This window comes from Bos indicus, chromosome 11, assembly GCF_029378745.1.
Source record: "Bos indicus isolate NIAB-ARS_2022 breed Sahiwal x Tharparkar chromosome 11, NIAB-ARS_B.indTharparkar_mat_pri_1.0, whole genome shotgun sequence".
Lineage (NCBI taxonomy): Eukaryota > Metazoa > Chordata > Mammalia > Artiodactyla > Bovidae > Bos > Bos indicus.
The window spans coordinates 70,914,326-71,058,184 of NC_091770.1; the positions used below are offsets into that span (position 1 = coordinate 70,914,326).

Genomic DNA, 143,859 nt, shown 5'->3' on the forward strand with positions numbered 1-143,859 from the left:
TGCCATAATGACTAAAATAAAACAAGAGAAACCACACAATGCAAAAAGAATAGGTACATGCTTGTCTGAGCTCACTGTTGAAAGATGCACAAAAAATATTGCCAAGTGTTTGAACAAGTTATGAAGCATTGGGCACCTGGATAAAATATAGATTAAAAACCCAATATGTCTTAGCCTATGGTATTTGTTGAATCACTTCAGTTATGAAATATACACACTCTTTCTATGTGTACCATTAAAAAAAAGAAAAATGTACCAGTGAAGATATATACTCAACAGAAAATTGCTTTTTAATAAAACCAATACTTTGGAAAAATTGTGGAAATGTCTTCACTAATAGAGTAACTGCATTAACTAGAATAAAAGACTCCTGGTTAAGAGTACAAATACAGCCCCATCAATGAAAGTCTTTCACTGTATCATTTGTTGGCAAACTGTCGCAGCAAAGCCAAATCCTACAGGAAGAGATAGGATATTATCAATGTGGTTATTGTTTCTAGAGCCAGATTTTTAAGTGTCATAGAATCCTTATAACATTTTGTAAGGAGATGGGGAGTCACCATGTAAATATTTTGGCAATGTGCTTATAAAAGCCACCAAGACTAAACATGAATTATGCATTTTTAAAGTCAAGAGACGACTGTTTCAAACTTGCTGACCTTTTCTATGATGACAACTGGCTGTTGATAATATGTCACCTAGCATATATTAAAAAAAACAAAAAACAAAAAACAACCTCACTTCATGGAAATGGAGAGGAAGTAATTGCTTCCAGAAAGTAAGTTGTAGAGTGTGATATGCAAAGGTACTCTTTAAAACAAAATTAGGGAGACTTCCCTGGTGACCTAGTGGTTAAGAATCCACCTGCCAATGCAGGGGACACAGGTTCCATCCCTGATCTGGGAACTAAGATCCCACATACCTTGGGCAACGAAGCCTGTGTGTCACAACTACTGAGCCTGAGCACTAGAGCCCATAAGCTGCAAGTACTAAGGCCGTGGGCCACAACTACTGAAGCCCACATGCCCTAGAGCCTGTGTCTGCAACAAGAGAAGCTGCCTCAGAGAAAAGCACTGTGCACCTAGAGAGTAGCCCTCACTTGTCGTAACTAGAGAAAGCCCACACACAGCAACGAAGACCCAGAGCAGCCAAAAGCAAAATAATAATAACAAAAAAGGCACAGGGAGGGTTTGGGAAGGAGAGGATTGGGAGTTCGGGATTAACAGATGCAAACTATTGTATAGATAATGAATAAACAACAAGGTCCTGCTGTGTAGCACAGGGAACTGCATTCAACAGCCTGTGATAAGCCATAATGGAAAGGAATACGAAAAAGAATCACTTTGCTATACACAGAAATTAACACATTGGGCTTCCCTCATCGCTCAGTCAGTAAAGCATCTGCCTGCAATGCAGGAGACCTGGGTTTGATTCCTGGGTTGGGAGGATCCCCTGGAGAAGGGAACGGCTACCCACTCCAGAATTTTTGCCTGGAGAATCCCCTGGACAGAGGACCTGGTGGGCTATAGTCCTTGGGGTCACAAGAGTAGGACACTTAGTGACTAAAACCACCAAATCAACTATAATTCAATAAACTAAACTTTTAAAAGTCAATAAAATGACAACAAAGGCGGTGTTGGGAGTTGACTTTGAAAGTAGATGTTTGGAAGCATTGCTACTATCATGCGATTGTGCTTCTGGCAATCATGTACTTCCTCCGTAAATTCTTATATCTGTGTACATTAAAGAAATCTAGGAAGAAAACTTCAAAACTTGAAAATTACTCCAACTGTGGAGTATAAGCCCATTTATGAAAAATGGGACACTTTTCAATTAGTTTGCTAAAAAATAAAAAGATTAACTTTAGGAAAAAGAGTATTTCATGAGTGACATTTAACAAAAATCTTTACACGATTGAATGAGAATCATGACTTAGCACAACCAACCAGGTACATCTTCTGTTTGGAACTATCCATCTTGGTGAGGAATCTTTTTTCAGCCATGACCACGTTTTTGCTTTTTAAAAATCCTGCCTGGATATATTTGTCTTTATGCCAAAACACTTGTAAAATATATAATTTTTTTTAATGGAAGAAGGTACCCATGAAAACAAAGTGTCTAAGGATCATGGAAGTCACAATGCAGTCCTGCACACAGTCCTGGGCCCTGGAAGGTGGTGACCATTGTATCCCCAGCCCTGCCCAGAGCATAACCAGTATTAGTGGGGACTGAGGCAAGAAATGTTTAACATCTTCTGTGCACCAAGCTCTGGGAAGCAAATGAAAGCAACAGGGTGTCCTGTTCTGCCTGGGAAGAGGCGACGTGCACACAGGAAACCAAGAGCGGGACTAGCAGTCCTACTGTGGGCAGTTCTTCCTTCTGTCTCTGCTTATTTTTGAGCCATGACTACCTTTGAAGACAAGTTTAGAAAGAAAATTAACCTAAAACCAGACCTTTGCATAGTCAAATCACAAAGCTCTCAATCAAGATTTTATTTTATTTTTTGGCTGCATCATGCAGCTTGTGGAATCTTAGTTCCCTGACCAGGGATTGAGCCCATGCCATAGGCAGCGAAAGTTTGGAGTCCTAACCCCTGGACTACTAGGGAATTTCCCCAAGATTTTGAAAGTAGTGACATATATTCAATCAAAATGCTCTCTTCCTCCCAAATCTTAACTACCTTGTTCTTTACAAATGTCTATTTTTATGTGTTTTGTAACTGATATATTAATATATATATCTGTCTCCTGATATATATGTAGGAGACAGAAGAAATTTGGGTTCGATCCCAGGGTCGGGAAGATCCCCTATTGGAGGGCATGGTAACCCACTCCAGCATTCTTGCCGTGGACAGAGGAGCTTAGTGGGCTAATACAACTTATAAATAAACATCTCTCCATTGTGGTTCATGTGCTAATATTTTTTGCAGGTACATAATTGAAAGAGTGTGGCAATGCCTTCAGCAGACTGTAAATACCTTGGAGGTGACCTATCTTCCTTGCTAAGGTTTACTGATGGCCCACACAGGACACATGATTATGAGCTTCAGTTCCATAGGCTGGCTGGCTGGCTGAATGAAAACTATCAGTAAAAGTGTTTCTATCATGGGAACAACATAAATATCAACTCAGGGGGGAAAGGACTGAATACATAAATAAGCATTTGGCAGAGGGACAAAAACAATCAAATATGAAGCCTGAGGTGCATCCTATGAAAAACACTTACTAGTAGCTAAATTCATGTAGTGCTTACTCCATGCCAGGAGTGTTCTGGGCTTAACACTCAGACCCTCTTGAATTTTCACAACGGCCTTGTGATATGCGCCAGCACAGGGCTTGCTGTCACAGGCCCCTGTGCCACCTTCTAGAAGGTGAACTATTCTGGGGACCAATTCTGAGAACTATTTCCTTGTCTGCTCAGGGTATTTCAGACCCAAAGAGATCCCGATCATGTGCCTTCCTGTGTAAAACGAGTTACAGAAATAGAGCTGCAAGAGAAAGGTTGAAATGGAGCCTCCATGTATAATGACATTATCATTGATTTCCTGGGCACAGGAGATATGCTCTGAGTGATTTTTCCAGCAAGTGGAAAAAACCAACCTGCCCTGCAGGCCTCCTTGTGGACAGGGCATCCTCAATTCTACTCCAGGGCCCGGCACTTCCTCTCTAGGGGGTTGATGCCCTTTGGCCACCTCTGTTCCTCTGCCCACAAATGGGGAACAGGGGTTCAGGGAGTTCCTGTCTGGCTTTTGAGAAATCAGAGCACTAAGTGGTCTAAGGCAGGGCTGGCTTTTTCACTTCTAAACCTAGGCAGGTATAGAAATGGACTAAAAGCAGACTTTCTTCCACGACAGAGTCCCCTGATGGAGTGGGCAGAGGAAACAGCTGCCTCCCAGGTGATGTGGGGACCAGGAGGTGTGAGCGTGCCCTCCTTTGCATCCTAGACCCTGAGATATTCCCCAAGTCAGAGGAACCGAGATGATAACGCTTGGAAGGAGGCTGTCCTGTCAACCTCTTTCATATCCTTTTCGGATATCAGCAAAGACAGACAATTCAAATTAAATTAATTTAATGGTTCCTCAGAAAGGAACCATCAGAGGCACTTGCAGCCACCCTGTTCACCTCTGAGTGGGAGACCCTGGCTGCTGCCTTGGTTGTTCTATCCAGAGGAGAGGCCTCTTCCACTCTTCCCCTTCCAGGGGAGGCTGAGTTTTTGCTGGGAGACCAATCATTTTATTCTTAGGTTGAGAACCCAAGTGGACAATGCAGAGTGGCTGAGGGTAGGGAGAGCAGAGCTCATGGACATGCTATCAGCCCAGTTTGTACACAGGAGATGAGAAAAATGACAGCTGCCATTGATCAAACTCCTCCTCTGCCAGCCCCTTTTCATACATTTGCTTCATTTAATCTGCTAATAGCCTTTTAAGGTAGACGTTATCCATGCTTTATTGCAGTTGAAGAAAGAAGGTCAGTCCTAATAATTCAGGATGGGAATCATTTTGTACTCCTGTCTGCTCCCCAGCTCCCCTCCACCCAGAGCCCGCAGGTGCTCGAGACTTTATTTGATCATGAAGGATGGAATTCAAGCGACTGAAACACCACCCAGGTGAATGTATTCAGGAGAAGCCTCTGCTTTCTCCTGCTCCTCTCACTGTCCTCACTTCCTGCTCACCCAGCACAGGGTGACAGTGTTCTGATGGCAGCAGGCTTGTTGCTAGATGGGACAGCCATAGCCCAGTAGGGGTGGGTCCTGGGCCTCCAGGAAGGCACACGTTCCCTTGGCCCTTGGTGTGTCACAGTGCCAGCTGCCAAACAGAGGCACAAGCTTCTAGTGACACGTCTTATGGATTTCGCATAGAGCACAGCGGGTACACATTTGAGTGGCCTCCTGTTGCTGAAGCCTGGTGAGTCCTGGCTGCCACCCAGCAATGCCATGCGGCTCAGGTGTGCTTTGTCGCTCAGTCGTGGTCTGACTCTTGCAACCCCATGGACTGTAGCCCACCAGGCTCCTCTGTCCATGGGATTTCCCAGGCAAGAGTACTGGAGTGGGTTGCTGTTTCCTACTCCAGGGGATCTTCCTGACCCAGGGATCGAACCTGCATCTCTTGCTCCTCTGCATTGGCAAACAGATTCTTTACCTCTGCGCCACCGGGGAAGCCTATGCTTGCTCAGGAGCCGGCCTCAAACTGATCTGCTGCAGGGAGGCAGATTCCCTGCCAGCTGGATGTGGGATCTCTTTTTCTTTGCCCAGGTCAACTTTGACTTGTATTTATTTCACCCAGGTGACTTTGGAATGAGCACTCGCAACTTCTGTAGGTGGCACTCAGGAAAAAACCCCCTCCAACTGGTCATTGAACAAATAAGCAGTTTAATTTAGCTTGGTTCTTTTATAAAAACATCTTCCTCCTTCCTTCTTTTAACTTAAAAAATATGAAGTACACATACAGAAAAAGTCTGAAGTGTATATACATTCAATTATAAGAACAGTAATCAAGCAAGATCTTGTGAAACTACCACCCACGTTTAGAAATTGCCATTCCAGTATCTTAGAAGCCTTCTGTAGATCCTTCTTCAATTGCCAACCCCTCCTTCTCTCAAAAGTAACATTACTGATTTTTCTGATAATTGTTACACTGATTTCCTTGACGACTACTACTACCTAACAGAGGTCCCTTGTGGCTCAGATGGTAAAGCATCTGCCTACAATGCAGGAGACTCGGGTTCCATCCCTGGGTCCGGAAGTTCCCCTGGAGAAGGAAATGGCAGCCCACTCCAGTATTCTTGCCTGGAAAATCCCATGGATGGAGAAGCCCGGTAGATTACAGTCCATGGGGTCGCAAAGAGTCGGACACGACTGAGCGACTTCACTGTCACTACCTAATCCCATGTTTAAATGGAGCCGTATTACACGTGTTCTTTGCCATACTTTTTGCTCAGTTATATGTGAGTCACCCAAGCTGATGAATGTAACTGTAGTTATTTCCACTGATGCATAAATACTTAGATTAATATACCATAGGTTATTTTCCCATTCCAATTATTGATGGATATTCATCTCATTTCTGGCTTAATTGTTTTTATGAACAACACTGCCACAAATATTCTTGTGCACATCTCCCCAAAGAGACACATTTGCAAATGATCATTTGAGAACCATCACCTAGGGATGGAATTAATGGATCATTGCTTTCCACTTGTTTAACCCTACTAGGTTTTCATAATATATCCTATTGTTTTATATATTTTCTCATAATTAAAAAAGTTTTCCCCTTATGAATTTTAAAAAGTATTTTCAAAAAGTTAAAAAAAATTCTCAATATAGGATGAACATATGTCTAGACTTTCGGTTCAGTTCAGTCAGTCATGTCTGACTCTTTGTGACCCCAAGGACTGCATGGACTGCAGCACACCAGGCTTCCCTGTCCATCACCAACTCCCGGAGCTTGCTCAACCTCATGTCCGCCGAGTCAGTGATGCCATCCCACCGTCTAGACTTTAACTCAGTTATTAACGAGGGAATCATTATGATGGTCAAGTTTGGTTTAAATGAGAATTTGAGGAAGGAGATTTACATTGTTAGTTGGCCAAAGAAATGCTGAAATATGTTTCTAATAGAAAACTGGTTAATGTTCTACAGGGTGATAAAATCATAACCTTGATTTTATCTTTTTTATCAGTCAGAAATATGTTAACATTAACATAATTTCAGAGTATCTGGGCTCTAATCAAATAGAAAGGTCAAACACAAGTGTATTTTAGATAACAATATTTCTTGAGCGAGCTTGTTCAGCAGTGACATTAAAGGACATGTGGTCACTCTTGCCTGCCTTCTAAGTTTGGGATATTTTTTTCTTAACAATACAGCAATTTGCTTCCAAGTTTGTGGTGAGGATCAAATGAAAGCATATAAAAATACTTTGTAAACTGTAAGGTACCAAATATATCTTCCTTATATGGTTGTTTCACCAAATCCCCATTGAATAATCTATTGGCTTTGATATGGATATGAGAAGGGAGTGCATTATTGAATATCTACTTTTTAAACTATTGCTTTCATCTAATTTAATTCTAACAAAAAGACTGAAAAAACAGTGAATCTGCTTCAGTTTCTCTGTCTATAAGATTGGGATAACTGTAGTACCTTTCTCATTGGGCTGTTGTGAGAATTAATGAGTAATATAGACTATTAAAAACAGTACTTGATACGCAGTAAATACACCAGACGTTGGTTTATTGAATTTCTAATCTGTTATTTGAACAAATCTAATGAAGATTATTTTAATAACAATATATTTTATTTTTAGAATTTCCATTTGGTTCTTAGTTTTTTAATAAATCTGCCCTTATTAAAAAATACTACCTTTTTCTTGTCTCATGTTTTAAGTGCCTTTTGTCTTTAATCTTCTGAAATCTACTTGTCTGTAGTCTGTCTTCAGTACTGTTACATAAAATGGGGCTCTAATCCTATCATATGTTTCCTGTCATATATTGGGTCTACTAATTCTCACTGGGATTGTCTCTTCATTTTTTTCCCCTAATTAAAAGACTTGCTAGCTGCTATAACCCCACTGTAGTTAATTTTTCTTTCCTTTTTTTGGCTGCTCTGTGTCTGCGTGTGTTGCCACGTGCAGGCTGTCTCCAGTTGAGGTGAGTGGGGGCTACTCTTGTGATGCGCGAGCTCCGCATTGCAGTGGCTTCTTTTGTAGAGCGTGGGCTTTAAGCATGTGGGCTTCAGTAGCTGTGGTGTAGTTGTCCTGCAGCCTGTAGTTGTCTGGCTTAGTTGTCCTGCGGCGTGTGGAATATTCCCAGACCAGGGATTGAACCCGTCCCCTACATTGACAGGCAGCTTCTTATCCACTGTACCACCAGATGAGTCCTATAGTAAAATTTTAAAAGCTTACTAGCTAGAGATGGCTGAATTCTTCAGACCCATTGGAAGCACAAAAACTTACGGTGCCATCATAGCCTTGTGATGCTAATATGTATCCCTGTTTTTCTAGATCACATTTGATCTTATATCACATTTATTTGCAGTTCAGGCCAATTTTCAGCTAGAATCATCTATTTTGTATTTTGGGGTTATTCTTCTACTCTGGAAACCAGTATTCATTTTGATGAATGTTCCATTATGGAATGAAACCATAACTCTGGGTCAATTAACACTTTCTGAGTCTTGAGTTTCTCTTCTGTTTAAAAAAAAGGGGGGGGGGGAAGCGGGGGGATGATCAAAGGCATATGGAAGCTTAATTGTGCACCATTTGTCTGTTGTAGTGTAAACATTGTATGTCAACTTTTATTGGCATTATTTTTCTTGTACCAATCTTTTCCCAGTAGCATTCAGTCCCAAATCAAATACTGCCTGATACTATAACTATTATAACAATATAATCATATTAATTCCTTGTCCTTGCCATAGTGTCCCCCCTAATCTCATGCTGGCTCAAACATCCTCATTTTCTGGAAAACATCTTTCTTGTTGTCCTATATACACACCATACTCATTCATCTCTCTACTTAAATGGAGTTTTCCAGTCTCCATGACCCCATTCTTTTCAGCCTCTAACCAAAGCATCTCTTCATCCTTCAGAACTCAAATTTCCATGTTCTTTATGAAGGCTTTTGACCAAGTGTAATCCACATTAATCTTTTCTGATGCTGGGTTCAATTCCTGGGTTGGGAAGATCCCCTGGAGAAGGAAATGGCAACCCACTCCAGTGTTCTTGCCTGGGAAATTCCATGGACCGAGGAGCCTGGCAGGCTTCAGTCCACGAGGTTGTAAAGAGTCAGACATGACTGAGGGACTAACGCTTTTCTTTCAACCTTTTTTGAATGAAAAAGCCTCCATGGAAAGTATCATGGAGTGCTGCTTTCTTAGGATTTGGTGACTTTGCTCCTGGTGTGGCCATGGTTGTCTTCCTAACTAGACTGAACATTTTCCTGGGGGAAAAGGGAATGTTCCAGTGTATATATACTACCACCAGGTTCAAGTAAGTGCTCTCATGTATTTTTAAATTTCAGCTTTTTAGCATAGATTTGGTGGGAATGTGGGTGGGTTTGTAGTTGAGTCCCTCCAGAGGGGGTTTCCTTTTATTTCTCCAAAGTGTTCCTTGGTTCCCCATGTGGAACCACATCTTTCATAAATTTTTCAGACTGGGGGCTCCTGGATTACTCAGGTAGTATAAATTTCAATCCCAATCCAAGTGAGGGTAGACTTGTGAGTTTCATGGTCCTTTGAAGTAGGAACTACTGAAATGGAAACTTAGGAAATCAAAAACAAATTGAATTATTCAACCTCATGGGTTGTCTTGGTTGTTATGCTGTGTTAAGCCAAGAACACAAGCTGGGATGTGGTCGTTCTTTAGGGTGTGTGATTATTTAGTCATTGTTTTTTGTCCACAGGAAGAAGTGGGGGCAGGTATGCCGTTTCCTCTTGTTCAGAAGCAGAAATTGAAACTAGAAAACTGGGACTGGGAGTTCCTCTGGAGAGACTATTCATTTTTGCCAAAGAGAAATAAGATGATGAACCTTTGTGAGTGGAAGGCAAGTAGTCTTCATCCACACATTACTCCCAAGTCCCCAAACCCATCTCTGAACCTAAGTCCCCAGTAATCTAGACCCAAGCTCAACTCTTCATAGAAGAGCAAATGACCCACCTTCATGTGTGCAGTGTTTTAGAGGAACAGAAAACTTTTATACAGCTTCTGTTTTTTTAAGCAAAACTGGGAGATAGGCAAAATAAATACTCTTATTTCCATTTTTCCATTGTATAGATGAAATGTCTGAGAAACTGGAACTCAGGTTGGTAATGGGGTTTGATGAAAGCCACACATTCAGATGATATATCATATTCTTTGAAATCTCAGGCTTTGGGATCAGAAAGATACGTTGATCCTGATTTAATAGACTTTTGCTTGTTTTTTATGGACGTGAAGTTCCCATGACATATCATTAGCCATTTTAAAATGAGCAATTCAGTGGCATTCAGTGGATTGACAATGTTGTGAAATCACTAGCTCTGTCTTCAGAGTTTTTTATTATCCCCTCCCTAGGTTTTTGTGCTGAATAAAAGAGCTTATCTGTGTAAGAATTCAGCTGAGGGGCTTGTCCCTGGTAGGGGCTGAATGAAGGGAGGCTGTGTTAACAGACTCTGTCTAGCTCTCTCATAAACTTGGTACTGTAGAAAGAGGGATTCTTTCCTAAATGTAGCACCTCGAGAAAGGTTGAGGATATATGAAGTGTTCGTATCCCAATCCTTTTGTAAAATGACATTTCAAAGTTGCTGTCTTCTGGGAAACCTTTCCCAAGGAACTCCTATTCTCAAGAGCAGACACATTAACCCACAGCTGCCCCAGGACTGAGTCACACAGTCACAGAGCATCTTATCTTCTGAAAAGAGTGCATCTCTGGGCCAGGACATGCGCAACCTTGGAGGCACTGCAGTGTTCTACCTTGCCCTGAGCACAGAAATGTGCATAATAGATATGTGTTGGATTGTATCCAGTGGTGGCCGGCAATGGTGACTGGCATTTCCCCCACATTTGAAATAGGGTTTTGGTGATGGAAGACAGGCTTGTAGGGTGACAGTCTGGGCTTGGCTGGCCATCCCTTGGGCAGTTCTGGTTGAGATGAAAGTTTCTAGTTCCCACACCTGCAGCATGCAAGAGGTGAAAGGTGAGTGCTTCAAGCAGGCAAACTCAAGAATAGAACAGCTTTGGCCTTTATTTAAATGCACCAATTCCAGGAGGGTAGGTCCCAGGCCCCAGGAAGCCACGACTATCCATTTGGCCTCCTGTGCCCCAGCTTTGGAGTGGCCTCTGTAGTGGGCAAACGGGGGCCGATGTGGAGGGCTGGGAAGTTCAAGATGAGAGCCCGTACAAGGCTGGCAGGCCTAGAAGCTCATGGTGTTCAGACTTAGGGGAGAGTTTTCCTTCTGGTGGCCTCTTAGGGCTCTCCAGGTCATCACCGCACCGATGCCAACCACCAGGCCACCTCCTGCCGCCACTGGCATGGCCCAGGAGAGCACTGAGGGTTCTGTGTCAGCCTGGTCTTGGAGCAGCTGACTGTTCCTCAGGGTGCGGAGATAGGGGTTCTCCTGTGGAGGAGGAGAGAGTTCTGGGTCAGGGGCTGGAAAACCATCCATCTGAGGCTTGTGGTCTCTATCCCAGTGATGGAGCAATGGCCTTGTTTCCACAGCCCATCTCTTATTTGTAAAGCTTCTTCATCCACACTCAGCCCAAGCCCCTTGGATGAGGAGGGGTATCCAAAGTGGATACACTTTTGGTTTGGTTTTTGGTTTCTCACCAGCACCTCCTTTCTTGTCAACTCAGTTTTGAATGATCAGGAACTGATAGGTGACCCATGGAAGGGAGACCTGGGGTGCTGGCAGAGCCCCCACCTCTGTTTCCTCTAGGCTGCCACTGGACAGCTACTCCCCTCCTCCCATCCCAGGGGTGCCTGTGAATGGGAAGGTTGGGGTGCATGGACAGCTGGTTCTGCAGTGGACTAAGCACCCCAAATGCAAAGGGCCTGCCTCCCTGGATCTGTTCTGTTCCCCCAGTGAAGGCTGATGGCATGCTGGCATGTGCTGGGAGCTCGGAGAGTGCCTGAGGGTTGAGATGTGATGTCGTTCGTGGTCCAGTTGGGAGACGAGAGGTGTTTAGAAATAATCACATCGCCACGGGGCCTGGGTCAGGGCTTGTGAGAGGTATGCAGAGAAAAGACACCAACACTGGGGTGCATCTGGGGTGGGAGTGTAGAGGAGATAGGGTGAACAACAGCAGAGAAGGGGCAACACCTCGGCCTTGTAGGATATGAACATTTTCCACAGCGGAAATGGGGGATGACCCTCCAAGGGGAGCAGATGGCCGAAGTGGAAGCACAGACAGGGGCCATTGTGGGTCTTGTTTGGGAAGTGGCTCCATTTTCTAGGAGCAGAGTCGTGTATCTAAAGTGATACAGGGAGGTGGGCCTCCGGTCTGGACTTTCTTCGGTGGGACATGGGGACCAGGGAAAGGTTTCAAGCAGTCTTGACAAGATTGGAATTCCTTCCAGGTATGCCACTCTGTGTCTGGCAATGATTACAGAATGGGCAGAGAAGGCAGACAAGAGCCAGGGAGGCAAGGTGGGGGGCTCTGTCAGTGGTCTGGGGGAGGGTGTCTGGGCCTGGACACTGGGAGTGCTAGAAAGCCAGAAAGAGATGCAGGTACCCAGCACAGACATGATGTCTTATTTCTCTGCCTTGCAGCCCCCAGTATCAGGAGCATGCCTGGCGTGGGAGGGCTTCTTGGTACACGTTTAAGGCAGAGGATGCCTCAGACCCTCTGGGATTGTGGTGGGTAATGAGGGTCTGGCCAGTGTTTGTTCATCTGCCTCCCCTGGGCCTCTTCCTGCTTCGGTGAGCCTGTACTTTCTCCCTTGCCTCACTCCCGGCTCCCTCCTCATTTCTCAGGAGGACCTGAGAAATGTCAGGGGCAGCCAGGGGAGGTGAGATTTGAGAAGGGTGGCCATGAATGACCGTGTCCAATGGTAGAGCCTCCCAGGGGACTTTGGTGCCTCTGGGTGGCCAGGGCCCCCCTCCCCCAGGTCAGACTCCTGTTGCATACCAGAGAGGAGGGACCTTACTCACAGCAGAGGGGCACTTGAGCTTGGTTCGGCTGTAGGTGAAGTTGTTGGAGGTGGTCTTATGGCCCAAGGGTTCTAGCTGAAGAGAGAAAAGGAAACCTTGATTTCCTCCAAGGCTGAGCCCCAACCGCTATTGGAGGGAAGAGTATCTCACACCAGGTTCGTCCCTTTTTCTGAAACCAGCAAAGGCGCAAGACCCACGGCCGACACTTGCCACCCTGAGGCCAGAGCTGGACCTGACTTATGACTCAGAGATTGGCAAATCAGAGTCCATCAGAGCAGAAGGACCCTGAGACTATATCTGGGATTTACTGCGAAGGACACTGAGACCTAGGGGAGTCTGATTCATTCAGAGGCCTCAGCAAATGATGAGTCAGGGTTGGGGGGCACAGGGCTCAGGACCTCCATCTCCTGTATCCCTGGGAGTGGCTGTGAATGCAGATACTCTGCATTTTCAACTTTACAAAATGGTGATGAGCATATTTCCCAACTTCTCGAAGTGTCTGGGGATAATCAATTTCAAGAACACTTTGAAAATGCACTGGTTACCATGACATCATTACTATGCTTGACTTGTTGATCCTTAAGAAATTGGAGCTTTCTTGCTTGAGCTACTTTTGTGTTTTTTTTGTATAGATGAAAAGGTTTACTTGAAACCTCCTGGGGAGCAATTATGGCTCATGTTTAGCTTAATGCATTTGATCCTGGGACCTCTGAGAATGAGCTGGAGGCTGCTGTAACCTCCTCCCCAGCTTCTTTAGCCAGTACCCTGCCCTGTGACACGTGGCCTGCACCAAGGAGATGGATCCCTGGCACTCACCTGTCCAGACTCCATCCTGAACGTCTGGCCTCCACCCATCCCGTGATCTGCTCTCTGCCTGTCCCTGACCTCATCAGCTCCTGACACCCACGTACTGCCCAGGAGGGAAGTGAAAGTCCACTGTGCCAGCTAATGACCACACCTGGCCCAGGACCTTGCTTTTTGGTGTCTTAAAGCCTTTTTGTACCTGTTTGTTAGTAACAATTAGAGGAGAACGAGGTGCTCTGGTCCTGGGAGAGATGCTGCTGTGAATGGACAGAGCACAGTGGGCTCATGGGCTGGGGTCCTGGCTCTGCTAATACTGCTGTGTGGGGCTAGGCGGGCTCCAGAACTACCCCAGGGTTAGGGGTGGGGCATTAAACTGTGACTGGACAACTCCACATCTGGTGTTGTGAGCATCAAATGAGAAGATGAAACACGTGTGAGCGGGAGGTGGCTTACACAGGTAACAGCATTATTTCTATTGTAACAGAACCACCTAGAGAGAGAACAGATGCCACAGATCAGGTTGGCTGACTCCCAGTGATATTCCAGGAACCCAGGAACTAACTGGCGTAGAGGAAGGTAATAATCATATGGTTTTGATGATTGTATCTGTTTCTACTGATTCCTTCAGCTTGGTACACAATCTACTCTATCCTCTATCTCCCAGGTTGAAGTCCCTCCCACCTCTCCACCAGCTGCCTTCACCTTTTTTTTTTTTTGGACTGCCTTCACTCTTATTCCCCATAGTTCTAGAAGAGTTGTTTTTAGCCCCTGTTGCACTTTCCAACAAAGGAACATCTAGTCAAAGCTTTGGTTTTTCTAGTAGTCATGTATGGATGTGAGAGTTGGACTATAAAGAAAGCTGAGCACCGAAGAATTGATGCTTTTGAACTGTGGTTTTGGAGCAGACTCTTGAGAGTCCCCTGGACTGCAAGGAGATCCAACCAGTCCATCCTAAAGGAAATCAATCCTGAATATTCATTGGAAGGACTGATGCTGAAGCTTAAACTCCAATACTTTGGCCATCTGATGTGAAGAACTGACTCATTGGAAAAGACCCTGATGCTGGGAATGATTGAAGGTGGGAGGAGAAGGGGATGACAGAGGATGAGATGGTTGGATAACATCACGGACTCAATGGATATGAGTTTGAGTAAGCTCCAGGAGTTGGTGATAGACAGGGAAGCCTAGTGTGCTGCAGTCCATGGGGTCGCAGAGAGTCAGACATGACTGAGCGACTGAACTGAACTGCACTTCCTACTCTCCCATTCTCTCTGTCTCTATCACTTGACTCAAGCTCTGGTCAAGGTCACCAGTGATCTGGATTCAGCACTCACTTTCTTTTTTGTCTTGCTTGACTTTTCAGCAGAATTTGTCAAAGTTGATGCTTCCTTTTCAAAACACTTGTCTTGGATCCCAAGACACAGCACTGTTATTTCCCTGCCCCCTCCTCCTCCTGTCCTCATCTGTTGCTAGACCAAAAGTTGGAAGAAAGCGCCAGGGTTTGGTGGTTGGCCCTATGCTTTTTTTCACCTAATCTTTCTCTAGTTGCTCTCAGTCAATCCTGTGGCCTTGAATGGCACTTCTAGGCTAATCATCCCCACATTCTCTCCACACCCACCCCGCCAAATCTCCATTGCTGACTCCCTGGACTCCAGAATCATACATTTAACACCTTACCTGATTCCTTCAGGGGGACTTCTGGAAGGCAGCTCACACTGACCATATCCAAAATAAGAACTTTTGATTTTCCCCTACCAACTGTATTTCTCTCTATGCACCTCAACTGTCCACCCAGATTCCTTGACCCCAAACTGAAGAGTCATCCCTTATTCCTCTTCTACCTCATCCACCAGCCAGTACAAACCACATCCCAGATCCAGCGACTTCCCCTCTCCACTGCCATCCCCTGGTCTCTGCCACCTTCACCTTCCACCTGGACTTTCAGCAGCTTGCTAATGGTCGAGTTCCTCTCTTGCTTCCCTCCTAGCTGTCTCTATGCAGTAGCCAGAGGGCAAACCAGGTCACATGGCTCCCCGTCGAAAGCCATCCAAGGACCCAGCCCTTGCTCTTGTCCACGTCTCTGACCTTGCTCCCTTCCCTCCAGCCACACTGGCCTTTACGCGCCTCACACACTTCAAGCTCATTCCTGACTCCTGGCCCACACAGGTCCAGTTTCCTCTGCCTGGAACACCCCGGCCTGAGACTTCAGTTTGCCTGGCAGCCTCTTGACATTCAGTTCTCAGTTCACATGTCACTCTCCAGTGAGGCCTCCCTCTCCCCACCATTTCTCTCTGTCCCAGCACTCTGCTTTAATTTTTTAAAAGCCCTGAATGTGGTCACAAACTACCTTGTTGATTATTTTTTTAAATCTCTTTTCCCCACTAGACTGGAAGCTCTCCAAGAGCAGGGCATCTCTTTTCCCCAGCACCTGTGGCAGCCCCTATGGCATCGTGGTGCTCAGGAAATAGTGGCCTAGTGGGTGGATGGATGAACTGGAGTCACAGAGACCTGGAGCCCACAGGAAAGGGAGTTGTATTTGCTAGAACCCACCTTTCCTAAGGACAGACACTGTGGATACAACAGTGTGGATACAGACACTGTGGATACAACACTGTAGATACAGACACTGTGGCAAAAGACAGGACTGAGACAGCGTGTGTACCAGGGGGCCAGGGTGATGGTGGGGGCTCTAGCCTGCTCTGGGGACTTGGAGAAGGCTTCTTGTTGAAGCTGGCACCTGAGTGCCAGTGCCAGTGTTGAGGTGGGTCAGAGCTAGTCAGGGGAAGGAGGTAGAAAGGGCAGCCAGAGAGAAGGGGATGAGCAAAGGCAAACACACAGAGGCAGGAGCCAGCATGGGTGGTGCAGGAAACTTCACTCCTTGCTGGATTGCCAAGTGCAGATCACTTGGTAGGAGTGGCTGCTGGAGGGGTTAACTGGGGCCAAGACCCGGAAGGCCTGGCATGCCGGGCTAAGGAGCCTAGCTTTTCTTCCCCAGGGAGGGGCCAGCCTTGGACATTTGAGAGCAGGGGTGTGACTTGGTCATATTTCATTTATGGAGAGCATATGGTTGCCCTGTGGAGAGGAGATCTAAAGCAGTAATTCACAAACCCTATGCAATGATCACCTGGGGAGCATCTAAAAAGTATTGAATCTAGGTGCTACCCCAGACAAAGTCAGAATTCCTAGGGATCAGGCCCAGGCACTGTTTTCTTTCTAATTGAAGCTAACATACATATAGAAACAAATATAAAAAATGAATCACTGATAAATTATAACAAAATGAACATACCCGCATAGTCAGCATCCAGGTAGGAAACAGAATATGATCAACACTCAAAAGCTCCCTCCTGCTCTCTCCATGTCCCAATAAGACCATGTATATATTTGCTTGTTTTTGAAGTTTATATGTATAGTTGTATGTTGTTAAAGTTTTAGTCTCATTGCTGTGAGGTTATTTTATTGCATGAATGTGCTGTTTGTTTACCCATCCTGGTAGACATTTGGGGGGTTTCCTGTTTGGTGGTCATGAATAGTGGTGCTATGAAAATTCTTGTCCATCTTTTGGACAAGAAATGTGTGTATACCTTTCTGTTGGGGATATACGTAGGAGTAGAATTGTTGGGTTATAGGGAATACGTGTGTTCAGCTTTAGTAGACATACAAAGTGGTTGTAGGTATTCATTATTTTTAAGAGCCCCCAAATAACTGTAATACACAGCCAGAGCTGTTTTAATGGCTGTAAGCCTTGGAGATAGGGACGTCAATTAGGAGGCTAGCATTGTTTTCTGTTTAGTGGTAGGGGAGATGCCCAGGGAGATGTCAGTGTTAGAAGAGAGTAAGATTTCCACAGAAGAGGGAGCAGGCAGCAGTGGAGGAATAGTTATCAGAAAAGAGGCGACGAGACTGTTCGTAAGAAGACAAAAGAAAATGGAAGAGAAAAACATGCCCTAGTGCTGCTGGAGTTTCTGGCTTTGCAAAAGTCTCTGAAAAAGGAGGCAAAAACTGTTCCTAGAGGAGGGGCATGAGATGGAACAGTTTCAAGAGTGTCTTTTGCCACAGTGGGGCACCCGGGGTATCAGCCAAGGCCTGCAGACACTATGTCATAGGCCTCTAATTATGAGACATGAATTCACCGGTTACACATGTGCTTATCAGGCTGGTGCTGTAGCCAGGATGCCTGGTGATTAGACCTGAGTTCTAATCCTTGTTCTGCCACTTGCTGTTTGACCCCTCGCAAATTGTTCCATGTCTCTGCATTTTAGTTACAGGACATTCTGGCTCGATGACCTACCTCTAAGATCCTCTCCAGCCCTATTGGTTTGTCACTTATTTTATGTCACTTTAGGGGTGAAATTCCAGGAAGAAGATGACCTGAGAAGTTGGCATGATGCTGTAGGTTTATATCTGAGATACTTTTGGAGGAAAACACTGGACTATGTAATTATTCCCACAAATCATATAGCACAGGATAACATATAGTTTTAGGTTTGTTTTGCTTTGTGTTTGCTGCTGTTTTTCAAATTTGGGGTATGGCTGGGGAGCTATGAACAGTCTTGTAGTAGCAATAATATGGCTCCATGCAGCATTTACCTTTCATTTTCAGATCTAAATCCCTTCCACTTGCTTTTATGAAACAGAACCATTTAATGGGAAGACCTACTGAGCTGCTTTGGAAGAGAAAGGCCAGAACTACATTAAATCATGCAGAATGAGACAGGTGGGTCCTGTAATGCTCAAGTCATCACTATGGCCATCGGTCCCAGGAGACTCAGAGGGTCCTGGCACTGAGAAGTCTCCAAATACCCCCAGGTAGGAAAACCATACCCTGACGGGGACACTGGGAGGGCAAGGCTAAGGGCTTAGCATTCCCGCCCCTCCTTGGAATCCATGGATTCCCCCAGGGTTGCAGGGGGAGAAAGGAAACCATGGAGAGATATCCAGCCTTTACTGGGGCGGGGGCGGGGGGTGGTTAAAAGCATGAATTTGAATGACTCAGTCACTGAAAGACAACTGGACTGCAAAGCAAAAAATCATCAAGAGAAACATAACTGCTCCCAGGGATTATATTGTTTTAACTTTGATTTTAAAAAACCACTGTGGAAGTAGGGTTGGGAGCAAACTCAAAGTGTTCTAATTGCAATTCCCGGTCCTGGACGGACAGAGATGACGGAAGTTCCAGGAGTGGGCAGACTGTGATGTCAACAGGAGGAAAACACCAGGAAAACACAAGCAGAGGGAGGTTGAGCCTGCAATTAAGTAGGCCAAGGAGAAAACCTCCTTACATGCTGTTCTGAGAGGAGGAGGTGGTGTAGCTAAGGAGAAAGTCAATATTGTGAGTCAGCCGAGGAAGATACTGGCCACGCTGGTGGAGCTGACAGGTGTGGGAATACTTGCACAGCGGTGCCTGGCAGAGTCACAGTGGGCCTGAAGCTGCAGTGAAAGGAGCAGGCGTGTGGATGGTTTAGTCACCATGGGAGAAGGGAGAGAACATGCAGGTTGGGGTGGGGATTGGGTTACCGCTGAGCCTAGATCAAAAGAAGCCAGTGGACTGGAAAGGCATTTCATTTGCTCTGCACAAGAGGATACAGCGCTCAGGGTTACTTGTCAAGCTCTGTGCAAACATAGCTGACTGTCCAGTCATGAGTGGCCAGCTGTAAAGGGTAGAGCAAGGCACAGGGCTGTGGCCCCTGGGCTGTACCTTCATTTCGTAAGGTCTCCTTTTCTCCCCACCAGAAAGGACTAGACTAGGTGGCAGCCTGGGAAAACTGGCTGAGTGGCTCTTTTTAGTGTTTAAACAAATAGTAGTAGGGAGTGTGGGGATTATTGTGCTGGGTGCGGCACACACATTATCTCTAAGACCTGTGTCACTGCTGTTGTTTTTGTAGATACTGATATGGATGGCCAGTGTGGACATAGTTGCTCAGTCATGTCTGACGCTTTGTGACCTCATGGACTGTAGCCTGCCAAGCTCCTCTGTCCATGGAATTTTCTGAGCAAGAATACTAGACTGGGTTGCCATTTCCTACTTCAGGGGATCTTCCTGACCCAGGGATCGAACCCGTGTCTCGCGTTGGCATGCGGATTCTTTACCACCCACACTACCTGGTAAGCCCACAAATGGCCAGAGTGGGCTCAACGGCCCAAGATCACACAGTAAAGGGGCGATGCTGGTATTTTCATCTAGTCTATCTGATGACAAAGTTATACCCCAACAGCGCTGGGAAATTACAGAAAGAATAGAATCTGTCAGGACAAATACGTGAGCTGCCATATTGAACTCTGGGGAGAAAGGAGACATATCAACCAATAGGTTTTTCTTTGTGAGAAAGAGCGTCCTCGGGGGTACCCTTGACCCGAGCCCACTCAACCCTTAGGTACTGACCATGTTATTCCAGAGAGCGATGGCCATCTCTGCGTGCCCACGTTCTGAGAAGTGGAAACAGTCCTCGGAGAAGAAGGTGAGGTCAGCGCCCCCTCTCTGTGACCAAAGGAAGGGGATTATCTTCCTGAGATGAGAGCACTGCTACCTGCCCAACCCCTCTGCCCCAGGCAGTGGCACCCTGGGCATTCTACCTTCCATCCTTTCATTTCTGCTGCCAATTGGATCAGATATTGATGGAGAAACTACCTAGTTTTGGAATTTTTATTTTTAAAAAAATTTGTAGCAACCAAATTGTTTGTTGTGGCTAAGTTGTGTCTGACTCGTCTGGGACCCCATGGGTTGTAGCCCACTAGGGCCCTCTGCGCATGGGATTTCCCAGGCAAGAATACTGGAGTGGGCTGCCATTTCCTCCTTCAGGGGTTCTTTCTAACCCAGGGATTGAACCCAGGTCTCCCGGATTCATAGCCACCTACAGTCCATCCCTTCTCCTTCAGCATCCCTGCCCTAATAGTTGAAAAGAATGTTTTGGGGAAGCTTTCATTTTATTCCAACCTGGCAAATATCAGGGCCATACCTGGGGAGCTCAGTCACTGTTAATTTTCACATTTTCTTTCCAACTACATCTAAGTTCAAGTAATACTCAAAAGGGGGGAAGGAGCAAAAGCAGAAACAGCAGCTCCTTGGGAGCACTCCTGGAGAAAGATCGTCCAAAAAAGCCCATGTGGAAAAGGAAATACATTCCCCAAGATAACGGCCACTATACATGTGCCTCCCAGCTGCTCACCTTGTTCAGGGGGACAAGAGTGTTTTGGAAGAAAGGCTGTACGACCACGGCGAAGTCCTCACGCTGCAGGTACTGGTAGGAGAGTGTCGACAGGGCACTCTAGGGATGGGGAGGGAGGCTGCTCAGTCCCACAGCGAGGCTGGACAGACGGACTGTCCCTGAGGCCTCGGGTGGGTCATGTCAGGGCCAGGAGACCCAGAGGAGCTGCTCTACTGCACAAGCATCCACCTAGACTGCACCAGGCACAGACACCAACCTGCTCTCACTGCATGAAGAAGAAGTGGATTAGAGCGTGGGACTCCAGTCCAAATGGGGAACTTTTCAACACCAGCTCCTCAAAATGCCTTAGACCTTAGCATGAGTATCCACAGTCTTGGCATTGCTTAAGTGCCCAAAGGTGGACTGTAAAAGATAGACTACCTGTGCTCACCCTCAAGGAGCTGGTTATCCATCTGTGAGATGTAAAAGTCAAAATCATATATGGCTTTAGGGTCAGTGAAGTGCTGACTGAAGTTGCCAGCAGGGAGCTTAGTCAAGGGAAGCTTCTCAGAGAGGTAAGAAGACAAAGTTCTGACCGTGACATGGATGTGCTGCAGAAAGGCCCAGGCGGGCAGGTCCAGGGAGGGGACAGCAAGAGCAGAGACAGACGTGAGAAAGTAAGGAGGGAGGGAGCCCAAGAGCAGTGAACACAGCACCTCTCCCCTCTGGGTGGGTTGGGGTGGGGGGTGAAGGGGTGATGCCTCCTCTGAGAGTTGAGAGGACGGGTTTCTTCCAGCTTCCCTTCTGAGTTCTCACTGCCCTCCCCTGATGTTGGTTTACCTGGACACACATTTCAGGGGCTGTGATCTGCCTTTAGGAAGTGGCCTTGCTCGCAGCAAACACCCGATTTCCCAATCCTTGCTTCGGGAGTAAAGAGGAGGGTGGGGAGGGAAAAGGGGCACAGGGTCACCTGGAAGTTCCAGTTCACCGTCTTCAATTCTTGCATCTCTGGCAAGTTCTCCTGGGAGCCTTGTAGGCAGGTGCAGTTGCTCCTGTGTGGTGAGGAGTCCTGAGGCTCAGGGCCTCTCAGAGGCTACTCCAACCCCCTTCCATACACACAGGTGCCCCCACAACACAGACTTGCTGCCTCTGGGGCCCGGGTCAGAGAAGCATGACTCAGAGACATGCGATCCAGCAGGTGCTTATTAGGAGAGAAGGCAGAAGGGCTGGCAACAGTGCCTGGGGCTCCTGCGGACAGGCTGTCCGTTTCCTTGGCCACCTATTTCCTTCCCTAGCCTGTGGCTCCTGGAGTTTCTCCAGAGGGGCTGGGGTTTTGGGAAGACTCCCAAAGTGGCCCAGCCTTTCTTCCTCATGTTCCTGAGGCCTCCCTTCCCTACCTTCAGCTGCTGAGGACTCTCCTGCAGGAAGACGCTCTTGGGCAGCACTGGCTGCTCCAGGCAGGGACCAGGTTCCAGGCAAGATTGGAACCAGCTGGTCACCTTCCCAGCAAATCCATTTGACTCCAGATAAGGCTTCTTAGCCACCCTGTAGAATCTCCTCCCCCATAAAAACCGTCACAGGAACTCTGGGCAACCTTCTGGCCTTAAAGAGGGCAACTTCCTGCAGGGTCAGGGATGAGCTTTAACAAATTCCAGGCCAACAGAGATTCTTGCAGGACATCACTTAGCTCTAAGCCTGGCTTTCAAGGCCAGTCCTAAGAAGCACATTATAGCTACTATTTCCTGAGCGCCTGCCCAAGGGGGACCATGCACTTTACATGTGTTTCCCCTAGATGTCACCTCTACTTCCCCGGGAGATTTTTACATGTGAGTAACAGGCCCAGAGAGGTGGTGTGGTTTGTACAACGTTCCACAGCTTCTAAACGGCAGCGCCAGGACGTGAGGCCCAGTAGAGCTGTCTCGAAAGCTTGTTGCCTCGTGCCACCTCTCAAACAGGGAACAACTTGCTGAAGTTGGGGTTTGGCACCACAGAAATTCTGGAGCCCTCACAGATCATTTCCAGAAAGGCAAAGTGAGGTCCAGAGAACTGAAGCAACTTGCATAGAGTAGGCATTCAATAAGGTAGCAACACTTGAAAATGGTTTTCCAAGCCCCTGGCTAATTGTTGATGTTTGCCCCTTGGACAGGATTGTCCAGCTCTGCCAGTCTCGGTCTCACCCGCTGGTATCTGAGCCCCATTTCCCTAGATGCCCTTGCCTCAGGACCATGTCCGTCTACTTACTGGGCTGGCAGTGGCATGACACATTTTCCATCTTGACCCTGGTGCAGGTCAGCCAGCTCCATGACCTCTACCACGTTGATGAAAGCCCGTGGAAGCTGTGGAGAGCAGAGGGGGTGGGCTTCAGTAGTCCGCAAGCACTTGGGGAGCAGAGCTTACTGCTGGAAAGAGCTTGGGGGATTGTCTACAGTCTACTCCCCCCTCCCCAATTTTACCAATAAACTGAGGCCGAGAGAGGGAACGTGCCTTATATTATCTTGTGGAATGGTCTTTATTGGCCCTACTTTATAGATTAGGAAACTGAGACACAACTTGCCCAAAGTCACATGGCTAGGAAGCCACAGTGCCTGGCTACAAGTCAGGCCAGCTGGCTCCAGAAGCAGGCTCTTTGGCACCCAACCAAGGCAGTCAGATCCAGTTAGACTCCACCTCACAGAGAAGCTTGGCAGCTGCCTCCCTCCCATCCCATCCATCCAGGTACCTGCTCCTGGGGGACTCTGCAGTGTGTATCTCACTGAACACAAGTCTTCTAGCTGCGCTCAGGGAGCGACCCCTGGTGAGCCAGCAGACAGCCTGGTTGCTGGCAGGAAATAGGACCCGAGAACATGCCGCTGTGCCTCCCTACCTGCTCGTAGAGGATGTCCAGGGCCTGTCGGATGTACTTAACATACTCCTCAGCAGAGCGGGCCTCCTGTGAAGAAGGAAGGGGCTCTGCTCAGCTCCTGGGAGGAGGGGGAGAAGTTGGCCTGATGCCCAGCACAGGAAGGTCCTGTACCAGATGGGAAGCCCAACCCTTGTTGCTGATGGATACAGTCTCTGGTAAGAAGTCACTCCTTGGGGACTTCTCTGGTAGTCAGTGGATGCCAATGCAGGGAATGTGGATTTGATTTCTGGTTGGGGAACTAAGCCCACATGCTGCAACTAGAAAGAAACCCATGCCCGGCAACTATAGAGCCGGCATGCTGCAACCAGAGAAGCTTGCAATGAAGAGCCTACATACCATGACAAGGACCCAGCAAGGCCGAAAAAAAGAAAAAGAAAAGTCATCCCTTGATGCCTACTAGGTACCATTAATGGCTCCCACACCCCACCTCCATGGTATCTCTAACCCAGATCCTAACAGTGCTGGCCCCCCTGCCACTGCCTCCCCATCATGTCTACCCTTATAACTCAGCTTGCGGGCCTCCTCTCCTGGCCCCTCTCCCAACTGGAGGCTGATTTAGCCCCTTCCAAAAACATGGCCTGAATCCTGGTGGTGGCCCCAAGTCATTTGCACAAAACGCTGCTCTTAGGAAAGTAAACCTGACTTTGCATGAAGACAGGTCTTCTGGGGTCACTTCTGGCTCCCTGGACCCCACAGAGTGCAGGGCACAATGACATTTAAAATCCCACGGGGTTGGATCACTTCTGCCTCTAGTCTGGGCAGTGAGGAAGAGAGGTCCCTGTGTGGGGGAGGCTGGTTCTCATCTAGAATTTGGGGACTGTCTCTCTCAGCCACAAGGAATGATAAATGCCTTCTCCCTGCTGCCTGTGACTGTCAAACATTCTAGCACAACCTCTGAGTTACGGCAGCTGCTTTTTTTTTTTTTTTTTTTCCTGGCCAAATAAAATATAGCACATCCTCAACTTAGAACAAGATGAATTCCAAAAGTTATTACCTCCCAAAGTTTGTACGTCTGGATGTATTTCCCCATAGAAACAAGGTTGGGAGTGGGTTGGGTTCACAGGCTGGCTGAAGGTGATGAACACATTTTTGTCCCTGAAGGGCAGTGAGCCATGGATCAGGATTGGTTCAGCTGTATCAACCATATTTATGACATTGTTTCAGCCTCCCCCTGCAACCTCCCCACCCTGAAGAAACACCGAAAAAATGGGCAGAGACTCCAGACAGGTGAGGGGGCTCCCTGGTTATCCACTGGCTACCAGAGAACAGTATTTAAGGGTGCAAGAGAGACCACCTCAGTAGTGCCTGAGAGTGGGGACGTCCAGACACATCTGGAATCAAGGAACCAATGCAGCAGCCACTCAGTAGTGGGGATGGCTGGCGTGTGTGAGCCGGGCTCTCTGGGCAGACTCAGGTGCCTGGGAGGGCTGGCCTGGGTGCCTCCCATGGGGGACATCCCAGCCTGGGTACAGACAGTGGCCTTGGCCATCAGATCCATCTCCCAGGGGGCCAGTCAGGGGCCTACCTCATTGTCACAGTAATGGCACAAGTCGTTACTCCCAATGAAGAGCGTGATCAGCTTCCAGTCTTTCTGTAGGTTGATTTTCTGAGGGGACAGAAGAGCCCACTTAGGCCTTGGTGGGGGGCGGGGGGCACATGCATGTGCTAGACACCCCTTCCCCCCAGTGCCTTTCATCCTCTACATCACAGTGGAGAGAAGAAGTCAAGTGGAGTTCCCTCGCCCTCACTTTGGTGCTGGGCAAGGGGGTGTGTGTGTGTGTGTGTGCGTGTGTGTGTGTGTGTGTGCGTGCGTGTGTGTGTGTGTGCGTGCGTGCGTGCGTGCGTGTGCGCGCGCGTGCGCGTGCGCGTGCGCGTGCGCGTGTGCATGCGTGCGTGCGTGTGTGCGTGCGTGCGTGTGCGCGCGCGCGCGTGCGTGCGCGCGCTCAGTACAGAGAACTTTTTTCCCTTTGAGATCTTAAGAAAGCTGAAGTCCAGTTGGAGGTGGCTTGTATTAACATACTACTAAAGAGCCGACTCATTGGAAAAGACCTTGATGCTGGGAAAGATTGAGAGCATGAGGAAAAGCAGGCAACAGAGGAGGAGATGGTTGGATGGCATCACTGACTCAATGGACATGAGTTTGAGCAAACTCAGGGAGACAGTGAAGGACAGGGAAGCCTCGTCATGCTGCGGTCCGTGGGGTTGCAAAGAGTCGGACACGACTTAGCAACCAAACAACAATAAAATGTGATCCAAAGGCCTTCAAAGGAGCCCAGGGCAAAAGACACATCTAGAAGCAAGAGCCCAGAGCTGCCTGGGTCTAGGGAAGGGGACCGGTTGGACAGAGAGGTGAGGAGGGGGCTTGGAGAGGTTCTAGGGAGCCTGCTTTCCACTCAGCAGCCCCATAGTAGGAGTGCTGCCAGGCAGTGAATTCCAAGGCATAAACCCAGAGCATTGAAAAAAGTGCTGGTGAGGAGGTTTAGAGGGGCCGGGGAAGAGGGAAGGAGGAAGGACTGGAATGGAAGACTATTTTTAGAAGCCAAAGTTTACATAATAGGGTTTGGGAAGCCAGCTCTTGGGTGCAATGGAAAGCTGCCAAAGGCCGAGGCCTGCCACCTCCACCAGCCCTCTGCTCATCTCTCCTCCTGCAGCCGGCCTGGAGAGGAGGGTGCCTGGGGAAGGGGTGCAGCAGAGACGGCGTCTTGGTGGCAAGACCTACTCATCTGGTCCCTCGTAAAGACGAGCCAAGAGATTGAAGTGCAGAGGTGCAAAGGGGGCTCATTTAGGGCCACTCGCACCCACCCTAGTTAAAGACAGAGGGTGGCCAGGGGCCTGTACTCACAGGGCTGGTTTTCATTCGCTCCACGAGGTCCCGGGCCTGGGCTGGCATGTCCCTGGGCAGGGGAAAAGAGGGGAACATTAGAGCTGGTTCACGAGCAAGGGCTCAAGCTGCAGGATTTGGGCCTGGCGAGGAGATGTTTCAGGAAAAAAAAATGTTATATAAAGACCTATTCCTTCAGAAGGTATTGAAAGGCTTTCAATTCTCAAGAAATCTCAACCTATGAACAATCAAAGATTTGCTGTGGGTGTTGGAGCCCCAGTTGATCCTGACCCTGCCAGGGGGCTGACATGCATCTCACCACCCCCTTCTGCAGGCCTGGTCCTCTGAGGCCACTTCGGCCGCAGGGATAGTGGTGGTGGTGGGGAGGGGTGGGTTGGTGGGCAGGCAGTGGGGATCTGCTCAACCTTCCCGTCAGGGACGTTCCCTTATATTTCATCCAGCTCTTTTCATTGCAGGCTGAGCCTGTTCTGTTCTTATTTGGCTGCCTGTCTTAAAAATAACCTTTTGTATATTTGAAAAAAGCCATCACCCCAAATGATCCCTCAGCTTCCTCTTTTCCAAGCTTCATGACTCCTTCAACCTTTACCTCTTAAGTCCCAGTTTCTCTTCTTTTAATCCTTCTGTTTTTCTTCTCTATCATTCCTTTGGATTTCCAAACCATTCCCCATCTCCTCACTTTCCCCGCTGGTAACAAAACAGGATGAGGGAGACAAATACCGACAGGGCTAGGCTAGAACTCACTTCACCCCCTAGATGTGTGCCACGAATGCTTCTGGGTTAGAGAGAGGCGTGCCAACGGAACCCTACTCAGCAATCAAGGAGAACGAACTAGTGATACACATAACAACAGGGATGTATGTCAAAATAATTTTGCTGGGTGAAAGATGTTAGACAAGAAGAGAGTACACGGACTTCCCTGGTGGTCCAGCGGCTAAGATTCTGTGCTCCCAACGCAGGGGACCCGGGTTCGATCCCTGGTCAGGAAACTAGATCCTGCATGCCAGAACTAAGAGTTTGTACGCTGCAACTAATGATCCTGCCTGCTGCAATAAAGATCAAAGATCCCACGAGTCACAACCAAGACCTGGTGCAGCCAAATAAGTAAATACATATTTTTTTAAAAAGGGAAAAGAGTACATCATCCATGGCTCTGTTTCTATAAAATTTTAGAAAATTAAACCTAATCTATAGTGACAAGAAAGCAGGTCAGTGGTTACCTGGGTCCCAGGGAGTGAGTGGGGTAGAGACCGTAAGGGGCAGGAGGGAGGGACTGATTACAAAGCAGCACAGGGAAACTTTTGGAGGTGATGGATACATTCATTATTGATTGACGTAATGGTTTCATAGGTACATGCATATAACAAACTGATCAGATTGCACCCTTTTAATATGTGCAGTGTGAAAGTCACTCAATTGTGCCCTACTCTCTGTGACCCTATGGACTGTAGCCCATTAGGCTCCTCAATCCATGGGATTTTCCAGGCAAGAATACTGGAGTGGGTTGCCATTTCTTTCTCCAGGGGATCTTCCTGACCCGGGATTGAACCCATGCCTCCTGCATTGCAGGCAGACTCTACTGTCTGAGCCACCAGGGAACTGGTTCAGTGTACTTATGTCAATTACACCTCAATAAAGCAGTTATTTAAAACAGATATGTATAACAGAAGGGATACAGCAAATGGATGCTTCCATGGAAGAAGTCATAAAAGAAGGAACTGGTGCAGAATGGGTATTTTAAATCTTTGCATGTCCACATGCTGGGCATGTGGCCAAGCATACATGGTACCATTTCTGCCATGTTTCTCATTTATTCACTCAGGACCGTATCTCATATGCTATTGCTATCATGGATATGTCAGAAAGTCATAAAGAAAGCCTGGCTTGGTTAGAGGTGACCACAGAAGTCTCTGTAATCTTTTTACAGGTTTGAGATATGAACAGGGGTATCTGTGGGTGATAAGCCCTCCAGAACACTAGCGGAAGTCAGGAATGCCCTCTTTTCCCCTCTCCCTAGCCAAGTTCTTCCCACGCTTCAGGCTCAGAGCAAGCCCTACCTACCTCCCCGAGGAGCCTTCTCTCTGGGTTTGTTTACCCACATCTCCTCCATTTCCTTTTTCAGTCTTGGTGTGCAGAGCTATGCTTTGGGAGCTATGGGACCAGGGATCCCCTTCCAGCTCTGCCACCAATTTGCTGTGGAGCTCACCCAAGTTACAGAACCCTGCTAACCTTGAATTTTTTCATCTTTATACAAAGAGGCAGGACTAGATGTTTTCTGGGGTCCCTTCTGGGTCTGTACCTGTCTGTAACTAGACTGCCCAGTTCATATTTTACACTTTTCTGTTTTCTGAGTACAAAATCATTTCAAATCATTCCAAAGTACAAAATCATTTCAGTCTGCAACATTGCCATAAACAACACTCCCCTCTCCCCCCACCGCCCCCCTACCCCCGCCAAATTATTTCCTATTGGTTTAGGCTCCTTAACTAGACAGCAAGCTCTTTGTGGGCAGACAGTTCACTTTTTGATTTTTCTGTATCTTTTAGTAACCACCATGGGGCTCAGTCCTTCCCAGGTGCTCAGTGAATTCTTGCTTATTGATTGATAGAAAGTTTGATCTTAAATAAAACTTTGAAACAAAATACCCTAATGATGACCATTTTTTTTTGCATACATATTATAAACTAGGTGGGTTATTGGTCTCATTGAATCTTTGTGACAGCCAAGAGAAGTAGGTACTATTATTACCTCCATTTATAGATGAGGAAACTCAGGTTCAGAGATACCAAGTGACTTGCCCAAGGTCACAGAGCCAGCAATGGCTGGACATAGATGATCTAACTGGAGGTCTCATTATCCTGGTTGCTCTGCTGTGGCATTCATCTCTCTCTTTAGGTGAACTCATCCTTTTCCACACCATGCCACATGACACAGTGCAGATAAGGAAGGCTCACAGAACGGTGCTCCATTCTTGCTTACTTAAGCTGACTAATGGCTTGCTGTCCCTTCCCCTAACACGGGACCTCTGAGATCCTAACAAGAAGCTGCACGTGTCGGCCACTTCCCCCGCCACTCTTTGTTCTCATGGAGGCACCAAGTAGCAGTGAAATAGAAAAGGCAGTTTAAGAGAAGTGAAGCAAGAAAGGGGAAGGGGGGGCGAACGTCAACAGACTAAAGAACCCATTCCTGGTTAATGAAGCCTGAGCCCTATAATGATATTCCTAAAATCATAATGATCATAATAATAATAATGGCAATACCAGAAACTAGATGTTGATATTACAGCCCCAGGCAGCCCAATTTTTCACAGAAAAATAAGTTCTTCCTGCTTATGACGCTGAGGAACTGACATTGCTTCCTGTGGCTCAGAGACTCAAACCTAGCGAGCGTGGGGCCCTCCTTACCGTGTCTGAAAGGAATGCTGCCTGTAAACAGAGTGAGTCAAGCCGGTTCTGTCTCCCTGGTGATGTGACTGCAGCAACCCTTCTACAAAGCAAAGACCCAGCACACTCCGTGCAGAAAATCAATGAACTCCATCAGGCATTTCAACTTTAATTATCTGGATTGTTGTCAACCTCAGAAATCCAAGTGAAAACAAACAACTGCCTCGGTGTTTTAGGGGCTCTACCACCTAACTCCCTAGTGTCAAATACAGCCTTTTCAGAGTCCAGGACTAGAGGAGAGAAAGGAAGGGTGGCCCTCTGTGGGGTGTTCCTCTGCTCTGTGTTCCAGGGGTGCCAAGAGTCCCCCATGCATTCGACTCTGGCCTCCCCTGGGTAGGGAGGTCAGCTGAGGTCAGCAGGATGCATCCTGGGCCCCGGCCACCTGCCTGTCGTCCAGACACCCTCAAGTGCTTCCTCCCACTGCCCTGAAAGGTGTTAACAGTGCCGCAGGCAGAGCGAAGGCTCTGATTCAGCCTGGTTCATCCAGGTTTCTCTGGGCATTTGCTCTGATGACCCTGGGCTGTTCAGGAAGCGGTTTAAGCCTCTGGGTCCTCATGCTAATGCCCATCTCAAAGTGGGTGAGGATTTCAGGAGTTAATGCAGGTGAGGGGCAGCTCGGGGCTGGGTAGCAGAAGGATTCTGTCCACAGCCACTAGTGCTGCTCAGACACCACCCTTCTCTCCTCCCCGATCTCTCAGCCTTGCCCTCCTCTGCCTCCAGTACCCCCGTCTACTCACCGAGCCCTGGCCCCTTCTGTGGCTACATTCAGCCCTGCTGTCTCCTCTCGGGTGCCGGTGGAGAAGCCAAGGATGTTGGGGTTGAACTTCTTCAGAATGTCTTTGAAGGGGGAGATGGAAGAGTGCACAGGTGAGAGGGAGATGGATATACAATGTTGGGGCACAGGTGTGGACCGGATGCTCCTGGTCTTTTCAGGGTGGGCTGACTCCCCCTCCTTATAGATAACCTTCTCTTCCCTTGCTCAGGGAAGGGCCCTGGCCACCGCGAGGGGTTGTTATGGCCACAGTGATGGTGCTTCTCTGTGTTGCTACTTACTGGGAAGTGTGGTGTGGGTCCCTAAGTCGCCATCCCCTCCAATGCTGGGGAAGAGAAAGCACATTTGTTAAAATCATCGGTCATCATGTTTCTGAGTCAGAACCAGAGAGGCTGCCCCAGGGCAGGATTCCCATCCCCCTTAGGACTAGCATGAGCATCAGGGCATCCCCTTGCATCCCAGCGTTGGGCCATGGGTACCTGGCCTCATCTCTGACGAGTGATGGAGAAACATACCACCCATGCCTGTATGGGGAGCATCATCAGCAGAGATGAGAGAACACCCTCACCTCCAGGAGAGTCCTCTCCAGGATGTGGGGAGGTCACTGGAGTTGCTGGGTCGGGCTCCTACTGCTGTCTGAAAAAGGCAAAGAGAAGGCTGTAGAGCTGGGCTGGGTCCGGGGCAGGCTGGGGGCACTGGGGAGAGCCCCTCTGGCCCTGGTGTAGCAGCTGGGACCTGGATTTACCTTTTCTGAAAATGGTACCAGTTTTTCTCCAGGCTGCTTAATCTCTGAGTTGTCCTGACTCCCCAACCTTCCACACACCACCAGTAACCAAGTCATGGAAGAAGTAAGATTCTTCCTCCCCAACTTCTCTGGCTTCCAACCCTTTGTGTTCCCTCTGCCATACTCCCTGGTGAGACTCTCATCTCCTCGCCATGGACAGCTCTGGATCCATTTGGCCCCAGCCCCCAGCGTCTCTTCCCTTCTCACTCAGTTTCCCACCTGCTCCTCCAAGCACACCTGCTTCTTTACGCTTCCCCTGACTCTGACCCTTCACCAACATTCTGAGCTCACCACGACCTGGTTCCCTCTTTCCTTTCTTATTCACCCCCCTTTCCTGTCCACACACACCTTCAGGTCTAAACAAGTTGATCTGAAGCATGAGAGCTTTGGGGCAGCCTATTAACAGCCACTCCATCCCTTTCTGGAATACTAAACTTCCTCCTTTCTAGCCCTTACGTCTCCAGTTCATTCCCTAAGACCTTGGTCAGCTTCTACCTCCTCCATCAAGCTTTACCTAAAGGCCCTATTATTAAAAAAGAGAAATTCCTCTTTGAAACTTACTAAAGTAAGTGAACCAGGGAAATAATACAAGGATTTTTTAGTTAATAATTTACCCCTACTTTAATAAACTTGCCTCCTGCTGCAGGTTCCACATCCCTCCTCACCCCTTACCCACATATACACACCACCAGAGCCGATGAATGGTTAAGAGCCTGATGTGTATCCTTCCACAGCTTTCCCCATGTTTGTATGAAAATTAAGACGCACTCACACACATACAGGGAAGTTGTTTTTCTATAGACATGAATACCTGATTTCAAGAGTCCTATTTGTCACCTATCTGGATAGGTATCTCCTTCAGTGTAAGTTTTTTATTTCCCCAGCTGGACAAGTTTTAAGAGGGTTAAGACCACATCTCATACTTCTTTTCCCTCTGAAAAGCTAGCAGACTGTCTCACACATAGCAATAGCGAAATCTTGGGTTGGCCAATATAATTCCTTTAGTGAAACTATACTATGTGCAGGAATTGGGTCCCTTCTGCCCCCAAGAACACACTTTTGAATGGGTGGAGGGGAGCTGGGTGGTTTGTGGGTAGACCCACCACCCGAGGAGAGAGTGAGGGAGATGAGTTCCCTAGTGATGCCAGGCAGACTTAGATAAGTACCTTAGCACATACAGATGGAATGCCTGGGAACAGTGGGGAAGAAGGGATGGGATGGCTTCAATCTGGTGCTGGAGGGAAGCCTCATGGGAGGAGGTGGTGTTTGAGCAGGGGTGTGGAAGGGTGGAGGGCAGGGCTTCTAGATTGCCTGCTAATGTCTTGTGGCTGCCTGGCTGTGCTTCAGTGCCAGACACAGGTAGGTTCTCGACAGTGTCAGCTAGATGCTGAACGCAGAGCCAGTGTGGAAGAAGAGTTGATTCCTGGCTCAACTCCGTACTCACAGTCAGCGAGTCACCCAGGGCAGCCACCACTTTGATATCTGCTGGTCGGAGCTCATGGACTAAGGAGACAGGCAAAGAGATGGATGGTTGGTGGAGGTCTTCCTTTTAAACAGTTAACCTGACTAGAAGCCTGAGATTCCATTTTCATCCCATCCATCCCCATTACACTTATTTCCAGCCTAAGGCTTTAGAAAATTTGTCTCTTCCATGCATCCAGAGCCACCAAGGCACTGAAGGTAATGGGCTTGATGGCTTTTAGCCATCCGGAGAGGAGCCCAATTCATCCTTGAGGGGTCCAAGAAAGTTCCGGCTGTGGGGATCATAAGCACAGGCAGAGAGGACCCCCATCCCTGACTCTACCTACCTCACTAGGCAGGGAGGCCTGAGGAGTTGCCATTAGGAATAAGTTGAGATGAGAAGTGTGGTTTGAGGAGTACCTGGGAGCCCAGCAGTGCTGCAGGCCAGCTTGTCATGGGCTGCCCAGGATCAAGGTCTACAGTGCACAGAAATCAGCAAGGCCTGCCCAAGGCTCTAAGATGTGCTTGTAGGTTCTCCCAGCAACCTGACACTTAGCCCTTGACTGAAGGGGGTGATGACGTTTATACTCACCTGACGTGGGGACACTGTTGGAAGGATTCTGCTCCATACACAAGAAGTCACTCCCCCAGTTCTAAATCAACAAAAGCAAACACACAACAGCAGACACTCATGGTGCAGGAAGGTTAGCCCAAGAAGGGTTAGCTACAGAATTCTTCCCCCGCACACAGTTGTTCCCTGAACGTGGTGCCTTGATGAAAACCGGCATAGGCAGCTGAGGGACACTGGCATCCCGGATATAGGTCATTGACTCTTTCATGTTAAATCCAGGGAAGATCCCCTGGAGAAGCAAATGACAACCCCCTCCAGTATTCTTGCCTGAAGAATCCTACGAACAGAGGAGCCTGGTGAGCTACAGTCCATGGGGTCACAAAGAATCAAACGCTACTGAGCAACTAACACATTCACTTTCACTAATCTAGAATCTATCCTAAGATTCTCTATAGACACCAACATAAACACAAATGCCTCCTCAACCTTCGTCCAGTCTCCACCAAGAATTCCTTAGCTAAAACTATGTCACTGTAGAGGATCATGTGAGGCAAAGAGCTGTGGCTTGTGGATGGAGTGAGAGGGGAATCAAAGAGGAAAAGGGTGTTTGCCACCTCCCCATGCACAAAACAGTGCTTGGGCCTCGTCCCCAGAAACTCTGACTTTGTCTGGGGCGGCACCTGGATTCGATGCCTTTTAGTTGCTCTCCAGGTGATCATTGCATAGAGATTGCAAACTACTGTCTTAGGTCTCCTCGCCATAGGGCAACCACAGGGCTCCACATGGGTTTAGGTGGTGTTGCTTAACGTGAAACTAATGGACACTAATTACCATGCTAGGACCAAAACAATAATTACAATATTTTTAGGAAAGCAATGTGAAATTTTTACAAATGCAAAGTTTCTAGTTTCTGTATATCATTTCCGAATGTGTGTATGTCTTTTTTGTGTATTTAATAGCCAACCAGTTCCTTGCATGTGTATAAACTAAAGTCTATAACTTGGATTTTTTGTTTTTTTTAGTCGCTGAGTCATGTCCAATTCTTTTGCAATCCCATGGACTGTAGCCCACCAGGCTCTTCTGTCCATAGGATCTCCAAGGCAAAAATACTGGAGTGAGTTGCCATTTCTTTCTCCCGGGGTTCTTCCCTACCCAGGGATCAAACCCATATCTTCTGTATTGGCAGGCAGATTCTTTACCACTAAGCCACCAAGGAAGCCCATAACCTGTATACTTTTAGTCACAGTTTCTTGACTCTGGAATACAGAGCACACTTTCCAAGGGCTGGAGGAGGGGGTGAGGTAGGAAGCAGAGGGCATAGCATCTGGGAGAGAAACAGACATCCTTCCCTAGTGTCCCAGACACCTGCACATCCCCAGAGGGGCTTGAGGCACAAGCCCGGTGCTGAGTGCATAGTAGGGCTCCACACACATAGGTGTTTTCTGGTTGGCTGATTCTCTAGGTGTGTGGTTGCCAAACCTTTGGAACTTTGTCTCTTTCATCTGATCAGAGGCTGATATGGACACACCTTGTTAAAACACTCCTTTCACAAGGGAGCAACAGGGCAACTTCCTTTACGTATTATTTGCTTAATCTGATGTAAATGAGTATTCCAAGGAACTGCTCATTAGTCATTTTGATGGAGTCCTCATTCTGTGTGGAGGTTCTATTGAAATCAAGAACATGTTTGTGTGTAGATGACAAATATCCAGAGAAGATGCAATTTAAAATAATTCTACAGCCGTGAGTGCTTTAGAAACATCTCAGAGAAATGATGAGCCAGAGACAAGCCCATCCCCTGCAGGTGAACAGACGCAGGTCGGAACTGGAGCATGTTCGTCTGTCCCAAGGGAAGAACTGCTTAGGGTGCAGAGGCTGCACCCTATGCCAGAGCACCCAGATCACCTGCAGGTCTTGGGAAATGCAGGTCCTGAGTCAGCAGGACTGGGGTGCCACCCAGGACTCTGTATTTTTAACAAGTTCTCAAGTAATGTTGATGTGGCCCGTCTGTGGCTAATTTAAATAGCAAAGTATTTTTAAAAAATCACTTTCTATGCCTGAGTTTTTCACTCTTCCAGCAACAGAAGCAAAGGCATGTGAGACTAAGATCAAAGACAACGGGCCAGAACCACTTTGTTCATCAGTGTATATCTGGCACTTAGCACAGCACCTGCACCATTTAGGCATCCGATAAATACACACATGTTAGATAAATAAATAAAAGCCTAACTGACAAGACGCAGCTGACATTTCAGTTCTAATGGATTTTGGTCCACGATTGGCCTGAAATAAGCCTCTGTTGGGCTAATGTGAGCCTGAGAGAATTCGGCGACGCTGAACCATGGCATTACCCCAGCCATGAAGCTGATGTGGCCTGTATCTCAGAGCTGAGCATCCGACAGTTCTTCAATATTTTCATGTAAGTTAGTCTCAGTGCTTCAGCTGGCTTATAAAAGGTCTTTCCTCAATCACTTCTGCTACTCCCCCATCCATTTTCCACACTAGTCAGGGAGCTCTTTTAAAAAGGTGAGCCAGATGATACCGCTTTCTCCTAGAACCTCCAAGAGCTTCCCACAGCTCTCCACCAAAGTTCAACCTTCTTTCTCAGGGGTTCAGATTCTGTACGATTATGCCCTTGACGACCCTGCTTATCTCATGACCCCAACTCTCCACTTCATTCGCATGCCCATAGCCATGCTGACTTCTTTCTCCCCTCAAATACACCCAACTCAGCCCCAGTTCTGAGCCTCTGCAATCGCTGGTCTTGGTCACAGCTCACCAGAATGTGCTTTCCTTGTCCCATCGCACTTTCTCAAGACTGTCCTTACTCTCTGACATGACTATGCTTCGCTATCTATCGGGTGCCTCCTTCAGTAGGCTGTAGAGTCCGTAAAAGGGATGGGCTCCATCTGTCTGTTCTACGGCTCTATCTTCCTGAAACAGTGCCCGACACACAGGAGGTGCCCAGTCTGGAATCTCTTAACTCCCAAGGACAGAACAATGTCTGACACTCCTCTGAATCCCTGCTGGCCCCCAGCACAAGACTGGGCAAACCACAGGTGCTCAGCTGACACTGGCGATTGATTCCCTGTCCAGGTGGCCGACAGATGTGGCCTGGACCAAGCCTGTCCCACAAGGCCTGGTGTGGTTCAGGATCTTCCAGGCCATCTTTGCAGCAACTGTCCCTAAACCATGGGCCTTAAATCCTCAGAGCTAGAATGATTGACCTGAACCAGACAAGCCCTGGAGACCCACCTGCATATACATCAGCTTCCTGGGGGCCCAGCCCCTGGAACTGAGGCTCTTCCTACTCAGCTCCCACCTTACAGGAAATCGATGTGCATTATACTCGCTGCCTCCCCCTCATCCCTTCTTGAAAGGCTGAGCTGCCTGATCAGAAATGATGTCTGTGCAAAGGTCAAAGAAGACTGATCCACAGACACTTCCTCTATCAGTTGCTGACGTCAGGAAAACACTTGAGAACAAGTTAGGACAATCCTGGGACTCTGTGGTTCAGGAGCCTTTGTTTCACATTCCAATATCCAGTAGGTAAGAAGGGTACGTTTCTGCTTAAGCTACTTCTCTGAAATCCGCACCACTCCCCGAGTCGCTGGGGGCGGGGGGTGGAAATGGTTTGTCTCTGAGACAGGCAGATATGTGTCAGGAGTTATTACCTCAATGGCGGGCGTGGTCAGGTATGTGTAGTTACTGTTCCGGGGGGTTCGCAAGAAGGGCTCAATCTAAGAGAGGAAAAGAAACCACAGGGAGAAGTTACCTGACAGCCTGGAAGACTGCTTAGGAAATATTAATACCAACAGTCCTGTCCTCTAGGTTCATTTAACATGATTCTTCTGCATTTGAATAGAAAGAATCATACAGACAGAATTTCATTCATTCCCTAGAGGGTTTTACATAACAGCTTTGACAAGGCATGCACAATAAAAGGACTAAAAAGGGTTCCATCCACGTTCTTTTCAGGGTTCTGTGCTTTTCTTTTCACCCTGACAATGGAACATCTCCCTAGTCATCAGAATGACCTTCTCTCCTTTGTCATTGCTCTGGCAAAAGATTGATATTATAGGGATCTTTTCTTCTCCAAAATATGTTATGATCATCAGTGTATTTTTAACATCTGTTGCTACGATTTTGCCTCCTTTGAGTTATGTCCCTTACCCATTTCGGGTTGGCTTCACAAACGCTGGTTGCATTTTTTTCTCATGAAACAGCCTCTTCATTCCCTGCCCACCTATCTATTTCACCACTGGTTTCATACATGCCCAGTCAAGAATCCAAGTGTATTCCATTGTGGGTGATAAGTTAGTCAAAGAAGGAAGAATGAAGTAGACAGAGGGGTAGCAGGGGAAAGCAGGTAATGAAAAATGTGGAAATGATAGTGAAGCAAGAAAAAGTTTGTAAGACAGAGATCAGCCCAGACAGCCCAGGGCTGTCAACACCTTCACAAGTCGTGTTCAGTGGAGTAGAAGGGCCACAGTCTGAAAATCTGGGAATAATATGGGAGTAAGTAGGAAGAACCAGAATGTTGGAGGAGATGTCATTGGATATCTGTTCCAGGGGTTGAAAGCCTATTGCCCATCTGCTTTATTTTGGCCTGAAAGGTGTTTAAAAAGGAGAAGGAGAGAAGACGACAACCCTGAATACTGCCACAAGAAGCGTGTAACCTTCAGTTCTGCCCTGCCACTGTCTCTTGTCCATCCCACCCACACAGTCATGTTCTAGCCTGGCACTGCATCTGAGTTTTCAACCCTGAGTGATCCCGCTTTACAGGTGAGGGGCAACTGAGGTGCAGAGGGGAGCAGGGGCCTGCCCCAGGTGTACTGAGGGCAGAGCTGGGCCTGATCCATCAGGCCTCCTGACCAGCAATGCCCTCATTCCACGGCTCACACCGGGGTCAGGCCTGCAAAAGACCTGCTGGCCAGACAGAGGGATGAGGAGGTGGTCTTAGCGGTTAGCTTGGAGGAGGAAATCTACATGGGCAAAACCCAACCCCCAGCCCTCAGCACAGACCTTGCCCCCTGGGGCATGCCACGCCTCTCCTTTGGTCTGAGTCCAGGCCCCTGAAACACGGGCCAGAGGAGCACTCAGGGTCAAGGGCAGGAAGTGTGCCCTGGACCATCTGCGACAGTGCAAGGTGAGAGAGACCTTACAGAGGCATGTCACCACGGTTAACCAGACTTGTCTCCGGCCAAGGCTACTCAGTGTCCCCTGTCCCCTGAGATTCCCTAGCAGCTGAGGGCACGTAGCATCCTATAAACAGCTGACTCACCTTTGTAAAACCCCATGTGTTCAGAACTCTGTTCTAGGTGCTGGATGAAGGGAGGATCCAGAGGCATACAATTCAGTGAGGCAGAAAACATGACAAGTATTGGGTAGCGAAGCATCAAAGAACAGTGTGTCCAGCAAGTGCAGTAATTGCTGAGGAAGGACTGCAGGATCTGGGGACGTGTGGTCCTTAAAGATGAGACTCGGTGGGAGGTAGGTCACTCCTCATTATTCTCCCCCCACTTCCCAAGACCCTGACTGGGCACGGGGCCTGGGAGCCGGAGCTTTTCTCAGATTAGCTAGCATAAGAGGAACCGGAGGGCAGACTCCACCTGCCCTTCTGCATGTGCTGAAAGTCAAGCCGGGGAGTTTATTTCATCACAGGACCCAAGGGTAGAGGGAAGGGCCAGAGGGGAGAGACTGAACTAAGAGGTCAGAGGTCAGGGAGACACTGGAATGTGGAGGGAAGTGAGGCCGGAGAAGGAACAATGAGAACAGGTCCAGGACAGGGCCAGGCAAGTGGCCGAGTGCCTGGGGCCTGTTTTATTGACCGTCAGCTGCATTGTGCATGCGTGAGTCAGACTGGGTGAAAGGCCTGGAGCTCAGCAGAGGGAAAAGGGAGTCCACTTAGTCTGCTGGCTCTCCTAGGCTAGGCTGGTAATGCCAGTAAGCAGAAAGTGAAGCCCGCTGAATGCCAGCACAAGGAACTGTTCTCCTCGGTACAGCTGGGAAAAGATGGTGCAGCCTGCCTGGGGGCAGAGCCTGGTCAGCCACTGATGTGAGTCAGCGACATGAGTCAGTGGCTATTGGAAAAGGGCATGTGCATCCTGGCAGTGTTTACAGGTGTAAACTTCCACAGTGAAGGAAAGCTGGTGTTCTTCTGTTCTGTGCTGCTCGGACCAAACCAGATGTGTATAGTCAGGCCCAGGCACCGACTTAAGTGGGGTCACATTCCAAGGACTCATACCTACTATATGAGGCAGGGTTTGGGATACTTGTCTGCCATAAATGGTTGAGGAAATTGAGAAGATCCAGGGAAGGGTGGTAGTGGTAAAGAGGAGGAGGACATAGGAGTACCCACTGACATTTCTATCCCATCCCATCATCCCATCCCAAACATGACCTACTAGGCTGATTCCACAACCTGTTAATGGATAGCCACTTGGCTGTTAGTAATGCACTGCCTTGAGAGTGTGGAGGTTTAAACAGGGCCCATAAGCCTCTGCTTGCTTTGGGAGGATGTGGTACATGCATGCTAAGTCACTTCAGTTGTGTCCAACTGTGCGACCCTATGGACTGTAGCCCTCCAGGCTCCTCTGTCCATGGGATTCTCCTGGCAAGAATACTGGAGTGGGTTGCCATGCCCTCCTCCAGGGGATCTGCCCAACCCAGGGATTGAATCCACATCTCTTATGTCTCCTGCATTGGCAGGTGGGTTCTTTACCACTAGTGCCACATGGGAAGCCTGGGAGGATGTGGTAGAATAACTCAAGTATACGAGAGATCGCATCAGCAGGGCTCCAAAGCCCTCCCCACTGAGATTCTAAAGTTATAAAATTCTCTGTTGCTTTATGACGGAAAGAAGTAGGTAAGAATTTTAACACCCACAGTGACAAGGGCCTGAACTGGGCTGGTGGAAGTGGGAAGAGGAAGGCCTAGGAAGGATTCTATCAGGTGAGGGGCCTGACGTTTCACACCTGCAGAACTGTGACCACCACGACAATATGGACAGACAGAGGAAGTCTTCAGGATTAGGGAGTTTGGGAAGACATTGATTTTGGTCCTATTTTGACATTCTTACTCAAAAATTATTTTCTAAATGAATGTTGAGTTTGAGATGATGGGTTCAGGGCAGATTTGGGAGATCTGGAAGTCCAAAGCATTCAAAAGAGAATAGCCCTGCATATGTAATGCTAAAATAGAAATATCACTAAACAATAAAGTATAAGAGAATCCAACAAAGTTCAGTTTTTCTCAAGAGGAAAGACTGAATGATGAAATATCACTTGAAATTATTTCTGTTTGTCTCATTATGTCTTTCTATTTTGTTGGTACCCTGACCAAATATTTAATCTGTCTTCTGGGTAAACTTTATAACCAAGGGAGAAAGACCTCTGAAGGGTTAGAAATATAGCTCAAGTTTGGAGAAAAAAATAAGAAATGAAGATGTAGGTTGGGAGATCCTAGGCAAGGAAATTTAACAGGAAACCCTGGAAATGGACAAATCTCAGAGTGAGGATTGTGTAGAGAAAGAGAAAAGAGGGCTGAGTTGGAGAATGTCCACATTTTTGAGGCTGGGAGAAGGGAAGAGGGGGTCATTAAAGGAGATGGGACAGGGCAGAAAGTAGAAAAGCAGAGCAGTCAAGGTGGTTTTCCATCCACGAATGCAGGGAGGAATAAATTCATGGAGGAGGTGGTTAACTCTGACAAATGCTTTTCAAGGGCAAGAAAAATAAGAGCTGAAAAAGGACTCTGCCCATCTTTGAGCCCATTTCTTCAAAGCCTGAGGAGGGGCCACAGGCAGCTGCCCTGGGTTAGGGAAGGAGTGGGCAGAGAGGTGATGAGGGGCAGCAAGGGGACCACAGTCACAGTTCACAGAGCAAGTAAGCTAAAGTTGCCCATAAAATCACATGTCCAACCTGAAAGTCTAACAGAAATCCACAGAGCGCAGTTAAGCGCCGGACCTGGCTGAGCAGAATGCACTTGCCCTAGACTGGAGCTGGGGGAGGAGCAGGCAGGAAGTTGAGAAAGAAGCTCCCCGGTGCCTGCATCTGTCTCAGCCCCTCCTCCCCGCTGGGTCCTGCCTGTTGCCTCTATGTTTAGACTCAGCTAGGATTAAAATATGTGCTGCCTGGTCCCTGTCAGCTCACACTGAGATGCTGGTGGACTTTTATATAGCTCCATGGCACACTGCAGGGAGCAGATGGGACCTGAGGAGTGCAGGATTCCACAGTGCCTGGTGCCTTGAAGTTGGGCCGGCCAACAGATGGATCTTTTGGAATGGGCTCCGGGGTTGCCTGGCAACCGCTTCTCCCAGGCGGGGCTTCTACGGTTCCAGGAGGCTGGATTTGCTCTCCTCTGCTCACCGACAGCTCAGTCAGGCTGGTCCAGGAGGAGGAGCGGAGCCCACCTCAGGAGTGGCCTGAGATTCTGGCTGAGGCAGTAGCCTTTTGGGGCTCCTTGCCTCGTCTGCGGCCTTGAGGCCAGTGGTGACAGAGCTCTACCTGACCCAGAGCCTAGGCTTCCACCTGGTATATAGTAGATATTTGTGAGAAAGAAAGAGAGCAAAGGATGGCTCCCTGGGCTAGGTTGTTATTACTTTCACTATTAAATAGAAGGAGAATTGGCAGATTGGAGAGGGTTTCCCATGGCTGATGTTCAGTACGGCCATATGGTTGTTAAAATATTGAAACATCACCCCCCCCCCCATATGGTTTATAGCCACCACTCTGAGTCCCCAAATGCCTCTACTACCCAGGTTGCCTGGCCCTACCCCTAGAATGCGCTGGACAAGCTCAGGATCTAGCAATTTAAGCGTTTACACGTGATACAGAAGGGCCCTTAGGCCTCTGCCCCACCCCTTCAGCCTGCATCTGACCATCTGGACCAGAGGCATCTACGCTACACTGATTGTTACATCATTTCACGGTCATCTTTGCCCTGAGCCCTGGACCCAGCATCTGAGCCCTCTACTATCACCGCCTCTACTTCTGCATCCCTTCAACCCTCCCGCCTGGTGAGGCTAATGGTACCCAAGGCTGAGCCTGGGTCCGAGACTGGTGTGGGGAAGGCAGCAGACAGGCAAGGGTGCCCACTGCCTCTAGACCCCTGGCAGACACAAGGGGGAGATGTAGGTCCTCTCTCTGTTCAGTCAGGAGGCTGGGAGAAGGTGACGTAGTCAGACCCAGGTGGGAAACCCGGCCTCCCAGACTGGGTCAGGCTGTCTTTCTTTCATTGCTGTTGAGGGCTCTCTGGCCTCAACCTTATTTGGTTAAAAAGCCTTAAGACAGAGGCTTGAAGAGGGAGCTGAAGGCAAAGGGCATGTGTACCTGCCCCATTCCTAGGCCTGAAATCAGGTCTAACAACCACTTACATCTTCCTCCTTAAAATGAGCCCAGGCCAGCCTCACTCCAACTATCTCAAAGCCGGTCCTGCCTGTCCCTTCCCCAGGTGGCTCTAGGGCTTTCCTCTTTGACCAATTTCCTGCCAGATACTCCCGATCCAGATTCCACGAGACTAACTGCAACTTCTGAGCTCAGCTGGCTTCATACTAGGCCACCAACCTGCAGGTGGACCTTCCCACTGGCCCCACGTGTCTCTGCTGAAATGCTCGGTCTGGCTACCTCTGGCTTCTTAATTCCCCTCCTGAAGAATCCACATTGTTACCCTGCTCCTCTCCCTCTGCTGGGCTCAGGCCTCCTCTCCCACCTGCTTCTCCCAAAGACAGAGGTGCTTCTGCACCCTCTTCTCCCCTCTCCATTCTCCTCTACTCCCCTTCATCCTCTGAATCCATCTGCTCCCAGGCAAGGGGCAAGATGGGTGACAGAGAAGTGCTGGTGTCGGGGGTCAGGGGTTGGGGGCGGTGTAAAGGGAGATGGGCAGGGCCTGAGCTCTGGGTTTCTGGAGAGCAGCATTACCTGAGCAGGGCAGGAGAGGGGTATGTATGCTGTCAGATCCAGGGTATCTGTTTTCCTTCCCAGTGGTTCAAGCTGATGGGGGAGAAAAAGAGAGCTGTGAGTGTATTAATTTGTCTCCGCTGAAGTGAACATTCCCTGGCAGGGCATCCTGCAGTGGGGGAACGCTCAGAACTTGATTTCAGGGAGGTTGGCTTCTCCTCCTGGCTCTGCCGTCACCAGCTGTGGGATACTGGGCAAGTCTCTCAGCTTCTGTAGGATTCAGCTTCCTTGTAAACTTATAAGTCTTGCAGGGCTGTTGAGAAGCTTAAATGAGATAAACATGGCTTAAACTGCCTAGCAGAGTTGTTGGCACATAGAAAATACTGAATAAACATGAGGGTTCTGCCTTGTATTCATGTAAAGAGTCCTGCATCAGTTCAAAGCCTGTCGGAGAGGATGTGGTTGATCCAGGAATCTTAAGGACTCTGTATTTTTCATTCTACATTGATTTCTACAGAGGCGCCAGTCGCTCTCCTCCACACTTTGCTTGCAAAGGGAGGCCAAGAACAAGCTCCATTCTGGAGGGGCTGGTGCTTTGCTCTAGACTAGAACCCCAGAGAATCAGGAAACCCCACTCATCTTACCATGTTGACCCAAAGGGCCCTGGAGAGCTGGGAGTGGAATTTCTGACTTGGGTTGAGGCAGTCTGGGGCGAAGAAAGACACATCTGGACGCCCATCCTGAAGGAGAGAAATTGACATCCTTAAGATCCTGTTGGTGCCGAGGGTGGAGAGTGGGGCTCACTGGCAGGCCTGCCCTCTGGAGTGGACTTCTCAACAACCCACATCCCTGGGGGGTGCTCCCAGCCTGCGGCTTCCTAAGGGCCTGCTCACCTCGAGAGAGGGCTCAGAGTAGTCCCACAGATCAACAACTTTGAGTGACCCCAAGCCCCCAACCTGCTTTCTGGATCTCACAATTCCCATTATTTAATTTAAAAAGTGCTATATATATTTTTAGGCGCATTTATGCAACCCATGCCATGGATGAGGGAATAAGATCCTAGTCCCTGAGGAAGTCTTAGCCAGCCAGCTGGGAACAGCTATTTCCCAACTCTTGACCAGTTGGTCCCAGTGAGCTTGATGGGGAGAATAGGGCTTCAGGCCTGGGCAAAGTCTCGGTGCTTAAAGCTTCTTCTGGTAGGCCAGGCCCTTGGGATGGAGGCCCAGGTGGACAGACCCAGGTGTCCACCCTGGCCCATTCACAGAGCCCTTCTGCTCAGAATGGAAGAGTCAGGTGGAGAGCAGAGCCAGGGAGAGAAACAACAGCCACAGTGCTGGGGATGGGGCCGAAAGTGAACAGTCTGGAGTCGGACGTGTTCAAAATTCACCTCTGTCCCTTATTTCTTGCATGCTTTTAGGAAGGATTCTTCATGTCTCTGAGCCTCTCTTACACGGGGATGATAAAGCTCACCTCAGAAGGTAATTGTGAAGATTTTACCTATGGTATGCACAGTGCCTGGCATGTAGTAGGTACTTAGTAAAATGGAGGCTGCAAAGAGCAGTCATGAGAACATCAAACATTGGGCTGCCTCTTGAATACAGTTCTGATGTTCAAGAAGGCTGCAGCCACCAGAGCAGCAGCTAGAGAGCTGCCTGGGTCCGCCCCATTTGTTCCCAGTCTGTGGAAGCACTTGGTGTTTCCACTTTAAATTTCCTCCTCCTTGTGGGAGCCCTGTCAGGGAGGGCAGGGAGCCTACCGCCAGGACAGGGAGCCGGATGTTGTAGAAGAAGGGCTGCAGAACCACAGAGAAGTCCTCCCGCGTCTCGTACCGACCGGACTCCACCAGCTCACGCATGCTGCTCTGGGGACACACCCGTGGGCATCTTCAGCACAGGCCTGGGAGCTCCAGGTACCCGTTAGCGCAAGGCTGGGGGTGATGGGCAGTGACTTTGTGCCAATCTCCCTCAACAGGTGTGCTAACTCAGTTCTTCTCTTGAGAACACAAACATACTTGATGACAAATCTCTTCCCAGAGAACTGGAAATGGGTTGTGCCTCCTTTTGGTCCTGGTTATAAGTGGACTGCAAGTTCTGAAGGGCCAGCAGGAAGTCCCAAAAGGAACAGCAATCTAGGAGAGGTCTCCAGAGGGCTGCTAGGCTTGGGACCTGCAACACCCTCATTGGCTCGTGGCCTGCCTGTTGGAGTGGTGGGGGCTTGCGGGGGCAGCTGGGCATCTGGGGGACAGGGGAGGGAAAGGCAGTCCCATGGGACAACCAGGGCTATTCCCCTTGTCAGGCCAAGGGTTGGGGCTGAGCCAGCAAGACAGCTCAGCCATGAGGACTTTGTCACCTAGGTTCCTTTGTGAATCTGCCTTGGGTGCCTGAGATACCTAAGCCAGGAAGTTGCCTGGATGGTAATGTTGCCTCTCAAACTCTGAATAGCTCTTCCGTTCCCATGAGCCTCCCCAGGGGGGCTCTGGGCTGGTGTGCTGATTGAGGCGGAGGAGAGACCTTCTTGGTCTTACCTGGTAGGCTCGGGTGATGGACTCCAACTTGGCCAGCTCTTGGGAGCTCTCCCGCGGGGTCAGAACACAATTGCACAAAATGCTGCAAAAAGAGGGGAGACAGAAGGACCCAGAGCCAAAGCTGCGGTCAGGGTGGAGGTGGGGGAGTGGCTCGCAGGAGGCTCTGCTACACATGCTCAGGGGCAGGTTTCAGGCCTGACCCAGGGAGGCACAAGGGGAGGATATATGGATGGGCACCCTCTCACGTTAACAAAGTACTAAGTGTTGGACCACGGGCCCTGGGCCTTCAACAAATTACACTGAACAAATGCATTGAGGCAATGAGAAGCCCATGTTTAGTGTTTAAAAATAAGTACAAACGCATGCTTTGGCGAGCTTCTGTTGCTCAGGTCCCCAGACACCTCTGGAATTCACACTAGTGTCCTGCTGTGTTCCTTTTTGTTTTATGATGAATTATTTCACACTCATAAAATCTACCGGATGTTAAAAAAGATCTCTCTACTCAAAACAGAACCTGGTGCAGAGTAAGATTTTAAAAAGCATTTGTTAGGTGAATAAATGGATGTGTAATGCAGGAGGAACAATAAAACACACACCTGTGTCCTTCTCACTCCACTTAAGAAACAAAACACTCCCAACTGGAAGCTCTGCGTGTCGCTCCCCAGGTCACTTCTTCCCCGCGAAGGTAAGTGAGCTCTGCTTTTGTTATGGTTTCACCGTGTGTGGACACATCTGTATGTCACTCCTTCTCACAGGCTGGGCTGCACTGTCTCTCAAACACTAGTGTGTGGCCCAGCCCTGACCTCTGCCCAGCAACTTCCCCTATCATAGAGGTTCAGTGGTACCCTGAGGTCAGGGAAGTGGGAGCCCTGACTTTGAACTCCCAGAAGGAGGTGGTCCTGGCACAGACCCCTTTATAGATGCACACGGACAGATCAAGTCCCAGAGACCCGGAGGAGTTCCCACCATGTGAACCAGATCAGCAAGCATCCGCCTACCTGGCCTGATGCACAGGACACTTGTCGGGGTTCCCCAGGAACACCTGCCTCATGATACTGGGACTCATGAAGTCCACAAGGTTGACCAGCGCCCGGGGTACCTATGTGCGAGGCTCTGGGTGAGAGACGGCCTGGGAAGCTTCTTTCACCAGCTGCCTTAGGACCCTGAGAAGTGGGACCAGGCTGCGGGGTCCCTGAGTGGGGTTCTGGGAGGTGTCAGCACAAGGTGAGCACCTAGAGCCCTGCAGTATGTGCCACCCACATGGGCAGCAGTGTGAATGGGCCTCCCAGAGTGGGCCAACATGGCAGTCTTGGGTCTAAATGCTGAGGGTTCAGCTCATAATGAATCTGCCTTCAATGTAGGAGACCTGGATTTGATTCCTGGGTTGGGAAGATCCCCTGGAGAAGGAAATAGCAACCCACTCTAGTATTCTTGCCTGGGAAATCCCATAGACAGAGGAGCCTGGCGGGCTACAGTCCACGGGTTGCAAAAGAGTCAAATACGACTTAGCTCTGTTCAGCTATCAGTTAGCTTTCAATTTGGTGAGGTAGCCCCGTTTGCCAGTACATAAGCCCATAATGGGCTCCCTCTAGCCTGGCCTGGACTAACTCTGCTGAGCAGGCTCAGGGTTGTGGCAAACCCAGAGAAGCACCTGGCTGTCTGAGCGCCCCTCCCAGGCAGCCAGAAAGTCTTGTCCATGCCAGGGGATAGGGAGAGAACATGTTGAGTGCAGGACCAGAAAGGGGCCTGCTGTAGACACTCCTGCCACTCAGGGTGCAGTGCCCAGCCTGTGAACCACCCAGCTGCCACCACCAGAGAACGTTCCCAGTACTGGTGAGGGGATGCTTAGTGCACACACTGCTTTGCCCTTCAAGCCTGAGACCCTTGGAACTGGTCCCAAATAGCATGAGGCTTCCTTGGGGGTACCCCCAAACTATGGAAAGGGCAGGAGCCCATGTCCTTGTCTAGCTCCTTGGGAAGGGGGTGTTTTACTCTCTTCTCCCCACCATGCTTGAGCAGTGTCAAGTTTGTGGGAGCCCGCACCCACCTCTCTATGTAGGATGTCCAAGGCATTGCGGAGATGGTCAAAAAAGTTGTCTGCAGAATAAAGATTCTGGAAGAGACAGGAGAGAGAAGAGAAGCTGGTTAGGGAGACAGGGCAGCAGGCAAAACTGGGTTCTCCCCCAGACCCCCAGCTCCAGCCCCAAGGACTCATTCTCCCTTGGCCTCCAACTGTGACCAGCTCATGATGTCAGAATCTGAGATGAACAGCTGGGTACTCGCTGGGCCAGACAGAAGACTGCAACCTTCAGCTGGAGCTTTACTTCAGGAGTAGGACGTGTCAAGTCCCACTTCTAACTGCTTGGGGTTTACTGTTTCTTCTCTTTCTTTCAGGAATTGTAAGAGAGGGGACCAGAAGCCCTGTATATGTGCCACTTGCTGACTCACACTATATGGGACAGGGAGGTGGGGCCAGAAATTTGAGGGGCCGGGGAAAGAAGTGTGTGTGTGTACATGTGCATGTGTGTGAATTGTGTGTGCATGCACACACACACAGGTATCCTTGGACAATCCTGAGGTTAATTCTAGGGACTGTTCTCAAAGAGGATCTCTAGGGCCCACAGGTCAAAGTCAAGAGCAATGAGTAGGCCTGACCCGCCCCCATTACCGAGTCCGTGCAGTAGTCACATAAATCACTGCCTCCAATCAGCACCGTGATGACCTTCCAGTCCTCATGGAAATTTACTCTCTGTACAGAGGCAGGAAAACGCTTGATGATTTCCAACAAACCAAAAAACAACACAGCTCTAGGAAATCCATTCAAACCTCTAAAACTTCCTTGCCCTTTTGAAATAACAGGATCAGAACCTCAGAGCTGACAGCACTTCAAAGATTTATTTATAGACCACAGATTCTTAGCATCAGGAAGGACTTTCAGGGTCACTGTGATCAGCGACAAACCTCTCTCTGGTTGACGTAATCTCCTCCAGGCAGCCTTCGACAGAGGCTGCCCTCTGCCACTTGAATGCCTCTAGGGACCGAGGGCTCACTGTTTTCATGGCCAACAATTCCATTTGGGGATTTTACTGGGCTAGCAAGCTAGTATTTAAAGATAATCATAAATCTGACTTACATGGTCGGATTTCATCTTCTGTATCAGAGTCTGGACTTGGCTTACAAGTTCCCTGAGGAGGAGAGGAAATCAGTCCCATTGAGGAAGAGCCCCTAAATCTTTCATCCTAAAAGGCCTGAATTGGAGGCTTCCATGGCATTCACCCCACCCCTGACCCCCCACCGTCAACATGAACTGGCAGAGACCCTGAGGCTCAGGGACAAGAAGCTACTTGCCTCTTCTGGAGAAGTTATTACAACAAATAACCCTTCACAAAACTATAGCTGTGTGTTTGTCCCAAGCCTCTATAGTCAAGGGTACTGCCAATTATATTTGTTACGCATGGTTTCCTTTCTAGGACTCCACGTGCAAAGTGTCTTTAATGATTCCGTGCAGGAAACTGTTCATCTCCTTTAAAGGACTGGTATAGACTCTGAAATTAGATCTAGGAAAGTTGTTCCATGCTTCCTCTTTTACCTTGGCTGCCAGAAAGCTGAGCATTTGATGCTCAAGCACAATAGTTAAAAGCCTCATATTGACACAGCTGCTTCTTCCCCTCCTCCCCCCACCAGTGGCTGTGATTTTTCTTAGGTATATGTTAGTTGTGTCATTTTTGGTAATGGCACAACTTAGTTAAATGCTTCTCTTAGAAAGAGGTCATAGCAACCCACTCCAGTATTCTTGCCTGAAGAATGCCATGGACAGGGAGCCTGGCAGGCTACAGTCCATAGGGTTGCAAAGAGTCAGAGGACATGACTGAAGTGACTGAGTGCACACGCATAGAAAGAGGTGGGGTAGTAAACTTACACCCTACACATACCTGGGTTTGTAATTCACGGAAAGACTAGCTCTCAGGCACCCTCAGCTCCTCACTAGTTTTGGCCCCTGTTTTAGTGTGAGATGGAGCCACAGACCAGAGGTCTCCGGGCACCTGGCGGTGGGTCCATGTGTACCACCATTTTGGCTGTTTCTATCACCAAGAAGGGTCTTCCCAGGCTGGGCCAGGAGTGAGGAGACCTAGGTGGCTGAAGCCTCTAGGAGTGGGGTGTGGGAGGAGGGGTCTCCTTGGAGGTCAGCCTGGGGGGCTGAGTGGTTGGCGCCAGATGCCTCTAGCTTCTCAACTGCATTTCCTGCAGCCCCACAATGGGCATAAGGAGAGGACATGACTCACCACTCCTCTAAGCAGCTCCTCTAAGCAGCCTCTAACATGGAGACTCTGTATTGTCTATCCATTTGGTTGATACTCCCTGATCCATGAGGGGAACTGCCACTTATGAGGCACTGGAAAGAATACCATTATGCCATGGTAAGTTTTAAAAATTGGATATGGTGGGTCAGGTAGCTGGAAGATTAGAACATGCTTCCCAGGAAAGCAAGACCAAGTTCAGGCTCTAGGATCATGGTCTCTGTCCAAGATCCAGCCATCCAGCCTCCCTGCAGTCCCAGAGGCAGCCAGCGAAGAGAATGGCCAAGAGACTCTCCAATCATTGCTGTAAATAAAGGCCCCCTGTGTATACACAGGTCAGAATTACAGCCTTGAAGGGAATGATGTGCCTCCCACTCCCTACCCAACAGCTCCCTCAACCCAAAAATGCCTACTCAGCCTTAGCTCCAGGAACAGCTTGATTGAGGAATGCATTTGTCTCATTGGCATCTCCTGTGCCCACCGCATAGCCTGTGAGATTCCCATTAAACTTCCGAAGGATATCTGGAAGAGAAGGGGGTACACGGGACACAGAGAGCTTTTAGGATGGGAGGTGGAGTATGCCCCAGAAAGAAGTTGAGGCCTCAGATGACTTGATGACAGGCTGAGCCAGGGCAGCAAGAGCCTCTCAGCTTTTCTTTTCTTTCTTTATATTTTGCAGTGCAGCCATACTCTCTGGCTCATCTATCTTCATATCCTTTGGGCTGGGTGAAGAGATCTGAGGCTCAGGGTGTTTGGTAACTTGGCCCAGGTCACTTGGCCAGCATATAGAAGGGCCAGGGTTTTAACCTAGTTTTTTCCAGCCCCTTCAATGGCCTGTCCACAGGTCTCTCCTCTCATTTCAATGGCAGTCCATAAGGAAGATGTCATTTCTCTCTTTCTTAGCTGAGAGGCACTTTCAGGAAGCCTGGGCATCAGAGGGACCCAGTGGACAGACTCAAGACACTGGTTGTTACTTACTTGGTAAGGTGGTCACATTCTCCAGGGAGCTGTCCCCTCCTGAACTGTAGAAAGTGAGCAAGTCAGTGAGAGAGACTGAATCAATGTACAGGCTTTCTAGAAAAGTGCCCCCATCTTTTAAGGACACCCACACCATCAGCATCTGTCATGTCCCAGAGCCACCTCTTTGTGTTTGAGGGATTCTGAAAAAAATGTGAATTCCCCAAGAGGCTGGCTCCTCCAAATCCAGGATTTGAAGGTGAAATCTGAGGGCTTTTTTTTTTCTTCTGCAAATCAGGAGGGTGCATACTTAGCTGATTCTATACTATGCACCCAGCCATGCTCTACATTAGTTATCTCATATCTCCAAACAAGCTTGGGATGTAGATGAATTATCTCCATTTTACAGAGTAGGAAGCTGAGGCACACAGGGGTTAATCAACTTTCTATGGAAACTTAAAACCATAAAGGTAACTAAAAACCAGCTTGAACTGGAAACCTTTAGAAAATGGATAGGCTCTTCTCTGCCCAGTGGACAGGTAAATTCCACTGGAAAGTTCAGGGGATGGCCTCTCACTGCCTTTCAACACCTGATCTAATTTCATATAATCTAGTTTTATGGCCCTCAAATCTAACTTCAAGACACACTCAAAGTTTCAGTTTCTTTCATGCATTTAAACTGAACACATGTGGGAGGCAAGGGGAGAAGTATTTCTGTTTTAATGAAGTCCACTGTTCAGATGTACTATATTTACTGTTATTTTTCTTCTGTGACTCCCTCCTCCATCCCAGTATATTATTCCAGGCTAAGAGGTTTCAGAGAATACAGTGTTAGCATTCAGCCCACCAGTGTAGACTTTCGAAGGACGGGCCATGAATCAAAGTTATGGCTGTTCTTCATTCAAGAGAAGGCTTGGAGTGAAATTGACTATTTTATACTAGGGTGGGGTTAAGGGCTTAAATCAAAGGGTCAAGATCCTCAAAAGGTGGAGAGAAAAAGCAGCCAGGTAAACTCTACCCTTCTATTCTCACTCAGGTATCTCCCCCCACTCCCATCCAGTGTGAACTGAACTTGGCCTTTGGTTGGGCACTGCTTTTAAAGCTTCTGATCCTTTCCCAACTCTGCATGAAGCTACTACTTTAGCTGCTTCCTGAGCCTTCCTTCTTTGGACCAAAAGCACCTCATCACAACATTTTTCACTTGGCAGGAAATGACAAAGATTTATACCTCCTCCCATCACTGTCTTCTAACCCTGCCTCCCTTCCTCCTTCTAGAAACATATAAAAGCTAAAAAATTATAAACACAGAAACATATATAAATGCATACACATCAAGTACATTCTATTGCAATTTCTTATGTAAAACTATCTTTGTTCTACAAAGTGTGGTAGCTGATTAAGACAATAGGCTACAGAAATCTCTCAGAACCCATTTCCAGGAGAAAAGAGAGAATTATACAAATAAATAAGGAGAAACAAAAATATGAAAACCCTCGTTTTGATCAGAACTATGGGAAACATGAAAGAAAACAGACCCACATGAAACAGCTAGTTTAGACAAGACCCTTCAGATGAATGGAGTTCATATTACACCACGAGCTCAAAGGATGGGCTTTGTTCCAGAGTCACTCACAGTATGCAGAGAAATGCAAAACTGATGCTTGATAACATTTATCAAAGGAGTTTCAATAATGTGAGGCTGAACTCCTAATTAATAAGAAAAAGAAATGCTTTTTGTGATAAATAAATTTTATTTTGGTCCTTTGAATGAGCAATCAAGCCAACATTTCAACTGAAGGAAAGGCAATTCTCTAAAGACCTCCAGATTTGGCACACTAGTAAGCTAGCCAGAGCTGGGGCCTTTCACTGCTGTGTGATTCTTACAGGCCAAGGGGCCCTGGAAATGTTCACAGCCCAACCTCTTCCTGAAAGGCCTGCTCATAGCTACCCACCTACCAAGAACTCTTCTCTCTAGTCTGACTCCATGAGGTCCACTCCCTCCACTTTGTTTCCTTGGAGAAAGAGGCTCAAATTGCATTCTTAGTTTACCTGGAATCATTAATTTCCTATTTCCTATCCAGAAGCTTTAATGGCTTCAGAAAATTGCTTTTTCTCAGCTTGGTCTACTACATGGACATTTCCCAGGAGATGCTACCAGGTACTCTGAACAAACAAAGTGTTCTGGGATTAAGGGAAATATTGGATTAAACAGACACAATTTAAATAGATTTCTTCATTGTCGGGCTTCTCAGAGCCTTTAATGTGCTTATATGCATGTGAATTTCCCAGAGGAAGGATATAGTAGGAAAAATTTCCCCCAAAACACAAAGATCAGGGCTAGTGTTCTATGGAACACACTTTGGGAAACATTACATGTTTTATGAAGAGTCAAAGTATCTCTTAGACTCTGACCAAGAAACTCTACTTTTAACACATGTGGGTTTTGGGGCAGGTCTCTGAAACACTTAGAATAAAGGGTTTAAAGGGACAGGAGCCATTGAATATATGAGGCCTTGAAAACAGAACCAGAAGATTAAAACATCAGGCCTTACTAGACCTCACTCATAGGAAGAAACATCGATGGCTGGATTTTTTCACTGCTGTAGAGAGAAACGTTCAGCAGAAGATGGCCTGTCTGTATCTGAATCCTGGGAATCTGCGCAGTAACTGTGAAGTTAGGTAGGTCACCTCGCTCCCCTGACCACACCAGGGGTAGCTCACCTGTCAACTGCTGGCTGGCTTGTCTATCTTATTATCTGTTTTCCCACACGAGGATGCGACAACACTGCCTCCTCCTTTAGCTCAGACCAAGTAAAGCTGCCCCTACCTCGTGTTTTTTCGACTATAATACCCTCCACTCTCCTGCTCCTCCCCCTCTGGTTTGTCTTTCTCCTGCAGCCCCAGTAACACTTGGGACCCAGTGGGTAAGAGGCAACCTTGATGAGGTACCATTTCACACCAGTCAGAATGGCTGCGATCCAAAAGTCTACAAATAATAAATGCTGGAGAGGATGTGGAGAAAAGGGAACCCTCTTACACTGTTGGTGGGAATGCAAACTAGTACAGCCACTATGGAGAACAGTGTGGAGATTCCTTAAAAAACTGGAAATAGAACTGCCTTATGATCCAGCAATCCCACTGCTGGGCATACACACTGAGGAAACCAGAAGGGAAAGAGACACGTGTACCCCAATGTTCATCGCAGCACTGTTTATAATAGCCAGGACATGGAAGCAACCTAGATGTCCATCAGCAGATGAATGGATAAGAAAGCAGTGGTACATATACACAATGGAGTATTACTCAGCCATTAAAAAGAATTCATTTGAATCAGTTCTAATGAGGTGGATGAAACTGGAGCCTATTATACAGAGTGAAGTAAGCCAGAAGGAAAAACACCAATACAGTATACTAACACATATATATGGAATTTAGAAAGATAATAACAATAACCCTGTGTACGAGACAGCAAAAGAGACACTGATGTATAGAACAGTCTTATGGACTCTGTGGGAGAGGGAGAGGGTGGGAAGATTTGGGAGAATGGCATTGAAACATGTAAAATATCATGTATGAAACGATATGCCAGTCCAGGTTCGATGCACGATACTGGATGCTTGGGGCTAGTGCACTGGGATGACCCAGAGGGATGGTATGGGGAGGGAGGAGGGAGGAGGGCTCAGGATGGGGAACACATGTATACCTGTGATGGATTCATTTTGATATTTGGCAAAACTAATACAATTATGTAAAGTTTAAAAATAAAATAAAATTAAAAAAAAAAACAAATGAGGGAATTGAGATTAAAAAAAGAACTAGGGGAATATCAGTTATACCTATTATGTGAAAGTTGGGTGATGTATATACAGGTGTTTATCATGTTGTTTTGTATTTTTTTCTGAAGGGTTGAAATATTTTACAATAAAATCAATGAGACTAAAAAAAAAAAAAAAAAAAGGAGGCAACCTTGACTTTGTTCCTCAGAGACCCCCCGCCAGAAGGGGGCTGAAGGTGTATGGGACCTCACGCACTGGGAGGCCTGTAGCTCAGCTCTCGCTAGGTGATGTCCCCACACTACCCACACCTGCGTCCTCTCTGTGGGTGGCTCCTGGCTGAGTGAGGATGCCCCTCACCCAGGAAAAACCTCCTCTCAGGACGGTCCTCAGGGCCGGCAGAGGGCTGCCACAGCCTGCATGAGCGCACACTGCTCCCTCTCGCTTCCTTGAAAGAAACATTTCATCTGATTCTCTCTGCAGGAAAGGGAGGGCCGGCCCTGGGCTACCCCACTTTTCATCAGCGCTCTGCCCTCTCGTGGCAGAGTCCTGAGCTCGTCACCAATGACTTCGAAGGGCTCAGAAACATGAACTTTATTAAGAAAGAAAGAAACAAGAATACTCCTGTGCAGCCACTTTCCTGACATGCCTTAAGCTTTCCTACTTCCTGTCTGGAATACTCTTCTCGCCTACCAAACTGCTAACATGGCAAGGTCTAACGGAGTACCACCTTCTCTGGGAAGCCCTCCTCTCCCACCTGGCAGGGTTGAGTATCCCCTTTTATATTCCTGCAGCATCAGGCACTTGCCAACTGAGCATAACGCTTAGCCTGCGCTTCCCATACCACCCTCCCTCACTACCCCATTATGCAGGCACAAGGAAGGAGCCCTGGAATGCCTATTGGTTGGGGTTTTTGACTCAGCTGATTCCACCTGAAGTGGGTACCTCATTTCAGAACTTTCTGTACAGATGTATGCATATACATAAAGGCAGAGGTGTGGCTACACAATGTGAATAAACAACATGAATAAACACAGACAGACAGTAAACAAGAAACATAGGAACAACCACATGGGCACATATACATGCAAACAGGCAGGTGAAGACTCAGAGATCTGGCGCTTTCCTGGTGCATTTCATGTCGAATTTGTTGACCCAGAAGTCTGATAAGAACCTCAGTTTGCTTCTTCTGCACAATTAAAAGAAAAGAGTTATCAAAGAAAAATATCCTCTCCACTCATCAAATTGTTCCATTTTTCCAGAAATAAGATAGGTTTTCCTTCTGAAAGCCCCCTCCAGACCTGGTCCTTGCTCTTCGGTATTTACACATGTTACAGGAGACACATCCCGACTCGATCTCTGGGGGTGGGGGGAAGCGGTAAGCATTGGGGTGGGAGGGGGTCACAGGTTAACATTACCTATACGAAAGCCCCCGGTACTGAGTGGTGACATCAGAAAGGTCATTCGGTTTGGAGCCAATTCCATTGCCGGCCTTTGAAAACATATCCAAATATCAAAATCCACAGGAAAATCAGAAAGTCAGAGAAAAGGGAGGCTGCGGATGTGCAGGGCTTCCCAAGGTGTTCGCTGTGTGTGCGCTGTGGCATGAGCAGAGGATCACCCCAGGGGGTCAGAATTCCTGGGCTGGCTGTTTTTCCTTCCCCAGATCTTAGCTGCCTCCTTACAGACCTGAGCCCATGCCCCGCTTATCTCACAGGATAGTTTTTATGACCAAATTGGATCATAATTGCAAAATCAGTTTTGAAGCCTTTAAAGTGCTTTACGAACGTGAGATTCAATACCATTAGCAGCATTCTGCTCCTAAGTTCTTGATGTGCATGAAGAAAGAGCCTACGGATCTGCAGTGGACAGATTTCTCATGCATTTCACAGTTCTCTTTCCCTTGGAGACATTCTGTAAGGCAATCTCATGGCTTCAGAAGTGCTGCCAGAAAGTGGTGCTCTGGAATGATACCATGGCCCTATTTCTTGGAACTTAAGAGCGTAACTTTTACCACAACTACAGAGTCTTTCCTGCTTTGCGGCGGATGCAAAGAGGAAACAGATGTGAGGGTTGGAGCTTCTTGTAAAGTATAATCCAAGGGAAAAGCGCCCTCACGGGAGGTTTAGAAGATTTTTTGAGTCAAAATGACATTATTTTTTGGAGTAGTTCAAAATGTGATGTCAAGTGTTCATAACCTCTGCTGCCTGAGACAGTTCAGCTCACTCCTGAAGAATTCCCACTTACACACCTGATTGAGAACACGACTGCAAAATCAAACCCTCGTCCTGCTCTCAGCCTGATGGAGTCAGGACAGAGGGGTGGGAGAGCGCAGAGGCCAGGAGTGCAGGCCTTGGAGGTAGAAGAACGGGGACCTGGAGCTGACACAGTCACCCTCACCCTGCAAGGATGGGGCCCAAGAGTCCTTACGGTCAGAGAATCCCCCAGAGCGGCCACAACTTGGATGTCTGCAGGTCTCAGGGTGTGCACTGGAGAGACAGACAGACAAACACTTGAGTCTGTGGGGAGGAAGCTACCGTCAGAGTCCAGTGCTACTTGCTTTCAGACCAGGCGCATGACCCACGTGCGAGTTTGGGCTGTGCAAGACTGAGCATCTGTGGTGCCGTGGAGGCAGAGGGCAGGGGAAACAGCTTCCCCATCAGAGACACAACCAATCAACTTGGACCTATGGGAAGGGAGAGGTGTTGAGAGGGTGGGAGGAAGAAGGGGAGGGCAGGATGCTTGGGCACCATGGGATCCCAGCACTTTGGTGCCAGTAGTCACATGGGATACTAGTTGTGACCGGAGTGCATGACCAGATGGGCACTGGCCCATGGAGAGGCGGTCACAGTCTGATGCATGGCCCCTTTAGAGCTGGGTTCTGGATTTCCAAGAGTCTGAGGAATAATCATGTTGGGTCTTTTCCTGCCCCCAGTTCTCTTTTGAAGACTCCTGAGAACTTGCCAGGTGGCAGCAGTGCCTGAAGAGCCTGGGGCCACAGGGTGACCCACAGAGCTGGCTCTCTGTGGTGACTCCCTGGTGGGCACCGTACACCCCGGTTCTGGGCCTTGGTGAGGTCACACCCCAGGCTGGGCCACTGAGGGCGGTTTTCCTGTGCTCCCCCACATGTGCTCCCATTAGTGGGAGGAACAGGGGGGACCCTGGCTGCTCTGGGTCCTGCTGGGTCAGACTCTGCTATAGAAGAGGGGGACTTCTCCTAGGTGGCCACCCAGACAGGAAGCAAGCACTGGCCATTAACTGAGTTCTTGTAGAAGGGCCCAGGGTCCTGGTGTGCCACCAGGGGCTCACCTGAGGTGGGTGGTGAGGCAGAAGGGGCTCTGTCACTGCACAGCAGCTGGCTCCCGTGATCCTAGGGATGCAGAATAGATCCTAGGGTTGCCAGGGGCCAGAGAAGCTGGCTGGGCATCGGACTCACCCAAGAGCTTTAATGAATGCAGATTCCTGGGCCCCACCCTGGGGAGGGCCTAGGGGGACATTTGAAGAAGGTGCCCCAGGTGATTCTGAGCGTCAGGCCAGGCTCCACCTGTGAACCTAGCTCTGATCCTCCCACACCACCCCTACCATCCAATGCCAAAATCAACATCAACAAGATTATCCCAGCCCACTGCAAACATATCCTCCCCATCCCCTCCCTCCCCCACTTCTGCAGCAGATTTATAAGGGAATGGTTCTCTTCACTTATGTCTAAAGAGGCTGAGAGTTGACTGGCTGGCCCCCCTGTCTGAACTGTTATCAATAGTGCATACTTTGCCCGCCCCACTGTCTGAAGGTGTAGGTAAATGGACTTTATAGAAGAGTGTGAATACCCTCCGACTGTCCATCAGGAATGCTCACCCACATTCCCATTGCCTTGCAGGACTGGTGCCTGCTAGGGGCTGCCCACTGCACTGGCGGCTGAGCTGAAAGGAAGCAACAAGTACATACCTGCACGAGGTTCTTGTAGGTGCTCAGAAACGGCTGGGCCTGTGAGAAGAGGGGGCGAACCACCAGAGCAAGTCAACTTGCCTCCTGCTCTGCTCCCACGTGCAGAAATACCTTCCAGGTTCCCAAGTCCCTGCCCTCCAGGGTGACTGCTGGGTCCCCTCCCAGGATGCACCCAGCCTTCTTTGCAACCCCCTTAAATGACCGCAATAAACCCTGCAGGGCTCCCAGGAACAAGTACCTCTGCACTTTGCCTCTTACCCAGCTGGCCGGGGTGGCTAGGTCACCTCTCTTTCTCCACCTTGCCCCTTTCTAACAGAGTCCCACTGTCTACTAATACAAGCCCAGGTCCCGAACTCCTAGCCCCCTTTCCCACCTCTCCCACTCCTGTCCTGCAGTAGCCTAGGTGCCTCACACCCAGACAAGAAAAGCCAAGTGCTTTGAGGTTCCTCCCTCTGAAGCCCCCTACCCAGCAGGTTTCTGTCCCAGACCTGGGACCCCTCTGGGAATCCAGAGGAAGGAACTGATAGGCGTGAGGGAGCAGCTGCAAAGGTCTGAGAAGCTTTCTGACAACTTGCAAGTGAACAGGGAGATCTACTTTGTGTTCCTGCTGAATGTCTGCTTTCTTATCTCTGGCTTCCAGTGGACCTCCCCACTCTCACCCTCATCTCCATCCTAGAAGATATTATTCCAGGTCTCAGGCCCTCACTCTTTCATCCTGCCATGGGGACTACATGGAGAGGTTCCATCCTGCCCTTAATGTCCTCTCAGCCTCAGCTTCAACATGAGGGCTGGATGGTACTACCACTCTCCTCCTCCCAGCTGGAAAGAGGCCTGGGTGCAGACTTGTGCCAGGGCTCATGGGGACAGGGAGAGACAGAGGTGAAATCTAGGGCCTCCTGGGCACTGGCTGTCACCCCTCACAGATGGGGTGACATCTGGGGCATTGTGGATGGTTAACTGCAGTATGGATTGGATGGGTAGGGGAAGAGAGCTGGGGGTGTGGATGCGAAACTGGGATGAAAGGAACGGAGAAACCTAAATGAAAGATTCAAAAGGCTGCAAAAGAGTCTTCAGGTAGACCCCTGGCAAGGCTATGCTCTTCACTCTACCTGGTCTGGACATGTGATATTGATCTTGTCTTCAAAATTATGCTGTCTTGTCTTCTGGCCGACAGGTTGCAACTAAACCAAGAAGCAGGAAGATGGGGAGTGATAAACAGGTGGTAAGACTGGAAAAGTCGGGAGGCAGGGCTGGGGAAGGGAGGGTGGGACAGAGGGGTTTGGGTTTATCATCAGTGCTGTGTGGGGAATCTCACAGCCTGAGTGATGGGTCTCTGAAGTCCTCTGAACACTTTCCGGAATCTTTTATTATCAGAGGAATCATAATTTTCCCTGTCTTGGTCATCTTACCATGTTGTTCCACAGGGCACTGGCTGCATGGGCATGAGCCTTGCTACTGAAGTGGAAACAGTCAGGAGCAAAGTAAGAGTTGTCAGGCAACCCCTCCTGGTCATAGGATAGAATAGAGTGGCCGTGTCATAGGAATGTCAGATAACACCAGTGATGTTCAGAAAGAGCTGGGCACTACCTGTAGCTCCCACTTATCCATGAGGCTTTACCGGGGTCATGGGCATGTCCACTTTTTCGAGGAACGGCTGCACGACCACTGTAAAATCTTCCCTGGTGTCGTAACGCCCACTCTCAACCAGTTGGTGAGTCCCCTCCTGCAGGAGGAAGGGAGTCAGTAGTCAGGGGGCTCTCTGCACCTGTCTGGTCTTTGTGTGGAATCTTTCTCCACCAGAGAATTCAACACAATCTGACCTTTGCATGAAATCAATCTGCAGTAAAATCCCTACTGATCAGGAGCCAGCTAGTTATGTTTCAGATCAGCCTTTATCTCAGGCCCTGCCCCCAACCTCTGCTGCCATTGCATCTATTTGACCCAGGCTGGGAAAAACGAAAAACCCAAGTTCATCAGTTTGAGCCTCTTTTAAAGATTCTGATTAAAGATTAGGGTGGAGATCGAGTGAGTACAAATTTGATTTAATGACTTTGGGGGATTATCCTTACATTTATTTATGTTATACACTGGTTCAGGAAATCAAAGGTGAATTAACAACCACATTTAATGCCCATCTGTATCATTCATGCAAGCAGTGTGTGTGAGCACGAGTGTTCCTTTCCATGCACCCTTGAAGTGCTCAGATCTATCCAGGAGGTAGCAGAGCTGTTACTCTCATAGCTTACACCTAGACTCAGTTCCAGAAGGACCAGTTACCCTAGCTCTGGCTCCCACTTCTGCCACACTCTGCCATTTCAGTGCTTGCTCGGTTTCCATCATTTGGAGCCAGGACCCGGTCTGGAGGGGGAAGTCAGGCTTCCACACCCAGAACATTAGTGCAGTTACTTCAGAAGACACCAGGACACCTTCTGTTTTCCACGGTCTGCCAGAGAGCCCCCAGGCTGGGAATACATCAGCTCTGACCTCCTGGGGGAGACTCTTACAGACAGAGCCTTGAGGCAGGCAGAAGGTACGATACCACTAACTAGCTGTGTAACTTTCAGCAAGCTGCTTTCCCTCTCTGGACCTCTATTTCCTCACCTGTAAGTGGAGGATGTTCACTGAGGCCTGGACCATCCCTTAAATTCTTTTAAATGCTGCTAGGGCCTCTGTGAATCAGCCACAATGGCTCACAGTGGAGACCCCCGCCCCCACCACCGCAACTTTTCAGAAATGGTGTAAGTAGTATGGAGAAGGCCTGGCACATGGTGGTAATAATTAACAGCAATGCTCATCTTCAAGGAGAGGGGAACAGGAAGTAGAAAGTCAGAGGATTGAGAGAGAGGACATGATGGCCTCATGGGGCTGAGCTGTGAGCTCGTCTGGGATGCTACAGCAGGGTCTCAGTGGTCACCAAGAGCAGACCTGGGAATAGTTGGCTAATCTAGAGAGGTTGCGAAGGCCATTTTAGGGAACAGTTCCCCTTTGGTTCTCTGAACCTACTCTACCGTGTGAAGAAGAGCCCACCTTGCAATGTAGGTGAGAAGCCCAGATGCTGTTTCTCCCAACGTCCCTCACACACACCCATGGGTCCGCCAGTAGATGTGTGGGGGCTCCCGCCTCAGGCTTCGGTTTGGAAACTAGAGATTGAAAGATGGAGGAACAGCACAGAATCCATTTTGCTGAGGGTGCATCTAGTTTCTAGAAACAGCAGCGATAGTGGCGTCTATGGTGACTCCATCAAACCAGTTGTTTGGCCTGATTTTATTCTTATGGCATGGCCCCAGAATTCCATGACTCTTCAATTTCTGGGCCTTGGCCTCTGACCTTAGCTCTTCCAGATAGTCTGCTTAAAAAATACATCTGGGGCTTCCCTGGTGACTCAGTGGTAAAGAATCCACCTGCTCATGCAGGAGACACAGGTTTCATTCCAGGAAGATCCCACATGACGAGGGATAACTAAGCCCATAGGCCACAATTATTGAGCGGGTGCTCTAGAGCCTGGGAACCATGCAATTGAGCCCATATGCCGCATCTACTGAAGCCCGAGTGCCTACAGCCCAAGCTCCATAACAAAAGAAGCCACGGCAAGAAGAAGCCAGAGCATCTCAACTAGAGAGTAGCCCCCACCCTCCGCAACTAGAGGAAATCCTGTGCAGCAACAAAGACCCTGCACAGCCAACAATAAATCAAGTTATAGAAAATAATACATCTGATATAATAATAAACAATAAACCAACCAGAATTGCATAAGCGCTTATGCTTTGCACTCAAACCGTGCCTGCAAAAGGACTGCCTTCAGAGTCATAAGCCTGGCTGCCTTCCCTCACCTGGTGAGGGCCATGACTTCCTCAGCAGAGACAAAGGAACGGGCTCCTAGTCACCCAAGGGGCCTGGCAATGGCCTCGAAGAATGATACACAGGTCACTGCCCTGAGTCCAGACACCACTCGTGGACAAGACTGCTCTGAAAGAGGTTGCCAGGAGGGGTTCTGCTCCAAGGAGTCTATGGGCTTGAAGGATTGATCCACCCTGGAAGCTCTCTGCATCCCACCCAGCCTGGAAGAGCTGGAAGGTGACCACTGTTCTCAAGTGACTGGGTGATTATTTGGGACAAAACTCAAGAGAGTCCATTGCTCTGCTCGAAGATTTGATGGAGAAAAGCCTCAAAGGGACAGCCCACAGGATGCTGGGAGAGCATCAGCTTTCTTTCTCCCTGTGCACCCCAGTAACACCTAATAACACCTGCTCCCCCCAGGAAGGGAGGGCAGATGGAGTACGTGTTGTTGCACTGAATCCTCCAGATTCTCTTGGGTGGCAAGGGTTCCTGCCCCAGGAGTCAGAACTCATACCCATTCTCCATAGACAATTGGAAATATTTATTTTGGTGTAAGGCCAGGAACTGAGATTTGGTCATGTGTGTTGAGTGACTTGGCTCTGTAACTTGATTCAAATGAACGGAATCTGCTGCCTTGGAGGGAGGGGGCGGTCTTTATATCTGCAAACTGGTCAGTGGTAATGTCACATGCAGTTGAAGTTGAAATAATCTAAGTGTCTGTTCCTTTTCTAACCAGAACCATGAACCACACAGCAGTTCCCAGCTTACCTGATACTTCTTATTCACTTCGACGAGGGAGGCAAGTTCTGTTGCATTATCATCATACTTCAAGACACAGGGACACAGATTCCTGCAGACCAAACCACAGAGGTGCTCACCCACCAGAACCACCGTCTGAGAGCACAACACAGGAACACTGGCTTGAGATTCAGAATATATTTAACTCAGAGGTACCAGATGCCTGTGCATCTGGAGGAGGAGGAGGGCGGGGGGTGGGCGGCTCTGGCTGGCTAACCTGTCAACTGCATCAGCTGAAACCTAAGAAAATTTCCCAGATCTGGATTTGCTCATGAAAATGAAATAGTTATATCTTCTGACGTCTGTAAGGAGTGACATCTTTATGGAGCCAAGTTACCCGATGAATGTCTGAGAACAGTGTAGTAGAGATAAGGCATGCCTCCTTCTAAATAATAGTAACAACAATAATAACACATACTGAAAGTTCACTGTGCTGAGAGTTTTATGAGTATTAACTTGCTGAATCCTCTTAGCTATTCTAGAAGCTGTCTTTTCATTGCCCCCATTTTATAGATGAGCAAACTAAGGTTCCGCATGGATTAGCAGTTTCTCAAGTTCATGTGGATGCTGAGTGTGGGAGCCAGGACTTGAACTCAAGTCTCTCTGGTTTAAACCTGAGCTCTCAACCCCTGTTCAAGCTGCTTCTGCCCTGACTAACCATCTCACAAATTCGGGCTTGTGGTCCATAGGCAGGAGGCAATAATAGTGAGGATGGCTCAGTGCAGACTCAGCACCGCCAAGGAAAGCACAGCCACTGAGACAGGACAGCGCACAGGTGGCAGAATGCAGTGACCCTGAGCCTTCCTAATCCCGCTGTCAGCAACTTGGCCATTCCAGGTCAGACAAATAACAACTCTGAACCTTCAGCTTTAATCGTCTGGAAACCTTGTAGTGATGGGCAGCCAGAGACTTTTAGGTGAGGTGCTCTGAAATGGAATGAAAATGCTGAACTCTCCCTGTCCCCTCCCCTGCCCCATGTGGCCCAGTGACTGGAGAAAGTGGGAGCCAGGGATGAGTCAGCAGCCAAAAATAGCCCGCCTGACACCAGCTGCGCTAATAGGCATGTGTCACCCGGCAGCCGTCCTCCCACTGTTCACAGCATCCCCGGGCCTTCCCCAGGGGACCCATGCAGTCTAGGCCCCCTGGGGGCGCTTTGGCATGCATCCTCAGGGAACAGCCAAGATACCCCTTCATTTCCAAGAGCAGATCCGGCCCTTGTGAATTATTCATTCAGTCATTCAGCAAACAGCCACGGAGCCCTGACTCTGCGCTGGCAGTGACTCAGACAGAGTTCAGGGCTGAGCGGGCAGAGGCACCTCGGGGTCATTACCATGTGATGTGCTTAGGCCTACGGTGGAGGCCTGTATAGAGCTTGGGGAGGGAAGAAGGGGGGTGGGGGGCACAGCCACCGTGATCTGGGCTAACAGCCCAGAGGAGACCTTGCAGGCAGGAACGGCTCACACTTGGGGCAGAAGGACCTCTTACTCCATAGGGTCACATGTAACATTAGCAGGGGAGCCATCTTCGGCTTTGGAGGCTGGGGATGAAGGCGGCCTCTCAGGGCGAGGGTTCTTTGTCCTCTACCATGCTGATTCTGACCTGACCACCCTCTCTCCTAGAAGGTGACCACAGCCCTGCCTTTGTGAATGTGCAGCCTGGAGCACCCATGCTGAACAGAGGCTCATCTGTCCAGGAGCTGGGCCTCTGGGAGGGAGCAGGGAGGTTCTGGACACTGAGAAAGATGTGGCCCTAGTGAGCCCACAGAGGCTCGCCCGTCCCTCATGCTTTACTCTTCCCTGGAGGACTGAAGAGTGTCCTGAGCTGTCGTGGCAAAAGAAGTACATTGGGTGGCAAATGCATGTCCTCTGAGGGTATAGGAGCCTGGACTGGGTTGGGGGGGCAGGCACAATGCCCTGGGGATCTCCTCCAAGAGGCCTTGTCAGGTTTGACCAGGGGGTCTCAGCACTCCTCACACTCCTGCTGTTGGCTTTTCTCACCAGCCAGAGTCACTCTCTGCTAAGGGTCCCATAGGCCCTTTGGGAACAGGTGGAGAACATCCAACTCACCGGAGGATCAGCCTCGGGCAGCTGACGTTCTTATCCTGGTACAGCTTCCTCAGGTTGATGATCTCCAGCACCTTGACAAGGTTCACAAAGGCCCGAGGCACCTGAGCAAAGGCAAGATCATCCCCAAGAGGATCAGGGCTGGGCAGCGCCAGCCTCTCCCCCAGGTCTGGGGCCCGTGCCTCCTGCTGGGTGTCAGGTCTGTGGCCTTTCACCTGGGCCCACCCACATCCATCATCCCTGGCTCCGCCTTTCTGCTGCTCGCTGTTAACACACGTGTGCTCAGGCTGCCGGGCCCAGGAGTGACAGCATGGCCGGCGCTGGTCTCCAGGGGAAGGGAGCCACGTAGGAGGGTCTCAGCAGGAAGCCAGACGCCCAAGGAGGAGGCCGGGGGCTGAGCGGCTCAGAGGACACGTGGGCCACCCTTCGTACCTCAGCGTGGAGGATGTCCAGAGCCTGCCCAATGTTGTCCACGAAGTTCTGCGGAGAGAAGCGGACCTGCAGGGAGAGGCGACGTCTCTAAGCCCAGTCACCACCCAGTCTCTCTGTAACCAGGACTGGGTCCTCTCCTGGGTTCCCTCCTCCCTGCCTTTCAGTCTGAATGGGCAACATTGAAGCACAGGCTGTCTTTTGGGACCCCAACCTCCACCCTAACCTCACAGTCCTCAAGGTTGTTAAGGCTGTGACCCTCAGGGAAACACCCTTTCTTCTGCTATGGAAAGCTCTGGACCCACTTCGTGTCAACTAGAGGTAGGGCCTTAGCTAAAGCACATCACACCTCTGAACTGGGATGCTGGAGCAGGGGGCCTCTAAGATCTCCTGCAGCTTGAACATCCTAGTGGCTGATCACTTCTGGAGTCACCCGTGCCTGGGAACCCACAGCTCAACCATATTACTTGAGGAGATAAGGAGAGGGGAAGAGGCTCCTGCCTCCCCTTCCCCAAGGGTAAAACATTTTAAGGCTGATTTCCTCTCATCTTGTGCTTATCAAACTTTTTTAAAGAAAAGCAGTGGAACCCTTTCTCTGAATGAAATTTAGCCAAGAGCCCTGCTCTACCAAATGATCAAAGCTTCAGGGGAAGTGAGGGAGGAACTAATGGCCCCACCTCCTCATCTGCTCCACCCCGCAGCCAGCGGCCCTCAGGCCCCACTGTGGGCCCTCTGCAACACAGCTTGGAAATCCCAGACTCTGGTGACTTTGATGCCAGGAAAGCAAGCCTTGCAGAGTCTCGGGGGCCAGGGTCACCCTGGGGGCAGGTGCTCTCAAGCCACAGCCAGACCCACCACTTTGCTCTGCTGGTCCCCTTTCTGCCTGACAAAGCTTCTCGTGTTCACAACCCTGACTCTCCTGCTCTCTGTAAAACTCTGATGCCACCCCCACCCCCATGCCAAATCCCATGGCAGTCCTAACCCCAGACTTCTCTTCTGGGTACAGTTCTATCACACCTGATAGTGAGCTGTCTGTGTCCCCCTGCCCTGGAGGTGTGAACTCCTATGGACAGAGCAGTGTTTCAGTGTCTGCTTGGTCCCCAGCACATTGCCCAGGCTGGATCCATGCCTGACCACTAGCCAAGTCCCAACCCAGCTGCACTGTTCCAGTGACCCAGGGTGGAAATTCTTCCTGGGGGAATCTTGGGTTAGGGCCTGGAGACCTACCGGGTCATCACAGACATCACAGAGGTCATTGCCACCTATAAACAGGGTTATTATCTTCCAGTCTTCCTGAAAATTTATATTCTGAAATGAATAGGAAACAAACAAGTAAATGTCTTGCCCCAGAGCCAAGTCTAGGAAAATACAAAGTACTGAACGCTGCAGGGATGGGTCTGGACACACTGGAGGTCTAGTGGGGACATTATAATTCCTTTCCTTTGGTTTGGGGGTACTGAGGTCACAGGTGCTAAATCTTTTTTTTTTTTTAAGGTGGCCTCTCTGGATTCCCGTGTGTCCCCATCCTCCCCCAGAGCCAAAACTCTCCGTCTCCATAATTCCTCCCGCCTCTCCCTGCTCTGGGTATCCTACCTCAAGTAGGCCCAGATGCCACTTTCCCCAGATTTACCACATCATTCTTCATCAGGTCCACCAGCCTCCTGGCCTGAACAGGTAAATCCCTGAGGGCAGACATAAGAAAAAAGTCACGTGACCAGCAGAGCAGGCTAGGTATCAGATTACCTGGATGGACCCTTTGCTCTTCGAGCCTCAGTTTCCTCGTCGATTGCTCTGACGCTAGCAGGGCTGCTGCTCTTTCTATGGACTAGAGTGTTGGGATGATTACTTGGCCTCTCTGAGCCTCAGCAGCACCACCAAGGAAACATGGGCATCTGACCCTCTGCTCAATCTCACAGTTACTACACCGGATATATGAGAGATAACAAAGGTACTTTCTAAACTGCACACTGTTGTCTAGCGGGACAGGTTGTTATCGGAACTTGAGATAAAGCCTGCGAGGCACAAAGATGAGAGACTGTGTGGTTGAGAGAATACATTTGTTCAGGCCATTTCATCTCTTGGTGCTACAGTGTCTTCATCTATAATAACAATAATCTGGGATAATAATCCCTAACTCTCCCCTACAACACAGGACATGCTTGGATACATATATTTCTCACATGGAAGAGCCCTGGGGTCTGGGGGAAAGCAGGGGAGAAATCCAGGGCCATATGAATCACTCTCTTCTTTGGTTACTTCCACGCTTTCAACTCAGGCTTCATTCTTAGATGGCCTCCTGATCTAATCATTCTGAGAACTGCCTCTCTTCTTATATTACCAGTTGACATATACTTGGAAAAAAGCAAGATTAAGGTAATATTAATGTAAGCCTCAAATTTTAAGCCATAAAGTGGTAGTCTTCACTCCTCCCCCACCAAAAGGAAAAGGAAGTCACAGAATTCATGATAAAGCCTGTTAGGTTTTGTATGATCTCTGCTCTGGATAATCTGTCACCTTTCCGGTCCTGAATAAATAATAGTTACTCAGGTGGGGATGGGGGCTCAAGCTCAGGGTGGGGGTGGGGATGGGGGCTCAAGCTCAGGGTGGTGATGAGAGTTGAGAGAATGGTATCAGGAGATCTAGGAACCAAAACATAGGAATCCCTAGGAACTACATGGTAAAGTAAGGTTTGTGATCATTCTAGAAGAAATATGGATGAGGTAAAGTAATTTGCTCAAAGCATGTACCTGGCATCCGAACCAATTGTGACTAGTTCCTGTGGCTGTGGTTAGGGGTGGGTTAGTGGGTTTTTGTGCCCCAGAGCAAGAGACACCCCCCAAGAGAGCCCACTCAGCCATCTTTGACCTTCAGATCCTTCCCCCAGACAAAACTCCCCAGCCTTCAGCCATACACCCTGGTCTAGGCCAAGAGCCCAACCAGGTCCCCAGGGGACCCTTGGGGTTCACCCCCAAGATTCTCACTCAGCTTGGGCTCCCGGCACGGCCTGGTTTAGGTAGGCCCCAGAACTGCTTTCGCTTCCCTTGCCAACAGAGAAGCCCTTCAGGGAAGGGTTGAATTCCCGGAGCATGTCTATAAATACAAGGAAGAGATGTCAGTACCCCAAAGCCATCTTCGAATTCCTTAGATAAGTGCCAAGGGGTGTTGGTGACAAAGCAGAGCCCACCCCCCCTACAAATCTCACCCTTACCGTTCACTCGGCCCCCAAAGAAAACGTCCAGAAGGGCGATGCTGAGCCATGTGGACAGCACACACAGGGGCTTAATAAACTGGTGCTGAGTAAGTGCCAGTCTGGCTCAGGTCTAGGGCACTTTGCTTTTTTCCCAAATATATAATCACTTTGCTGAGATAGAATTCGCATAACATAAAATTCACCAAAGTACAACTCAATAGCTTGTAGTACACTCATACAGTTGTGCAACCATACCCCTATAAAGTTTAGAACATTTTCATCACCCCAAAAAGAAACTTGGCATTCACTAGCAGTCATTCCCCATTTCTGCCAGCCCTATCAGTTCATTTCAGTCAGTCAGTCATGTCCGACTCTTTGCAGCATGCCAGGCTTCCCTGTCCTTCACCAACTCCCAGAGCTCGCTCAAACTCATTTCCATTGAGTCAGTGATGCCATCCAACCATCTCATCCTCTGTCATCCCCTTTTCCTCCTGCCTTCAGTCTTTCCCAGCATCAGGGTCTTTTCTAATGAGTCTGTTCTTGGCATCAGGTGGCCAAAGTATTGGAGGTTCAGCTTCAGCATCAGTCCTTCCCATGAATATTCAGGACTGATTTCCTTTAGGATTGACTGGTTTGATCTCCTTGCAGTCCAAGGGACTCTCAAGAATCTTTTCCAACACTACGGTTCAAAAGCATCAATTCTTCAGCACTCAGCTTTCCAGCCCCATGGCAAACTCTAATCTCCTTTCTGTCTCTAAAGGTTTGTCTACTCTGGACACTCATTTTTCCACAAATCATTTTAGTGGACGACCTTGAATCAGATGGTTTCCAGTCATGTTGTTGACCACAACTGCATGGCAATCAGAGAGCCCAGCAAAGCGTTGTGTACGCTAGCCCAGCTCACAGCCCAGTCAATTACATTCACAAACGCAACACCAACCATCTCCTAGCGATAGTGGAGTTTATTCATAGCTCTTTCATGTGGACCTAAAAATAAAGAAGACAAGGGGTACTTGTGCCACAGAACTGTACCTACTTACACTCAACAGGATTTGCAAATAGCAAGAACAGATAGCACATGAAGTCCAACCAGTTCTGCCTATGTAGCAATCAAGCCGTCTTTATCATCAAAGTCTGGGTGACTTAGAGCTGAAACAATTTCTTAACTTCTAAAGATATATTACCAAGGGATAATTACAAGAAAAGCAAATGAGAATGGGATCAATTAAATTCCTCTCGGGCAAACCTGTTAGCCAGAAGATTTTAAGGGAAAATAACACGTATTTTATGTGTGCTTTAAGAACAAGTACTGCGTATGCACTAAGGAGAATGAAAAGATGAATAAGATAAGATCATTGAAAGAATGCAGTCAGGCTTAAACAAATCATTCCAAACAGGTTGTTGATGAAGCAATTTAAGGAAAATGTTGCGCCCCAAATATGGCTGTGTTGCATGGCCTAAACAAGGTAATTTCATCTCTGCTGCTGCCATAGCAGCTTTTCCTAAACCGGACACACAGGAATTCAACGTCTTTGTATGCAGTGGTGCCTAACGCAGTCCAAGCCTAAGTCAACGCCTCCCAAAAAGGTGCTCTGGTCAGAATGACAGGCAAAGCAGAGAGGGGTTTCCTTTCCTTCCTTCTTCAATCACTTCTTAATAATAACTTGCACTAAGAGCTGGATGGAGCATTCTTTCTCTCTTACTCTCTTTCTTCCTCAGACAAATACAATTTCTCTCTTTTTTTTTAAAGACAAAATACGCAAGGCTTTAATTACTCTCAAGAAGCAGAGCGAGGAAACCCTCTTGGGGAAGCAGCGCCCCCTGCCGAACACGGCTGTCTTCTGCAGCCCGGTTCCCTGCTAAGCCCGCGGTCACCGCCAGGAGGAGCTGCCGAAACGCGCAGGGCTGTGACGGGCCGCCCTGAACCCCGGGGGAGTGCGTACTCACTGGGCAGGGTGATGACGCTGCTGAGGTTCTGGTCGCCGCCCACACTACGTCGTCGTCGTGGGGACAAAAAAGAAAATGAAGGTTAAAACTGCCAGCGACGCTGAAACACCCCAGACACCACCAAGACACACCTTCCTCCTTCTGAGAAACACTCTGGGGGCTTGGGGCTTTCCCTTTCCTCTAGTTCTGTAGAAAAACTGAAAAAATCCAGAACACAGCAACTTTTCTCTACTTGCCCCACAAACCAGAATGTCCAAATAAAAAAACTCGTTCAAGCCGGCGGGGCTGACTTATGTGTTTTTTAAGTTTGATCTTTAACCCCAAGCAAGGGAATTAAATGGGCCCCTTCATTAAAGGAAAAAAAAAAAGTTTGCCCTCATGGTTTTCTTCCTGTTTGGCTTGGGGAAAACCCGTCTTTAAAGGGTGTCTTCTAGAGAGCCTTCTCCATCTTCCAAACCACTTCTAAAATTCCAAGGAAATCAAAATTGGATGGGTTTCTAGGCATGAAAATACACAGCATTCCAGAGTTGATTGGATTCCCTGCTTTTCCATATCTCCTCCTTCTCTGCCAAGTACATCTGGGAACATTTCAAAGGTTCTCAAAACGGTTTGGGGTTTAACTCTGCAGAGCATCATCAGGGAGGAGGCCAGGGACTCAGCACTCAGGTCCAAGCTGGTGCCAGAGATGATGGATTGCAGGCTGAGGAAACACCAAACCTGCCCTCTCAGGTTGGCATGAGCCAGACTTTCAAAGGTGAAGCTGGAGTGCTACTCACCACAGTCTGCGGTGCCTGGATTTGATTACAGATGGAGCAGGACCAGCATGCACGAGATATATATATATACGTGATTAGGAGAGGTGCTGGATTAGGGGTCAGGAGCCATCTACCCTACTTTTTGCTCCTTCATCATCTGACTGTGTGATCTTGGACAGGTTACTTGTCCTCTCTGAGCCATGCTTCCTCGTCTGTTAAATGAAGGCCCTTCAGTAGTGATCCCAGCTACCATTTACACCTTCCTTCTGTCAGGCACTGTGATAGGCATTTAAATTCTCTCTAAGCCTAGTGACCTGGGCACTTGTGGTAAAGAACCCGCCTGCCAATGCAGGAGACTTAAGAGATGTGGTTTTGGTCCCTGGGTTGGGAGATCCCCTGGAGAAGGGCCTGGCAATTCACTCCAGTATTCTTGTCTGGAGAATCCATGGACAGAGGAGCCTGGTGGGCTACAGTCCATGGGGTCGCACAAAGTCGTACATGACTGAGGCGACTTAGCATGCAAGCCTCATGACAATGCTAAGCCAGTATTACTGTCTCTGAATCAAAGATGAGACCAGTTCAGAGAGGCTGAATAACTTGCCCAAGATCACACAGAGCAGGCAGCTGGGACTCAGACACAACTGTGGTTCTGAAGGCTGCTGCGTCCTTCTGAGACTACTGCGTAGAGGGAGAAATGGAAGCTCAATCTTTTCCAACCCAAATGTTTGAGTAGGTTCTCCCCTAAACTCCTCCTGTTCAGGTCCAGACTTGTTTGGAAGAAAATAGTGGTTTGGGAAAGCTGATAAATACCTTCCTTAAATTAAACCTAGAAATTTCTCATGGAAAAGCACCAGGTGACTCATCTCTCTGCTAGAGAACTTGTTTTCTACATGCTCAGGGGGATCCTCCCCTGTCCTGTGATGACAAGGCGTCTCTGGGCCTTGCCACAGCTGTACTCACCTCCAGGACAGACCTCGATACTGAGTCAAGACGTCCAGGACGTTTCCAGGCTTGGACCCGGCCCCGTTACCTGCCTGAAAAGAGAACAACACGGGGGTGATTTTCCTGCCTGCTCACCAGAGGGTCTGTGTTCTTGTCCTGGCCAGGCCAGAATGCCAAGCCCTTTAGAACCCAGGGTCTTGACAGCACGTCTTGATGTGAATCCTGCCTTGTTAGAAATGAGTGCAAGCTCCCGCTGGGAATCCTGGAACCCACCCTGGGAAACCCTGCCCAGACACCAGGCTGGCAAAAGTGCTCTGGAAATTAGACTGCAGTGTGGTTTTCCAAAGGACTCATTTCAGGGCCCCATGTTTCTAAAAGCTGTGAACTATATCATAAAAGGAAGTATATTGTAATCCTTTGATATGAATAGATCTTGCATATGTACAATGTGAAAAATTAAAACGAAATGCCATGTACCTACTCCTCAGCTAAAGAAAGAGCAGAGTCTTTTAAAACCACCACGTGACGCACTGCAGGTTCACGTCCCTTGCCCGAAGCCTGTTATTTCTGAGACGAGCCGTTTCAAGGAAGCGGGGGAAGGCTGGCCTCCAGGAGAGGTGTCCCTGCCTTTGGGGTAAAGAGTCCTGAGGGGTCATGGAGAAGAGGGCTACGGGACAGAGACAGGATTCTGGCCTCAGAGTCCTGAGAGTTCTGTCCTTATCCAGCACTTACAGGCTCTGTGGCCGTGGTACTCACTTTGCCTCATCCACCTTCACCTTCTTTGTTGGTTTAAGTTTGAGGAGAGAGATACGTCACAGGATTTTGTTGAGGAAACTGAGATCATATCAATGGGAACAGGCCACAGGCATGAAAGGTCTCAGCTGGTAGTTGGGGGGAAATTCAGCTGGACGCCCTGGACCTTACTGACCCAGAGAACAGAAGCTGGACTCCTCTGTAATGAGCTGCTGTGGGCCAGAAGCAGGGACCCTCACTTCCCACCCCGGCTCTCTAAGGACTTGATTCTGCTTTTTCTGGATCACTCTTTGTGGGGACTGGGAGGTCACCACGGGGCAGTTGCAGACACAGGCTGGATCATCTTTAGTATTTCCGTCTCTTCCACTGACCCTGGTTTTTCATCCCCTCCATTAGTACTAGTTCCTGTTGCATTATCGCGTGGCCCTTGGCATGATCCCTTAGCTTTCCTACAGACAGAACAAAGCATCTGGTCTTTGAAGGGGCCCTACACTGTGAGCAGGAGACCTCAAACTGTTCCACCCCACCACCGACAGGCTGTGTGGTCTGGGCCGGGTCACTTCTATCTCAGGGGGCCCCTCTGGACCCCCCCACTTCCTGCTCTCTCTTTCAATCCAATGTTAGGAGAAGAAAGATGAGGTTAGAATGGCAGTGGAAAACTCAACGCCAGTAGGGAATGCTGGATTCCAGGGTGGATAGGGAGGTGGACGGAGAAGGCAATGGCACCCCACTCCAGTACTCTTGCTGGAAAATCCCATGGACGGAGGAGCCTGGTAGGCTGCAGTCCATGGGGTCGCTGAGGGTCGGACACGACTGAGCGACTTCACTTTCACTTTTCACTTTCATGCATTGGAGAAGGAAATGGCAACCCACTCCAGTGTTCTTGCCTGGAGAATCCCAGGGACAGGGGAGCCTGGTGGGCTGCCGTCTATGGGGTCGCACAGAGTCGGACACGACTGAAGCGACTTAGCAGCAGCAGCAACAGCAGCAGCAGCAGGGGGGTGGAGAGGGACTGAGGTTGCATGGATGATGGCAGCTCTAAGGGCTCAAAGTGAGACTCTCCTATTAACCAAGATCTCCTCTTCTCCTGCCCTTCCTTCCACCATCCATAACTCACCGTGAGTGAGTCGCCCAGGGCTCCGATGACCTTGATGTCAGCCAGCTTCAGCCTGTGAACTGAATGCAAAGATGAACAGAAGATGGGCTTCCTGTCTCCTCTGAATCAGGGAAGAATGTTCTAGGAAGACTAACACAAAGTAGGGAAATTCCGTTTGGACAAAGATGCTAAACGCCCATCCTTGTCTTAAAGCCCAGCAGTAGCAGCTGCGGAGCCTGACTGCCAGTCTCCTCCTTGGGGTGCCTGGGCACAGGGTTGGGGAGCTGGAAGGTGGCCCCACTTTCAGAGGGGCAGCTGTTGGTATTGGGTGAACCTGATGCCACAGGTGGACAGTTATCCTCAGGGTGTAAACAGTCCTTGATGACCTGATCTGGGAGTAAGGAAGGGGTTGCGGTGGAGGTGAAACCTATACTTCATCTATGCTAGGATCTGTTGATATTTGGGATAAAATATTTTATTTTATTTTTATTAGAAAAAATTCAGCTCAGTTTTTCTGAAGTGAAAAGGGAAATGCCTTTATACTATTGACTATTTTAAAAAACAGAGGCGAAATCACATGACATAAAATTAACCACTTTAAAGTCAACAATTCCGTGGCCTTTAGTACATTTCCAGAGTTGTGCAACCATGACCTCTATCTAGTTCCAAAACATTGTCATCACCCCCAAGGGAGACCTGTACCTACTAAGCCAGTCACTCTTCCCTCCCTCCAGCCTGTGACAGCCACTGTCTGCTTTCTGCCTATGGATTTACCTATTCTGGATATTTCATATAAATAGAATCATACAAAATGCGACCTGTGTGTCTGGCTTCCTCCACTCTGCATGATGTTTTCAAGGCTCCCCATGTTGTAGCAGCTGCGAGCACCTCGTTCTTTTTTATGGCTAATATCCTATTGTGTGGGTATACCACCTTTGGTCTATGCCTTCGTCAAATCACAAGCTTACCTCCTACTCCCCCTTATATCTCCCACTTCCCTGGAGTGCCTCCTTCCATAGTCACCCTGACTTTGACACAGCTCCGTCTTTCCTCAGATGTGCCTTCCATGGTCTCTAGCTGTGTGATGCTGCACTAACTGGTCAATTACCTTTCAGCCTTGGAAGAAGTCTAATGTAGCATTTATAACCAGGGAGTAGCCCACTACTCCAACAGAGAAAGAAACCTTTCATTTCAGTGAGCCACTGCTTAAGATAAATAAACTAAAATCTATCTTCTAGAAGGTTCTCTCAACAGCCCTTCTTTACCAAGTCACTCTATGATGAGGGCGGTGAAACGCAGAAGATGCTTTCAACACCACCTGACAACCTAGAGTCTACTCCACTCATCAGCATGTTGTATGATCACATCTGCATGGGAAGCTGTGCTCACATTCAGCGGAAACAACGTTCAAAGGGGTCTCCAGGTCTTGCTCCCTCCATGGAGACATCTTGTCTACCCGACTTCTATGCTGTCCGCCTATGGGAACTGTTGCTCCCACTGAGAATTTGCTCTCATTGGAAAAGTAAAAGTCCCTGCTTCTTTCCTATGACAGCATGCAAACTGAACCATGCATAGCTGTGAATGTGTGTACGCAAAATATAGAGATTAGTGGTCTTCAAATTTGAGCATGCATCAGAATCATCTGGAAAGCTTGTTAAAACACAGATGGCTGGTCCCCACCCTCAGAGTTGCTGATTTTGTAGGTCTCGGGTGGGCCCAAGGCTCTGTGGTTAGAAGAACAATATCAAATCACAAAGCCAGCTGCAGACATTAGCACACATCCACGGGGCTGAGCCTGAGAACTCTGAAATGACCTCTTCTCAAAGAAATCAGGCTCTGGGTAAAAAAGGCAACAAAATGAAAAATAAGACCTCCTCTCCTCAACTCTAGAGGGTTTATTTTAGCTTCTGATGATGATGGCCAATCACCGTATTCTTGTTGCCATAATGTGTAATACAGTGAATTCTGGGAACACTAACTAGTGTGCAAAGGTTAGGGGAAATCTTTGGGGCTGGTAAAATGTGGAGGAGATGAGAGATTTGCTTTGAAAGCACATTACAGTATTCTAAAGGGGTGGCTGAAGCTGTCCATTTCTGCCTCCTAAATTTGTAGCAGGCAGAAAGGAAACACACATACATGTGTGCTCATGTATGTCCACATTTGTGTGTGTACATACATGAATATAGCTTGATATGTATATTGGAAGGAGTGGCTTCCTGTTGGTCATTCTGTAAGAAATGACCTGTAAGAGATAATAAACCAAAAGAACCAAATAGAGATGGAAGAAGTTTGACTCATCTGGGATCTTATTAAAATAGAACCCTGCACACATATTTCATTGGTTTGTTATTCTGGAAACCTCGATTTGAATTTTGTTAATATCATCATATATGATAAAGACACAGCCTGGAACCACAGCAAAGCACTTTAGCAATTGCTCTCCTTGGGGAGAGAATTCTTCAGAGATAAGATTAAATTTGTGTGGGCTGATTAGCCTAAACATTATCTGGTACAGATAGTCCATCACCTCGAAAGAAGTTGATAAACATATTGTTAACTCATCAAAATTTTTTACAGAAGGGGCCTCTTATCAGAAGGCCATCTAAACTATGATGAAAGATCACGAATTACCAGAAAATGGTTGACTAGAGAACAGAATGGGGAAAGTGCCCACTGAACACAAAAGGAACGGCAGGGAGAAGCTTTGACGCTTGGGAGTTCTTAAACTACCTGGGGCTATAATCTGAAAAACCAACTTTCTCTCAATTGTCAGCTAGAGCTGCCCAACCCTTTGCTCTCAGATTTTAGGGACTTATATCAGGACTTTTGCAGTGGTGGTAAACTGCTGGCCCAGGTTAATCTATGTTTCTGTCTTTGAAGTGCTTTGGCATGAGTTTATATGAAAAAATATGTGACTGGCACATAGGAGCTCAAGAAATGTGTCCGGCTGAATTAAAGGCTAAGAGGCCCTGTATCAGAGACTTTATAGCTCTTGAAGCTCTAAATGATGGAAACTGCAGGGAAGGGAAATACATTCATCCAAGTGTCTTGGGGAGAGTTTGAATTTGTTCAGTAGGTGGGTCCCGCCAAGGGAACAAAGTGAAGTCACTCAGTCGTGTCCGACTCTTTGCTACCCTGTGGACTGTAGCTCGCCAGGCTCCTCTGTCCATGGGATTTTCCAGGCAAGAATACTGGCATGGGTTGCCATTTCCTTCTCCAGGGGATCTTCCCAACCCAGTGATCGAACCCAGGTCTCCCACATTGCAGACAGATGCTTTAACCTCTGCACCGCCAGGGGACAGGCAGGCTGTTATTCCCTGTGGGGCATCATGACTTCCTAGTCACAGGCTAGTTAGGTCCCAAGACTCATGAACATGTGGTGACTCTAGAAACAGCTTCAGGATGCACACAGGACAGCTCACCACTGACTCACAGTGAAGCGAAGCCCCTGGTGGTCACAGGGCTGCAGCCTTGGCCTTTTCAATATCAGCGCTGGAATTGCTCGTTTTCAATAAATGACGTCAGGGACTTAGAAATGACTTGTTCTAATTTACACTATTGGTGACAGTGGCATAGAATTAACTTTGTTCTACTTTCAAATGCTATGAATTTTCCCCCTTTGCATGGAATTAGCAGCTTGACTTCAAGATAGCCAACTTCAATAGACAGCCTGTGCCCTCTCTGGCTCCTTATTGCCACTCTTTTGTTTACAAAATGCTACCCCTTTTCTCACTGGGAAAACCTTAAGTCATCCTCAAGGCCCATTGTATTTTTTTTTTTTTAACTTATCCCAATGATCTTATGGACAGGGCCATGAAGTAATACAAAATGATGTAAGTTCTTATGAAGTTATAAAGCCCACAGGAGGTAGCATTCAATAAATTTTATGTACACACTGAAAACCATAGGGGCATGAAGAGTCAGAAATGACTGAGCATGAACACAAGCCACAGCCCACTGACCAGAAGGAGAAAACTAGAAGCGTTCATGCATGCATTCACTTATTCATGCTACCAAATAGCAACGGGCAATAAAAATTACTTACATCAGCTCTACATATCTCATCCCAAACCCCACAGATCAGCAGAAGAGGTTCATCACCTACGGGCTCCAGATGGAGTGATGTGAGGCACCTGGGCGGCCAGGGGCTATGGCCTGTTGATGAAGGCAGTATCTTATTTTGAAATTATCATTTGTTCATTAGCTGGGTGTACTGGTGGATTGGCTTGAGAGAGACATTAGAAAAGGGGACTACAAAGAAGATTTTTGAAAATAACTCTGAAGGTTAAACAGTTATTTGGTAAGATAGTTTCAGTGAAATATTGTCTTAATGGAAGGCAGTTTGGTGCAATGGGTTTTTAGGATCTTTTTCAACCCTGGGAATTTTTGATTTGCTGAAGCAGAAATTCTCTGCAATAAAGATAAGTTCAACAAGTGTTTATCAGGCTCCCACCATGTGCTGAGTCACTGGCGATTTAAAGATAGATGATCTGCTCTTAGAAGTACATATCAGATGCCTTCATCTCAATTAGAAATTGTAAACATGGTCTCCAGAAGGGTGAATGACCTCATCAGAAATGTGACAATTATCGAGGGTGATAATAGCGTGACCCGGTGTAAGTCTTTCTCCTGTCCCAATAGCCACACGTGTGATTAAAATGTTCAATCAGATATCAAGTGCAGTAATGAAATGTGTTTTTCATTTTTGTCCAGTTAGCTGTGGCCCTTTTTCGAAATGACGCATTTTAGGTGGGTACTCAGAGGGGCCAACCCAGTATTAGCCCTTGAGTACCACCACCCAGTAGGCCAGTGCCGCGTTTTGTTCCCAGGCCTACTTGGTTAGATCAAGAATGCCTGTATCTGTCCATCTGCTTATCCAAACAACTATCACCAGAGCATCTCATATCTCATGGTCTCGAGATTTCTTGTGCTTACATCTTCAAGTGCCAATAAACAGGACCATCTCCAGGGTCAGGGGATAAAGGAGAGGTTCATGTTTCATTTGGCTTTCAGATGTTCAGATATGCTCTAATGGATTGCTTGCTTATCACTGTTGTGATAGGAACATAATCTGGACAGATTGCAAAATCTTTACAGACCATCCTTTTAGAATGATAAGGTTAAAAGAGGATAGATATCATTTCACTGTAGAGAGTATGGCTATTAAAACAAACACCACCCTCCCTCTCCTTATACAAACATACATATGATACATACACATATATGTATAGACACATGTGTATACATACATACGTATGTATATTACATACACATTACATGTATATAACACACATCTTACATATGCGTGTATATATTATACACATATGTAATATACATATACACATACATCTTTGAGCTTTTGCTATTGGAGAGCCTGCATATGAAGCTAATAATTTGTTTCTAATAATTTGTTACTAAAATTCTGCTAGCAAACTAACCAACAGGAAGAGGCTGTCACTAATATGGGGAAAAAGCATAAAGATGCTGTGTGTGTTTAAGACTTTTATCACCTATTCCATTCTTCTGCAACTTAGTCAAGAGCCAGTTACACACTGAAGTGTTCCGTGAGAAGATTTTTAACTTACTTGCCAGTCACTTGGCTTGATTAGAGTGTGTAGAGCTAAGACAGGCATGAAGGGCAAGCTGACACTTACTTTCTACTAACACTCAGCAAAAGGAGACAACCTGCCCACAAAGATTTGCATACCGTGACATCTCCAAACTTTGCTTTCTATTCTGGAAGGCACATAGGAGGCATTCAACAATCATCTAATAGATGAGTAAACAAGGGAACAAATCAATGAACACACGAGTCACTCCCCGGGACGCACGAGAACCCACTGCACAGTTGCAGAGATGCTCCTAGGCTGAGGTTCTGAGTCATGTGGGCCACCACATCCTCCGACCCGGGACCTTCCAGGGTCCTGTGCACACAGCTATCACCCCCAGGCTGACTCATGTGGAGGAAAAGGTTCAGCCCTTAGGCAGCCCCTCTTTGGGAAGGTCTCTGCCTAGAATGTTCCGTGAGTCTCACTTTCATGACCCAGCAACAGTCATTTTGAAAATACCAAGAAGTAGTGAAAACGGCACGTGTGTGAGACTCTGTGGTTCCCTGTGCTGTGCAGTGTTTGAGTACACCCCGACACGGCTCTACTCAGAGTGGGGACTTTTTGCTTCCTGCTTAAGGTAGTTCTGCTTTTCACAGAACAGATCTGCCTCATCGAGGAAGGTAGTTCTGCTTTTCACAGAACAAATCTGCCTCATCGAGGCTTCCCAGCGGGAACAATGACATCAGCTCACTCACCCGACACCGGGCCCTTCACAGAGCATGGCCTAGCATACAGCTAATGCTCAATAAATGCTTTCTGATAATGTTATCACATTTTTGTTAAAGAATAATCAAATACAGGCATGAACTTACAAGTACACACACAGAGCTGGATGGCCTTGAAAACCTCTCAGGTGTATCTCAGATTGTGGGGATTGACATCCTAAGGCTACTCTTACTGTGATGGGTTTAGACCTCACATGAGTTTACAAATCACTGGACTTGAGCCGTGTACCTGAGGTGGGAACCGTGTCAGAGGGATCCTTGTCAGAGCACCTGATTTCCACTCCATCTCTCACCTGAAAGGAGACAAAAGGAGAAATAATAAGAAATGGTTCTTCCATGTAAGAAACTGGGTGAAAAGTATGCCTCTACTGGGGAGATACCACTTAATACAGAAACCCAGGCATCTTTTAGGAGTTGTCCCTCTCCTTCAATACTCACACCGAGTGTCCACAAAACCCCTTCCAGCTGCTCCCAGGCCTGCCCCTCTTCTCTAGTCCCACAGCCTAATTTCAGGCTTCATCACTTCTTTCTAAAATATGGCTGTATTCTTCAGCATCGTTGCTGCTGGCCTGTAGGCTTCCTCCTTAGCCTTCTGAATCCATTCAGAGGACTCTTTTTCTCTCAACATAAAAATCACTCCCTTGCCCAAATTCTCAGTGAAATCAGGAATTTTTGTCTGTTTGATTCTTGTGTTTCCAGAGCCTATAACACTGCACAGTAGAAGCTCAGTAAATGCTTGTTGGTTAAATAAGCATGTTTCTACTCTGTACTAACAGCAGCATAGTCCATCCTCCTTGGCATGGCCTAGGAGGCCCTCAACGTTCCAAACCGCCCACCTAGCTCTCTGTCCCCTCCGTGTCTCTGCCCCATGCCCACCTCTGCCCTTTCTTTCCTCTTCCCTCTCCCTGTTTCCCTTCTCCCACCCACCTACCTGGCTGTGCCTTATCACCCCCAAGGCTGAGGTCGTGGGAGCCCTGGGGAAGCCTTCTCGGCTCCCTCCTGTCATGTGCTGTCCAGCTGTGTTCTCAGAATACCCATGGAAACCTCACAGCGCTTGGTACATTGTGCTGCCACTGCTGGCTGACCCCGCTAGACTATTTGTATCTTTATCTCCTATACCTGGTCTTCATCCACCCACTCATTCAGCTGACAGTGACGAGATACCTGCCCTGAGCCCCTGCCCTCACGGAGCCTGCATGCTAGTGGTACACGGCTGGTATTCAGTAAGTGTATCCTGAAGGGCTGTATTGCTCCCTCTTATATAAAACTCATGGCCCGGTAGATACTGTTAAATGTGCATTATACTTTATAACTTATTACCATTTAACACTTCTATGAAGTAGGATGATGACTCTCATCATTTACCAGATTTGAAAAACCAAGGCACAGAGCGGTTGAGTACTTTGCCTGCTGACACAGAGCCAGTAATAGGAAGAGTCTGGATTTGAAGCCAGAGCCCACTCGCTCAACTCACTGAGCCATACTGACTCTTAGATGTATCCTTGTTGCTGCGATGTTAGTGAGAAAGTGTGGGATGAGTTGATAAATCAAGTCTTGCACACTGTTATCTCTGGGGCTTTGCGATACAGGCCCTGGCCATCAGCTTTGCCTTCACCACTCAGAGCAAACTGCACCCTCTTTTATCCATAGGGAGACAGGGGCGGAGCTAGGACTGAATTCATCTCAACCCACATTGGTCCCCGGTCCTCTGAGAAGGAGGATGACAGCCTTCAAGTGTTTCTTGTGTCCACAGAGGACTGTGGAGTGCCCTATCTAATCTCAACAGGAAGTATTAGAAAAAGACTCATGAGATAAGTCATAAGGAAGACGTGAGTGAGTGTGAGGCGGCCCCTAAGGGGTGGCTGACGGCTGCGGACTTCCATGTTGACTGCTTTCAGATCTCACCCCATTTCCCTGTCTTTTCTTGACTTTCTCTTCAGATTAAGGGCTTGGATGAGTCTAAAAGGACTTGTCAGAGATTTGAGGAGAGTGAAGATTTTTAGGGCTTCCCAGGTGGCGCTAGTGGTAAAGGACCTGCCTGCCAATGCGTGAGACATAAGAGACATGGGTTCGATCCCTGGACTGGGAAGATCCCCTGGAGGAGGAAATGGCAACCCATTTCTGTATTCTTGCCTAGGAAATCCCATGGACAGAGGAGACTGGTGGCCTATGGTCCATAGGGTCACAAAGAGTCGGACATGACTGAGCACAATCATATACAAAGATTCTTGCCTCACATCAAAATAAACAGGAAGCTAGCAGCACTGAGCCCCCAGCATACCCAGTGAAGCCACGGGACGCTGGTTGCCAAGATCATTTTAAAGATGGAGTTGGAGGGCAGCCCTGCTTCAAGCACCTAGGGGACACCCACACACGTGTTCCTTCACCCTCTCCAGCCTGCCCCCGGGGGTCCAGGACATAAAGAACCCCTCGGAAGCTTCTAAAGACTCATCAGGCGGCTGCCCCTGGTTCATTTGCATGTTTGTCAATCATAGAACACCTCTCCGTACCTCAGTCTTCACCTGGGGCTTTAGCATCCTGGGCAGATAGTTGCTGTTCCTGTAGGTGAACAGATAGGGATTCTCCTGCAGAGAAAGATAATGTATTGTAACCATGATCCAAGAATCCATATCCTTGAACCATCAGGTCTTATCATCCAGCAATGCCTTTGGCCAGTTTGAAGCATTCATACCATCCTTTAAATGATGAGAAAACCATTCTCTGGCTTTTCTTCTCTGTACTGCCCACTAGTTCCCTGCAGGAGTTCATTAACACTTTGAAATTTCCCATTTGCTACAGTCAGCATCTCTTGCTCTCTACCTGAGGTTCATGCCACCAGACGCAGTAGGTATATTTCCATGAAAAGAGAACTTAAAGTTTCCTGAGAGCCAAGGCCAAGAGAAAAATGTGATGAATTGCATAGTTCTTACAGTCCAGTAACAAAAAACTTACCGATTCATCAAGAAAGCCAAAAATTTGACCAGCATTACGTGATAAGAGGAATTCTACTCATTTACGTTGTCATTTTAAAAATTAATTTATTAATCGACATTAATTCTACACCTACTATACACTGAGCACATATTTAAGACACCCATCTTGGCATCTGGGGCCAGGTGAGCTATGGCTTTGTTCCTATGCCCTGCATAGGTATGGAAGGGGCCTGAGTTCTATTAAAACAGTTCTCCTGGCCCACAGGTATAAACCTTAGGTATGCCCAGGCCCAGAAGAACAGATCCATGACTCTAATGGGGCTAATGTCTCATCCAGGTGAGACCCACTTTCACAGCAAAGCCCACTTCCTTATGACCCCGCCATTCTTCCCAACTCAGTAGGAGATCCGCCCCCCCACCTCCGCCCCCTCCAGTCCTTGCCTACCTGGGAGGGACATGTCAGAGGCCGTCTCTCTTTTGCACTGAACGGTTCATCTTTCTGTCCTGCTGGTTGCATCTGGAATAGAAGGTAATATTTAGAATAGCAAAGTCTTACACAGGTGGCAGCATCCTAGGGTACCACTGAGAGAGGCTCATTCACCCTGTGTTTCTCAGAGTGTGACCCTGGGCGGGCAGCATCAGCTGGGAACACATTAGAAATGCCACTTCCCAGCCCCCAGCCCTGGGGTGGGGCCCAGCTCCCTGTGTTTTATCAAGTCCTCCAGGGATTCTGATGTCCGCTCAAGCTGAATTCCACTGCGGGAGAGGAAACACCAATGCCCAGCCCACTGCTACTATTTCAGGGAGACTGAACACCAGAGAGAACTGAACACCATCTAGTCAAAGCTATGGTTTTTCCAATAGTCACGTATGGATGTGAGAGTTGAGCCATAAAGAAGGCAGAGCACCAAAGAATCGATGATTTCAAACTGTGATGCTAGAGAAGACTCTTGAGAGTCCCTTCAGCAGCAAGGAGATCAAACCAGTAAATCCTAAAGGAAATCAACCCTGAAGACTCATAGGAAGCACTGATGCTGAAGCTCCAATACTTTGGCCACCTGGTGTGAGGAGCCGACTTATCAGAAAAGACCCTGATGCTGGGAAAGAGTGAGGGAAAGAGGAGAAGGGGGTGACGGAGGATGAGATGATTGGATGGCATCATCAACTCAATGGACATGAGTCTGAGCAAACTCAGGGAGACAGTGAAGGACAGGGAAGCCTGGCATGTTGCAGTCCATGGGGTCGCAGAGTCGGACATGACTGAGCGACTGAACAACAACTTGAGTTCCATTGCAGGAGAGGAACCACCGATTCCCAGCCCACTGTTATGACAGGGAAACTGAACACCAGAGAGACTGAACTGACACGAGGACCTGGGTGTCCAGATCAAGTCGAATCACTCTCATGCAGGCTTCCTGACCTTCCAGCAGCTGGTTATTTGTTCTGCTTGACTTCCTGTACCCCGTCCTTGCTGCCCTGCTGCTGCCTGGCTCCCTGATTACATTTCCCTCTGAGAGGAGAATAGGAATGGGAAGGAAAGGCAAATACACGGTGTAAAACAGCAGGGAATGAATGAAACCCTTGGTCACCTGGCAAGCCCCGTGTTCCTACCTGGGACACAGAGGTGCAGGGGCATGGGGCACAGCACGGCCCCATGCTAACAACCAGAGAAAGTGTCTGCATTTCAGGAACAGTGATAGTGGTATCAGCACTGATAGAGACAGCTACTTAAATGATGACTGAAGCCTATCTGACATAGCAAAAAGCGACGTAGCGAAAAGTGTGTGGTGTATCCACAGGGAGAGCAGCGGAGGATCCACTCGGGGAAATTCACTGGAGGGAAGATGAGAAAATGAAGGCAGTTGGAGAATTCAATGGAGGAGGAATTTTAAGCTCCTCCTGTTATTTTAAAATGTTCACAGTACCTTTGTAAGGGACTTCCCAGGTGGCACGAGTGGTAAAGATCTTGACTGCTAATGAAGGTAGATGTAAAAGACATGGGTTTGATCCCTGGGTCGGGAAGATTTTCTGGAAGAGGGTACAGTTACCCACTCCAGTATTCTTTCCTGGAGAATCCCATGGACAGAGAACCTGGCAGGCTACAGTTCAAAGGGTCGCAAAGAGTCAGAGATGACTGAAGCAACTTAGAATGCACACACACACACATATATACCTTTGTAAACACTTAAGAGAAAAATGCAGTGGCTTTGAGAGATCGTAGATTTTCTCTTGCCTGCACTTCTACTACTTGGAAACCTTGTGTTTGCTGCCATCACTGCTGCCCCAAGGGGCTGGGCTCCTAGGGCACCCCAGCCTGCTACTCCCTCCCCAGGGTCCCCGATAAGGGACATGAGAGACAGTAGACTGTGGGACGGACTCCCCTGTCTGGCTCAGTCATGGGCTCTGCCATCTTGCAAGAGCCTTTTAGACTCCTCAGCAGTATCTTATCCTAGCATCTGTGCCCAGTGAACAGGAAAGAACTTTACCCTTCTTGGGATTGGCTTGTCACCCAAACGGACCAGGTCAGATAAAAGGGTGTAATTAACCTTTTGGCAAAGGAGTGGCAACCTTTCACTCAGGGGCTGGAGGAAGAACAGGGCTCCTCAGCTCCTTTCAGTTTTATTCTGATGGTGGACACTTCTAAGTATGGGAGTCCCAACCATAAGGTTCAGGACTGCTCTGAAAGGAAGTGTTCAGTGGGCCTGGCTTGGTGGCCTGAACTCAAACTGGCCTGATTTCTCCAATCTTTCAAGAATTTAATCAATGATAGAATCTGGAAAGAAACACTGAGAAAACCACATCATGATTATTTTAGTCAAATGGATATCACAGAGCCTAATTTTTTTAAGGACTCCAAAGGAAGATTCATAGGTTTTCTCAATAAACCCATCTGCATGAATAATCTTGTCCTAAATGTCTCTTTGGAAGGAATGATACTAAAGCTGAAACTCCAGTACTTTGGCCACCTCATGCGAAGAGTTGACTCATTGGAAAAGACCCTGATGCTGGGAGGGATTGGGGGCAGGAGGAGAAGGGGACGACAGAGGATGAGATGGCTGGATGGCATCACTGACTCAATGGATGTGAGTCTGAGTGAACTCCGGGAGTTGGTGATGGACAGGGAGGCCTGGTGTGCTGTGATTCATGGGGTCACAAAGAGTCGGACACGACTGAGTGACTGAACTGAACTGAACTGAAATGTCTCTTTATCCATCACCTACATCCTTCCTGCTGCCATTAATTCCTTTTACACCTGCTCTGGCCTCATTTCCATCCTCAGGATGGAAAATGACTTGCTCCATCAAAAGGACACTCGTGTGTCCCTCCACCCACCACCCCACACTGCACACACACGCACGCACTCCAGGGACACTGATGCTGGTCTCTGCTCTTGGTCGCCCTTCAGTACTTTCATCGCTTGCGTCTCCTGTGCGTTGGCTTCCCTGCCCCCACGATGAACTGGAGTGTGGGAGGCGCAGGGGGATGACCTCAGACATGCTCTTGAGACTCCCACTCCACTGGGAGCCATTCCCCAGCCTTCTTGCTCTGCCCTGAGATTCTAACACTAGCACAGGGCTTGGCATAAGGTGGGGGTCCGTGGCCACTGGATCTGGCAACTGAGCCCCCACAGGTGGGTCTCGTCAACACTACTGTTGTATAAGAATTATCAGAATTTACCGGGGAGGCAGGAAGGGCCTGGGAATGAATTACATCCCAAACACAAATCCTCCTCTGCTTTGTGTCAGGAGCTCAACTTCCATCTGAGTGGTTCATTCAGCTAGGATGGTGCTAGGTGTGTGGGGTTTTCCTTTACCAACTCTCAGAGCTCACACCCATCCTGAGCTCAGCCAGGGGAGCAGACAACACGTGGTTGGCTCAGCCAGCCCCACTGTTGTGTCCTGGGGCGAGGCCAAGGAGAGAAGCGATAGAATCCGGGCCTCTGTGGTCATAGCAATTCTGCTGGCTCCTCTCTGCTCCCCAAGCAAGAGGGTGGCCCTCTCTCGGGCCTCTGTGGGTCTGCAAATCTGGCCATGATGGACAAAACTGGCTTTGACAACTCTGTGGTCTCGGTGGGGTCCAACACAGCAGAGAGGCACAGAGGTAGAGGAAGGGAGGCTCGTGGTCTCCCCATGTCCCTGGGAGGACACAGGGGAGAACCCAAGGGAGAATGCTCCTGTATTTTCCAAGGCCTTCTGAGGCTGGCCAGGAGAGAAAATGGGGCCCAGAAAGACCACGTGATGCACCTCAAGAAACAACCAAAAGCACAGCCGGACCCGAACCTAGGTTTTCTGGCTTGTTAGCCGGTGCCCTTTCCTGAAACCTGTTACTGCCCTGATTTCTCATAAATAACCCCAGGCCTGCAGGCACTGTCGGTGTGTTCTGGCAGCTGTGCTTGCTCTGGGAGTGAGATGGTGTGATAGCCTGTCATTTCACCCCAGAGGAAGAAGGGCACAGACCTTCCTGGGGACACATTTCTCTCCTAGTGACAGCTCCAGGAAGCGTGAGGCCTCTCGCTGGGAAATGGTTACTGTTTGGGCTGGGCAGGTAACTGCCCAACTAGGAAAGCCATCTCCACCTCAAAGCCCCGGGACACCAACTAGGTCCCAGTCCCTGGTCTTGAATGCGAGACCTTCTGTTCCCCTCTGGGCTCCTGGGGAGGAGAGAGGTTTGGCTGAGCTTAAAGCATCAGCTCTCCTCCCCCAGAGAGAGGACAGGGGAGGGCAGCCTGTGCAGGACCAGTCACTTTCCTTGGCCCTTCACAGGAGATCAGCAGCAAAGTGGTTTTCCGGGGAATATCTCGCCCAGGGGTCAGGCCCACTAAAAAGGGTCCTCATCCAAAGAAATCAAATGCTTCCTCTGAAGGCTGGTGTGACTCCATGGACCCGGGCTGCCTGGGCCGGCCCTGCCCCTCCCTGTCTCATTGGCTACCACACATCCAACTGCAGCTGCTCATGGACTCAGCACAGCACCCCAGTCGTGGAGATGGAGAGAAAAATTTTTCTAATTCAAGGAAGAAGAAAGCCACGTTTCTGTCTTGGGAATTCTAAAAATAAGACAGCTTGGATGGGGAAAAAAGTAAATGGCAAAATCAGGTCTCTGTCTGGTGTCCTGGAGAGGCTCAGAGTCTTGACAGAACATTCCATCCATCGACGAATCCCAGACAGCCCTGGGGGAAACTTCAGAGTCTGGAGAAAGCCTGTCCCAGTCAGAGGAGGAAGGGTCACTGTAGTGAGTACTCGCCGCGGGCCGGGAGGGAGGGAGCCACAGGCTCACCATGTGTCGGCTCAGCGGTTTTGCAGAAAGGGAGCTGAGACCCTAGGTTTGCACGCCCGCCCGTGAGAGCTTTGAGCCCAGGTCTTCCTCAGTCTCGAGTCTGCGCTCACCCCAGGCACCACCCTGGGCCCTGGGCACCACATGACAGTCCTTAAGTGTGAAGTGAGGGAAACCCAGACCCACTGGCTACGTGAGCCTGATCCCTAGTGCCTGACTCCCAGTGAAGTCTCCCAGACAGACTCCAGGGAGGTGTCCCTGCCTCCAGGAAGAGCGGAACTGAGGCTTTCCAGGGAGCCCTGCTCACTGTCAGGGCTACAGCCCAGCTTCTGGGAAGAGGAGGGGAAGCTCCCAGGGGTCCCAGCTGGGCCATCACTAGGTGTGGGAGGGACCCCTGGTGGCCCAGAATCACCATCATCCTGGAGTCCTCGTGGTTCCTGCAGCCCCTCCAGCAGCGAGTGGGCAGGCCGGGCGCAGTGGCAGAGTCCTGCCCCTCCTTCCACAGAACAAACCCCAGGTTATCAGTGCAGCGCCGGGACCCCCAGCCACTCACCATGCTGTTCCAGAGAGTCAAGCCGAGAGCGGTGGGATCCTGGAATGGCTGCTCCCCCTGAAAGAGAACCAGAGGAAGAGCCCTGTGTGCCCCGAGGGATGGGATAGCCCTGCCACACACTCTTGAAGCTCTCCCGGCAGAGATGGGGGGCCCCTGATGCACCTCGATCCTTCATGCTTCCCCATTAACAATGGTGGGAACTTAGAGGACTGCTGTCTGGGGTCAGGGCTGGGAGGTGAGGGCCTGGAGAGGCGGGTTACACGCCTGGCTGCTACTTGTCATCGTGGGGTTGTACACACTGAACTAACGAGCAGAAGGAACAGGTGGCACAGAAGTGATTCAGGTGTGGTCTGAGTAGGAGGGGGATGGGAACTAATATTCCTCCTCCTCCTCTTTCTAAACCACTATTTAAACATGACAGAAGTCCCGGAGGGACACAGTGACTCCAGGAAACAGAAACCTAGAGCCTGGAGGGAGAACGGCCCCAGATGCACGGTGCTAAAGCCACAGAGGCATCAGAGACCTTGCGGAGCAGAGCGCGCCTGGACCCACCACAGCGCTTGTGGTCGTGGGCCTCCTGGGGTGAGAGGCATGGGTCCAGTGACCTGGGTGAGGAAGCAACTAGAATCATCCTCCCTTGTAAGGATGGGTGTGGAGGAGCCTGCAGAGAGAGGAGTGTGGCGTGGTGCCTGGAAATTCCACCTTGAATAGTCACCGTGGCTGAGAGATACGGAAGGCTTCCACACACCAGGCGCTGTTCGAAGTTCCTCACACCTATTTACTCACCCCTGACAACCACCCTAAAGGAGGGACTACTCACAATGGCCCTGACATCCCAGGTGAGGAACCAAAGCAAAGAGAGTTCAGACAACTTGCCCACGGTCACAGAGGAAGCCCATTCCAGAGCTGGAAGCTGTCTGTGTGAAGTCCATGCTCTTCATCTCCAGGCTGCTCTGACTCTCGGAACCCACCTCACAGGGTCAGCCAGCCCCACGGGGAAATGGGCCCCAGAGTATAAGAGAAAACTGCAGCATTTCCCCTGAGACTGCACGTCCTGGGCTGGGTCTCCTGTGGAGGAGAGGGCGGGGGCAGGAGAGGGTGGGGGCCGGGCCTCACTCACCGAGGTTGGTGGCAGGGCTCTCTCGTAGAAGAAAGGCTGGAAGACGACTGCGAAGGACTCCTGCTCGTTGTACTTGCTGGAGGCCAGGAGACGTTCCCAAGTTTCCTGAAGAAAGGAGTACCGTCAAGGCTCAGCCTGCCCCAACCTCCCATCGTCCCAGCAAGGAGCTCCCAGCAAGTCCCTCACCCCTGCCCTGGTCACAATGACCCACCCATGCTGGTCTGATTTGTATGCTGTTTGGAAGCTCCTCTCATCTCATATTTTGGGGCCCTATGATTGACTAAATTGGGTTTTCATTCTTCTCTGAAGTGCTAGAATCAGGTTATAGCAGAGTTAGACCTGAAATATATTCTCTGAGAGCTCAAGAAGTGTACAGCTGCCAGCACATAGCTAGGGCCCCCATGCTCTCTTCAAGGGCTGAGTTCTGTAGAGGGATATGCTATGACCCCCGTCAGAAACTGTCCCTTCCTGAGTGAGTTAAGTGCCACACAGCTTCACAGATATAATTTTCTTCTTAGATTAAAAATCATCGTGGTAACGTGTATCAGTGGGAGCTGTGCTTTGTGCTGTTTGCTGGTGGGGATGAAGGCTTCTGCTGAGCCACCCACACTGTCATGGGGTCTCTGCTGTAAGCTAGATACACATCTTCAGGGGCTATTGTCCCTGACTATAGTCTGGGGCACAAGCCTAATCTGGGCAAACTAGCTCAGCAGCCACAGTATAAGCGGTAATGATGACCAAACGATCTCGGAGTGATCTCCAAAGTTCTTCAGCATCTTTAACTGTAGGTACCACCACCACCCTCGCACTTCCATCTACTCTCCCCCCAGAAACCAGTACTGTAGTCCCCACTTTACATCCAGGAAAATCATGTCACCACCCGGAAGTGACCCAAGAGGAGTTGCTGCCTTCGGTTCCTGACTCTCAGTCCCAACTTCAGCAGGTGGGGTCCCACCTCAGCAAGCTGGCACCCTCATTGTTCCTACACCTCTGTTTTTATGACCACCCTCCCCTGTGAGCCAGCAGCCAGTGTCTCAGAGTGGGCTCACCTGGTAAGTCCACTGGGTCACAACACTGCTCAGCCGCGAGGTCTCCCCTGAGCACCTGCAGGGCTGGGCCGTGGGGCTGCAGGTTAAAACAAGCCATAAGTGAGTGTGGATGCAGTGCTGGGACCATCCAGGCAGCCCCTTGGGGAAAGATGGGGATGCGGGGACTGGGAGCTGCTTAGGGAGCAGGGAAGGGATGAGGTGGGGCTCTCAGAGGGTCCAGGAAAAAGAAGGAAGTAAGGAAAGAAGAAAGGGAGGATGGGAGGGACACACTGGGGAGAAAAAGAGTACATTATGGAGACATCTCCTGATGCCTCCCTCCCTCCCCTAGAGGCCCACCTCCTCTCCTTCCTTCCCCTACTCTAAAACCCTCTCCCTTCTTCCTCTTCAAATGCCCCTTTCCTCTCCTTTCCATCACCACCACCTCCAGCCATCCCTGTCCTGACTTTATCCACGTGAACTTCTTTTCTGGGTTCAGTTCAGTTGCTCAGTCATGTCCGACTCTTTGCAACTCCATGGACTGTAGTACTATCCATCACCAAGGACATCACGAAGAATATCTTTTCTGGGTACAAGGCCAGAAATCTCAAAATTTAGGTTCAGAAAGTTTAAATTCTCTGAAACATCTCAGAAATATATGGGGATCAAGTTGTATGAAAATAAAATCCACTTAGGCTAAATTGTCTCTCCAATGTCCTGAAGTAACACGTCTTGGCTTCTGGATGTTTTGCCCAAGCTGTTTTGTAAACTCTCAAGTCATTCTGGTGGGAGGAGGGCACCTGGCGCCATGTCAACCAGAGTGACTATTTCATTCCTTAACTCAGGCCCCTCCTGCAGCCCAACTCTGCCCCCACCGGCTGTGTGATCACACACACGTCCCCTAGCCTCTCTCCAACTCCATCCCTTGGATCAGTTAATGCACGTGAAGTGCCTCACACAGTGCCTGGCACATGGCACCAAGCCGCAAATGCTGGTCCCCTTCCACTTCCCTTTTTACCTAAGCAGAGTCTTCTGATGCCAGTGTGAGCCCCTCAGAGCCTCAGAGAGATCGACTAGGTTCACAAATGCTTTGGGGACCTAGGGGGATACAAGGGAAAAGATGAACATTTGCAGAGTCAGGGTCACGGCTCCATGGCCTTTCTGGAACCCTTGGTTTGAGCTTAGTTTGGGGTCCAGTTGAGCACGTTAGGCCTCTCTTTGTTAAATAGGTAGGCCCTTTGGGAGATGGTTGGTAGGGTTTGGTTCAAAGCTTTTAGCCCTGCCGCTGTGCCATCATCCCCCATGGTGGGCAGGGCGCCTCCCCACCACAGTATGGACAGGGCAGCAAGACCTGGTGATAATAGGACTGTAGCCTCTCTTCTTCTCCCAGAGCTCCCCTGGGGTTTCCAAGATATGCAGTGCTCTCACTGGTCACTTAGTGGAGCTCTGAGGGTTCTCAAGGTCCCTCCAGGCCATCATCCCCCTAGACGCAGTCAGAGCCAGTCCTCAGGAAATAGCAGGTCACCAAGAACCCAGGGGAGAAATGGCCTATATCCTTCCTCCTCTCCAGAGGTCCCTCAGGAATATCCTTTGCAAGAGTAAACAGTTCTATATCTGATCCGTTTATCATCAAAAGGGCAAGAAGCCTGGCTCTTCCAATGCCTTCCCTTTCTCTGGGGTCTTGGACTTCTTCTTGGGAGTCTGTTTCCCCTCCCATTGGAGGCCATTTAAAGAAAACCTGAACCCCACCAACCCGCAGAAGGGCAGCTTCTCTTGGCTGCTACAGGCACCTGTGACGGAGTTCTGGGTGCCTGGGCCCACAGAGCTGGGGGAGCCTCACCTCCTGGTGCAAGTAGTCCAGCGTCCTGGTCAGCTGGTCCATGCTGCTCATCACGTGACTTTGCTATGGAAGGAGAAATGTGCTAAATGTGGGTGGGACGAGATGCCCAGGCTCATACCGGCCTGTCTCTTGCTTTCCCCAACCACCTCCACCCACCTCGATGGGCCTGATAGTGACAAAGGCCCTGTCTAGATCCCAGTCTCCCACAGACAGGTGTAGAGTTCCCAGAGCTTCCTAGGTTGGTTTTTTTTTTTTTTTTTTTGGTCCATTCTCTGACTTCCCCGACACATCACTCACCACCAGGAAAAGTGTCATGTCAGGGAAGAGCAAGCCCAAATCAAGGCAATTAGAAAGCTGACATTTGGGACAGGAGACCAGACTTACTCCCAAAGGCTGATGGAATCACTTTGACCTGAAGAAAATCAGGTCCAGAGCGGGGACATAATTACGCTTGGATTTAAGGACACGGAAGGTCCTCCAAACTTCTCCATGGCACTCTTAGCAGACCTCCCCCTACCACATCCACCCCAAGAAAAGGACTCCTGTCACTGACTATTTAAAGACACCTCCTGCCCACCCAATTCCTTTTGTGTAATGAAAATAAGCAAATAAGAGCACTTCAAAAAAAACAGCCATGGTTTATGTTTTTGGTGTAAAAACAAAACAAAAGTAAACTTTTCAACAAGACAATCTTCTCAGCTGCCTGCAAACCTGACGTCCCCTGAGGCAAAGTGGCTCAGAGGTAGACAAATCATGCCTTGCAGGCACTGACTCTGGAGACAGCTGTCAATCACTCAGGCTGGGACTGCGTGGAGGGCAGTCTCCCCCATCCTGTGCCTCTGCTTCAGTGCAAGGCTATCCCCTGCTAGCCAGTCCCACCCATGCTGCTGCCATCAGTTCAGTTCAGTTCAGTTCAGTTCAGTTGCTCAGTCGTGTCTAACTCTTTGCGACCCCATGAATCGCAGCACGCCAGGCCTCCCTGTCCATCACCAACTCCCGGAGTTCACCCAGACTCACGTCCATTGAGTCAGTGATGCCATCTAGCCATTTCATCCTCTGTCGTCCCCTTCTCCTCCTGCCCCCAATCCCTCCCAGCATCAGAGTCTTTTCCAATGAGTCAACTGTTCACATGAGGTGGCCAAAGTACTGGAGTTTCAGCTTTAGCATCATTCCTTCCAAAGAAATCCCAGGGCTGATCTCCTTCAGAATGGACTGGTTGGATCTCCTTGCAGTCCAAGGGACTCTCAAGAGTCTTCTCCAACACCACAGTTCAAAATCATCAATTCTTTGGCGCTCAGCCTTCTTCACAGTCCAACTCTCACATCCATACATGACCACAGGAAAAACCATAGCCTTGACTAGATGAACCTTTGTTGGCAAAGTAATGTCTCTGCTTTTGAATATGCTGTCTAGGTTGGTCATAACTTTCTTTCCAAGGAGTAACCGTCTTTTAATTTCATGGCTGCAGTCACCATCTGCAGTGATTTTGGAGCCCAGAAAAATAAAGTCTGACACTGTTTCCACTGTTTCCCCATCTATTTCCCATGAAGTGATGGGACTGGATGCCATGATCTTCGTTTTCTGAATGTTGAGCTTTAAGCCAACTTTTTCACTCTCCACTTTCACTTTCATCAAGAAGCTTTTGAGTTCCTCTTCACTTTCTGCCATAAGGGCGGTGTCATCTGCATATCTGAGGTTATTGATATTTTTCCCGGCAATCTTGATTCCAGCTTGTGTTTCTTCCAGTCCAGCGTTTCTCATGATGTACTCTGCATATAAGTTAAATAAACAGGGTGACAATATACAGCCTTGACGTACTCCTTTTCCTATTTGGAACCAGTCTGTTGTTCCATGTCCAGTTCTAACTGTTGCTTCCTGACCTGCATACAGGTTTCTCAAGAGGCAGATCAGGTGGTCTGGTATTCCCATCTCTTTCAGAATTTTCCACAGTTTATTGTGATCCACACAGTCAAAGGCTTTGGCATAGTCAGTAAAGCAGAAATAGATGTTTTTCTGGAACTCTCTTGCTTTTTCCATGATCCAGCAGATGTTGGCAATTTGATCTCTGGTTCCTCTGCCTTTTCTAAAACCAGCTTGAACATCAGGAAGTTCACGGTTCACACATTGCTAAAGCCTGGCTTGGAGAAGTTTGAGCATTACTTTACTAGCATGTGAGATGAGTGCAATTGTGTGGTAGTTTGAGCATTCTTCGGCATTGCCTTTCTTTGGGATTGGAATGAAAACTGACCTTTTTCAGTCCTGTGGCCACTGCTGAGTTTTCCAAATTTGCTGGCATATTGAGTGCAGCACTTTCACAGCATCATCTTCCAGGATTTGAAATAGCTCAACTGGAATTTCATCACCTCCACTAGCTTTGTTCGTAGTGATGCTTTCTAAGGCCCACTTGACTTCACATTCCAGGATGTCTGGCTCTAGGTCAGTGATCACAGCATAGTGATTATCTGGGTCGTGACGATCTTTTTTGTACAGTTCTTCTGTGTATTCTTGCCATCTCTTCTCAATATCTTCTGCTTCTGTTAGGTCCATACCATTTCTGTCCTTTATCGAGTGCATCTTTGCATGAAATGTTCCCTTGGTATCTCTAATTTTCTTGAAGAGATCTCTAGTCTTTCCCATACTGTTGTTTTCCTCTATTTCTTTGCATTTATCGCTGAAGAAGGCTTTCTTATCTCTTCTTGCTGTTCTTTGGAACTCTGCATTCGGATGCTTATATCTTTCCTTTTCTCCTTTGCTTTTCGCTTCTCTTCTTTTCACAGCTATTTGTAAGGCCTCCCCAGATAGCCATTTTGCTTTTTCGCATTTCTTTTCCATGAGGATCGTCTTGATTCCTGTCTCCTGTACAATGTCACGAACCTCATTCCATAGTTCATCAGGCACTCTATCAGATCTAGGCCCTTAAATCTATTTCTCACTTCCACTGTATAATCATAAGGGATATGATTTAGGTCATACCTGAATGGTCTAGTGGTTTTCCCTACTTTCTTCAATTTAAGTCTGAATTTGGCAATAAGGAGTTCATGATCTGAGCCATAGTCAGCTGCTGCCATAGCCAGCAATAAAGCCTTCTGTCTCATTTTTTTTCTCTCCCTGAGCATGACATTCAGCATCACACTTTCCCTTCTAAAGAGGCATGGGAAGTCTGTCGAGAAACGGCCTCACTTTCCCTCTGGACCATACTCAGGGCATCCCTCTTCCCTTGGGGAGTCCCTGCATGGTTCTCCTTGGACTGCAAACTCTGTTTTAGAAAATTCTTGGTCAAGGTGCCTATTCACTGCTGCAGAGTGAGCTGGGGCCCACCTAGGCTTTCCAAGTGCTGAACGGTTGCCCCTGGGGCACCAACTGTCCCTGTTCTTTAGTGGAAGACAGATACTCCTATAAAATGTCCCTTGCCTATGATATCACATATGATAAACTTCTCCATAAGTTGAAATCAGGAAAAAGTTTATTCCTTCAAATGCATGTGTGCTAAGTCATTTCAGTTGTGTCCAACTCCTTGCAATCCTAGGGACTGTAGCCCATTAGGCTCCTCTGTCTATGGGATTCTCCAGCAAGAATACTGGAGTGGATTGCCATGAAGATCTCCAGGGGATCTTCCTGACCCAGGGATCGAACCCCACATCTCTTATGTCTCCTGCATTGGCAGGAGGGTTCTTTACCACTAGCGCCACTTGGGAAGCCCTGTTTCTTCAAATGAACTTGCATATTTCCACTGATATCTTTTGCCCCTAGAATCAGAAGAACGCTCTATTATCAAATATGTGCCTGCAACCAGACAACTTTTTCTAACAAATTATTTCCCTGGGATTCATTCCGAGAAGTAAGATTATTTAGCCAAAAGGCACAAACACTTTTAGATTTCCTGAGTCATACTGCCAGTGTGTGCCCTCCAAAATGTTGACATCCATTTCCAAAGAATAAGTGAGTGTATTTTTGAAACCAAGGGTTGTTATCCATTAGATACGTTAAACTGTAACTTGCTTAATAAATAATGAACTTTAATCTGCTTTCACTGATCAAGCTCGCTTTAATTGTTTTTACAATAACTTGTATGTCTTCCAAGCATGATGTAGCTTAAACAATGAGATGATTGCCCAAGTTGTTTTTCAGGAATTTGGAGTCAGCTGTTCACTGGCTCGAGCTCTAACTGAATAATGGTTGAGACCTCCAAATGGGCATGTGTTGAGTGTTCCATTGGTGACCTTTTGATATCAGAAGACCCTGAACTCCACCTTGAGAACAGGCCGACACAGCCTTTTTCTGAACACGCGTCCCATGAATAAGCAGGTATTAACAACTTGGTTGCACCTGTGCAGAACTACAATTCCCTCACCTTTTTCTTCTCTCCGGTCACCTTTCTCCCACACTCCCCATGCCTCAGATCACCCTGTCTCTATCCCATAAATGTCCCGAGGTAGATGTGAGAATTGTTCTCCCACCTCCTCGCTTGGCTGCCTGGTGAATAAATCCTTTCTCTCTGCAAACCTTGGTGTCCCAGGGCTGCTGTGCATGGGGCAAACAAACTGGATTCAGGAGCAAATTCTTGCAGTGTAAGTCTTCATCTTTTTCCCTTCTCCTCTCTCTTATTCTGATTTTTTTCTTACTCCCTACATTTAGACTTTAACTGGAGAGCAGTAAGTAAGAGTCCAGACCCTAAAATCATCCCTGTGTCACTGCTCTGAGCCAGGTCACCAGCTGCCTCTGAAGCACCTACCTCTGAATAGCTGGACGCACCACAGCAGGCCTGAGGCAGCACTGTCACCATCTAATGAGTGACTCCTCATCATCTTCCTCTTACAACTCTGGTCTTAAGAGCCCCCTAAAAAGCAAATGTGGACCCAGGCCCTTGTCTATTCCCCATGAAAGGAGCCCCTAGGCCTCTTATAGGAGGAAAATTCCAGGTCCTAAGTAGGATAGGAACATATGTTTACAATTTCTCCTTAACAGTAAAATACCTTTATTTCATATGAACTATTTCAGGGAACCTGATGTATGTATGTTGCCAGTAAAGGTAGAACTGCTTTGACGTCAGGTGGAAGCCAGAGCCCACAGTCTCAGAGTACCTCCTGCAACTCCTGAGACTGCAGAACAACCCCTCATGGAGAGGCCACTGGGGATGCAAACTGCTGGGTAAGAGCTTCTCAGATGGTGGTTCTGGGTCAGCTGTGGCCAGAGGCACCACCAGGAAGACTAGGATGTGAGGGGTGGGTCTGTGCTGCAGAAGCAAGACTGGAGGAATGAAGGGAGGAAGCAGCCAACCCAGGCCAAGGAGGCTGAGAGCCAGGCCTATGAGCCACGAGGTCCTTTGGGGGGCAATGGCAGTGGAGGTGGGATTTATTCTAGGCTCAAAAGCCTTGGTGGTCTTGGTGCAAAACACAAATCAAGATAGAAGAAAAAATGCAACGAAGTGGGAATTTAAGTGAATGCTAGTAAACATTGCTGCAGTGAGCTCACTTTACAGAGATTAAGTCACTGGTGTGTAGCCATTTAGAAACCAGAGGTGAGGCACGATTACTTTTGTCGTACGTTTACAGCCAATTAAAAGTGTGAGGTTCTAAGTGTGAACAAACTTAATCCATATGTATCAACACGACTAGATCTTGAGGGAATTTCACACATTGACAAAAAAGAGTCATTAGGTTGGTAACAGTGTTGGGAAGGTTGTAGAGAATGGGTGCGCTCAGACATTGGTGAGAATACGTGATATTGTGATTTATAATACAGAGTATATATTTGGTCTTTGTCCCTTTTTATGGCACAGAGTTTATAAACCATTGGAATTTCCTAAGTGATGAGAGCATAAAAGTGTGTTTTGCTATGCTAATGAGGTGACTTTTGGACTACACCTAAGGACAGGGGCTGGTTGCCAGGAGAATCGACCCTGTGGCTAGAGAGTTGGAACTTAAGTTTCCTCCCCCACCCAACCCCCTACCTGGGGCTGAAAGTTGAATCAACTGCCATTGGTCAATGACTTAGTCAATCATCATATTATATCATGAAGCCTCCATAAAAGCCCAAAAGGATAGGTTCAGAGAGCTTCCCAGTTGGTGACCACCTGGATGTGCTGGGAGAGTGGCCCAGCTGGAGAGGGCATGGAGGGTCCTGGCTCTTTCCCCATACCTTGCCCAGTGTATCCCTTCCATCTGGCTGATCCTGAGTTATGTCCTTTTATAATAAACCAATAACCCAATAAGTAAAATGTTTCCCTGGGTTCTGAGAGCCACTCAAGAAAACTAACTGAACTCAAGGAGGGGTTTGCTGGAATCTCCAATCTATAGCCAGCTAGGCAGAATGATGACCTGGACTTGGGACTGGCATCTGAAATGTGGGGTGGGGGGCAGTCTTGGAGGACTGGGCCCTTAGCCTGTGGGATCTGATGCTATCTCTAGGTAGATCGTGTCAGAATTGAGTTGAATTGTAGGACATCCCGCTGGTATCTGAGAACTGCTTATTGGTATGGAAAACCCCCTTACATGCTGGCATTGGTCCCAAGATATTAGACTATAAATGGGTTTGGCTCCTTTGGAGGGCAATTAGGTAGTCCTTAAAGATTTCAAGCGTATGTATCTGATGACCAGCAATTCTCTGTTTAAGAATCTACTCAAGGCACTTCTCTTAAAACTGCCTTGATCATGACCCATGGTGTGAGGTATATTTCACATCACAGCCCAGTACATACATATCTATATATAAATGAAACAAAAATAATCACAAGCCAATAAACTCTACATGCAATAAACTCTAGTATTTTATAGTTGATTCTATTCTATTTTTTATAATTTTTGGTTATAATCTTTTAAACTGATTTTTGACCTATTAATATACTTCCATCTACAATTCAAAATATAATTACACTATAATTGAATACAATGAAATATAATCACTGTATTTAGAAAAACATTATGTTCAAGTAAATGAACAAGATTGTTTACAATAGTGAAAAACTAGAAACACCTAAATGGTCACCAATATAGAAATAGCAAAATAAAATCTGGTAAACATACACTATGGGATATTGTTTAGCAATTAAAGGAATAAATTTAATCTATAAGTATCATAATGACTAGATCTCAAAAATATTTAGTGAAAAAAATTGTTCAATAGTAGATACACTATAACACTATTTATATTAAACCTCTCTCATATACACATGCATAAAGGAATACTAGGGATTACAGATGTGCAAAATACTTGGGAGAAAAAAGTGAGAGGATCAGAGGTGCTGGCTAAAGAATATTTTAGCTTTAACTGTAATGCTTCATTTTTAAAAGGAGAAAGCATCTGTGCACTACTTGTGTAGTTAGAAATTAAAAAAGTAAATAATACATAAATGGACACATGCACACAGGAATATATTGTGTACATATTTAAGAATAAATGTAATGTATTGAAGGAATAAATACATGAAAGAATGCAAGCGTCCATGCAGCAATGCTTGAACCCGAGATAAAATGTATGGAAGAAATCATGAATGAGTGTAAGTGTTAATGAATACATTCAAATATTTAAAAAGTCAAATGCTAGCATGAACAACTCATCATAAATACCATAATATATGCCTGCATGTAAGAAGAAAGAGTGAAGTTATGCATGAATAGATAACTGATGGATGGATGAATGGATGCATGAGTGGATATACAGAGGAATACAGCAATGCCTAATCGCTTGTTTGAGCATTCAATGCATGAATGTGTAAATTCATGAGTACATGCTGGTTTGCGTGATGGCCTAAGTGGAGGGTGCCAAGAATAAACAGATAATGTAAATTTCACTTGCCATGGGAGAAGACAGAAGCGAAGTAGAACAAGATTCAAGATCTGCATGCCCAACATCACTAAAGGAAGTGGAGTTTTGACGGTAGGCTGGGATTCGTGGAGCATTTGGAAGAAGGCACGGGTATGTGTTTGGGAGAGGGGCACAGAAAATAAGAGGACAGCACCCAAGAAACTTCACCCTTGCTTGTGCCAGGGCCTGGTGGAGGCCCTGGAAGGTGGCTGAAAGGACAGCGGGCAGGCACTTGAACTGTCGTGAGTGGTGGGTCCATCCTGGAGGCAAGCAGACTCCTGAAGAATCATCTGTGTGCCATTAATGTCACCATAGCTAACCCTTTCACCTTCAACTGATCCTAACCTAAACACTCTTCAATAAAGATGTAAGTCACAGTCAGTCACCTACATAAAATATTTTAAAAGTCACATATTTCATATCCCATTCCTGGGAATGCCAAAGAGCCTTGACAATATAGTCAACCTATATGAACAACTCGACAACTTTCCTTTAAAACTGGAGGTCACAGTAAACTAGTTAAGAGGCAATGCCCAAAGTACAGATCCCGCTTTAACTCCTGATGTCAGCATTTAAATAAAACTGGAGCTACAAGAGGCAAAATGCTCTTTTATCAGAAAGTGAATTTTCCTCAGTTGTAGAATGATCAACTCAGTTTATCTATATTATGGTTTCCTTTTCCTGATAGGATGGTAAGTTAAAAATTCCCCCATAGCTCAGTGGTAAAGAATCCTCTTGCAATGCAGGAGTTGTGGTTTTGATCCCTGGATTGGAAAGATTCCCTGGAGGAGTGCATGGCAACCACTCCAGTATTCTTACCTGGAGAATCCCCACGGACAGAGGAGCTTGGTGGCCACAGTCCATGGGGTTGCAAAGAGTCGGACACAACTGAGTGACTAAGCATGCATATATGCATGTCCTTCAATATGGTTCCTTGACCCTTAGATATCTGTCCGTCTGTCTACCTGCCTGCCCTAACTTGGAAATATGTGCCATCAGGCCCAGCCTGCCAGGTGCAGGTCAGTCAGGTTTAGTTCATTCACTCGGCACCCACCCCAGCATCTGCAATCCCTCTGCCTCCCGCCTGCGGTTTACCTGTTGGGTGGAGGAACACAGGCGACACTGGCTAGCATTACTGAAGAACACGTTGATGAGCTTCCAATCATTTTGAAAGTCAAGTTGCTGTAAAAAAGAAATAAAGGACGATAGCATGAAAAAGAGATGGCAGGGAATCCTGGTGCCAAAAGAGCTTCTTTCTTTGCATGTCTTTTGATTTCATACAACCCCTCCCAAAACCATATGTATGGGTTTTTTCAAAAGGAGACATATAGTGTAGGCATTTAAAGCTGTACAACTTTAGAATCTACTAGATCAGAATCCCCAAGATCCGTGGCTCAGACGGTAAAGAATCTGCCTGCAATGCGGGAGACCCGGGTTCAATCCCTGCTCTAGAAGGCAATATGGAAAAATTCATCAAAACTTTTTTAAGAGGCTTACCATTAGATCCAACAATCCATTTCCAAAAATGAGTCTTAAGGAAATGGATGTGTGAAAGACTTAGCTACAATGATGAAGCCTTGTCATAAGAGTCAAAAGTTGGAAACAATATAAATGTCTAAAACAGAGGATTGCTGTGTAAAGTATGGAATGCTCATGACATGAAATACCATGCGACTGTTCAAACAGTGCTGGAAAGCATATTGCCATCAGCAGAAATATGATATCAAGAAAAGCAGACTGTAAAAAGTATATACATCAAGTAACGGCTATTTTATAAAATGTATACAAACGTATGTGCTTGGAAAAATTATGCAAGGGAATGTACACCGTCAACAGTAATTATCTCTAGACATCAGGTTTAAGGATGCTTTGGGATGGTTTCAGTATTCTTTTGTTTATCTGTGTTTTCTGATCTTCTCTAATGAACATGTGTTACTTGTGGAACAAAAAAACAAACTTCTGTTTTGTAAGAGGCAGCATGGTGCTCTGGAGGAGCATTAGATGTGAATCAGGCACTTTTGATTTTAGCTCTAACTAACTGGCTGTGAACTCAAACAGGTCATAAGACTTTCTGGGGCTTCAGTTTCCTCATCTGTAAAATGACAGGATTTGATTCAAGACCTCTAGCCATTCTCCAGAATGTTATGATCATTCCAGAAATTTGAGAAGTCTGTAGTTTGGAAGAAGCCACTCTTTATAGCACTGCTCCTATATTTGCCCCTCTCCTTGTATATATTGGGATGACCTGGCTTGAACACCCTGACTCTTTAATGAATGCATGGCTGGCTGAGACAGTGGCTTCCCTTGGTTCCAGTGGTTCAGGCTAAGTCCCTCATTAAAAGCTAGCTTGGTAGCAGATCTTGCCTGGATTTGATACTTGTCCATAAGGAGAGCACAAAAGATTAGAGGCAGCTTATTACAAACTCATATATGAGCTTCTGAGTAAAGGGTGTCTACACTTCTAGGAGTGTGGGGACTAGGGCCCCAGGATGCATGTGACAGAAGCCTCCACCCAAGAACTAGAATGGGTGTGATGATTAATAATGACAGGAACAGTCTCTTTAACGACAATGACAGCTGTGGGCTGGCACTGGGCACTGTCTCTGTGCTAGGCGCACCCAGCACCTCACTGAATCCACCCCAAGCCCTGCGCTGCAGGCCCTCGTATTATTCTCATTTCATAAATGGGAAAACTGAGGCTTAGAGAGGTTAAGTGCCTTACCCAGCATCACACAGCTAATAGGTGGAAATTCAGGATTCACCCTCCAACAGGTGTCCCTCTAGAACCCTAGATTTCAACCACCTCACTGAGCAAGAAGTTATTTAGTTCATCTGCTGACTTCGACAGGACCAAACTGGGGATATGAGAAGAGGTCCTGTGTTCTACTGGCCTCCAGAGGGTACCAGGGGCAGGGGTGTTCTTGGAGGGCCCAGGCCACACTGGTTGCCAAGCTCAGGGCATGATGGCTGCAGGGCCTTGGTTGCCTGGTGTCTTTGGTCTGATGGCCTCCCAGCAGATAGAACAGCCCCCAGCAGAGTCGGATGGATTCTTACCTGGTTCTCTTTCATGTTCCTCACCAGGTCTTTGGCCTGAATCCACAAATCTCTGCACAGAGGGAAGGGAGCCAAGAGAATAGTCAGTTAAACACAACTTTGTCAGGGGCTGAAAGCTTGCCGCCTGCCCCAGCCTACGCACAAGGCTCTGAGCAGGAGGCTGCATTGCACCCCTCCTGAGTCCTGGAAGGCAGACACTGACCTGATTTTTTTATTAGGCCCATCAACAGACTAAAGTCAGCACAGGAGACACATTTCGGCTTTGACTTAACACAGATCTCTCTTTTAAAGCCTCTTTGACTCTTCCAGCACCACCACCCTCCCCCCCAACCCCACTCGCCATCAAATCCTCCCATCTAGATGCCAAGGACGACAGAGAGTCAGAAAAAGAACTTACTCAGCAGCATCATGGTGTACCACTTCCGTCCCAAGAGTGCATATGGGCTTCAGAACAGATGGGCTGAAGTATCTGATGACATCTGAAAGGACTAAAGAGAGAGCTGGTTTGAGGCTGTGTTCCCAGCAGCCAATGGTCACCTGTAAAGACTGACCCACTCTGGTGAGGTGCCAAGGTCACTGCCCCTGCCCCAAAGCATGACCTGCCTTGGGCTGTGAGGTCCACCTTGTAGCAGGCCCTTAGAAGTGAACAGAGTTGAGAAAAAGGAGCATCCATCGGGTGCCAGGCCAGCCAAGTGCTAAGCCCTGAGGTATGTGTGTGTGAAGGGAAACCGAGGCTGGGGGAGGCTACACCAGCTACCCGAGGTGGCTGGGATCTGAGCCTGAGCACTCAGATCCCACAGTTCTTCACTGTCCTGCACTGTGTACTTGTTAGGGAAAGTGTGCTGGGATGGGGGACTCGGCAGGCTGCCTCCCTGTCCTCCCTCCTCCTGAGAGTGACAGCAGAGCGGGAAAGCTCCGGGGAGCACACAGAAGATGCGTCCCAGAGCTGACAGCCAGAGGACCGCTAAAAATAGTGCTGTCAGGAGCAGTTAGGCTGTGTCTGCTCCAGAGAGAGGAGAGGGCAGACGGGAGAGTGTCACGGCAGCGAAGTGGTGTCCCCCTCCCTGGCCCCTCTTTCTACCGCCCCCATCCACAAGTGCCTGGGGCTTTTTGGAGCAGAATCCAAAAGACAGCTTTAGAGGGGCTGCTTTTGAAGGAAGCTGACACTGTGCAGGTAGCAGAGAGAGAAGGGGCAGGAGAGCGGGAGTTGTCCACTGGGCTTTGTCTGCTTGGGCAGCCCTCTCAGTCACCTGGGGCCACAACTTCTTCATCCTCAACCCAAACTCATGAGCCTCCTTTATGGTGCCCTGACCGGCCTGCGGACGGAGCCCACCCCCCACGCGTGGTGGGAACCCAGAGCTGAAGGTGACAGGGTCAGTGTGGGTGTGTCTGTGTGAGAGTGTGCATGTGTGAGTGGATGGGGGATGGGGCACTTTCTCTTCCGCACATCAGGAGGGTCTTTGAGGATGAATGACAAAACAGCCTGCTGTGACATATTTGAAAGTGAACGGCTCTCCAGGTTATTGAGTGAGTGAAAGTCGTTCAGTAGTGTCTGACTCTCTGTGACCCCATAGACTACACAGTCCATGGAATTCTCCAGGCCGGAATACTGGAGTGGGTAGCCATTCCCTTCTCCAGGGTATCTTCCCAACCCAGGGATGGAACCCAGGTCTCCCGCATTGCAGGTGGATTCTTTACCAGCTGAGCCACCAGGGAAGACCAAATTAAGGGTGTTTGTAAAACACTGCTTCTTTGTGATCAAACGTGGCCTTGGGTCTTTTCACACCAATCTGCCCGTTATTTTATTCTAGGGCTGCTGGCACCTGCTCTGTCCTAGTTATCCCTCTCTGGAGTCAGAACAAAGGACGCAGGCTGTGGGGCTGGGCCGCCTGGGTTCCTAGGGATTCTGCCACATACTGACCGTGTAACTTTGGGAAGGTCTGTTTACCTCCCTGAGACTCAGTTTTCCCCTCTGCACAATGGCACAATGGCTGTGGTGTGTGAGAGGACACAGCTAGACTGGAAGGGCTCTAAGGTTCTGGGGTTGAAGGACAGATGGGCTGAGCTCGGGCCTCCATGCCCCTGTAGCACTTTCTTCTGGAAGACCAGTTGCTCCTCTGTGGGCTTGACTACCCAATATTGCCCCCTCCCTGGCCCATCCCTCTTAGTTAGACTGGCTTCACTGCCAGCTCCAGGTGAGTCCTGTCCCTAAGGGCACGCAGGTGCACCTGCCCTCACCGCCCTGCCTTCTGCTGCTCCTCTGGCCAGTGGGGCTCCTGGCCATGCTGTACTTAATGGGGGGCTAGCAGGATTTGTTACCAGGTTGTGCAGGGACCCCCAAAATGGAGACAGACTGAGAAATCAGGTAAAGCCATAGCTGTGCTTACGGTTTCAGGATCTAAACTACATCCCATCTTCCTAGACTCCCCCAAATACACCACTTCGTTTCTATTTTCCTACCAGTTAAAGGTAAATAGGGCCAAACCTAGCCTGAGCTGAGACAGTCACCAAGTCACAGGGGCCCGCTCCTTCTGAACCCTTGACCCTTTGCAAGAGGACCCCTCCACCGCTTTGGCCACCAATGTCCCCTCACCTGTCAATCAGATCCTGGAGGGCTGGACACCAGGCCTCTGCCTCCCCTGATGGATGGCAAGGGCAGATGGCAGGACCAGTGTCTTATTTATCCCTCACTCTGCAGGGAGCCTCATAATTCCCAGGTCCTTGGTGACATTTATGGGCTGAACTGACAGGGCACCAGTTACCTCACTTGTTATTATGCTCTGCTCAAGTGTCAGCTCAGGAGAGCATTTGCATTGCCACCCGAGTCTTTTCACTCTAATTATGGAGTGAAAAGTGGTATTCTTGCTCTTGGCTTCTGAACACCAGCCATAGATGACTATCCACCAGGCTAATTCAGCTGGCATTAAGGCACTCAGGGGTTTCAGGATGACTTAATCGAGTTGCAAGGAACCTCTGATATTAAGGGAAAAAAAAAAAGAAACATGCTACATATAACATATTCCTAAGAACATTCATATATAAAAGGCCAAAATGTTAATGGACTTCCCTGGTGGCTCAGACAGTAAAGCATCTGTCTACGATGTGGAAGATCTGGGTTACTGATTATCTGACTCCTTGCAACTCCATGGACTGTAGATGCCAGGCCCCTCTGTCCATGGAATTGTCCAGGTAAGAATATTGGAGTAGGTTGCCATTTCCTCCTCCAGGGGATCTTCCTGACCCAGGGATCAAACCCAGATCTCCTGTATTGCAGGCAGATTCTTTACCATCTGAGCCACCAGGGAACCCCAATGATTATCTCTAGATGGAGGGATTATGGTTAGTTTTCATTCTTCTCATTTCACTTTGCTGAAGCCAATTGATATATCTATTTTGTAAGTAAGGGGAGTTACTACAAAATGAAATGAACTGATAATTGGAGCTGGGTCTTCTCCTGGGTGTGGTGGTGGGGGCAGTGAATGGTGGACAGTTTCCAGACAAAGTGCCGTAAGTCCCGCCTTGGGGTCCTGAGGGAGAAGCTGCCTCGGGATTTGGGCCCAGGCACCCCGACCCCTCTCCTACATCCCTTAACCTTAACCCCGTGTCTCTTGGAGTCTTCTCACTCAGGGACCCTCGGACACATCTCTCACGCCTTCAAGGGACGTGACTCTTCACACTCTGGCTCCCTCTCTGTCCTCTCAGAATGCCTCCCCTTTCCTCAGGCCCTGCCACAATGTGGCCAGTAGGGCACATCCTCTTCTTTGACCAAAGGGCTGCTGTGTTGGGAGGGACAGGGACAATCTGGATTCCGGCCATGAAAACACCGAACTCACCAGTCACCACTCCCATGCACGCTTGCGGCTCCTGCTTTTCAGTCCTGCAAGTAGAACAAACATACAAATGTCAGCTTGAGTTTGTCGCCTAGCAATGCTTGCCCTCAACTGCTGTGGTCTCTTTCACCACAGGCTTCGGCTTAGCATTGCTCTGATTCTGGATTTATCCTTCCTGGAGACAGAGGCACACCTCAGAGGCCAATGGAGCTGCCAAAATAGGGTGAGCAGCTCTGGACCCTCCTCCCCGCCCCTCTAGTCTGGTCCCAAGTTGGAAGGGGACACAGACCACCACGTAGAACGAGCCTGACCCTGGTCCAACTCTGCTTGCATCCCCCGGAGCAGAGCACAGAGGCTGGAGGAAGAGCAAGAACCCCTTACTCAGCCCTTCCCGCTGTCCCTCCCTTATTCACCCCAGGGAGCCAGGGGGATTCCCGCACAGAACGCTGGATGAAGAGGCAGGGGTTTGTGTTCTGGTCTCCACTATTCTGCCTGCCCCTAAGGGAGCCTGGAGCCGGCGTCTCCTCCCTGGCCCTCAGGTCTCCCCACCAATGAAGCAGGGAGACAACAAGAGCTGATCAACCTGGAGGCTCAGCTCAGCTCTGTTGCTCTGGGGTTCCCGAACAATTACCATTCTTGTTCCTCCAGGTCGTCCGTCCCTGAGTCTGGAGGCTGGAAAAGATATGGGGTATGAGCAGCCCAGCCAGGGAAGGTGGCAGAGCCTGTCCTGGGGAGACCCCAGCTGCCTGCCGTACACCCCCTCCCACCAACAAAAGGGAATCCCTGGATCCAGAAAATGGCCAGACCTGCCTGCATTCGTTTTTCAGGGAGAGAAGAAAGGATGTTAAATTTTCTCCAAAGCTTGCTGGTCCAAACTCAGGGAATAACAGGTGTAACCTTTTTCTTTAGATTAGAAAACTGGGTGCGGGAGCTTAGACTTAAATGTGTCTCTGTAGAATGTTAACGTCCTTCATAGAAACACAATAAGTTGTTTCATTGTGACTTTCCATACTCTAAAATAATTAGATAATCTAATACACAATCTAAAATGTGTCTGGTCTGTCTCCCTTGCCTAGAATGAAAACTCCAGGAGGGCAGGAATTTGCCTCTGTTTTGTTCTTGATTATATTCTTCAGACCTAGAACAGCATCTGATGTGTCATAAGTACTCAGTAAATACTCACTCGATACTATTTTTTGAATGAACAATGTAAGTGTTTGATTGTCCTCTTGGTAAAAGCTGAACCACACAGGACTCAGTTGGAGAGTTTCCCTGGTCATAGGGCAGAGGTGAGACCATGAGAATCTTGTCTTTTGTGAGGTCCCAGGGATGCCTGGGGCTTCCCAGATGGTGTTAGTGGTAAAGAACCCGCCTGCCAATGCAGGAGACATAAGAGACGCAGGTTCGACCCTTGGGTTGGGAAGATCCCCTGAAGGAGGAAATGGCAACCCATTCCAGTATTCTTGCCTGGAATATCCCATGGACAGAGGATCCTAGCAGGCACAGTCCATGAGTTCACATAGAGTTGGACATGACTGAGCGACTAAGCACAGAGATGCTTGGAATTGTGCCCAGAACACTGAAAATGTTCAGCACATATTAGCTGTTGTCAATAGTAGTATTTTCACAGGTTCTGACACAAATTCTCTCTCTCAAAACTCCTAGAACAGTGTCTCCAGGTGTGGTGATCACAGGTGACGATGTACCCTCACTACCTTACACCCAGCCTGCTGCTGCTTCCCTTTAAAGGGCCTGCCTGTCCTTAAGGACCCGGCTTCAAAGACAGCCAGTCAGTCTGTAAAAATGGGCCACATCTCTGGCTCCCTCTGGGGAGGACAGGCTGACTCTCCTCTGACTGGGATGGAGTCCTCTCTTCTTTTCAATGAGAGGGAGCGTGAAAAAGTTTTCTGAGGGAAAGTAACACTTTAAACAGAAAACCACATGCAGGTGAAGTCCTGAGGGAGGCCTGGCTCTGGGGCTGAGGCAAAGGGGTCAGCCTGTGCCTGGCCAAAGTGGACGTGACTGACAGTAGAGGTTTTCCTCAGAAAAGCTGGATGGGGGTGGTGAGGGGAAGGAAGGGAGAGAACAAGAGGAACAAGGTAGAGAGAGTATGGGAGAGCTCAGGGAGAGGTCACAGAGGGGAAGGCTGGAACAAACCCAGCAAACTCCTTTGCCACCATTTTGACAACTGCTGGCCATTTTCCCCCCATGCTCTTCACTGGCTGCATGTTCTGTGGCCCTAGAGACACATAACTGAGACACAAGCCCTGGCTTCAAGGAATTTGATAAAGTGGATTATAACCTCCCTGGCATGGCAAATGTCTGTGACTCTTAGTTAAGAGGGATAAAAGGTCACAGATAGCATACTGCTGCTGCTGCTGCTGCTAAGTCACTTCAGTCATGTCCGACTCTGTGTGACCCCATAAAGGGCAGCCCACCAGGCTCCCCCGTCCCTGGGATTCTCCAGGCAAGAACACTGGAGTGGGTTGCCATTTCCTTCTCCAATACATGAAAGTGAAAAGTGAAAGTGTAGTTGCTCGGTCGTGTCCGACTCTTCGCGACCCCATGGACTGCAGCCTACCAGGCTCCTCCATCCCTGGGATTTTCCAGGCAAGAGTACTGGAGTGGGGTGCCATTGCCTTCTCCGTAGCATACTGCAGTGTAACCCTATTTAGGTCATACACACTTTCTCTCTCACACACACACCCTATATATTGAAGTGTGTGTGTGTTTGTATATGGCTGTTGAGACAAGAGAATAGGAGATATGAACGAGATCTTCCATTTTTTAATACTATCTCCATGTGTTTTCATTTTTTCCCTATAATGAATGTCTGTCACAAGTGTTAGTTTGAAAACAATTTTGATGACTCTGATCTTTAACACTCTGTGAGGAAAAGGAAGTCCAGAGCAATTAAACAAACAGGTGCTAGCATCGGTCACAAGGAAGTGCTAGGCCTTGGAGCAAAAGCACCGGCTTTCCACCTTCCTTCTTTCTCATTTCACTATCTTCCATTGTCTTTCCCTATCCTGATGTCTTTCATAAACCAGGCTGAGTTCATGAGAGCTGACTCTCAGGGCAGACAGAGGCAGGCAGCCTCCTACGAACTGTGCTCTTGGGGCTTATCCTGAAGGTTGAGGATAATGATCGGGGGCTGGGAGACCATCATGGACTGAAAGCATCTCCCAGCACCCTGGGGTCCCAGGAGGAGAGAGGGTGAGCTGAGTGACAGCAGGAACTGCGAGGCTGAATAATTCATGAGTCAAAGAACTCTCTCAGAGCCAGGACCAAAGAGTGGAAACCGCTGATTGGTTTAACTTTAGAAACCTGGCTTGGAGTGGAGAGTTCCCTGCAGGGAATTTCCCTGCCTCAGGAAGGAGAATGCGTGAGTCCTCCAGCCAGTGTCACGCTCTCGGCTCTGGGGACACACAGGCTCGGCAGCGGCAATGTGCTCCTCGGGGCAGAAAATCTCTCTTCTCATTATTCCCACCTCTCCTTTACATCCCTCCCGCTGGGACACCTCCACCTTCACCCTCATCCATGTGCACGCACGTACACACACCGTCACACTTGCAGGCTTAACCCCACCATCACAAGTAGCAAAGAACAAGGGTGGGAGCCCTGGCTGAAGATTTCACTGGGCCCTGGTCAGTTTTTCTAATGTGAAGTCTTCACCTATGGCCAGTGCTGTGTGCAGGGAAGTAGGATATAGCAAGGAGGCAGCCTGGGCCAGGGGCAGGGGCTGAGGCTGCAGGGGTGCAGAGGGCAGCGGTGACACAGAGGACAGGGGGAAGGAAACAAGGTGGGCAGAGATGGGAGGAAGACATGGAAGGGGAGAGGCGAGGGTGTACTGGTTCAGGTGTGAGGGGTACAGGGCAGAGCTGAGAACACCTGACTAGTGGTCCATGCAGCTGGGACTGCTGGGACTTGAGGGGCAGCAGTGCTAAGACCAGAGCAGTGGGGCTGTGGGAAGCCAGGACTGAAGCCTCCGCTCTTCCTGCTTATCCCTCTCTCCTCTCTCCATCCTTCCCTTATCGCTCCCTTTCTCAGTTCCTGACCACATAAAACAATACCACTTCAAAGTTATTAGCAAAGATGGGTATATTTTTAAAAATTTGCCAAGCAGGTAAGGACATTTTTCTTTTCTATCTCATAAGTAGATAGTTTAAGAGATTGCTTTTAAATTTCTGTGTGATTTTTGGCTTATTTATCAATAGGTTTGATTTACTCATGAGAAAGTTCAAAAGTTTCTTCATCCTAATGTAAAGAGAGTCAGTCACTCAATTTAAAACAACAACATCAACTCAGAACCCTAGATTTTAGGATTTTTCCAGTTCAGAGAATGTTCTCTCTCCCCAGGTGAAACATTCTTCCTGGTTACTAGGAGCTCATTCAAAGAATCCTCAGTCCCAAACCCCACCTCCCACCTCCATCTCCTTGCTATACTCACGTTGCCAATGGCTGCCACAAATTTAATATCAGAAGGTCTCAGAGAGTGAACTGCAAAGACAAGAACCCATGTAAGAAGATCAGATCTACATTTTGCACAGTGTGGGCCCAGGATGCTAAATGGGAGAAGCAGACCCAAGGCCCTCACCCCAAGAATGCCCCAAGGTTGGCCATGGGAGGGGGAATCTGAAGACCAAGAAGTCACTGGAAGCCCTAAACCTGCTCCAAAGAGGCTCAGTCCTCAGTGGAGGCCACACTGCTGACTGGTCTCAGGATCTCCAAGTAGGTGTCCCATGGAAAGTTATTCACGGACCTCCTTTCCTTCTCACCTGGCACTCTTTCTGCCTCTCACTTCCCTCTATCCCTTGACTCTGCATTTCTCGGCCACCATTAATAAGACAGCAACACAGAAAAATGAAAACCATTTGGGTTCAAAAGGGATCATGTCGGCTTGGAGGCTTGCCAGGGAACAGGGCTGTGAACAGCCCTCATAAATATCAGACACAAGCTGCAGGAAGCCTCCACCACCTACTTGGGTCACTAGCATCCTTAAAATTAAGTTTCCTTAGAAACCACTGATATATTCCTTGGTCATGTTATGGGGGCATTAAGGGTAAGCCTCCTAAAGAAGCCACTTCCTAGGAAGTACGTCGATTTCTTTTTCTAACCACACTTGTTACGTGACAGAATAGTAAGAATAGCATGCTTAACTGGAAATCCTGGTAAGCCAGTACAATGCAAACAAAGCCATTAAACACAGTCCACAATGCAGCCATGTAAGACGATAAAGCTGGAGAAGAGGACCAGCTCAACAGCAACATTCATAGCATCCAGGTATTAAATGAACCTAACCCATTATAGGAAAAAATATGTCTAGAGCAGCCACTGCGGCTACATTACAGGATTGGGAAGGTACGTGCATAGCCAAGATCCAACCCACAGCTCCTGTGACGTGGTCCACCCACCTGGAGGTGAGCTCCCAGGGGTCTCCTTCACCCAGGTAAAGCCACCATGGGGCCATGTTGGTTTTATCTCTTGAGTGGTGTGTTGGGCTGTGTCCCTCCACAGAAATGACTGAGGATATCAAAAGAGGAGGGACTGAGAACAGGGAGAAGAGGGAAGATGTGAACAGCCAAAGGTGCAAGTAGAGTGGGGCTCAAGCCTCTGCCAGCCACACCAGAGAGAAGACGCTGGCCTTCCTGGCTCATGGCTCAGGGTCACGTACCTGAGATAGAAGGCACGCTGGATCCTGGAGAAGGCACATTCTCTGGGTTGCAAAAGAATGAAAAACTCTTCAGGCTCTGCCCCTGAAACCAAATGTCAGAAATATCAACTGCCTTGTAAGGGAATGTTACAGGTCCTGAAAACTTGATGTAGAGATGACCATGTGCTTATTCTATGAGGCTTAAAATCCAGAAGCAACAATTGTCCATAGTCATGCTCTTTTAACCCTATATCCAGTTCACTTAGTAAAAGGAGACATATGCCTGTTGAGAACGATTTTAGAGGTGGCAAGTAAGGATGCCTCAGAACAGTAGGGTAGAGAGGGAGGGAGGCAGGATAAAGAATAAAAACCAACTGGTGATAATGAGAAAGTTCTGGAGATAGAGAGTGCTGACAGGTACACAGCAATGTGAATGTACTCAATGTCACTGAACTGTACACTCAAAAATGATCGATTTTATATTATGCATATTTTATCACAATAAAAAGGAAACCATGAAGAGACCCAATATATCTAGACTAAAAATTTTTTAAATCTCTTCTATAGTGTTATATTTTTTGAATTATCTACTTTCCTTCTTTAAATTTGATTGCTTATACAAAAGCGGGTATATGGGGCATTAAGTTATTTAAAGCTGGGAATTGGATAAAGTGGAAATTGGGAGACTCTTGTGTCCCTACTGGAACAGAATGTGTCCTAAGCCCAGAGGGGCTGCTGAAAGCAAGTGTGTGTAGTGGGGGGAGGGCTGGTCCTCAAGACCACTTGGCTGCCTCAGATGCCCATGTACATCCAAAGCAGCCTCCACTTCTGGGAATCAGGTGGAGGACTTTGGGAAAGGAGGTCATATGTATTCTCCCTAGAACTGAGAGTAAAAGGGGAAATATTCCAATGGGGGAAAATGTGCAGTAAATTGGTTGCACATCTGTGACCAGGAGACACAAGTTAATTTCTCATGAATCACTGATTTCAGTAAGAGATAAAGCATTTACTCTCAACTCTTATCTTGTAGATGTTCTGGGAAAACCTCACCCAAATGACTTCGGATAACTCACAGCATCTGCTTCAAGGTTCACAGAGATAACCAGGCTGTTTATAAGTCTTTCTGGGCACTTCTGGGAACTACCTGCTCAGTCTGAAGAGATTGTGAGCCCCAAATTCCAGGAGCTACAGTTATGCTGCCTCCACTCTGCCAGGTAACCTGCCTGTCCCAGGGGAAGCAGCTCACTTCGTCTATACCCCCAAGGCCTCAGGGAAGGGCCTGTCAACTTGTATCAAGACTAGGACTCACCCTTCAGAAGGGAAGTCACTACCTCTCCCATGAAGACAAAGCCCTTACCTCTGGCCACAGCTGCTCTTCCAATGTGTTCTCTCCAGGGGAAGTATGGGCCTGGGTCGTTCCTAAAAGAAAGCAAGAACTGTCCTGGTTATTTATCTGGAATTAACTCCCTGCTCTAGATTCACAGCTTTCGTGCTTTTCCTCTCCACCCTACCTATTTGCCCTGCTCATTAATGTGCCTTGTGTTAGGAACGTCCAGGTTCCATTCCTCCAACTATCACCTCCATTGTTTGGGACCCTGTACATCCATTAATGCAGCCTCTTAAGGCAGAATCCCTAGGTTGAGAAGCAAAAGTGTCATCTGGGAGGGGTTAGCAATAACCCTATATCTTGCACAGACACATTACTGCAGATTGCTTTGTGGGTTCCTTAGTGAAGGGCAGAACTCTAGGGGAGAGTGATGTTGGACAAATAACCGCTGTTTTTTGGGGATCCGGGATGAATCAGGGAAAGCGGAGGACATTCTGGAACAGTCTGAAGGGTGATGTGAGCTTAAGACAAGAGCTAATAGTGGCATTCCCAATAGCCATGACTGTACATAATAGCTGGACAAGGGCTGTCTTCAGACATCTTACTGAACATGAAATGAAGAGGAAGAAAAGGCAGGTGGAGAGACTGCTAAGACACTGTTCTCGTCCCAGCTTACTTTGTGCCAGTCTTTTAAAACTTGGTTTTTAAAAAATTTTATGTACAATGAGAGATTCACTTTATAAGCCAATGAGTTTCCCCATCAAACCTTTAGCTTTCTAAATACACAAATAAGGATATAGCACAGTAACAGCACTCTAAATAAAGGAACGAAAACAATCACCCACGGTGACAGCACCCCTATAGCCAAGAGCGGTTTCATGTGCTCACACTCATGTCCACCATCAGGCTCCTGATCAGTCTCACTTTTCACTCAGTTGTAATCAGTGGGGATGCAATCTTGTATCCTACAAGCTCCTTTAATGCTGTAACTTGAACTTTCTTTTTCACACTGATACATAATCTTGATGCTTACTTCAACAGCGTCAAGAAACATTTATGTACTGATATGTAATCAGAGGTCTGGCTCCCTTGCTCCCTCTGGCTTCTCTCCACCCAGCTCTCTGTCCAGGGTGCACATTCCTTGAATGGGCATGCCATGCGAGAACCCCCAGACAGCATCAGACAAGGCCAAAGGGAAGCCTGACTTGGGGAGAGGGGACTTGATTTCTTTTCCACTCCAGCCTTCTTCTGCAGTTTTGCTTCCTGAACCTGAAAAGAATTTATCTGGAGTTTCATGAGGGACAAGAGTGTATTTCCATTTCATGCCTACAGTGCAATCTGGCATTGATTTCCACGTAGGAAGTCATAACAGAAATGTGGGTTGTGTCCTGCCCCCAGATCTCAGTGACCCTTTGGAAATGCCCAGAAGAAATATTTCTGAGCAGAAAGAAACACAGGATGGGAAGGTGCTGAGATGTGGACAAACACAGAGTGCTTGAAAGGGCTGGAGCACAGGGATCATAACCGGAGGGCAAGGTAGATGAGGCTGCACAGACAGAGGGCAGCCAGGCTGTGGAGCTGTGAACACCAGGCTACTCCATAGGAAACAGGAAGCTGTGACAGGTCTTTGAAGAGATGAACATTAGGGTGTGTTTTAAGATGATCATCACTCTGGGAAGTAGTGGGGTAGATGAATTAGCAGGGGAGAGATTTGAGACCATTTTGGTAATATTCTTTTTAAGCCAGGATAAAAACAAGCATGGAAGTCAATATTTATATGCAGTTTCTAGGTACCCAGCCCTATTCTAAGCACTTACATGAAATAATTCATTTAATCTTCACAATGACTCTGTGAGATAAATGCTATCCTCCCTATCTTACAGTTAAGAAACAGGCCCAGAAAGGGTAAGTGACATTTTAAAGGTGACACAGTGAACAAATGGTGATGGAAGGATTTGAAAACGGGGAGTCTGGCCCCATGGGCCATGCTCAGAACCAAACTAAGTGTAAGTAACAGCCTAGGATCTAGACCAGGGCTCAGTCAACTTCTGGTAACGGGCAAGATAGTCAGTCTTTTAGATTTTTCTGACTATACCGTCTCTGTCACAAATACTCAGCTCTGTTTGTACTAAGAAAGCTACAATAGATAATATGTAAACAAATTAACTTTATAGAGACAAATTTGAATTTCATATAATTTCATGTACCATGAAATATCTTTTTATTTTTCTTAACCATTAAAAAAAGTGTAAAAACCTTTCTGGATATCAACAAACTGATTTTAAAGTTTATATGGAGAGGCAAAATACCCAGAATAGCCCACAGAATATTGAAGGAGAAGAATAAAGTCAAAGGACTGACGCTGCCCATCTTCGAAAGTTACTGTAAAGCTATAGGGTGATATTGGCAGAACAGACAAAGAGATCCATGGAACAAGAGAGAGTTCCCAGACATAGACCCACAGAGAGTCAACTGCTCTCTGATAGGAGTGCAAAGACAACACAAGGGAGGAAAGACAGCTTTTCAACAAATGCTGGGATAACCAGAAGTTCACACGGAAAAAAAAAATCAAACTGAAAATGTAAATATCATTCTTAGATCACAGATCATACAAAAAGAGGTAAAGGCTGAATTTGGCCCATGGGCTATTGTTTGAGAACCGGTGTCTGACTTAGACACTACTAAAAAGAGGTCAAAGTGAAGTGGGAAGATGACATCTCTAGTGATCAGCAATAGCTCTGAGCCCCAGGCATCCCAGGTGGGAGCCTGGATCTACCTCTAGATTACCAGGCTGGTTGCTGCTGCCTCAGCTCCTCCCTGGGCTTTGCCAGCATCTTCACAAGTAGAGGAATACAGGTACTGGAGCAACTCTTGCCTGATCTTTGAGAAATGCCCCACTCAGCACGTCTCCTGGTCTTTCAGGCTTCATGCCTGAGGGGGTAGGGAGTAAACTGCTCTTCAAAGAATGTTTTTGGTCTTTGCTATAAATAGAAGCTCTAATTTAAAAAAGAAAAAAAGATTTTTGTGACCAAGGATATACTTGTACTCTACAGTTCATATATTTTTAAGATTTTTAAAAATTGAATAATATAAGCAAAAGATCTAGCCCAGTGTCTACTTCACTTCACCAATGAAGTAAAGTTTTACGGAGAGAAGAAGCAGAGTGTAGGGCATGAGGCACTGTTCTAAAAAGGAAAAGATGAAGGACAATATACAAAGTGTATATTGAGATACATTCAATTTGCTGAAAGCTATTGTTTCATTATCAATCCAGAGACATAACCATACAAAATCTACGGGATAGAGCAAAAACAGTTCTTAGAGAGAAGTTCATAGCTATAGAGACCTTCCTCAAAAACAAGAAAAATCTCAAACAACCTAACCTACCACTTAAAAGAATTTGAAAAAGAATAACAGACAAAACCTAAAGTCAGCAAAAGGAAGGGTATAATAAAGACCAGAGAGGAAATAAATAAAATAGAGATTTAAAAAATAGAAAAAAAAATCAATAAAACTGAGCTGATCCTTTGAAAGGGTAAACAAGATTGACAGACATCTGTCCAGGCTCACCAAGAAGAAAAGAGAACCCAGATAAACAAAATAAGATATGAAAAAGGGGACATAATAACCAATACTGCAGAGATATCAAAAACATAAGGAAACGTTATAATCATATGCCATCAAATTTGACAACCTAGAAGAAATGGACAAGTTTCTAGAAACACACTGCCCACCAAAATTGAATCAATAGATAATTTGAAAAAAAAATTAAAGAAATAGGTAAGTTGAAAGATCACTAGAGGTGAAATAAAATCTATAACTAAAAAAGCTCCCTGCAAACAAAAGTCTAGGACCAGATGGCTTCACAGAAAATTCTACCAAACATACAATGAAGAACTGATACCAATCTTTCTCAAACTCTTCCAAAAAATTGAAGAGGAGGGAGTATTCTCAAAGACATTCTATGAAACCACCATTACCCTGGTACCAAAACCAGACAAAGACACCACCAAGAAAGAAATCTACAGGCCAGTATCTTTGTTGAATATAGATGCAAAAATTCTAAACAAAATATTAGCAAATTGAATTCAGTTCAGTTCAGCCACTCAGTCGTGTCTGACTCTTCGCGACCCCATGAATTGTAGCATGCCAGGCCTCCCTGTCCATCACCAACTCCCGGAGTTTACCCAAACTCATGTCCATCGAGTCAGTGATGCCATCCAGCCATCTCATCCTCTGTCGTCTCCTTCTCCTCCTGCCCCCAATCCCTCCCAGCATCAGGGTCTTTTCAAATGAGTCAATTGTTCGCATGAGGTGGCCAAAGTATTGGAGTTTCAGCTTTAGCATCATTCCTTCCAAAGAAATCTCAGGGCTGATCTCCTTCAGAATGGATTGGTTGGATCTCCTTGCAGTCCAAGGGACTCTCAAGAGTCTTCTCCAACACCACAGTTCAAAAGCATCAATTCTTCGGCGCTCAGCCTTCTTCACAGTCCAACTCTCACATCCATACATGACCACAGGAAAAACCATAGCCTTGACTAGACAGACCTTTGTTGGCAAAGTAATGTCTTTGCTTTTGAATATGCTGTCTAGGTTGGTCATAACTTTCCTTCCAAGGAGTAAGCGTCTTTTAATTTCATGGCTGCAATCACCACCTGCAGTGATTTTGGAGCCCCCCAAAATAAAGTCTGACGCTGTTTCCACTGTTTCCCCATCTATTTGCCATGAAGTGATGGGACCAGATGCCATGATCTTTTTTTCCTGAATGTTGAGCTTTAAGCCAACTTTTTCACTCTCCACTTTCACTTTCATCAACAGGCTTTTTAGTTCCTCTTCACTTTCGGCCATAAGGGTGGTGTCATCTGCATCTCTGAGGTTATTGATATATCTCCCGGCAATCTTGATTCCAGCTGCTTCTTCCAGACCAGCGTTTCTCATGATGTACTCTGCATATAAGTTAAATAAGCAGGGTGACAATATATAGCCTTGACGTACTCCTTTTTCCTATTTGGAACCAGTCTGTTGTTCCATGTCCAGTTCTAGCTGTTGCTTCCTGACCTGCATACAGGTTTCTCAAGAGGCAGGTCAGGTGGTCTGGTATTCCCATCTCTTTCAGAATTTTCCAGTTTATTGTGATCCACACAGTCAAAGGCTTTGGCATAGTCAATAAAGCAAAAATAGATGTTTTTCTGGAACCTTCTTGCTTTTTCGATGATCCAGCGGATGTTGGCAATTTGATCTCTGGTTCCTTTGCCTTTTCTAAAACCAGCTTGAACATCTGGAAGTTCATGGTTCACGTATTGTTGAAGCCTGGCTTGGAGAATTTTGAGCATTACTTTACTAGCATGTGAGATGAGTGCAATTGTGCAGTAGTTTGAGCATTCTTTGGCATTGCCTTTCTTTGGGATTGAAATGAAAACTGACCTGTTCCAGTTCTGTGGCCACTGCTGTGTTTTCCATATTTGTTGGCATATTGAGTGCAGCACTTTCACAGCATCATCTTTCAGGATTTGAAATAGCTCCACTGGAATTCCATCACCTCCACTAGCTTTGTTTGTAGTGATGCTTTCTAAGGCCCACTTGACTTCACATTCCAGGATGTCTGGCTCTAGGTGAGTGATCGCACCATCGTGATTATCTTGGTCATGAAGATCTTTTTTGTACAGTTCTTCTGTGTATTCTTGCCACCTATTCTTAATATCTTCTGCTTCTGTTAGGTCCATACCATTTCTGTCCTTTATTGAGCCCATCTTTGCATGAAATGTTCCTTTTGTATCTCTAATTTTCTTGAAGAGATCTCTAGTCTTTCCCATTCTGTTGTTTTCCTCTGTTTCTTTGCATTTATCGCTGAAGAAGGCTTTCTTATCTCTCCTTGCTATTCTTTGGAACTCTGCATTCAGATGCTTATATCTTTCCTTTTCTCCTTTGCTTTTCGCTTCTCTTCTTTTCACAGCTATTTGTAAGGCCTCTTCAGACAGCCATTTTGCTTTTTTGCATTTCTTTTCCATGAGGATGGTCTTGATCCCTGTCTCCTGTACAATGTCACGAACTTCCATCCATAGTTCATCAGGCACTCTATCTATCAGATCTAGTCCCTTAAATCTATTTCTCACTTCCACTGGATAATCTTTTTTAGGTAATACTTGAATGGTCTAGTGGTTTTCCCTACTTCAACAACACATTAAAAAGATCACACACCACAACCAAATGGGATTCATCCCAAGTTCACTAGGATGTTTTAATATAGGCAAATCAATCAATGGGATATACCACATAAAAGACAAAAACCTCATGATCATCTCAATAGATGCAGAAGAAGCACTGACAAAATTCAATATCCATTCATGATAAAAACTCTTACCACAAGTGGGTATAAAGGAAACATATCTCAACATAATAAAAGCTATTTACGACAAACCCACAGTCAATATAATATTCAACAGTGAAAAGCTGAAAGCCTTCCTGCTAAAATCTGGAACAAGACAAGGATGCCCACTCCCACGTCTTCTATTCAACATAGTGGTTGAAGTCCTAGCCATAAAGATCAGACAAGAAAAAGAAATAAAACGTATTCAAATTGTAAGGGAAGAGGTAAAATTGTCATTATATGCAGGTGACATGATTTTATATGTAGAAAACCCTAAAGACTCCAAACAAAAACTACTAGACTGATAAATTCTCAAGGCAGCAGGATACAAGATTAACATATGAAAATCAGCTGCACTTCTTTGCACTAACAATGAAATATCGGAGAGACGATGTTAAATAATAAAAAAAACTTTTGTACTGCATTAAAAAATACTTAGGGATAAACTTGACCAAGGAGGTGAAGAAGGAAATGGCAACCCACTCCAGTATTCTTGCCCAGAGAGTTCCATGGGTGGAGGAGCCTGGCAGGCTACAGTCCGTGGGGTCACAAAGAGTTGGACATGACTAACACTGACCAAGGAGGTGAAAGACTTATATGCTGAGAACTATAAAACATTAATAAAGGAAACAGAAAATTATTCAAGTAAATAGAAAGCTGTCCCATGCCCTTGGATTGGGAGAAATAATATTGTTAAAATGATAATACTACCCAAAACAATCTACAGATTTAATGTGATCCCTATCAAATTACCCATGACATTTTTCACAAATAATCCTAAAATTGACATGGAACTGTAAAAGATCCAGAATTGCCACAATAATCCTGAAGTAAAAGTATAAAGCAGGAGGCATAACCCTCCTTCAGACAATACTATAAAGCTACAATACTCAAAATAATGTGGTATCAGCACAAAAACAGACATATAAATCAATGGAACAGAATAGAGAGCCTAAAAATATACCGAGACACATATAGTCAATTAATCCTTGACAAAGGAGGCAAGAATATATGATGGAAAAATGTCTCTTCGGCAAGTGGTGTTGGAAAAGTCAGACTACTGTATGTAAATCGATGAAGTCAGAGAACACCCTTCTCACCATACACAAAAATAAACTCAAAATGGCTTAAAGATGTAAAGACACGACATAAAGATGTCATAAGACATGACACCACAAAAATCCCAGAAGAGAGCATAGGAAAAACATTCTCTGACATGAATCATATCAATGTTTTCTTAGGTCAGTTTCCCAAGGCAGTATAGATAAAAATGAACGAAATGGGACCTGAATCAAATTTACAAGCTTTTGCACAGCAAGTTCAGTTCAGTCACTCAATCGTGTCCAACTCTTTGTGACCCCATAGACTGCAGCACACCAGGACTCCCTGTCCATCACCAACTCACGGAGCTTACTCAAACTCATGTCCATTGATTCAGTGATGCCATCCAACCATCTCATCCTCTGTCGTCCCCCTCTCCTCCCACCTTCAATCTTTCCCAGCATCAGGGTCTTTTCCAATGAGTCAGTTCTTAGAATCAGATGGCCAAAGTATTGGAGTTTCAGCTTCAGCATCAGTCCTTCCAATGAATATTCAGGACTGATTTCCTTTAGGATGGACTGGTTGGATCTCTTTGCTGTCCAAGCTGCACAGCAAAGGAAACTATAAAACAAAAAACCAAAAAAGGCAACCTACAGAATGGGACAAAATATTTGCAAATGCTGTGACTGGCAAGGGCTTAATTTCCAAAATATACAAACAACTTGTACAACTCACATAAAATTTAAGTGAAAACAAACTTAAGAATTGGCTGCAAATTTGTGTTCTTTCCCCACCCTACACATAGACCAATAAACAGAGCCTTAGAAACTCAAGGTCTTTGGCCACCACTATCTTTTTCAAAATCATTAATCATGAAAACCTAGGGTGATTCATGGAATGCCAGGTTAAAAAAAGAAAAGAAAGAACTGAGCAAAGACATCAGTGTCTGCCTTCTGTGAAGGAAGCAGTTTAAGTTGAGGCAAGAAACTGAAAAATGAACCAACAATCCTCAGAAAAATAAAGCAGAATGCTAAATTTTATCAGACATGTCTAGTTTTCCATGAAAACTAGCCAATGAAAAACTAGTTCAGAAACCAATGAAAACTGGCTCTGAATGGGCCCAGATGTTGAGTTTTGCAGGCAAGAGTTTCAAAGTAGCTATTATATATATGTTCAAAGAATTAAAGAAAAAATTCTTTTTTAAATAAAAAAAAAGATTAGAGACTCAACAAATAGAAGCTATATAAAAAAAGTCCAGAAATGATAATTAAAATAACTGAAAAATTTACTAGATGGTCTCATTAACAGACTTGAGATGGCAGAAGAAAAGAATCTTTAAACTTAAAGATAGATCAATAGAAAGTACCTTTCTGAAAAATACAGAGGAAAAGAGATTGAAGAAAAATGAATAGAGCATCTGAAGTGTGGGGGTATTGTCAAGCATACAAAATAACCAGATAATGAGTCCCAGAAGAGGCAGAGAGAGGGAGGCTGAAAATTAAGAGATTTAGAGATAATGGCTAAAAATTTCTCACATTTGATGAAGAACATTGAGCCACAGATCAAAGAAGCAGGGAAAAAACAAAAGCAAACAAACAAAAAAACCACTTTAGGTAAGAAAAACACAATTTTCCCTGGACACATCAACTGTAATAACTGATGTGTCTAGATGTAGATTAAAGCCAAGGTAAACAAAACTCAAAAGAAGAAAAACAACTTTTAATGTATAGGAGACCAACATTATGGTAAACAGCTGACTTATGGGAAATGGTGGAGGCCAGAAGGCAGTGGAATGATGTATTTAAAATGCTAAAAGGAAGATGAACCCACGTGGAAGCATGGTAATATAAAAAGAAACGAAGTACACAAAGAGTAAATGTGGAGGTAAATCCAAGATAAAATTGCCTGTATAAAACAGAAGTCAACAAATTATGACCCGTAGATCAAATCTGCCCACAGCCTATTTTTATATGGTTCACTAGACAAGAATAATATTTACATTTTAAAGGGTTATAAAACAAATAAGAACTTGTGGTAGAGACCAGACATGATCCACAAAACCAAATATTTACCATCTGACCCTTTACAGACAAAAAGTTTACCAAACTTGATATTAAAAAAAATTAAAAAGGGGACTTCCCTGGTGGTCTAGTGGCTAAGACTGTGCTCTCAATGCAGGGGGCCCAGGTTTGATCCCTGGTCAGGGAACTGGATCTCACATGCTTCAACTAAGACCTGGTACAGTCAAATAAATAAATAATTAAAAAAAAAAGAATACAGTGTAGAGTTTAAAATATATGTAACATGAGCAGATTTGAACGGAGCAAATGGAGCTACACTTGTGTGAGGTTTTCCCTTTATCTGGGAAATGGTTAAATGTTAGTCGTTTAGTCGTGTCGAACTCTTTACAACCCCAAGTACTGATATAGCCCACCAGGCTCCTCTGTTCATGGAATTCTCCAGGCAAGAATACTGGAGGGGTTAGCCATTACCTTCTCCCATGTTGCAGGGAGATTTTTTACCGTATGAACCACCAGGGAAGCCCATTCATTTATTTAAATTGGACTTTAATAGGACAGGGATGCATGCTATAATCAAATGCCAAAATAACAAAACTATATAGTCAGCAAGCTAACACTGAGCAGGATAGCATGGGGCAACTGAAACAATAGAAATATTTAATCTGAAGACAAGAAAGAAGGAAAGAAGATCAAAGAACAGGTAGGACACATTGAAGAATAGTCAGGTATCATTTAAAAACACGCTTGGGAAGACCAGAAATGGGAAGCGTAGGGGCGATATATGAGAACTTCCTTCAGTATCCGAAAGGACTGGAAAACCAAGGGGGATGGTGTTGCTCCACATGACCCCCAAACCAGGACAGGGCCGGTGGAGACAGATTGTCCCTTGGCAGAATAGCCTGGGCTACCTGAATAAGAACGGGCCACTCAGGGCACCTGGTCCAGGCAGAGGCTGAGGACCAAGGTGAGCGTGTGGCACACACATCAGACAGGTGTTAGGAGCTTGGACACCCTTGGTCTGGTCGATCTCTCCAGACCTCCATCTCCTCACTTTTAAGATAAGGTTGATAACAGTTGCCTCATTGAGTTGCTATCAGGATTAAACCCATGGAAACACAAAGTGCAGCGTCTGACACATGGTAGAGATTCAGTAACTGTAGCTGTGATTATTCAAATTTCAATATCAGAGAGATGACCAAGCATAGACCACTTTTCAGATCCTTCCGGTCTCAATGTTTTGGGATTTCCTCATATAACTAGAGAATTCACGTTTACCTTGGTGATTTAACTCATGCCTGAAAACTGCTCTGAGGCATCACAAAGAGGCTATTCCTGGAATCAAAGTGTCTAGACTTGAAGACCCAGATGGAAACTCAGGACCCCTCGGACCTGTCCCCATTGAATCCCCGGCCTTCACTCCAGTTCTCTGTTTCCTACCAGGTAAATGGGAAGAAAAATTCTTGCCTTTCTCACATCACCCTTAGGCCTTTTGGGAGAAATCATCAAAGCATTTGTGAACTGCTTGGACGCTAATCATGGAATCCCAAGGGAATTTTCCCATTTGGAAAGCTGCTTTATTCTCAAGCTCATGGATCTATGAAGGGCTTGGAGTTCCCTGGAAAACCACCTGCTTGTGTGAAGAAGGGACCATTGCCTGAGGACCACTGCTTCTCCCTGAGACGCAGGAGTGTAAGAGGGAACGGCTGCCTAAGCCAGGAGGAAAGCAGGGCTTGCTAGAGCCCAGCACACACCATGCGGGGCCTCTTTCTAGGAGCCAGGCCCACTGACTCACCAGCCTGTCACCTCTTTCAGCTTGTGACCTTCTATGTCTGAAGCCAGCAGGCTCATCCTGCCCAGAGGACCACTTCCATTAGGCCACTCCCCTGCTGAAAAACACCGAATAGTTCCCTCGTCCCAATACAGCAAATCCGAACCCTAGGCTTGTTACATGACCTTGAGCCAGTCACTTAAAGTCACTCTCTAAGGCTTAGTTTTTTGGGCTTTTAAATTTTAATTGAACTATAGTCGATTTACAATGTTATGTTAGCTTCTGGTGTACAGCTAAGTGATTCAGTTATACACACATACACACTTTTTCCTATTCTTTCACAACATGGTTTATTACATGATTTTAATATAGTTTCCCAAGCTTCCCTGGCAGCTCAGACGATAAAGAATCTGCCTGCAATTCAGGAAACCTGGGTTCGATCCCCAGGTTGGGAAGATCCCCTGGAGGAGGAAATGGCAACCGACTCCAGTATTCTTGCCTAGAGAATTCCATGGACAGAGGAGCCTCACAGGCTACAGTCCATGGGGTTGCAAAGAGTCAGACACTAATGAGCAACTAACATTTTTACTTAATGCTATACCGTAGGACCTTGTTATTTATCTATTTTACATATAGGGTTTAGTTTTTTAAAATGTAAAGTAACAGATTTGGATTAAATCATTTTAGAAGTCTCTAAGTCTTAAGACACTCTGATACGCTATTGTTCTCATCTAAGGATTTCAAATTTGAAATTTCATTCAAAAAGACCCTGATGCTGGGAAGGATTGGGGGCAGGAGGAGAAGGAGACGACAGAGGATGAGATGGCTGGATGGCATCACTGACTCGATGGACGTGAGTTTGAGTAAACTCCGGGGGTTGGTGATGAACAGGGAGTCCTGGTGTGCTACAGTCCATGGGGTCGCAAAGAGTTGGACACGACTGAGACGACTGAACTGAACTGAAGGATTTCAAAATCGCACTTTACCTAACTTGTCGCCTCCCCAGACACCAACCCTGCGCTGCAGTCCGGCAGGCCTGCTCCCTGCTCCTCAAACCCATCACATTGAGCCCTGACTTTGCCTTTGGGTATGCTGTTTCCCCCACTTGGATGCCCTCCCTGTTCCTCTGTCTTTACGTTAATCCCACTCATCCTCAGCACTTAATTGAGTTTCAACTCCCACGTGAAACTTCTCCAGCCCACATTCATCTCTCAGTTCTCTGAATCCTGTTGCTTTTATTACATCTACTTGCACCTATTTTGGTGCTTAATTCTTCTCCAGTGATTTTATGCAGATCAGTTCTCTCTCCCCAGAGGCTTCCTTACATTTGGTTTTTTATTTCCCAACCAGGCTCAGCCCTACTTGGGTTCTTGGAAGGGTGCTCAGACAGTTAACTGACAGTAGCAAAAATGCGACTAGATGAAAATGATGAGTGACGATAAAGTCTTCAATATCTACACGGTGCAGATTACATTCCAGAAAAGTAGGACTCCTGAGCCCCCAGAGAAAATCCCATACCTGTGCCTACTACTCAGGGCAGGAATTTGGAGGCAAGTGTGTGAGTTGAAGCGGGGGTGGGACTAGGTATTCAGGCATCTGCTGTAGAGGAGAGAGTCTGACACCAAAGCTCCAGGGATGGCTCTGCACCAACGAGACAGGCGACTTGAGAAAGTCCCCCTGCCCCTTTCCCATCAATAACTGAAAGGATCTGGGCCAACCAGAACTCCTCCAAGGTTGCTTTCTGTTAATTGGAAAGAGACTATTTCTAGAAGACTGTACTGGTAACCGCCAGGAAGGACTGCAGGCCCTTGTAAAACAAATATTGACTAACTTTACTTGTTCTAATAATAAAAGAGGCATTCCTTTCCTCACAGAATGACTTCACCCAGTTCCCATCTTTGGCTTTGCAGCGACAGGCCTGGCCTGGGTGTGCTACCAAGCCAAGAGCCTTCATTTATTAGTATGACAGTCTCCTGGAGAACTTCTGACCCCTGCCAGGAAAGTGAAATTCTAGAGAAAATTGTATTTTATTAGGCATAGGGCTTCCTTGCCAACTTGCTTTAGCAAATTGCAGTTTTGAGATAGGGATGTTTCCATTTTCTAAATCAAAACTTTTCTAAATTGAAACTTTCAGAACAGGAATCTGTTTTCATATGGGTTTTGTTGAGTCCATTTTAAAGCTTGAACAAAACCCCTGGTTTGGTTCTTTCCTCCGTTGGGCTCTATCGTGATGCAGGAAGATGGTGAAAGGCCTTTTCTGTGGACTCAGAACTGAATTCTGGCTTTGGTGCTTATTAGCTGGATGAACTTGGGCAAGTTATTTAAATTCTGAGTCTCAGTTTTCTCATCTATAAAATGAGGATAATAGTACACCCAGCTTAAAGGGAAGTTGTTACATGTACAGTGCTTAGCATGGGGCTTGGCTGTTCTACTGAACCTCACACCAAGAATTTATTTTGAAGGGTATACTGGTAGTGCCCCGGGTGCCTGACAGGTAATGTTCACAGTCTCTGAAGACAGGCATCTTCATCCTGGGCCTCAACGAACCTTAGTTTTTCAAGGAGTTAAAGCATCACACACTAAAAAGCAACCAAGCACATAAACAAACAACATATCCAGGAGCAAGTATTAGCAGAAAAAAACAAAGCAGAAAATAGATCAAAAACTTTGAAGACTGAAATTATAGACAAAAATTATAGAACTGCTGTGTTCTTTTAAATAAAAGACAAATTTGAGGATATTTATAGGAACACAACATTTTTAAAAGTGACATTGCAAATTTGATAGAGAACTAAATGTAAATTACATTTGAAAAATGAAACCAATTTTCAAAAATCTGAAAGGAAAAAGATGTTTCCATAGAAGCTGAAAAGACCTTTAACAGCTTTAACATTCATTTCTGATAAATATAAACATACTCAAGAAAACAGAAATTTGTGGATACTTCCTAAATGTGAACATACAAAACATAATTTATGTGTATGTATGTATAATTCCCAAAGCCCATCATCTAACTGAACAAGGAAATTTTGTTTTCTACTAAAGTCAGGAGCAAAATGAGAATTCCCACTATCTCCCTTGTTGTTTAGCACTGTATTGGAGCAGCAGACAATGCAATCAGAAAAGTAAAGTCAGAGAAAGGAAAACTATTGATCATGTGAGAGTAACCTTGAAAACTCTAGAGAATCAGTGTTAAAACTAATTCAAACAATAAAATGATTTAGTAAGATATAAAGTATAAAATTAACATAAAAATTAAAAACCTTCATATACCCCAGTATATGGCCTGGCTCAGTTAGCAAATATAATGGAAGACATTTATAATAATATAAGATAAAATAGGCTTCTGAATAAGCCTATTTTCCTCCATTTACAAATTTAAGGCAATTTCAATAAAACAGCAATACCTTTCTTTTTTCTAAAGCTAGGTGAAATTGATTCTAAGATTCATATAGAAAAATAAACATGCAAAAATAGCTATGAAAATCCTAGAAAACAAGAGCAAGGAAGTAGGTAAAGTAGACTGCAAAATAATCACAAATTCTTCCTATCCCTGAATGTATGTCACTTGGCAATATAACGCTGCTGTTCCTCCCAGCAAGAGGAGAGGTTAAGTTCTCTACTCCTTAAACCCCGGGGTTGGCCATATGAATTGCTTTGGTCAATGGGACATTATCAAACATGATGCAAGCATGAGACTTGAAAAGTGTTGATACTTTTGGAACTTACCCTTTCATTGCTTTTTGGCACCTGAAAATATATGATTTTTTTTAAAAGACATCTTCCTTTGCAATTAGAGAATTTAACTAAAATACTACTTCTCATCTGTGACATTTCAAGAATTCTAAGGCCTGACAATATATTCTATTGTCAAGCTATGGAGAAGTAGGCATTTTCATATATATATATATATATATATATAGCCAATGGGAATGTAAAATGGTACAATCCCTATGGCTGGGGGAAATTTTGGTAATATCTAACCATTTGTGTACTTATCCTTTGACCCAGAAATCCCAGTTTTAGGAATTTACCCTAAGCTATACCTCCAAAAACATAAAAGAGACACATGTACATGATTGTTCATGACAGCATTACCTAAAATAGCAGAATATTGGAAGCAACCTAATGCTCATGTTGGGAGACTGACTGAATACATGTGGTATACAATGAAATATACTATAGTTGGGAAAAAAGTTAAAAAGATATCTTAACAGATATAATGTAATTTCAGGATACATTGTTAAATGAAAAAAAAAACCAGGATGAAAAAGAAATTTATAATAGTTTATCTTTGTGCAAGAAGAAAAATAATATATGTTTGCAAAGTGAAACATAGAAAGGATATAACAATAATTAAATCTGTTACCTACAGGGACAGGTAGAAATGGGATGGAAAGGCTAGGGATAGGAATGGAAATTCTGAGTATATCTTTTCACATAGCTTTGATTCTTGAACCATGTTAATGTTTTATATATTCAAAAAATAAAGTGAGGGGCTTCCCTGGTGGTTCAGTGGTTAAGATTTTGCCTTCCAATGCAGCGGGTATGGGTTCAATCCCTGATCGGAAGGCTAAGATCCCATGCGCCTCATGGCCAAAAAAAGCAAAACAAGACATAAAACAGAAGCAATATTGTAAAAAATTCAATCAAGATTTTAAAAATAGTCCTCATCAAAAAAAAAAATAAAAAATCTTGAAAAAAAAAAAGTAAAATCAACAAGAATGGGAGAAACCCAAACAGAAACAATATTATATGTCAAATAGATAAGCACACAGAGAGAAGAAAAGAGTTAATACAAGTGATTTTGATCAAAATATTTTGATTACATACCCTGAGTGGAACAGAACAGTCTAAGGACAAAAAAACAAAGATTTTGTTTGTGGTGTACTATTGTACTAATTCAAATATTGTAGGATATATATGTACTGTAGGATTCAACAAATGAACAAATGTATCGAGTTTTTGTAAAGCTGGTTTGCACTGCGGGATAAGGAAAATACAAGTCTGGAATAGAATAAGGAGATAAAACCCTAACCTGACTAAAAGTAGAGATATCTGTATAAACACAGCTTTTTAAAGAGAAAACTATGTTTCTGAGCTCTGCGCTCATTAGACATTAGACATAATGACACTCCAGCAGCAATGAATACCACTAGCACCTGGATCTAAATAAAATCCCCTATCAATTAACATCTTAAAGGCATTGCTAACTGCATGGCTGAAATAGGGAAAATAGATTAGTCTGAATAACTTGTTCCATAAAGTTAGAAGTGCTTAAAAATTGATGAGGAAACAGAAGTCAGCTTGGAGAGGCTCTCACAGGCCAATAACTTGAGCATCAAAATGAGTAAGCACAAGGCTGGGTTATAACATACTGATTAAAAAAAGAATCCATAAGTCCATTTTATCTTTTATGAAAGATAAATCTAAAAGGATGGGGTATTTTTAGGAGAGAATTTTTTTAAAGAGGAATGCCAACTAACAGTAGAAGAAGAAATGATAGACATTTAAAAATCACCATCTTACACTCACCATGGTAATAATTCAGGCAAAATTTATCAGTGGATGCTAAAACCGTTAGTTATAAGAACAGTCACTTGGTATCTCCCTACAAATTATAAATCACATGGGGAGGTACCTTTACAAGGGAGAAATCTGGCAGACACCATCTTAACCAAATTATCGAATTTAACATTAATGAAAATATTTGCTAATATCACATGTATCCCTAAATGTTACATATCAAGGACACAACACAATCTATGTTGTATTTCTACCTGAAGAGTTTAGTCTGACTGTAGCAATAAAGAAACAATTTGGAAAAATTCAAACTTCAGTACACAAAAGAGCAAGCCTCAATTTTTTAAGAACACAAAATATAAAGTAAAAAGAAAGCGGGGAAAAAAGGCTAAAGAACTATTGTAGATTAAAAGGGATTAAAGAGGCAGGAAAATAAATGCAGTGTGTGGTCTTTGGTAAATCTAACAAGCAATGACTGAAAAAAAAAAATGAACAAAATAATACAAAGCCAATTAACTTATTCACCATATTAGAGTAAATCATGCAATCATCTCAATAAGTGCAAAAAAAGCATTAGATAAAATTCAACACCCACTCACGATTTTTTTTTTAAACCTCTTAGCGAATTAGGAATAAAATAGAACTTTCTTCATCTCATAAAGAGTACCTACAGAAAAGCCTGTAGCAAACACCACACGTACTGATGAAACATTAAAAACACTTTCCTTTTGAACTTGGAAATAAGACAAGAGTGCCTCCAACCATCAATGCTATGAAAAAATAGTAGTTGGAGGCACCAGCCAGCACAGTAAGGCTAAAGAAAGAAAAGGTATACAGGTTGAAAAAAGAGCAACCAAACTGTCCTCATTAGCAGGATTGCATCTACAGAAAATTCAAAAGAATATAGATAACTGATTAAAATTTTTAAGTTTGTACATGGGAAGTCGCTCAGTTGTGTCCAATTCTTTGCGACTTCATGGATTATAGCCTGCCAGGCTTCTCGTCCATGGAATTTTCCAGGCAAGGATACTGGAATGGGTTGCCATTTCCTTCTCCAGGGGATCTTCCCAACCCAGGGATCAAACTGCACTATAGGCAGACTCTTTACTGTCTGAACTACTAGGGAAGCCCAAGAGTTTAATTGGGTACAAAATAAAAATTTATTTCTATATATCAATAACATTTTCAAAATGATAATTCAACATTCCATTTATCCTACACCAAAAGAATCACATAACTAAGAAAAAAATTGAATAAGACATATGCAAGACCTCAGAGAAAACTATGAAGCATTGAGTGACATTAAAGAAGACTCATTATTGTAAAGATATTTATTTTCCCCTAAACTTGATTTGTAGAATTAAAAGCAATTTCTATCAAAAGTCTGACAGGGTTTTTTGGGGGTAGAAATTGACAAATAGTAAAATTTGTATGAAAGTTCAAAGCCAAGTCACTTTTAAAGAAGAAGATAAAATAGACTTGTTTTTCCCAATAATAAAGCTTACTATAAACCTATAGAATTAAGATAATGTGCTCCTGGCACAAAAATAGACAAAGCAGCCAATAAAGCAAAACAGATTTCAAACAGATGCAGGCACTTGTGAATCCTTTATATGTGAACAGAGGTGAGGAAGCAACCAACTGTTCAATGGTGCTGAGACAATCAGACATTGTGTGAGAGGGAAAAAAAAGCCACTAGGGCTTCCCTGGTAGCTCAGCTGGTAAAGAATCGCCTGCAATGTAGGAGACTCCAGTTCAATTCCTGGGTCAGGAAGATCCCCTGGAGAAGGGAATGGCTACCCACTCCAGTATTCTGGCCTGGAGAATTCCATGAACTGTACAGCCCATGGGGTTAAAAAGAGTCAGTTGGACACATCTGTGCAATTTAAAAAAAAAAAGAGGGGATGGTTCTCCTCTTACATTAGTCACAAAAATCAATCCCGGATGTCTTTAAAAAGATCCATGGAAAAAAGCAAATTTATAAAATTTTTAGAAGGATATATAGGATAATATCTTCTTGACCTAGAGACCAGAGAGAAGTTCTTAAAGACAACACAAAAAGCACAAACCAGAAAAGATTAAAAAACTTTAGAAATGGACAGGTAATATACAAACAGACAACAGCCAGACCATAGTTGACAATACAACTTTGACCTACACATCTGCAGTAGACAGGCACGGAAGCCCCACCACCACTCCCGCAGCAATCAGCCTAGGTCAGTCAGGACCTGGTGCATGTCTACATTTCCCCTACTTTGGTCTCTGCTTCCAACACAGGACGAACCAGAGAAGCCGAGTATGTTTCCTCGGGCCTGCCTTCCAGTTGGCCACCTGCAGCTACTTTCCCTCTGGCAACTGCCGCCAATCAGAGCACCCCTGAAACCTTCTTTTTGGTCATCAAGCTTTCCCACTCCTCTGCCTGCCTTGAAGGCATCTCTGCCCAACGCAAATGATAGCAGCTGCCTCCTGGCCATAGCAACTTTAGAGTAACTCACTGATGTGCTCAGTCGTGCCTGCCTCTTTGTGACCCCACGGACTTTATCCTGCCAGGCTTCTCTGTCCAGGGGATTTTACAGGTAAGAATACTGAAGTGGGCTGCCATTTCGTTCTCCAGGGAATCTTCCCAACCCAGGGATGGAACCCGCGTCTCTCGGCGTCTCCTGCATTGGCGGGCAGATTCTTTACCGCTGTGCCACCTGGGAAGAAACCTCAGAATGCTAAGTTGCTTCAGTCGTGTCCGACTCTGTGTGACCCCAGAGACGGCAGCCCACCAGGCTCCCCTGTCCCTGGGATTCTCCAGGCAAGAACACTGGAGTGGGTTGCCATTTCCTTCTCCAGTGCATGAAAGTGAAAAGTGAAAGTGAAGTCGCTCAGTTGTGTCTGACTCTTAGCAACCCCATGGACTGCAGCCCACCAGGCTCTTCCGTTCCATGGGATTTTCCAGGCAAGAGTACTGGAGTAGGGTGCCATTGCCTTCTCCGAACCTCAGAATAAATGCCTCCAATTGTTTTCACTTGGGTGGTCTTTCTCTGGGGTTTCCTGGTGAATTTATTTCCCTCTAAATTTAGAATTTTGCTCTCTTAAAGTCTCTATAAAGAGACTGGAAAAACAAGTGCCCAGAAGATATTTTTGGTTATACCAAACGAACAGCAAGTGCACAGTGCATATTAAAAACTAAAACAAAGTAGGAAAAAGGACAAACATTTGGGAAAAAGATGGGAAACACACAAGAATAGGCACTTCAAAAAAGAGGAATTCAAATGGTCAATAAAGATTCCTAGGCCTCAGGAGTAGTCAGGAAAATGCAGTCTTCCCATACAGGGAGCTGAGCAGGTACCATCTTCCACCACCACACCTACCTCCCACCCCAAAGACTCTGAGAAAGCGGCGACATGTCCTAGGTAATTAGCAGAGGCAGGGCTTGGACGCCAGTGGGCCCTGGCCTCTGTCCCCATCTCCTCCTCTCCGTCAGGGGGCTCCAGGACTTTCCCACTCTTGGCCCAGGCCTCTCATTTGGAGAGGGTAAAAAAGTCATCTTTAAGGTCTACTTCAGATTTAAGAGATTCTGCCTTTCTAGACAAAGGGAGAAAGGAAGAGCCAGGGGCCAGGAGAAGAGGGGCAGAGGCCCAGTCTTCTAACCATTAGTTCTGAGGAGTCCAGAGCCCTGGCTGGGCGACCTCTCATTTCAATCAGGGCCAGTATCCCTAAAAAGCATGGGGCCATCAAATCTGCCTCCCTCTCCCCTTTCAGCCAAAAAAACAAGCAAAGCCCATGCGATCATACAAATGGGCTTACCATTAGTGGTAGCAGAGGTATTAATATCTCCATGTTAAGAATCAAGGTCTGAGGAGGTAGAACTTGCCCAAGACCACACAGCACAGAGAAGGAGCAGCCAGGGCCCTACCCCCACTGCTTGTTTCCCCTCAATGGGGCTGCAGCCCGCCTGCACCTTCTCTCCTGTTCCAAGACCTGCCTCCTCCCCACAGCTGTAGGCACTCAAATCTCTGCTTTGCAATCTGCCTGCTCCTCTCCCAAGCTCCGAGCGAAGCGATGTGGGACACCTGCAGGGCCACGCCATTGGTTGCCCGATGAGCAAAAAGTGGACTTACCTCGCCCCAGAAGCAGTAGCAGCCCCAGGAGGAAAGTGCAGGGCAGCAGCCCCATGCCGGAACCTTCCAGATGTCTGCAGACTAATGGGCTCTCACTCTTCCTGTGGCTTTTATGCTCCTCTGTTGTCTGATAGAGCGCCAGTCATAAATTTTATTGTCTTCACCTTTGAGAGGGGCCGTGGCCAGCTGTAAATGATAAATATTAACATTTAGGCAGAAGACATCTCAAAGTAGATGGGTCAAAGATGGGTGGCACATTCTAGGCAAAGGCACCAGAAGACCAGGACCACATAGCCCCCTTCGAGTGGCCTTCCAGGATGGAGGGCACAGAAATTGCTAGTGTCCGGGCACTAGAAATGGAAGGTGCTGGGCTAGAATCCCGGGTCAGAGCTTGGGGTCATCCTTTAGGTTAGCCCCAGTTTTTCTGCTGTGAGTTATGGAAATGAAAGCCATGAGAGGATTGAAAGTACCTTGTAACATTTGTAAAGCAAACGGCCACCTCCAAACGTGAGGTCTTTGAGTGTGCAATGCATTCCCACAGTGTCTCAGGAGCGCCGACCGGCTCCCTGGTTTGCTTGGTGCAGAGAGGTTTTCTCAGACCCCCCACTCCCAGAGCCATGGTGGTCGGGAGTGTGGGGCTGAAGTGCATGCCACACACTTACTGGCTGCATGTTGAACTGACAGATGTAAGCCAAGAGATGAGCCATGGAGCTCATTGGATAGAACCAGAAGCTTCCTTTGGGCAAACGAAGCCAGAATACTGGGCTGGGTCTAGGCAGCTGAGCAGATGGAGCTGGAATTTAAAGCATGGGTGACAAAATAGTCTTGAGGGTGAAGCTGAAATTTTTTCCCGCAAGTATCAAGGAATCGTGGCCCATGGTTAATAAAACAGATGTATTTAAATCATCCTTGCATTATGGCCACACTAACAGCACCCAGGCTGAGAGCCTGGCTCCTGAGATCTAACCAGGAGACTGAGCTGGTTTCTATCATCCAGCCTCAAGTCTTGATCTGCTGACATTTTCCTCAATTGCATAAAATCATAGTTGGGTTGTCTTAAGTATAAAGTGAAGACCGAGTGGGTGGCCCCTTTGTTTCTGACTTCCAGACATTAAAATGTCTTCCTTCCTCACCTGCTCAGAATAATGTGGCTTGTGGGTGACCACAGGTTTAGCCATGCCAAAGGCTCAGCCTCTGGGAGACACGAAGGTCTCAGGTCACACCAGGGGTGTGGAGGCACTGATTCAACTTGACCAGCTGGCCGTCCACTGGTCCTGGAGCCTGGCAGAGGGTGGCACACAAGGCAGAGAAGGAAGAAGTAGTAAACCCAAGATGAGTCTGCAGGGGTCATTTGAGCATAGATACTTCTGAGCATCTGACCCTTGTTCTCTGTTTTATTAACTTATTTTTAGTTTTTGGCCTCATCGCCCAGCATGGGGCATCTTGGTTCCCTGACCAGGGATCAAACCCATGTTCTCTGCAGTGGAAGCATGGAGTCTTAACCACTGGACTGCCCAGGGAAGTCCGTGACACTTGTTGTCTTCACCAATCTGCCCATAAGCTCAATGAGAGACACAAGGCTCCCATTCTATGACAATGTTAGGAGTCCAGGAGTCAGCTCCAGGCCACCATCAGCTTTGAGGAGCATCCCTGAACCTGCTTGGACTGCATGAGTGTTCAGGTCCTCACTCATGCTTAGGTCAGTTGCAGGTGGGGTGGCAAGCATGATGAGAAATGGGCAGAAATAGCCCGGAGTCCATGCACCCCCTTCCATCTCTTACTGCTTCTCTGCATGACCATTATGACCCAACTAGAGTGATATATGTACCAATCTCTCACCCCTTTTCCATGTAGAAAAACTGAGAAGTGATTTAAAACCATCTTGAACCTTTGTGAAGCATTTTTGTATACTGAATTACCTCTTAGATTAAAAAAAAATCTCTGAGTCCTGTCAGTGCATCAGGGAATTCTCATCAGCTGTGTGGTGTTGGGGGAATAACATTTCTTGGGCGCCCTGTCCCCCTCTGTGGTGTGCTCTTCACACGTCGTAGTCTAATTAGCACCAATGACCTTTGTGATCTGTTGCTGCTGCTAAGTCACTTCAGTTGTGTCCGACTCTGTGCGACCCCATAGACGGCAGCCCATCAGGCTCCCCCGTCCCTGGGATTCTCCAGGCAAGAACACTGGAGTGGGTTGCCATTTGCTTCTCCAATGCATGAAAGTGAAAAGTGAAAGCGAAGTTGCTCAGTCGTGTCTGACTCTTAGCATGGACTGTGACCTGTTAGCAGCTGTGAAAACAAGGGGAAAAGGACTTGCCAAACTTATAAACTTACTCTCTGATTTTCGCTACTAAAATATCCTATGAGGACATGTCCTAGAGATTGGAAAAGGTGCTCCATTTCAGATTTTAGCAACATTCAGCAGATGTTCCTTTAGGGAAAGGCACAGCCCTAGGAATTCAAATCTTTCAGGGATGGCAGCCCATGCCTTGGTCAGAAGGCATTTTGGTGACTGAAAAAGCTATGTGCTTGCTGTTAGTTCTTGGTGCTGAAAAAGCTAAGGGCTTCCCTTGTGGCTCAGTTGGTAAAGAATCCACCTGTAATGCGGGAGACCTGGGTTCGATCCCTAGGTTGGGAAGATCCCTTGGAGAAGAGAAAGGATACCCACTCCAGTATTCTGGCTTGGAGAATTCCGTGGACTGAGTCCATGGGGCCGAAAAGAGTCTGATAGGACTGAGCAACTTTCACTTTCACTTTGCTGTTGTCCAAGAATCCACAAGGGGGCGCTAGACCAAGCCTCGGCCACAGGGCCTGGGTGGATTAAAGGGGCACTGGCCTTAGAAGAGTATTTTTCAAACTGGAGGGTTATAATCTATTATTACCCCATGAATTTTATTTGGTGGATGATAATCCTATTAAAAAAAACTGAGAAGAATATAATGTAATGGAGTGTATTGTATATAGTAAGGATAAGTAATGTTCTAAGAAACTTTAATTTCAAGTAAACCTGGTGATACAATATTACAATATGCATTTCTAAACATGGATCACAGTAAAAAAGAAAGAAAACCACTACCTCAGAGAGTAGTTGATTGTATCCACAAAGAAATCCCTAAACTTCACAAAAAAGAAAGCTGATTTGTTTTTCCCTCTGGGGAAGGATACAGCTACCCCAAATTCCCATGTGCCAGGAGCTAGAAGCCATAGTGGAAAGTGAAAGAGTCAGTCGCTCAGTCACGTGCAACTCTAGGACCCCATGGACTCCTCTGACCGTGGGATTCTTCAGGCAAGAATCCTGTACTGGGTTGCCATTGTCTTCTCCAGAGGATCTTCCTGACCCTGGGATGGAACCCAAGTCTGTTACCTCTCCTACATTGGCAGGTGGGTTCTTTACCACTAGCGCTGCCTGGGAAGCCTGCCATACTTGTGATTAGATCTGGGCCTTGGGAAGAAAGTACAAACCAGGCTTTTAGATGGTTGTGAGCAAGGAGTAAATAAAATTATTCTTTCAACAAAGGAAAATCTAATCTTTGGCTCCTAGGTACACTCTGGCAATGAGGTGGAAGTGTGTGCCTGTTATTTAGGATAAGTACCCATTGGGGCCTGTTCTAAAAAAGGTCCATAGCTGGAAGAGGAAGGGTACACGTCAGAACTGTGGGAGGGGTGGAACCAGGAGTGTCCATTTCAGAATAATCTGCACAGATGATGTCAGGCCCTGGGAAGTGTCTGCCTCGAGTTCTGGCTTTTCTGAAGCACCTACTGGCCTTCACCATGACAGCCTTGTGTCACTCAGTCCTGCATGGAAATGGTCCCATGATCCTGGTGGGTTTCCTGAGGGAGAGGTTGGGGCTTTCTCTTCCTGCCATCTTAGCATTCCTGGAACCCCTCCCCACAGAGCACCTAGCTCGATGTCTTGCATGTACAAGGCCCTCAACAAATCTTCATTCATTGGTTGGATATTCTCCAAGGGCAAAGCGACAACTGGTCTAACCAAACCTATGTTCTCCTAGCCCTTCCTGGTCACAGAAGTAAAAGGAGGCTTGGATTAGGCATCTCCAGACCTAAATGTGACCCAGACGCGTGTTCCTGTGGATACAAAACACAAGCCTATTTGTACACACACACCAGTAAAACACTGTCCAGTGTGAGTGACTGAGCAGATTTAGTTTGCCTGGGGCAGAGGATTTTCTTACAGTCAATATACTAAAGATAAGAGTTCAGTTAAGAAGTGAATCAGTAAGAGACAAAATGAAAAAGGGCCCAGCAATGGAGGTCTAGGAAAAAAAATATGATTTTCAAGTATCACAGCCTTATTAATAAAAAGAGGAAGAACAAGAGGATAAATCCCAGTAGAATGCACACTTCACTTCATGAGACCTGACCTCTTTGTCCTTTGCTATGTCCCCAGCCGCTGGCACATTGCCTGTTGTAGCAGGTATTCATTCAATGTTGGACAAATACATGAATGAACGAAATAATAAAAAGGAAAGAAACCAAGACTGCTATAAAAAGATCAGCTCAATACTGCAGAATAGAAAAGATGAAGGGAACATACGTTCTGTTTTAGAATAGAACACTGAGAAGAGAGGCATGATGTTCCAATACCGTGTAGCAGGATGGGAAAAATAATGGAGAAGCAATATTGAGGCACTCAGCCCATGGTCTTCCCCCAGGTCATACCATTATTCTCCCACCTTGTGGTTCTCAAGCCTGGCTGCACAAGGGAATCACCTGGAGAGCTTTCTAAGAAAAATACCTGTAGGGGACTTCCCTGGTTGGCCAGTGGTTAAGATCCCATGCTTCCAATGCAGGGAGAGTGGGTTCCAACCCCAGACAGGGAACTAAGATCCCGCATGCTGAGCAGCCAAAAAAAGAAAGAAAGAAAAATACCTTGGCCTTGGCTTTACCCTCAGACATTCTAAATTAAACAGGAACTTGGGCATCAAGTTCAGTGATGGAGTCTAGTGGAGCCAGGCCTGCCTAGTGCCCAGCACTGAGGGGTGAAGAGGCTTCATCTCTGCTGTTCTGGATGAACCAAAGGTCCAGGGGATGCGGCTTGATGCCAGAACAAGCTATGGATGCTGACAAAGTCAGACTGACCTGGCAGCCTCTCCAGAGAGGAAACCCACATGAACATATTAGATAAAAGCTCTGGTATTTCCCCCTGAGTTCAGGGAGTAGATGGGACAGGGCCAGATCCTGGTGTCTGGAGATGCCCAGTCCTTGAGTTCCAGGCTGTGTGGGTTACAGTTCACCAGCAGGCCTTTCCTCTTCCTGGTTCCTGATCTGTGAAATTGATGGCATGAATTCCATTCTTACACGCAATACAAAGAAGAGGAGCATGGCAACTGGGGAAACGGTGAGATGAGCTGCCTCCTTCAAGCATACAGAGTACCCCCTTCCACACAGCCCTTTGCACAGAGAAGGGCATCTTCTGACTAGTATTTACAGATGGGGAGCATGAGGCATCCCCAGCATGAACTCTGACATCCTCAAGTCACACACTTGTTGTTCCTCTCTCCTCTCTCTCATCCACCATCTCCAGACGCTGAGCCCCCCAGACCCCCCAGTGCTTCCCAACCTCTACACCTCCCAGCACATGGAAGATGGTAGTACTTGCACAACACTGAGGGAGCCGATGGGGCAATCTGCAGCCTGAAATGATCAGCCAGGACTGCTCCCAGACCTCTTCCCCGCCTTCCCCTCCACCTTTGCCACACCAAGCAGGGCTGGGCGTGGGGGATCGTCAATGCCTTTCCCCATCTGTACACCATATGCACCTACACCCAGGTGAAGACTTGAGCAGCATTTGCTAAGCACCTACTAGGTGCCAGGAGTCTTTCTAATCCAGCTCATAAATGAATGTTATCTCGTTTAATACCAGTTATATCCATGGGGGTTAAAAGCCACGACTAAAGTCACCCAACCAGTAAGTTGTAAACAGGAGGTTCTGACCCAAGGCTTCTACCTCCATGTCTGTTAGTTTCTCCTTGGCATGACTGAGAGATGAGCCCACTGAAACCCAGGAAGGTTCTTGATGGTGAGTTGGTGGAGGGCAGCCTCTGGCGCATGCACCCAGTTTGGCAGGAGCGTCTGGCAACGTGACCATTCCCTCCTGGGCACTGAGTCTGAGCAGACCACCCAGACTGACTGCCTCACAGCCCAGACCTGGGGCACCCACTAACCTTTAGGGGAGATGCTGTCCTCCGTGGCTCCACCTCAGGAGGACCAGCGGACCAAAGAAGGATGCCCTGCTCCATCTCTGCTGGTGACGTACTTTCCCCTGCCAGGGAGGATCCCACCCGGAGGCAGCAAAGCAGCAGGGATTAGGTCAGAACTGGTCAGAGGGCACCTAAACCTTAGCAGCCATCTCGTCAGTCCCCTCCACCCCCACCGTACAGTGGAGAAGAGTGAGGCAAAGAAAGTAGAGGGCCAGGCTGTGACTGTGAGCTAGGGCTTGTAGGCCCTGTTTCAAGTCCAGGGCTCTTTCCCACTCATCTTGTAGGGCTGAGTCACCCCAGAACACTTGCAGCAATGGAAATTTTAGGCCAGTTTTACCAATAAGAAATGAAAACCCAAAGAGGATTAGGAATTTGCCCAGTTGCTCAGCTACTCAGGGTAGAACCCAGGGCACTTGCCCTGTCTACCACAGCCCAGGAATGGCCAAGTTCAAGGCAGAGAGACTCGGCACAGACCTCGCACTAGCAGATACCAACTAAAACCCAGGGCCCACACCTCTGGGCTTTCTGGGAAGGGGCTTTCTGTGGAGACAGGCTGGCCAACATAGCCAGTAGGCACTAGAACACAGGAGAAGCTCTTCTCTGGAGCTTCTAGACCCAAGGTCCCCGGGGCACAGGTCAGGGAATGCCCTGGGGGAGAGAAGTGGTGGTGAGAATACTCTGCCCACTGTGGGGTGGGGCTGGGGGGACACACAGACTTGTGCTATGTGGCTAAGCTTTCTCTTATTTGATCCTTTTTGCATCCTTGGAGAGTTATGATCTATCCTTCAAATCTAAAGGGTATAACCAAAGTCTCCTGGTCTTTCCTGGGAATCTCACATGCGTAAGGCCATGCTGCGAGGCTCCTGGCTCCCGCAGCCCCAGCCATCATGGCCTGACCCCACATGCCTCCCTGGCCTGTGTTCAGAGCAGACCTCCAGCCAGGAGGGTGTCTCCCAGACCACGGAGCCAGAGCGGGAAGAGAGCCTGTCTACCACCGAATCAGGGCAGCTTACCGGCTGTCAGCGTCTTTGATCCACGCTGCTGATCCAGGAGGGGGCCTCTGGGCCTTTGGCTGTGGGACAGGGGATGGCTGCAGTCTGGCAACACCAGCTTGTTGTGGGGCTGGGCCGTCAGCCACCCACACACACACCGTGCTCAGTGTTAATAGCTTTGGTAATAATGATGATACACGAGTGTGTCCGCTTGGCTGGCTCCCTGTTTGCCTTTGATGAGCATCACCTGGGTTGAGGGCTGTGTGAGTGGCCTGGGAGTGGGTGGGGTCCCTGCCGTCCCAGGGCGCTGATGCAGGGGCCCTGCTGGGCAGATCGGTGGTGAGTTCCAGCCCCTAGGACAGACAGGCCTAGATCAGGCTTAGCTCCAAGGAACTTTGTCACCGCAAACTCTGTTTTCCAGGGAGCACCTGTGTGCCTCTCTTCAGGGCACTGTTGACAGAGGCAGGCCAGCCTGTTCTTATTTCTCTGATTCTAGAAGGACCTTGTTTATAACTGGAGGGTTTATA

The 143,859-nt window shown here is 47.2% G+C and overlaps 1 protein-coding gene, 1 long non-coding RNA gene and 1 other non-coding gene across 3 annotated transcripts; 2 read left to right on the top strand and 1 right to left on the bottom strand.

Annotated features, from left to right (window-relative positions):
- Nucleotides 1-10,700: 10,700 nt before the first annotated feature.
- PLB1 (phospholipase B1) lies at nucleotides 10,701-108,439 on the bottom strand. The gene is made up of 53 exons (XM_070798949.1): nucleotides 108,315-108,439; nucleotides 104,879-104,969; nucleotides 104,482-104,533; nucleotides 102,523-102,609; nucleotides 93,625-93,687; nucleotides 92,803-92,882; nucleotides 91,809-91,884; nucleotides 90,760-90,864; nucleotides 89,640-89,696; nucleotides 84,261-84,332; nucleotides 83,393-83,467; nucleotides 81,112-81,175; nucleotides 74,570-74,628; nucleotides 72,718-72,791; nucleotides 71,003-71,046; nucleotides 68,847-68,955; nucleotides 67,496-67,547; nucleotides 67,093-67,173; nucleotides 65,869-65,934; nucleotides 65,440-65,540; nucleotides 63,344-63,425; nucleotides 60,357-60,461; nucleotides 60,148-60,243; nucleotides 59,848-59,919; nucleotides 58,739-58,777; nucleotides 58,103-58,163; nucleotides 57,224-57,282; nucleotides 56,212-56,285; nucleotides 51,042-51,085; nucleotides 50,477-50,585; nucleotides 48,899-48,950; nucleotides 48,434-48,514; nucleotides 47,813-47,878; nucleotides 46,764-46,864; nucleotides 45,766-45,847; nucleotides 44,998-45,102; nucleotides 43,886-43,981; nucleotides 43,263-43,334; nucleotides 37,020-37,085; nucleotides 33,367-33,427; nucleotides 32,758-32,816; nucleotides 31,098-31,165; nucleotides 30,811-30,854; nucleotides 30,495-30,594; nucleotides 26,318-26,369; nucleotides 25,001-25,081; nucleotides 23,437-23,502; nucleotides 22,815-22,909; nucleotides 21,544-21,625; nucleotides 20,595-20,693; nucleotides 19,811-19,906; nucleotides 12,625-12,699; nucleotides 10,701-11,091 (listed from the first exon to the last, which is right to left on the bottom strand). Exons 1-53 carry the CDS (start codon nucleotides 108,328-108,330, stop codon nucleotides 10,888-10,890), a joined length of 4,068 nt encoding a protein of 1,355 aa, XP_070655050.1. The 5' UTR covers nucleotides 108,331-108,439; the 3' UTR covers nucleotides 10,701-10,887.
- On the top strand, nucleotides 19,318-20,101 carry LOC139185811 (uncharacterized). The gene is made up of 2 exons (XR_011569337.1): nucleotides 19,318-19,533; nucleotides 19,824-20,101. It is a non-coding gene; the product is annotated as an uncharacterized lncRNA (long non-coding RNA).
- On the top strand, nucleotides 27,231-27,303 carry TRNAG-CCC (transfer RNA glycine (anticodon CCC)). Its single transcript has one exon. It is a non-coding gene; the product is annotated as a tRNA-Gly (tRNA).
- Nucleotides 108,440-143,859: the final 35,420 nt, after the last annotated feature.

Excerpts from the sequence above, each read along its gene's own strand:
- PLB1 (XM_070798949.1), bottom strand. Across the intron at positions 93,688-102,522 it reads TGTGTTCCTCCACCCAACAG|CAAAGTCACGTGATGAGCAG; the intron begins GTAAACCGCAGG and ends CTCCTTCCATAG. Across the intron at positions 74,629-81,111 it reads TGACACGGTTCCCACCTCAG|TTCACAGGCTGAAGCTGGCT; the intron begins GTACACGGCTCA and ends CTTTGCATTCAG.